At 43.3% G+C, this 144,179-nt stretch overlaps 2 protein-coding genes across 6 annotated transcripts; one reads left to right on the top strand and one right to left on the bottom strand.

Moving 5' to 3' along the window:
• Positions 1-22,958: 22,958 nt before the first annotated feature.
• LOC104015758 (amine oxidase [flavin-containing] A) lies at positions 22,959-64,465 on the top strand. 2 transcript variants are annotated; one of them, XM_087758099.1, is made up of 15 exons: positions 22,959-23,093; positions 36,520-36,614; positions 39,115-39,252; positions 46,886-46,990; positions 48,241-48,332; positions 51,372-51,513; positions 53,351-53,500; positions 54,820-54,979; positions 56,279-56,375; positions 57,913-57,966; positions 58,886-58,943; positions 59,372-59,469; positions 60,938-61,049; positions 62,530-62,592; positions 63,096-64,465. In XM_087758099.1, the coding sequence occupies exons 1-15, from the start codon at positions 23,015-23,017 to the stop codon at positions 63,249-63,251; spliced, it is 1,599 nt and encodes a 532-aa protein (XP_087614225.1). In that variant the 5' UTR covers positions 22,959-23,014; the 3' UTR covers positions 63,252-64,465. The 2 variants fall into 2 exon arrangements, with proteins under 2 accessions (XP_087614225.1, XP_087614224.1); XM_087758098.1 differs by having other exon boundaries at positions 63,052-64,465.
• A 2,046-nt stretch (positions 64,466-66,511) lies between these two features.
• Positions 66,512-132,822, bottom strand: LOC104015759 (amine oxidase [flavin-containing] B). 4 transcript variants are annotated; one of them, XM_087757266.1, is made up of 16 exons: positions 132,637-132,822; positions 110,405-110,499; positions 109,291-109,428; positions 94,557-94,661; positions 93,710-93,801; positions 90,691-90,832; positions 89,250-89,399; positions 88,442-88,601; positions 86,920-87,016; positions 86,074-86,127; positions 81,805-81,862; positions 80,713-80,810; positions 79,533-79,644; positions 77,819-77,881; positions 77,243-77,403; positions 66,512-67,613 (listed from the first exon to the last, which is right to left on the bottom strand). In XM_087757266.1, the coding sequence occupies exons 1-15, from the start codon at positions 132,680-132,682 to the stop codon at positions 77,248-77,250; spliced, it is 1,566 nt and encodes a 521-aa protein (XP_087613392.1). In that variant the 5' UTR covers positions 132,683-132,822; the 3' UTR covers positions 66,512-67,613; positions 77,243-77,247. The 4 variants fall into 4 exon arrangements, with proteins under 4 accessions (XP_087613392.1, XP_087613391.1, XP_087613393.1 ...); XM_087757265.1 differs by lacking the exon at positions 66,512-67,613 and adding an exon at positions 72,769-74,296; XM_087757267.1 differs by lacking the exon at positions 66,512-67,613 and adding an exon at positions 132,133-132,190 and having other exon boundaries at positions 72,769-77,403; positions 132,637-132,757.
• Positions 132,823-144,179: the final 11,357 nt, after the last annotated feature.

The raw sequence follows: 144,179 nt of genomic DNA, 5'->3' as shown, positions 1-144,179 counted from the left end.
CTTGGACAGCACAACATAGAAGGATGATAGCAAACAAATGAGTGTTATTACAAAAGGTCTGGAGGATATAGCCATGGCACTAGAGGGACCTGTAAGCATTTTACACTGAGTTATTTTTCCCCAGGAGTAAATGCAGCCCAAATGTAAAGGCTAAGAAGGCACCACAGAAACAACTCCCATACAAAAAAACACTCACTGGCCAGTGCTGAAAACCCTCCACAAGTGTGGAGGCTCCTCTGAGGGACTTTATTGCTTATCATAGGCAATAACGATTTATTTCAGTGTCTTCACTGTTAGGTATAATAGCTAAACAGAGGTATGAAAGACCCAAGCTGACACTCTGGTTGAAATTATTGCTCTGCCTAATCATTGTATAACCAGTCACGGCTAAACAACAAATCACCAGTGTGGCTATAAATTGTGTATTTGCATAAATAAATAAACAGGCAGTCTTGTGCATTCAGTTTTCCCATTGCATCATGTGGTTTCTCTAAGACACTTTTGGGGGCTTCCGAGTATTGCTTCTGAAGCTCTCAAATCTTCAGCAACATCAGTCAGGATTGTCAGTTTTTCACCAGGTTGAAAAGCATGAACATTTGATTTTGTTGAGTCCAGACAATATTTGGATGCATTTGAGCTGCATCCATTTTAGAGAAAGGGATCCAAACCATACAGAAGAGGAAAGATTTTGAACGAAAAATAGAACAGAGGTCCTGGACATTCTGTGGTCATGAAATAATCAGTTACCCTCGTTTACAAAGGTAGGGGGACTCACCACACTCTTCTGGGTGCTGCCCAATCCTGCCTCCAAACTGAAATCTCCCCTGCAGCATTACTGTTGTGCATGGTCAAAAAGCTCCTGCTTTTCAGCCCACTGTGGACGTAACTATTGCTATGTATTCTCATTTGTAGCACACTTTGGTGTCTTTGGTAAACAAAAGACAGCAAATGCATACATTTTTGATGATTATCCATAAATATCATATTTTCTGTATGAATGGAGGGAGCAGCAGCCTACTAATCACATCTATATGAATCTTTACATTACGTTTGCTCCATCTCAGTCTCTTTCATGTTCATTATTGCTTTCCCTTTCGGCTGCTTGATACAGTGAAATAGACTTGGACACTGCAGTTCCTTTAATAGGCTCAGTGCAGCAAAGTGCTTTCAGCTCATGCTTGCTTCTGTTGATTTCAGGGAATGAAAAGCAAAGTCAAGGGCATTTGCACTAGTGACTGTTTGCTGACTCAGTTCTTCCAGTTTTGCTCCAAACCCTTGCATGAGTTCATTTGCTAGCATTTCATAGAATCATAGAATGCTTTGGGATGGAAGGGACCTTTAAAGGTCATCTAGTCCAACCCCCCTGCAATTGGCAGGGACATCTTCAACTCGATCAGGTTGCTCAGAGCCCCACCCAGTCTGTTCTTGAATATTTCCAAGGATGGGGCATTTACCACCTCTCTGGGCAGAGGTGGTAGATCTGGTCCAGTGGCACTTCTCAGATTGGTGCTTAATTTTTTTCCACTAATTCCCTATTCCTCTAAAAGCCCATACAGCTTTCTTCTTATCAGTATTTGAGAAGGGACGGTGTGGGTTCCGCATCTCAGCTATTCTTCAGACTTTTTTTGGTATCCATTGGATATTTCTTCCAGACAGTACTGTCAGGTAGACTTAAATAAGACGCACCAAAGCAAAAGCTGTTATCAGAAGTGGAACATTTTATTGATCCTTGCATTCATTTATCACATAGACATTTGGGCTTTGGGCAAAGTCAGTCAGAGGTTTTGGTTTTTTCTACATTACTCCTTTTCTTGGTAATCCAAGTCACACAGGAAAAAATAGGGGTTAGCAGTGTAATTTTGTGCCTAATGAAGCTTGAAATATTCGGTAGTGTCCACTGATGGATTAATAGCGGACATTGATCCAAATCATGGAGTTTAAGCCTTTTTAGTTCAGCAATTCATTAGCAACAATTAGCATACAGTATGTGGGACATCGGGCGTTCTTCACTACAACAATCAGTTAACTTTCTGTACAGCCTGCCAAACAAGTCATCTCAGGGTGTAGCTCTGACAGCACAGGTGGGGACTGGACCATGTGTGAGCACAAACCAGAAGAGCTGAGGAGGAGAGGGCATACACCAGAACCCGATCCTGCATTAATGAGGGATTGCTACACAATCATCATGTTACTCATTGATGAGGACTACATCTAACCCAGGTCAGCCTGGCCATGTCTTTCCCTGTCCTGTTCTTCTTTACCTTGGGCTCTCATGAGCCAGTAAATAACCCCAGAGACATCCTGAGGCTTACTGTGTGGTGACTCAATGCGGATGCTCGGCTGCACCTTGACCTTCGTCAGGGGAGTCCCCCCAGACTCACAGGTTGGCACAGGCAAATTTTCATGCCCGATGTTGAAGCTGGGTAGATGAGAGGACTCAGCTTTTCTTCAGTTCAACAGATATGAGAGCAGCTATTTGCAGAACTTGCTATTGCAGTTCAATAGCACTGAAGCATTTGAGATGTGCACACCAGCTAACGTGCCAGTGATCTTTCTAAACTCTTCTGCAGCAGGCTCCTTCTCTTTAACAAAGCTCTATGCGTCTTGCTGTCCTCTTGCATCAACAGCTTGCTCTGTTGGAAACGCAGAACTGAATTTTGTTTCATAGCATACTTATTCTGTTAGCTAGTAGCTTGACTCAACATAGCCTAGCATACTTGGCTGGCCATTCTGCAGCAGTATGCAGGTCAGATTATGAAGTATACATTAGAAAAATGCCCGTTTTTAATATTTACACCTGATAACCCCAAATAGAGCTCTTCACACAAAGAAAATATTACCAAGAACCTTAAAACATGAGATCAGACCGCTTAAGATAATACTATGCATGAAATACAGAAATCTGGGGGAAAAAAGTAGTTCTTTGTTCCCTCCCCAGGGGAGCCACTAATCTCCCTCAGTGCTGAAAGCTAAAGCTAAACAGGCAGAAATGGCGAAGCAGCTTCCAGTGCCTGCCCACAACTCTTTCTCTAGACCCCTCTCCTTCCCCTTGCCTCCCTCCACTCGCTTCTCACACCCTTCCCCCAGCTACACAGCACTGCAGCAGCCAGAGCTTGGCCATGCCTGGTCCCCCTGCCCAGACCCACACATTTCCCCCAGCAAGCAGGAGTGCTGCAGATCAGGACCAGAGCCCAGCTCCAGCCAATCCAGTTAATTGCTTCTTGTCTGCAGCATTCAGGGTCCTGGAGTATCAATTAGTGGTAATGTACAAATCTCATGGCATCGGCCTAAAATATCCCCAGACAATCTCTATCAATATTAAACATGCTGCATGGGGTTTTTCTTAGAGCACATCAAAGTGGTAAAATAATGTCCAATGCAGAAACAACGTTATTTTATCTACAGGAATTAAATATTCAATTAAGATAGAGCGGGGCTGAGTCAATTATATTGGAGGCTGGCCAGGGTCAACCCTTGAGAGAATATTCTGCTTCAGGGTGGTGCAGGCCACAGTCTAGGTGGGATGCAGGACTAAGAAATGCCACCAGAGTGGCTTCTGCTGTCTCTAAAGAGAGTTGTCCAGTAGGAGCCTCAAAAACACAGGTTCCCAGAGACTGTTCAAGAGAGAAAAGATCATCAGATCTTTCAAAAGATATAAAAATTTCCAAAGTTCATGTGGCATCAGAACTTATGATATCTTTTGAAAGACATGATGACATTTTGTGTTTCATTATTGCTTATCTGATTTGGTTCTATCTATGCAAGAGCTCCCTTGGGAAGGCAATTTGAATATGTTGACCGTGTAATTGGGGAAAAAAAAAAGAAGCAAAGAAAAAACATCATGTCCATTAACGTATGTTTAATTTGAGTTTAAAGATGAGGAATGTTGTTAAAGATCCAATACATCTCTGGAGTTTTCCTTTCCGGCAGGCAGCCAAGTGTGAAGGAAGATGCTGATGCCTTTACCCAACTATTTCTGATGCTTTCAGAGAATCACACTTTAGCTCCTCAAAACCTGAAATACAAGACATCAGGTAGCAAAGTGTATTGCTGCAGCAGAGAGTTGCAGGCTTTTTAAAAGCCTCATTATAAAGCCCTGTTCCTTATCCATCAGCCAAGGGGCCATGTGCTCCTACGCTGGAGCACATCTTTGACAGCTAAGTGACTCATTGAGAAAGCAAATGCCTCGGCTTTTCCAGCCAGCCTGTCAGAGGTGGCACTCAGCAGCTGGGTACCACAGGAGGTTGCTCCCCCAAACCTGACTCGGCTGCTTTCCTTGGAGAGTCTTTCCGAGATGGTTTGGAGGCAGAGCACCCAGGGCAGCTCATGGGCTGCCTTCCCATTTGGGACAGTGCCCTCCTTGCTCAAAGCTTACTCACCCTCAACAAATTGCATCCCTAAGGCCATTCAAGGAGTCTACTCAGCAGGAGTGAAGGTGGTCTAATCCATCCTTGATCCAGTTTGTGAAGACACACACTACAAAAAGCCCCAATCAGAAAAAGCCCCCCAAATCAGTCTGAAAAAAGGTGTGTGAGAAGGGGAGGGGAAGTGGGAAGGGGAGATATCCAAAGGTGCTGGTACCAGAGGAGTCACTGTGAGCATGTTGCAGGTGTCTCTGGGAAGAGCAAGTGGTGGGATGGGAAGGGGATGCTGCTGAGGTGCAGGTACAGTGCTTACCCCTGCTGAAGGGGTGTAAGCCCATTACAACTGGCAGACAGGCTACGTAAGCTAGAAGGAAGCTCTGGTAAATGGGAAGGCAGGGTCAGAGAAGCTCCAAGGCTGGGAAAATCATCTAAAATGTTGCCTTTCCATTTTATACCTCAGAGCCCTCTCCCAGAGAATTAAATACTCAACCAAAACTAAGTTGCAACCAAAAAACTTGATCCTTTGCTTTCCCAGAGTGCATATTTCCTTTTCACTTTACTACTTTTAAAAAGAACTCACCTGACTCTGAAAAATAGGGGGTATCTTTTACTTCTCCAGAGGTATCCAGCATTAACAGAGCTGGCATCTACCTTGCATGTCTACCACTGGGCAAGCGGGGCACCCCAGGATGTGACTGATTACCCATCAGACTGGAAAGTTGCACAGTCCAGGCTGATCATAGCATCATAGAATAGTTTGGGTTGGAAGGGACATTTAAAGGTCATCTAGTCCAACTCCCCTACAATTCGGAGGGGCATCTTCAACTAGATCAGGTTGCTCAGAACCCCGTCCAACCTGACCTTGAATGTTTCCAGGGATGGGACAGCTACCTCCTCTCTGGGCAACTTGTTTCAGCATTTGACAACCCTCATCGTAAAAAATTTCTTCCTTATATCTAGTCTAAATCTACCCTCTTTTAGTTTAAAACCATTACCCCTTGTCCTATCACTACAGGCCCTACTAAAAAGTCTGTCCTAAAATGTCAGGGTCAAATTCCAGGTGCTGGAAAGAAAGAGGCAATGGAGTGACAGCCTATGACTGCGCAACCCTTTATTGTCACTGTTTTAGCTTAAATATCTTCCTTACTGTTAATTAGTGGCTAGGTTTTACCACCGAGATTTTTATTCACATTCTGGAAGCAGGAGAATGGATTCAAGCCAGCTATGTTGGACCACAGGAATGTTATTTTTCTTAGCCTGTGAGATATCTGTAATCCACTATTCAAGGTCTGTTACAAGGAGCACTTATAGTGCCTGATGTTAATTCTTTAGGTTAAGCTGAGCCAGCTTATGGTTTTATCTCTGAATATCTACATATAAGACACTGGTGTCTCAGCTGCGATGATGGCTGTCACACAAGCACATACTCTGCTGTCTTTCTTTCTCCAGATACAACTGAGGTTGTACATCGTGTTGGGAAACATCATGATGCGGGCTAAATCTTTGTAAAGACAACCCTTTCCAGTACAGAATCATAGAATCATAGAATCGTTTAGGTTGGAAAAGACTTTTAAGATCATCAAGTCCAATCGTTAACCTAGCACTGCCAAGTCCACCGCTAAACCATGTCCCTAAGCACCATATCTACACGTCTTCTAAATACCTCCAGGGATGGGGACTCAACCACTTCCCTGGACAGCCTGTTCCAGCGCTTGACAACCCTTTTGGTTAAGAAATTTTTCCTAATATCCAATCTAAACCTCCCCTCGTGCAATTTGAGGCTGTTTCCTCTTGTCCTATCGCTTGTTACTTGGGAGAAGAGACTGAGCCCCACCTCACTACAACCTCCTTTCAGGTAGTTGTAGAGAGTGATAAGGTCTCCCATCAGCCTCCTTTTCTCCAAGCTAAACAACCCCACTTCCCTCAGCCGCTCCTCTTAAGACTTGTGCTCCAGACCCTTCACCAGTTTAGGCATGGCAAGAACTCCCGGGTTGCTCTGGAGAGCATGTGTGTTTAAGAATATGAAGTCTGTCACATTCCTGCTCATTGCCATGTTTTCAAAATGTCTCAGCTAAATGCCACTGAAGCGAAGGAGGTGAACATCATTATTTCAATTAACATGTTGTGCGAAAGACCAGCAATGTGCTCTGCTGCTGGTGAGATTAGCAGCCTCAGAAAGCTTGTTCCACTTCTGTGGCTCTTAGCGTTCCATGAATTTAAACAGAAACAGATGTGAAACTCCGCCTCTGGCTCATTTTCCTTAGCAGCACTTCTCCTATGCCTGGGCCACCGCCCCTGTCCTGAACACTGGAGCACCATGAGAAAGGGACCCTGGTGGCTGTGGGACTTCCCTCCTTGGGTCTATGCAGAGCTCATGAGGCTTGGGAACGGGAGTCCTGCAGCAGAGTGGGGTCCAATCCATAGAAACAGCACTTCAGGGGGTAATATCAGTGTAGATGAGCATGTCCTCTGTACCCACCCCATGGCCTCTGAACAGGAACGTGTCATGTCTTGGCCTCCATCATGGTGCCTTGGAGAGGAGTGTGGAACCTGGCAAGGGTTGCACAGGCAGGCTACTGTCCACCAGCGCTGTGCGAGGATCAGATAAGGGACAAGGAGGTAAGTGAACACAGTGACATATTCAGTGTCCAGGTGGCCTGGGAGCCTGCTCTTGCTGTGGTCCCTGGGAGATAACTTGCCGTTTGTGGTGCCAGCTGTGTCTGTCCCTGCCTGGAAAGCAAAACCTGGTTTATACTACCTGTCTTATAGTGCCAACACCGTGCATTAAGTGGATTTTGCATAATGTATTTGCAAATACTGTATAAATATTTCATATGTCGTCCAGCCTGTGTTTTGGTCTAGAAAGAAGGAAAGCATTTATTACAGCTGATTATTAGTACAAGCACTGTAGATAAGTGTGGAAGGAGATCCGTTTTTCTAATTGTCATAAAACATCTTGTCTCCAGAAGCTTGCTCCTGAGGGTGCCATATGTTTTTATATAAATCATTATGCTTGGACAGAGATCATAATTGCACTACTGGAAATACTACATTTTTGTACCAGTTGCCTCAGGCCTGACTGTAGAGAAACAGCAAAAAAGAAAACAACCCTTGAAAGCTCAGGATTTCTCTTCTAAGAGCCATGCCAAAGATTTGGGGTGTTTTCTCAAAGTTACTACAACTCTTGGATTCTCCATACAACTGAGATGCAAAGCAAATACTGCCAATTCATCTGACTCCACAAAAAAATCTCATGGTTATGAGACTTTGTCTTTAAAGCTTTGAATTCAACAGTTTTAAGCCCATTTTTTGATTTAGCAGGGCCTGTCTGATGGTGCTGGGACATATGCCACCAACAATCCTGGAAACTTTGTGAGAATAAGACTGTGTACCCCATGATTTGGGGGCAACCACTGCTCCTGTGGTTCCCTTCTGTCATCTGCCTACATCTCTGGTCATCAGGCTTTATACATCAACAGATGGCTTCAGCCTTGCCTTCATGGGTAGCTGGAGAGCAACTGCTTAGCCACAAAGAGGTCATTTCTCACAGCTTACAAATTGTCAGACAGGCTGGAGTAGTTGGGCAAGGAGAATGTCACATCCACGGGCTGTTGGGCTTCAAAAATGCTCCCAAGAACACTTCCAGAGCACGACAAGAAAGTGGTACAAGAGGATGCAGAGCATATCTGAGGCATGAGGTCTCTCTGATGGTCACCCTCCTCCTCCTCCCCAGCACACAGTGGGACCAAACCCATTGCTTGGAGCTCCTAAGCCTCTGGAAGGAAAAGTGGATGCTGGGTCCTGTGAGAAGAGCCATCTTTGTAGTATCTCAGCTTTTATATCCCATCTTAAGCAGATGGAGCATGGCCAGAGATGCATGACAATGCAAAATAACCATGGAGAACTATGGCCTTTATCAGCCTCAAAGGTTGAAATTACCATAAAGTCTGGCTTTGTGGAAGTTTGAACGGATTCATCAGCAGTGTTTCACCCACACACATCAGAGCTGCACATTTGCTTCTGCAACAGACGCGGTGAGTGTGGCAGCGTGCAGTCACAGCAGCAGCCCCAGGCTGCCTCCGAGCCAGGCTTGTTCTTCTGACGGTAAATAAAAGCCTATGCCATGAACTGTGTATGCCAAATTGCACAAGAAAAAGTGCTGCCTTATGGCACTGCATCATCTGAATTTCAGCTTTGCGTCACCAATCTGATGATGAGATTTTAGTCCTGCCTATGCAATCTCCAAGACTTTGTGCTTGCTTCAGAAATCAGGAAGGGTTAGGAAAAATATGTTTTTCTTGCTTGCCTACTTTTACAGTAAGCGTTGCAGGCACCTACCTGCTATTCATGGAAATGAGAGAAAAGTTCAACTAACTACTACATTATCTGTACTAAAAAAAGTTCAGCAGCCACTAACAAAAATTCAGAAATCAATTACTTTTAGGAAATTAAATTATCAGTTAATAAAATGTTTAACAGGTACTCCAGGATTTTGATGTTTTCTACATTCATGCCACCACAGCTGCAATCCTAGACAAGAGAAAAGCATCCTCACTCCTTCTTTTTCTTTTCTTTTACAGGTGCTTAAAAATGCCTGCTGCCTTCTCGAATGGATTTCTGCTAGATAGACAGAAAACACATTTGTTAACTACCTAAATATTCTGGTTGTTAATGTGTTGGTTTATAGGCTTTTCCTACACTGAATTAACATTTTCATTTTTAAAGGCTTTGTCAGCTTCTGGTGTAATGGATTGTGGAAGTAAACAGCACGTGGACTTTGTTTATTCTAAATTCCTTCAGACTAGTGCCAAGCAGAGGCTAATGTGTGCTTGAACCTCCAGGATTTTGTGTGCTTATGTGTGTATACATGTATGTATGAATAAAAAGTATTATGCGCACACAGTTCCTCTGTTACAAGGATCTGGGAACAAGAATGAGGTTTTGGCTACAGTCATCACTGCCAAGCGTTTGCTAGACATACTCTTATCTGACAGATTTTGTGCTGCAATATTAGCGAGTTGATGGCTGGCAACTGTCAAAATGCAGGTAAAACTAGAAGCATGAAAGCTGGATAGTTACCTGAGCTGTCCAAATATCTCAAACTAAAAAACAACCTGTCTTTATTTATTTAGACAAACTTGGTGATGGGCTCAATAAGAAATTTCCCAGAGGGAGCAGAATAAAGTCAGCACATCTGCCTTGGGGATGATAAAATGGGAAATTTTTCTCTTGGGATCTCAGCATTTCCCTTTCCAGTCTCAACCACGCCAAAGAAGCACTGAAGTGTGTAAAAATATAAGTAGGAGCCCTGATCCTGTCTCTTGAACTCATGCATCTCAGCACTCTACATGCCCAGAGTGACAATGAACCTGGAGGTGGCATGTGCGGGGACTTGTCTGGTCCATGTCATTTCCTTTCCAGTTCTAGCTGATGCTGGAAGGCAAGTTTTATTTTTCTAAAGGATCTTTATTTTCTTTGCAAGAATGTATTTATATTGCCTACCACTGTCACACATTTACCTGTAAATACAATTTAGGCAGGATAAATTGTGCCTGTGCAGTACACACCTCTCTCTGTGAACCGTACAGACAACCTAGATGTCTTCTTGTTAGATGAAATCAGGAGAGATGAATTGTACTCAGAGTCACTCTCTCCTTATTTGGCCTGACAATAAGGGATGTTTTTGGTTATGGCTGTCGTAGAAATAAATTAGTAATGTCTTTTCACATATAGGAGGCTTAAAACTGTTCAGTCCACCTGGGTGCTTAAGCAGAAGCCATGCAAGCAGGAGATCCAACTTCTCCAGGCTTGGGCAGCCAGCATGCCCTTCAGGTCAGCAGCTGGTCTGTTGGTTGGCAACGGCTCCATCACACTTGCCTGTAACCTATTTTGCTTGCCCTTGGCTATCACATTGTGGTTTTTTCACTCAGCCACTGAGGCAAGCGGCTCTGGGGCTGGCCAAAAGACAAACCGGCAGGGAAGAAGACTGGCCTGGCTGAACAGAGAGTTTTGGCTGGAACTCAGGAAAAAAAGGAGAGTTTCTGACCTTTGGAAGAAGGGGCAGGCCACTCAGGAGGACTACAAGGATATCATGAGGTTATGCAGGGAGAAAATTAGAAGGGCCAAAAAGCCCAACTGGAACTTAATCTGGCTACTGCTGTAAAAGACAATAAAAAAATGTTTCTATAAACACATTAGCAACAAAAGTAGGGCTAAGGAGAATCTCCATCCTTTATTGGGTGCAGGGGGAAACATAGTGACAAAGGAGGAGTACTTAATGCCTTCTTTGCCTCAGTCTTTAATAGTCAGACCAGTTGTTCTTGGGGTACCCAGCCCCCTGAGCTGGAAGACAGGGATGGGGAGCAGAATGAAGCCCCCATAATCCGAGGGGAAATGGTCAGCAACCTGCTACACCATGTAGACCCACACAGGTCTATGGGGCTGGATGGGATCCACCCAAGGGTACTGAGGGAGCTGGCAGAGGTGCTCGCCAAGCCACTTTCCACCATCTCTCAGCAGTCCTGGCTAACCGGGGAGGTCCCAGTCGACTGGAGGTTAGCAAATGTGAGACGCATCTACAAGAAGGGCCAGAAGGAGGATCCAGGGAACTACAGGCCTGTCAGTCTGACTTCGGTGCCAGGGAATGTTATGGAGAAGATCATCGTGAGTGCCATCACATGGCACGTGCAGGACAACCAGGGGATCAGGCCCAGTCAGCATGGGCTTATGAAAGGCAGGTCCTGCTTGACTAACCTGATCTCCGTCTATGAGAAGGTGACCTGCTTAGTGGATGAGGGAAGGGCTGTGGATGTTGTCTACCTGGACTTTAGTAAAGCCTTTGACACCATTTCCCACACCATTCTCCTGGAGAAACTGCCTGCTTATGGCTTGGACGGGCATAGTCTTTGCCGGGTAAAACACTGTCTGGATGGCCTGGCCCAAAATGTTGTGGTGCATGGAGTTAAATCCAGTCGGTGGCTGGTCACAAATGGTGTTCCCCAGGGCTCAGTGTTGGGGCCAGTTCTGTTTAATACCTTTATCAACGATCTGGATGAGGGGCTGGAGTGCACCCTCAGTAAGTTTGCAGCCGACACCAAGTTGGGCGGGAGTGTTGATCAACTGGAGGGTAGGAAGGCTCTACAGAGGGATCTGGTCAGGTTGTGGTTCAGTTAGTCACAGGAAAATATATAACAACATGTTCTGGGAGTGGCTCGCACTAATACCCATGTCCTAGCCCACAAATCCACAGGAATTTTAGACCTAATACTTTATTGTAATTTTGTTTATTCCTTCTTTTTCCAGGAATCTCCTGTCAATAGTCATTCCCTCATCACATGAATGTTTTCTCTGGGAAAAATTTATAAGTGGGTATTGTCTCCTTAGAAATACGTTTGAAAACCAGGAAAATTGCAGAGGAGGTAAAATTCTCCTTTCAAAAGACTCAGTGATTCATCATTGTGTAACCTTCAACACCTGCAAACACAAAACACCCTGCAGGTAAAAAGTTCAGGCAGATACAAAACCTCACATACAGGAGGTTCGCAGAGTTCAGAGAGCGTACTTTTACACTAAAGAGGAAACACTGAATTTTTTATTGCTGTAGGTTCCTTTTAATAGCTCTATGACATTCAAGATATAGTAAAACTAAGAACAGCCAGAAGTCAAAATCCAAAGGGCACCAAATAAGATATATGCTTACTTAAGCATTGTGCAGTCAACACACAGAAACAGTCTTTATGCTGAGGCATTGCATTTAGTAAGGCAAGCAGCTCCAGTGTGTGTACCCCAAATTACTAGAGGCTGGCAAGGCTGCAGGAACTGGTCTCAGGTGGCTCTGTCATGTAGGCAAGAGAAAAAGTCCAGAAAGGGAAATTAGGGTACAGAAAAATATGAAGTGAGATCCACAGTCAGAATGCTTGCTAATGGTGCTTGCATCTTCTGGGTTGGCAGGGCACTTCAGCCTGTGCTGTCACCCTCAGACAGACTTTGCAACCCATGGAGAAGTGACAAGCTTCCTCAGACAGGGCAGAAATCAGTGTTCGGAGGCACCGTCTTTCTTCCAGTGCCTTTTTAATGCTTTGCAAATGCACAGGCAAAGGTGCTGTGGATCACTCCTCCCTGCCAGATGTCTCCGCTTCCAAACCCTGGTGTAGGCACCATGTCACCCCAGACTAGTGGTGCAGTCCCCTGTCCCTGCTGCCTTTCCTGGCACTGGCTACTCAGGCTGGTGGGCAGAGGGTTTCACTGTAAGACGTAGCCCGGTGGACACTGCTGATGGAGCCATGCCCATGCCTCTCCAGATTAGTATCGGATGATTTTTTTCTCTCCTGCTGTGAGTAAAAAGTAAACATACACTCCCATGTGTGGTTTTCCCTCAGTCCTCTTTTCACAGGTGTAAGATGAAGACTGAACTCATAATGATGCCAGTATCTCATAACACTGCTCACAAGAATGAAAACCACTTTTACAGTTCCTTAAGAAATACACCAAAATATTTAGAAAATTGCACCAATTGCCCTATCTCTTAAGCAACTCATTAAGAAAAGAGATAACAAGCAATGCATATTTCTAATGATTCAGAAGGACAAGGTACCTGCAAGGCTACCTGCTGCTGCACTCCTCATTTCCAACTCTACGGACAGATGCGCAGCTTCACGGTCTGGTCATAGGGTGACAGCAAGGACTTTGCCACCCTGACCAGACACCTGTGTTGGCACTAGAAGTACTGCACTGTACTTGCAGCATGTGCCAAAGGCGTAACCAGAATACAAATACAGCTACCTCCTGCTGCTGTAAATTATACTTACATCTGTGCTCGGCATTTTGGCTCTAGGTAAATCAGCACCAGTGAGGCAAGCAGCAAGCAGCTCACATTTGAGAACAGTTTTCCTGTCCTTCCTCTCTGCTGCCCTGGCACTACAAATTGAACTTTGATTGCTTTGCTCTGCTTGTATCATATATAACCCTGTGAGGCCCTGCAGACTCATGTTGCTTGCTGTGTACAGCTGAATGCAGCAGGGCTGCATATCTATTTGTTAATCCAGAAGGTACGCGCAGCCAGGCACTTCTATTTGCCTACTGGGACTATCTTTTTCAAGTTGGCAGTGGCTACTGCTAAACAGAGCTCTGAGAAACTACACAAGGTGGTGCTGATGGGTATAATCACAGGGTACAGTCAGGTTTTTTCTTTTACTGGAAGCACATTGCCAGACTTACCTTGATTAGAGATTAATTTCAGGTTGTTTTTTTTTTTTTAATCTAGAGCCAGATTAAGACATTTTTTCTCTGAAGCAGTCAAAAAGTTTAAGATGTTACTAAGTTGCATGAAGCAGAAATAATCAATAGTATTCTAGAGCATATTTTGATATCACCAGATAAGTGATAGTGACTATCACAAATATTGATGAGATCATATATTTACACCAGAGGTCAATAAAAATTACTAACAATTCTCATTATTTTAACTTTAATCAATTTATTCACGGTTCTTAACTACAAAATCTGCTAATTTATTGCTTTGGCCAATTTCCAATAATTTATTATCTGAATTTGAGTAATTGTGCAAAAGAAAAGGATGTACTTCTCTCTAAGTCAGTCTTAGGAACAAGCATGATGTTATTTCCAGAGTTTGTTTTAATACCCAAAATCATTGCTTAGAAACTTAAAACTGTTTTAGCATCTGAGATTCTCTATTTGGGTTTGCAAAAAGGAAAACACGCAATTAACATTATTTACTCAATACAAAAATGTGACTCCTTGGGTCGCACTAGAAAAGTGCTGAATCTGCAGAATAACTTGCAGTCAAGGACTTTCAAGAAAAGAAGAAATAGCATCTTGGAAATGAGCCTTTCTGTCTTTCTCAGTTCAGCTACCTGATGGAGATGGGGAAATGTGTTTGTATGATTTCTACCTTGTGGTACTTGGGGCTGGGTCCAATTGCAAAGTGCCTGGGGTCACTGCACAGGGAGAGGCGTGCTGGCAGAAAGGGTTGTTAAGCTCCCAAATCCCTGCAGTAAATTTGCTTCTTGGGATGGGTGCTGAGAGTTTTAGGTATTCAGTGAAGCAGTCATTAATCTAGAAGAGAGATGAAGCTGTCCACATGGCTTCAGCTGAGTACATCCCATACAGGATTTGCAGAGGACAACAGCCTTCATTTCTTTTTGGATGCTTTCTACAGGTTTCCAATGATGTTTTACCTGATAGACAGTGAGAGGCATGGCAATTTTCTCTGACCTACTTTTAGCAAAGGTTTTTGATGTTTTTTGTTCTTGTATCAAAGGCTGGAGTTCAATGGCTCTAACTGGATTATTTATTCCGGCTGGTGTTTCCACCAGGCTCTTTCTTACTCTCAGATCAAATCTTATTTTACTCCTTTGGTACTTAACTGCATCCACTAATGATCTCCACAGATCTCCCCATATTCCTATAATGGCTGCTCTACTTCTAAAATCCTCTTCAAACTGCAGCCAGGGTTTGTGACCTATAACCAATTCTTGTTCTTCAAATGTACTATCATGTTCACATTGTTGTTATCCCTTACACAAGCTTTGATATAATCTCAAAATGATACCAGCAATCCATGAACTATATACAAACCACTTTTCTATGGAGCTGGTAATTAAAGGAACGTTTTGTTCGTATCACTGAAAGTGCATTGTAAAACCCAATGCATAAAAATTATCTGATAGTGTGATGGTGGTGAAGAACACACAGAAAACTTGATAGCAGCAATGGCGCTGCATGGTATAAATCTGTTTCATGTCCTTTAAAGAATGTGAGCAAAGTTCAGTTCTTCACGTAAAGTTCTATCCACCAGCTGAAGTATACATTGTGCAATACAGTGTAATACACTCTCAGAAATATAGTAGTGTAGGTCTGGTACACAGTGGTGGACTCAGAGACCTGAAATGTACAGGTTGAATGTTAAGCCCATGCCTGCTGAGGAGCTGAGTCCAGGAGGGAAGACTTAGAAATTTCTCCCCATTTCCAGAGGCAAAGGCAGCTCCACCACAGCTGCTCCTTGCTGTCTCCTACATGCCTGCTTGGGGTCTTTGGGTGCCTCTTGGCCAAAACTCTTGCAGACATCTCCCACTGGCAGCTATTCGGGCAGCTCCTTTCGAATGTGACCCCATGCTCTGAACTGCTTGCATGGCCACTTTGCCTCCAGCTTGCTCCTTCTGTTCTGCAATGAAAGCACCACGTGTGCTGCCTAGCAAGGTCTTCCCTCATGAAGATGGTAGGAAGGAGCTCCAGAGGTTTGAGCAGTACCTGGAGCCCTTCTTTTAGATCTTCCTTGCAGTCTCTCCCACCTACCGACTTCATATTGGAGCTTATATTGAAGCTAAAAGTGTTAGTAGAACTAAGCATCCAGAAGGATTTATTTAATTTAAGCTTGCTGAAATCATTTCAGGACTTCTTTTATTTGAAAGCAAACAAAGACATATACATATTGTTGAAATCCTTATTACTACAGTCAGTGAATAAATTTTATCTCATAGGTACTAAAATAAACTCCCTTTATAGGGAGATAAATTGAGACAAAGGGGAAGACTTCTTGTGTGTCTCAACACTGGCAGTTGAAGTAACGCACATAATTAAAGACAAAGGCTAGTGAGCTAAAGAGGTTAAAAATGAGTTACCAGCATAATCTTTTTAGTCACACATACTAACTTTAACTTGAATTGCCTCTATTTGTTTTGTTAGCAGGAGTCATATATCTGAAACTATGTTGCTTTCACTTCTTATGTAAAAAAAACCACAAACCACACATAGGAATTGTAAATTTTTAAAGGTGACAATAATATTTTGTGATCTCCTAGTACAGCCCCCAGAAGATGTTTATCAAGAGGTTGTTTGGAATCTGCTGATGCCACTGTAGTGGAACTTAACTAGTTATGAAATTATAAAGATATCTAAAAACAGTTGCTTTCTTTCAGAAAAGCTGTATATGGAGGAAGGCTGAGTCCTGAGAAAAAAAATGGGCTTATCACACTTCACCTGCTTCTTCCTGAAGCAGTGTATATGTGTCTTCTAATACCAGGAAGGAAACTCTCCTCACTCTGCCATGGCCTTACAGAACAACCGCTTCTTTGTGTGAGAGCTGCCTGGCCATATCTGACTTCTTCTGGTACACGGAGATTTGGGCTTTATTTCACCCACTGATGAAGCCTGCCCAATGCTCATTAATATGATTCTCAAATTTTCAAGATCTACTTCATATAAAAATATCTGACAATTTTGAGACTTATACAAAGAGGAGAGATTGATGCTGTTAAAAGATCAATAACAATTTTAGTCAGCCTGCACAATCGCACAGGGAAGTTACTCTAAAAAATTTGAATGGGGTTTCCTTCCCAATGAGGTTTAATGAGTTTCCTTCCCAAACAGATCTTCCCAGAAGATCTGAATTTTTGTACCCCACATGCCTAGGTATGTTGTATTATAAAATGAAATAAAGAGTTAGAAATATTTTACAAAATGAAATTATTGATGGTATCCTAGCACCGAAAGAAAATATTCACCTAACTCTTTGGTGGCTAAAAATGCTTAAAATTTTATTCCACATTTCTGCAAACTCAAAATATCTTTTGGTGCCCTGAGGTAGTGAGAATTTATCTAGTGAGTATGTAACAGGTTTCTCCGAGGGAACAGAAAACTTCACTGTGCGTAGCTGAGGGCGTTCTCCTTTAGGGCATAAGTCTCAGCTTGTATTTTGTTTTTCTGTTCCCAGGTGTAGAGGAGCACTTTGAAATTTGGAAGAACATTTTAAATATATTCTAGTACATTTACGTAGGGACATTAAAGTCATTGTAGTTGACCTTTTCCTCATGGCTTTAAGAAAACTCCTTACAGGCAGTTGCCTATTTTCCCCCATCCCCACCAAAAGTTTCCAGGCGCCCAAATGCAGCACAGTCATGTGAATGATGCCTTCTGCATCTGGAACTGCAGAGGCGACCAAGGTCTCTGGAGTGGTGCAGGAGATGGAAAGTGAGTAAGTAGATCTAGGGCTGATCGGTCGCTGAAGAGCAGAAACTCTGCCGGTGATGGGGGCTGGCTTGGAACACCCCACTCCCCATGTGCCTCTCCGTGTGCCACTGCCACCATCTTGCACTCAGGACGGACACCGTACCAGGAGGTCTGTTGGATGCTCAGTAATTGAGGGAGTGGGAAACACGGGTCAAGGAGAGGGTGAGCACTGCATTTTTATTGCTTGTGTTCATATTTCAGAAGATTCCCGGTTGAGATTACAAGGTAAAATGAACGAATCAAATGTTAATAGCCATGAGCAATTATAATTTGCTTCAAGGTGCTTATTCATTGATTAGAGTTTAGTGCGGCGCCTGAAATAGCACTATCCAAGAAGCATGAAGTCGTTATAGTTGTTGAAAACATGCCAGTAAAAACGAACAGTGACAAATAAGCATGCCACAGCTATCTTTGTGTACAAAAGCATTTTTTCATACCAGTGAAGACTGTTTTACAATATCAGACTGGTGATTGTTTTCTGATAGTTTGGAATACACACCTAAGGAAAAAAGTGGACTTGAAAAGCTAAGAATATACATCCTAGTCAATAAAAATGTCCATCAATACTCTACAATACCTCACAGCTTACCAGTTTGACTCTTACCAATTTTTACCAACCTGTCGCACAACCCCTTTATGAATTCGCTACTCGGGCCGTTCCAGTTGGTCTAAGTTAACTACCTATTCGATGGACCAGAGAGAGGCAGAGAGATTGTATGAACATCCCCTAGGATGGATCTGCTGGATCTGCTTTGGGCAGGAGGCTGGACTGCCCCTTCCTTGCTATTTGGGAATAAGTGTTTTCTCTCTTTCCACTTTCATAAAACCCTTGGAGAGACTCTGATCTGGGGTTGTTTGTTTGGATTTTGTTTGTTTCAGAGGAAAGCGCTCTAAAGCTTGAAACATTTTATAGAACAATATTTTCTTTTTTTTTACTCATGGTGTACAACATTGTGCATTTACATGGGCTAACATTGCCTTTTATCATTTCCCTTACTGATAAAGTCCCTGGAAAAAAAAAGCAACAATTCTGTAAACATCATTAGCACTGTAAATTAATTGATGACCCCAACTTTAGCATAAGGTAGTTTAAGAGGTACTGTTCCAAAATAGAAAACTGTCCTTAGAAAATCCAGTATCACCTACAGCTGAGGCTTGAAATTACTCCATACCATGCACGCTGTTGCCCAAGAGAACTACCAAGTCTGATGTTTGGAAGAGTTTGGGGTTTTTTTTCACAGTTTTTCATGTTTCAGCTTGATGTAACCCGGAGTACTAACCATGTAATGACCAGAATTAAAATGTCTGTGAATGTAAATTTATGTGAATCAAACTTTGCAAAAGGCTCTGATACTTTCTGGAAAGCTCACCTTTGTGCCTGCAGAGTAGAGTGCTAATCAACAGAGATGAGTTAACGGCAAAAATTTCAGCTGGCGGTAACACTTAAGATGGCATGTTCTAGGATATTTCAGATAAGCTCTGTTGGTATCATTAAGATATAGAAAAATTATGTGACTTTAGAGGTAGCTAAGTGGTGGTAATTATGATCTTAATAATGACAACCACTCTGATAATGCATTGTTGCCTTACAGCACTTAGGTTCTCTCTATTTACCTGTCAAAAGACATTCATAAAACAAATAAAGAACTAAAAAATTATACTGTATACACGAATGTCCAATAGATAATGTTTTTTATTTTGAGAAAAATTAGCTCAAATAAGGATCCAAAGACCTCCTGAAGCCTTAGACTGCAAGCCATGAACTTTCACCTAGATACGCTGACCGTATGCTGAACTCCTACCTAGCTACATGAAGGAAGGCCCTGAAACCGGTGCAACCCAGGAAGGTAAGGTAGCTAAAACCATCGGCAGAAGCTGCACCTAATCAAGATAGGAAAAAGAATGACCTGCCTGCAGACTGGGAAAGGATCCAGTAAGGAACCAGGAGACCCCAGACCCGAATATTACTATGGGACCAAACCGTCCCATGAGGGGAGGGGAACGTAGACTGTAAGGGTATAATTGCCCAGGGATTTCTTTGTTTGGGGTCCCTCTCCGGAGGCAGCCAACTTGAGCTGCTCTTCACCGCTGTACCACTCCATAAATTCAGCTGGCGTACGTCATGGCGGAGACTCTGCTTCAGGGAAACCTAGGGTTGAACCTGAGAGGAAAGAAAGCACTCGAGGGTGAGTGTGTGTGTGTGTGTGTGTGTGTGTGTGAGCTAGGAGTCGAAAAGGGGCGCCCGTCAGCTCAGTGGAGCTGCCCGCTGCGAAGGGACCCCAGCCCTAGCAGTTAAAGTCTCGGGTGGTGTGCGTGCGACTCCCTGGATGGTGTGTGAATGCTTGGGCGGCTGCTGCTCCCTTAACACTCACATCAGTAGCTGGTAAAACTGGAAGCAAAACACTTGTAGTACAATAAAGAACTTGATGATGACACTTATCTTTGGATATTTTTCATGTTCTTTGATCAAGAAATTGATGTATTTTTGCCCATTCTTGGGGCCACATGACAATTTTTGTTGTTGCTGACACAGCTGTGATCTCAAGTGAAAGCCTTGCTCTGGATGTTCTACTGTATTTTAGTGTTTTTTTTCCTGGTAAGTGCAAAAGTCTATGTCAGTCCTGCGACTTTCTATACCTTCACATTAACGATCATGCTCATTCTGCAAGCTCAGCAAATTATTAGTACAACTCGTTCACTGAAGCAGACGTAAATCAACCAGACAGATTGCTAGGAAATGGTTTCAGCAACAGTAGCTTCCTATGCTCACCTTTCAGAATTGTCCTAGTTTTTTATAGTGCATAAGGAATAGGGCCCATTGGTGAGCATTTCTTTATTATTCAACTCTCTGTTCTGAGCAACAATTAACTTCTTTCCAAATAAAATTTAACTGCTTGGAATAAAATTTCCTTTACTGTAAAGTTTGCCATCCCTTTATTTTGTTGGTTTCTGAACACATTTCAAATTTCTCTTTGAAAACGTGGTCACAACATTTAGGAAAGGAGGATCACTCTCAATATGACACATCACCTGCTTCCTTCCCTGCTTCTTGCATTTTCAGCAAGTCCTCAGCATACCCTGATGGACCCACCTGAGAGGCCGACAAGATCTCGATCATCTCCCACTGGGTTCACCCTGTTGTTCTCAAGCAAAGCTTAAGTATCTGCTTGCTTTTTTTCCCAAATTCTAGATGTCTGCAGATCTGTATGAGTTGAGGTAGAATTATTCTGAGGTATCTTATTTATATCACACAGATGCTAAGGGCTTAGCAGTTATGTGGTTCTGACAGCCATCGCTACCCCCGGAGGCTGCTAGTGTCCGAGACAACCCTTGGTAGCCCCTTAGATATTTTTTTGGTCTTTACTCCAAGGGTTGAGGCAAACACAATGTGTGCAATTCACACTTTGATGTCATCTCTCATCCTTAGAGCTGCTCTAGGTAAAACCACTTGAATCTCTATGGCTCTTTAACAAGCCCGTTACAGCTCCTTTTAACGCTAGAGAAGTTTTGGCAAGCTTATCTATCAGCAAGTTATCTGGATACACACAAGTTTCCTGTTCTTATCACAGAGGATGTTCTTGTTGTTCTCCTCCAAATGTGGCTTCTGGATTATGAGGGAGGTGCTGCTTGGTGAAGCTTTTTATTTGTCAGATTCCCTGTGACCTGCTCAATGGGGCCAGCAGAGCTGTGAGGGTGGGTATCCTCACCACCTTCAAGAAGTAGATTTTTTTCCCCAATAAGTGCAGAAGGCTGTTGGTACATTACATTTTCTGTTTCAGAATACTTATCACTCTCACAGTCTTGGACTGTCCCCTTTTTGCACACTTTACTCTGGCATGCAAGCAGCAGCAATCTCAGTGATAATGAGCTTCTGCGTCAGTAGACGATCTCTCAGAGCAGTAGGGATCTTGTTGTTCTTTTTGTTTGCTATAGCACCTGGCACTTGCGTGTCTGCAGCTAGTACAACACCCTTAATTAGCACTGCACATCTACTTTACTTTTTAAAGTACCTGGTTTTATTTTGGAAGAAGATCCATTATTCCGTCTCCTGTGTTGTTGATCCACGTGGAGCTTGATGATTTCATACATGTTTCTGCCTTCAGTCACTGTTGTCATAGAATCATAGAATGCTTTGGGTTGGAAGGGACCTTTAAAGGCCATCTAGTCCAACCCCCCAGCAATGAGCAGGGACATCTTCAACTCGATCAGGTTGCTCGGAGCCCCATCCAACCTGACCTTGAATGTTTCCAGGGATGAGGCATCTACCACCTCTCTGGGCAACCTGATCCAGTGTTTCACCACCCGCATCGTAAAAAATTTCATCCCTATATCTAGTCTGAATCTTTCCTCTTTTAGTTTAAAACCATTACCCCTTGTCCTATCACTACAGCCCTATTAAAAAGTCTGTCCCCATCTTTCTTATAGGCCCCCTTTAAGTACTGAAAGGCCGCAAAAAGGTCTCCCCGCAGCCTTCTCTTCTGCAGGCTGAACAACCCCAACTCTCTCAGCCTGTCCTCATAGCAGAGGTGCTCCATCCGCCTGATCATTTTTGTGGCCTCCTCTGGACTCGCTCCAACAGGTCCATGTCTTGCTTATTTGGCACAACTAGCACAACCCAAAAGTCCTAATTTTTCCCACTGTAAGAAAGCCGAGGCATTTCTGAGGACACTGACTGTGTAGTATTGCCGTCTCATTCAATTTTTTGGTCATAGCCAGGTATGGAATATGATTGCAGAATTGGGCAACTCTCAGAACTTATATCAATATTTAACAAAAAGTGACATTAGGATTTTCTGTAATTATGTGAATTGTAAAGGTCTTCTGTGCTTACTTGGAAGGGGATGGACAGGCTTTCTATTTTTCCTACTTAGCTTCACAGAGATGACATTTACACTTCGGCAATAAAAATCGTACGAGCTGTAAAATGCATGAAAAAATCACAATCATCATGTATTTCAGAGCCGTAATAGCAGAAGTACAAACAACATTGGTATTTTGGCAACCAGTTATCATTTCAGGCATTGTCTTTGGGAAGCTGCTGAACCAGTCAGTCCCTGGCTCATGGACCGAGTGCTATTTGATTCTAGTACAAGGTGAGGCTTGTATGCTGCTGTAACCTGTGACACTCTAGCTCCATGGATGTCCTCCTCTCCCACCCTGACTGCTAGCACACTTTCTACATTTTAGGACATAAAAAGGGGTTAGCGAGCGCAGGCTGCTACAGCTGCCGCATCCTGCAACAGGCACGCTGTCGCCCGCCTGCCTCCAGCCCTGCTGGTGCTCCCGGCACGGGCTGGTGCGAAACCGAGCCGCTACGGAGCCGGGCCCAGGCAGAAGGTTTAACCGGAGGCAGCGTGTGGCACCGCCGTCCCCCCCCCCCCCGCTCTCCGCCGCCCTCCCGCCCCGCCGGGGCCTCGCATCGCCCCGTCGGGCCGGGCCGGAGGGGCGAGCACCGGAGGGGCGTGGCTGTCCTGTACCCCGCCCCCGAGCGGCGCCCATTGGTGGCTGCGGCGCGGGGCCCGCCCAGGGGCGGGTCCGGGGCGGGTGGGACGGCGCGGCGCTGTCAGCTCGCCAGAGGCGGGTGGGAGCCGCCGCCGCCGCCGCCGCCGCCGCGGGAGGGTGGGATGGCGACAGCGGTCGGGACGGGGGGCAGCGACATGGCCGAGAAATACGACGTGATCGTGGTCGGGGGCGGCATCTCAGGTGGGTCCGGGGGGCGGACTGAGCCCGTCCTGCGCCGCGGGCGGCGGGGGGCACCGGTGTTCGGGGCCGCGGTGCTCCCGGCTGGGCAGCTGGGGCTCGTCCCCACCGCTGGCCTCAAGGCTTGGGCGATGGTTAACGAGAGTGGCGGGTCTCCAGGGGCTTCAGATACCCTTGGGGGCGGGGGGGAGGGAAAAATGATCCAGGTCGCTATTCTAGGACGTATTTGCTGCTTCTTGCGTTGGTTTATACTTCGTGCTCGTCAGAAGAGAGTCTGTAGGAAAAGTGACTTTATAATGCCCACAGGTGCAGGAGAATGCAGGGATACAGGCCGGGATTTTTGCATCCCGACAAAGACGGTATTTCGAAGTTGTGCGTTTTTGGGTGGCAATTGCTTTCTTTCGAAAAATACTGCAGAAAGACATCTGGGAATATCTGTAAAAACAGGTTAGGTTTTGTTACTGTGCGAAGAGCTGTACTACAGACAGCCGTATTCCCCCAGTGCGATGGACTCTTCACACTTCACTAGGAAATACTTCCCAAAATACCCTTCAGATCTACTTTAACACTGGAAAGTGCATTGTGGCTCCTGATCCTCATACTTAAAAGAAGTAACCATTCTTATGGCACCTGATGGTACCTAAGATGATAATGTTGCTATGTTGGAGAAAATCTGTATTTGGCTTGTCCATCAGATAAATACTGTGTTAGCAGCTTTGGCCAGGTTTAAGTTTTCAGGGAGTCTTTACTTCACTAATGACTCAGAAAAGGTGAGTTATGTGACTTCAGTGATATTACAACCACTGTTGCTATAGGTAAAATTAGTTTTTGTTAGAATTGAGAAAGAGTCAGAGGCTTTCCTTCCTTTAAACTGCAGTGAATTAATGCATGAAACAGCAAATCGTTTACTTAATTACATTATTTCATTTGCTAAAACAACAGTAATTGTTTAAATAATTATTTGTGACAATGTAATTATGTAAATAATCTGTAGTATTGCCAAACAGAAGGAAAGAGTTTGGACTTAGTTTTGCTTGCTTTTTAGTTTTATCAGATGCCTGGGTATTTTCCTGCTAGCACGAGTTGTTTGGTCTTCATCCTTAAGATTCCTGTCATGCACAGAGTACCACCCGTACTGTGTGCAGCTCATGGCGATGTGATCTTAGTATGGTGTTTAGGGCTCTGAGAAGCTCTTCTTCCCTTGAGGGTGCCTTGCTCCTCAGGCTTTCCAACCTGTAGCAGTGTTTTGGAAAATGCATCAAGTGTGTCTAAGCGGTATCTTGCCTCACTAGTACAAGAATCAGTAAGTTACTTCAGAACACTTAATGCCTTGGACTAAAGCCTGGTGTGGAGTCTGAAATGGAGCCAAGCAGGAAATTTCAAGGCGTTGCAGTCCCTGAAAATTTGTCAGTGGCATTAGGAAGACAAATAAACATGTCACAGCACTCTTGGGGCACAGGAACATTTTTCTTGCTGATCGAAACCATTATGTCATGCCAGTGGCATAGAAATTGGTGTTTGCCTGTTACGAATTAGAACAGGCACCATTTTAAGAAAGCAGCTTTAGAAAAATGAACAATAAATGCTTTATTTCGTAATTAATCCATCTCTGTAATTCATGTCAGCTCTTGGTTTGTTTTGCTTTTCACACAGCTTCTCTGTTGCTACTGTTCCTGTACCAATATACCTACACCTCAGTTCTGTAAGAGGTTAGGCAGTGCTGCTTTCTGGTCTTAAAAAACATAATCTGTATCTAGAATTTTGGTTCTGGTGAGACAAATGGTAAAACATGCTCCAGTATGGACGGAGTTTCACCCTTTACACTTCTGACTCCAGTCTTGACTTGCTGCTACTTATTTCTTTGAAGATGTATTTGCAATTGCCTCGTCTGATAAGGTTACTGTCTTCTCTCTGTTTACTATATTTTAAATACTCATTACCTGATGCTTGCAAGAAACAATGGGAAACTTTGGGATAAACTAGTTCTTTACTAGAAATACATGAAATGTATATCAGGTATAAGCAACCTGCTTGCTGTATTAAGTGTGAGCTTCCCAGCATTGAGATTGTGGCTTTTTAAAATATTTGTGCAATATTTGCAAAATGAAGCTCAAATCCTAACTGGCATCCCTGGAGATATCTGTTCCTCAAAGTGAAGCATGGTCTTGAGAGCCAGTTTCTGCACAACCTAAGGCACACTTCTTCATCCACGCTGCTGGCCTCTGTATGCGCACGTCTGTACGTGGTCATTCACAGGGACACAGAATCCGCTCTGCCTGGAGGAAGCTTCAATCTAGGGGTGGAGGGAGCTTCTGCAAAGAGTGCTTCACAGTGGGGAAGCTCTTGGAAAATGAACTTGGCTCTGGTGGCCTCTGCCGCTGAGATTTGTCTGCTGTACCCCCTGGAATCATGTTCAAACTGTCCAGGCTGCATCAGCAAGTACGTCTGGACCCCTACAGAGAGGGAGCTTAAGAGCTTGGGCTACATTCCTCTTTTTACTTGGGTGTGCATGTTAAAAATGTGGATGGTGGCCAGGAAAAGCCCCAGGCACATGTTTGTATCATTCTTAATGGATAGTGTCCTACATAATACAGTTAATATTATTATAACATTTTATACTCAAGCATATTAAATAAACTGATGCCTGAAGTTAAAGACTTTCCCCATACCCATGGGGAGTTCTTATTTATATGCCTTGAATATTGCTCCCGTTTTCTATTTATAGGGGTTTTCTACTGAACTGAAGAGGGTGTTCTGGTTTGGATTGATTTTGACCTTTTTCTTGTGCATTTTGGTTTCGGCTATGAAATTCCCTCATTTGTTAAACACAGCAAGCTGACAGCACATGACGTGCCATGGATGTGTGTCTGATTAATTGGTGGGATCATAACCCTGAGATCCCATCAGACAGTCCTCTGACTCTTGGGTTAAGGGGCTACACTAGTTGAGAACTAGGAGATTGTCATCCTCTGTGTGGACTACCTACTGCATTGAGAGCTCCCAGAAGCTGTTCCTTTTATGCAGCAAGTCACTACCATACTTCTCCTGACACATCGTCCCCATCGCAGCTCCATTACCCGCTCCCCAAGCTAAGGCCGTAATTACAGGGAAATTCAAATTTTGGCTCCATAGCCCTGGGATGGAGCATACCCGCTTGCTCTGAGATACAAGATGGGTTGTAAGGAGGTCCAGGATGCTCAGTCACTCCTTGGGAACTGCTTATTAACAACTGGACAGCATTAAGGGCTTGGAGAGTTTTGACAGAAACCTCAGATATTACAGCTTTTGAGATCTAGAAAATGGCTGCTGCCTACATGTGACCTGTAATTCCTCAAAACTTTCTAACTGACCTTATTGGGGTATATGGATGATAAAACGTGCTATGTTTACTCAAAGGCTACCTCGTTGCCAAATTTCAAGTTGCTGCTAGAACTTCCAAAATAGGAAAGGGAAAAAAAAAAAGGCCATCAGTTTTCAAAATCAAAGAATAATGTTTGTTTCCTGGAGGTTTAGAAATAGCCAGCCAATTTTGACCAAGATTTTCCAGCAAAAAAGAATCAGCCTGAAAAACACACCCTGAAAATTCAAGCTTAAATTGTTCAAATTTGGCAAAAAAAGAATGCAAGCAAAACACCCCAACTTTTTCAGCGGGAAGCTTGGGGTACATTCATCTGCCAGCCTCACCTTACATGTGAATTTTGCACGCTGGAAGCCCAGTTTATCAAAGGAAGGCATGGAGAATTTAGAATGTTTGTCTACATAATGCAAACCAGAGATGCGTCAGATATGGAGAAGTATGTCCAGCAGCAGGCAAGTCCAAGAGAACTTGTATGCAAATATCTTTTGGAACAAATTTCAGCACATCGTGTTACAAGCACAAAGCACAAGGGAAAAACAGCCATAATTGAAACTTGCACTGAAGATTATAATTCTTTGACATGGGTACTTATTTCCAAATAAAACCACATTTGTTCTTAGCTTGAAACAAGGAGATCTCATGGCTCAACGAAACGGACGCTTGGATTTGCCAGCCACATGCAGGAAGCAGCACTGTTTTCTGTTGCACTTATGGAGGGGTCCAAGGGCCACAAATTGTAGGAGAAGCTGGGTTGTAAAAATAGTAGCAATTAGTCTTTATATTGAAATAAAACATATGATATACTATTAAGGCTTTTTTTTCCTCTCTCCATGGAAGAGCGCTATGCATTGGCATCCCCTGCTCCATGGTGTGTGATCGACAACCTTACCACTTGAGCTACCTACGCATTGGCTGCGGTCTCTGAGTGAAACACTGAATAATGAGGAAATGCAGATTTTCCTTGCTTGCTATAATGGCAGCACAACTTATGTTGTATACTGCTTTGTTTGTTTTGACAGCATGCCAAGCTGCTAGTGGGTGGTAGTGTCAAATAAACTGTCAAATACACAGTTGCTGGTAGAAGATATAATCAGTCCCACCTATGTAAAACTGGAGTAGTTGTCAGTAGATTTTTTTTCTACAGTTACTTCTAAATTCACCCAGAATTTGACCTGTAGGAATGCAATAGCTGGTTCCTAAAATGTATCCTGTGTTCCTCACTTTACATCTGCCCTGTGCTGGGCTCCAGCTACCTGGTTCCTTCCCGCTTTCTTTCTGGCTCCAACAGGAAAGCTGATAATTGGTGATAATATTGTCACTTGGTACTAGAAATTCCTGTAAGCCATTTTTTGGGATGCAGAAATAAATAGCAATGTTTCACAGAGCTCTCAGTTCCCCATGTACTGCTAGCAAGCTGACTGCCATTATGAGAATAATTTACAGCAGGAACAAAACAATCAGACCTCCGGATAAAGTATAATGGATGTTAGGTACAATACTCACAAAAAAGCAGAAGTACCACTTTCCATGTGCTGCCTTCTTCATAATGTGTTCTAATGTTTTGCTACTAAAGATGCCAAACCTTATAACGTGGGGCATGGGTTTTGGTTAAGACACTCCTTTGTGTTATGCTCAGTGCTAGATCATAGAATCATGGAATCGTTTAGGTTGGAAAAGACCTTTAAGATCATCAAGTCCAACCGTTAACCTTGCACTGCCAACTCCACCACTAAACCATGTCCCTAAGCACCATATCTACACGTCTTTTAAATACCTCCAGGGATGGGGACTCAACCACTTCCCTGGGCAACCTGTTCCAGTGCCTAATTACCGTTTCGGTGAAGAAATTTTTCCTAACATCCAACCTAAACCTCCCCTGGCACAACTTGAGGCCATGTCCTCTTGTCCTATTGCTTGTTACTAGGGAGAAGAGACCGACCCCCACCTTGCTACAGCCTCCTTTCAGGTAGTTGTACAGAGCGATAAGGTCTCCCCTCAGTCTCCTTTTCTTCAGGCTAAACAACCCCAGCTCCTTCAGCCGATCTCGTATGACTTGTTCTCTAGACCCTTCACCAGCCTCCTTGCTGGTGAAGATGCTTAGTTTTGGCCAAAATATGGTTGTGATATGTTCATTATATAACTAGATTTAGAAATATTTTTTTTTTTCTTCATCTTTCATCATATTCTTCATCTGGTTTTCTACGGTAAATGCATCACTTATAAACATTCTCTAACCCAGCAGGTAACCTGAATAGTCACAGCTGATTCTGCTCCTGAATGAAGAATGTGTCAGATTTTCTTCCGGCAAAACCAAAACGTACACCAGCGTGATTCATAGGTTAGCAAATTCAGAGCTCCTAAGAGCCTATGGTTTGTCCTTGAGGTATAGATTTTGCACCATGCCTTAGGCTTAGGTGAAAGGTGTTGAAAGGTAGGAAAGAGTATTCCTGTTAGCTAGGTAGGTCTGAAGTCTTAAGAGTGTTATTTACTCCAGCGAGCAAAAGAAATAGCCAAGTAGTTAGGACAAATTTTAAACATCCTAGCATAACAAAAACGGGCATGGGACAGGCATTGTGTCTTTCCCAGGAATACCAATGCTGATGTTCTTGATATTTGTGGTAATGATGTTGATCATAGTTTTGCAGCAACATTTTTTCACATACATATTTAGCTGAAGATCATCGATTAACTGAGAGGAATTCATTCTGCATACTGATCAAAACAATTATCAGCATTAGAAAATGTACATAATTACCTTAGATGTTTCCATAAACTAGACAGAATCAAACCATCATCACTTTAGCTAGTGCTACTCATTTTAATATGTAAGGGGAAGGAGGATGCTCCATTTCTAACCCCATGCTTATACCAGTTAGCATTTTTCTGCCTTTGTTTTGGAGGGAGGGGGAGAGAGTTATTCTGGGAAAAAGTTGTTTACTGCAATGGGCTTTGGGTTTGAAAATCACAGTGGGTGTGTATGGAGGAGTGGATTCATCCTCAGGATACAATTCCTTCTTCCTGCCCACTGTGTTTCTGATAACATTGTCCATGAGAAACTTGTCTTTGTACCCTTCAGAACAAGGCTTGCATCTGTTGAAAGTGTTTAGACAGTAGCGCCATTGAAACCAGTTAGAGTGGCGTGGTCTCGGTTGGACAATGTACTCTGTAATAGAAAATATCTATTCTCCTTTGGTTGAAATCTTTGCTGAATCAACTGGATTACTTTTGCTAGAGGGGAAAAAAAGAATTGATGAAGAAGAAATTAAAAACATTTACCTGAAAATGAAAAATAAATAAACACAACATCATCCCCAGTACCAAGTATTCTACAACAAGGATGGTGAAAGAACATATGGAAAGATAAAATACAGTTCCTGAAAAACAGAAAGTTAGTGATGTTATGGTATTAGGCAACAATGAAGAAGAAATGAATGTAGACTTGTGATCTGCACTGTGTATTCTTGCTGTTTTGTGTAAATTCAAAGAGCTGTAATTTAATTAATAATTTTTTTTTTTTTTTCATTCTCAGTGGCAATTTTAAAACTTCGAATCTGTGAAGGAAAACAGTTCTTTCATTCTGAGCCTTCTATATGTTGTTCCCCACTAGTGATTTCTCTGGTCAATCTGATGTAACTGAATACTCTAAGCTCTGCACACACCATGGCTGACACAGCTTCCCTGTTGTTTGCGAACAGAGAAGGACTGGTGGGTGATGTGACGGTTGGAGGCTGTCTTGGGCACAGCAATTGTGAAATGTTAGAGTTTTCAATCCTTGGAGAAGTAAGGAGGGGGGTGAGCAGAACTGCTACCCTGGACTTCTGGAGGGCAGACTTTGACCTGTTCAGGAGCCTGGTTGACAGAGTCCCTTGGGAGGCAGTCCTGAAGGGCAAAGGAGTCCAGGAAGGCTGGACATCCTTCAAGAAGGAAATCTTAAAGGCGCAGGAGCAGGCCGTCCCCATGTGCCAACAGACGAGCCGGTGGGGGAAAAGACCGGCCTGGCTGAACAGAGAGCTTTGGCTGGAGCTCAGGAAAAAAAGGAGAGTTTCTGACCTTTGGAAGAAGGGGCAGGCCACTCAGGAGGACTACAAGGATGTCGTGAGGTTATGCAGGGAGAAAATTAGAAGGGCCAAAAAGCCCAACTGGAACTTAATCTGGCTACTGCTGTAAAAGACAATAGAAAATGTTTCTATAAACACATTAGCAACAAAAGGAGGGCTAAGGAGAATCTGTGCGGGGGGAACATAGTGACAAAGGAGGAGGAAAAGGCTGAGGTACTTAATGCCTTCTTTGCCTCAGTCTTTAATAGTCAGACACCAGTTGTTCTTGGGGTACCCAGCCCCCTGAGCTGGAAGACAGGGATGGGGAGCAGAATGAAGCCCCCATAATCCAAGGGGAAATGGTCAGCGACCTGCTACACCACATAGACCCACACAGGTCTATGGGGCCAGATGGCATCCCCTGAAGGGTATTAAGGGAGCTGGTGGAGGTGCTCACCAAGCCACTTCCCATCACCTGTCAGCAGTCCTGGCTGGAAAGCTGCCCGGCAGAAAAGGACCTGGGGGTGTTGGTCTACAGCCGGCTGAATATGAGCCAGCAGTGTGCCCAGGTGGCCAAGAAGGCCAATGGCATCCTGGCTTACATGAGAAATAGTGTGGCCAGCAGGACCAGGGAGGTGATCGTCCCCGTGTACTTGGCACTGGTGAGGCCACACCTGTAATACTGTGTTCAGTTTTGGGCCCCTCACTGCAAGAAGCACATCGAGGTGCTGGAGCGTGTCCAAAGAAGGACAACGAAGCTGGTGAAGGGTCTGGAGCACAAGTCTTAAGAGGAGTGGCTGAGGGAACTGGGATTGTTTAACCTGGAGAAGAGGAGGCTGAGGGGAGACCTTATCGCTCTCTACAACTACCTGAAAGGAGGCTGTAGAGAGGTGGGGGTCGGTCTCTTCTGCCAAGTAGCAAGCGAAAGGACAAGAGGAAACGGCCTCAAGCTGCACCAGGGCACGTTTAGATTGGATATTAGGAAAAGCTTCTTCACCGAAAGGGTAATCAGGAACTGGAACAGGCTGCCCAGGGAAGTGGTTGAGTCCCCATCCCTGGAGGTATTTAAAAGACGGGCAGATGTGGTGCTTAGGGACATAGTTTTGTGGTGGAGTTGGCAGTGCTAGGTTAATGGTTGGACTTGATGATCTTAAAGGTCTTTTCCAACCTAAATGATTCTATTGCATTCTACATTTTAACTATATTTTAAAACTTATTTAAATACCATGCTGTGCATAAAAATTACAATGAAAAGAAAATCAGGGAGGGGGGAGAAGGAGAAGAAAGAGGTGAGCAAGGGAGATTTTATCCTACAGTCATGGTAGAAATGTTTTGCATCTCTTATTGACAGGTTCGTGTTTGTTTGCCAAAGAGCCTTCTAGTTGAATAATGAGAGCTGATTCTAAGATGACCATTGCCAGATTTAATTACTCAATTCTGTTTGGAAAAAGTTAGGTTTTCCATAGGGAAACAGTAAAAATAATCACAGCATTAACATGCTGTTACAGTGGAACTTTAATGAGGATGTGTTGACAATTGTCTCACTTTACTGATGTATTATGAGAAAAAAAGTTTAAAAATTGTTCCCCTGCTAACATCAGAAAAATGTAGATATTTTCCAGAAAAACATTTTTTTCCTTATGTTATTCAGTTAAAGCCTGCTGGAACACTATAATAATGGGTTAGTAGTCTTTCACACAACGTAATTATCCCACCCCATGTACAGTAGTGTGGATTAACAAGGATTTTGCGAAGGAATGTTGTATTAGGTTGGGTTTTGGCAAACTTTCAGCCCAATAGTAGATGCATAAAAGGCAAATGCACTTTGTCCAAAAGCTAGCAAGTAGGCAAACAACACATCTAGAAAACCAGCAGACAGTTACCTTTTCAATAGTAACAGATAATTTTCTCTGCCTTTGTTTTGGTGTGCTCAATATGGCACATACATAGTGGCCTCAGTTTGAAGGGTTAAAAGGTTAATGGTATCAGACTGTCATCACTCCCTTCGTTACCCTGTAAGGGTACTGCCCTTGCATGTTTTAGACATGCTCAGCATGCATCACATAAGAAGTGCTGTCTCTGGGAAAGATGCTGGTGATTTTTGCTTCTGATATGGTGTATCAGTGAACCGGTTCGATATACTGGATTTACAGAGCCTAGATTTTGAAAAGTAGAATCGCTATACTATTACTATAGAATTACTATCACATTTCCAATAAAGTAACTTTTTTTCAAACTTTTTTGTGCTACAGAGCTCGTATCTGCTCATATGTTCTGTATCAGTCCCAGTATTGAGGCAACTTGGAATTAATCTCATAAACACCAGTCTTATAAATGCTTCTTTACAAAATAGGGAAACATTTCCAACATTATCGGGCTTGGCTGGGAATCAAGCTCAGGTGTCTTAGGTCCCGGTCTTGTGCACTACCTGTAGAGCTGAACCTTTTTCTCCTATGAGGTAGAGACACACTTTGTTGTATTTTCCATTAGGCTACATACAAAATTCAGTATTTTTCAGCATGTCTATGTTTCAGCCATGGTGTATGTCTGGTAGTCTGCAGATTGGCATAAATTCATCTTAGTTTCCTTTTTTTTTTTTTTTTTTTTGATGCACTTGAAACTACTTCACTTGATAGGATTATGGCAGTTTTCTGAAATGAAAGCAGCAGCAGCTAGGATCTGTAGCAGCAGCAATTCTGAGTCCTTAATAGTGCTGCAAAATCAATAGGAATAGAGCTTTCCTGCATGGCATCTTCAGACGGGAGGAGCTTGGTGTGAGATTGCCGTAGAAACCTTTGTGGAGGATGTATAAGTCATCTCGCCTTGTTTATTCTCATCCAGTAACATGTGAATTTCTACAGCCAGATACTTCAAATGAGGCATAGTTTGGCAGGCTCCTTTCATCTTTCTGAGGCAAGTAGTATATTTCTAATTTGTAGAATTAGAGTGATATCTGGAAGGAGCACGGCCAGTGACTTGGGGAGGTTTGCAGCTTTATCTCTAGGCTACATTTGGAGGAGGAGGTAATGGGCCACAACAGCAGCCTCGGCTGTGACTGGCATGTCTGTGCTGCAGTCATACAGGCATATGGAGGTGTGTTTTAAAGTACCTCGTGTGAGTCTTGGCTGCAGCCTCAGAGGTCACAGCCCAGTGCTTGGTTTGGCCTGGTATGGCATGCTCGCAGGACACTGTGGATATCCACAAAATCACAGGACACTGTGGCTGGTGTCAGAGCCCAGGCGTGGTGGAGGGCCATGGCTCTAGAGCAGTGCTTGCATTGCGGGAGGCCCTTATGGTGTGAAGGTCCTGCCCTCCCCCTTGGCAACTCCTGGAAGGTACGCAGTGTCCTCTGGGAAAGTAGCGGAGATGTTGGAGAGGAGGTAAGAGGCTAGCTCCATGCAGCCTGAGGGGTGCTGAGCAGGCAGAGACGAGGCAAGGAAGTGGAAACGAGAAGGTCTTGTTCCTTCCTCTCTCTCATTCTCACCCATCGATCAAACAGAAATAAATGGTCACTCTCTGCTGTCCAGTCCTGTAGAGGGTACTGGAACAGCGACAAAAGTCTTGAAAATTCAAGTTATGGAGAAGATAAAGGGAAAATACTCAATCTATTTAGAGGTTAATTGTGTATCAAAAGCACGTAGGCTTCATGACCTGTGGGATGCTTAAGATATACCTGTGATAGCACCTGTATCTGGTGCACTTCAGTCACACCAGAATGGAGCTAAAGAGTTCGGTTCAATAGACAGCTACACAGAGATACCTCATGCGTGGGTGTTTTTGCCAGTCATCCATTTTAAAAGAAAATTGTTTCCATGCTTTAAACAAATAAATGTGTAGTAATAATCTTTAATCAACATATTTTGCATTGGTTTTATTTCTGAGTCAGGCCCTCTCCCAGTTGCCAGTAAGCCATTGCTGTCCCAATGTATCTCTTGCCCTTTCCCAGTCTGTGTAGCTCTGAAGCCTTTTTTTCTTTTGAATCAGTGTCTACGGTGACACTTGGGTTAACAGTAATGAAACTAAAAGCCTGTAAGGCTGGAGTGCAAGAAGTACAGTTTAACAAGCAAACAGGTTAGAGAACCTCAGTCACACTACCACGTTCTTCATCGTTTAGCAGTCCTTCTTTATTTAGATATATCATATAATTAAGCTATAATTAATTTAGATATATCATATAATTATCATATAATAAACCAGTGGTAAGCTTAACTTCCAACCCAGTCCAGTGCAACCATTATTTCTCCTAAACAGCTGTGGTGTGAATATAGCTATCGTATACACCATGAAATGATGGTCTTAGACACTGAGGACTTGCATACAATTTTTTTTTCATACCTAAGCCGGATTTTTTGCTGCTTCATGTTCCCTAGGGTAACACATGAATGCGCTGTGCATTTTTCAAGACTTGTATATCTACAGTAAACCTTCTTACAAAAGAATTACTCACTCATGCTTGAGTGTCCAGTGGTATTTATGCAGAATAGAGAAATTCAACCTTTTATTTTATATATGTAGGAAATCCACTTTTTTGTGACAAAAACCACTGTATATTTTGAAAAATCATTTTGCCTCATATAAAAATATAAATATTTGTAAGAAGATACTACAGTTTGCATTTCCAACATTATAGACTTGTGTCTTCTATGTTTATGTTGAGGAAGAAGAGAACATCATCACCAAAAGGATTAAAGAATTAACTATTAAAAAAAATGTAAAATGTTCTCTGTAGACTTTCATGCACAAAAAAAATAATCAAAAACTACTGAAAGAAATTAGATCAATTTATAAGGTGTTCACTGACAAGTAGCTTGCATTTTTAAAAACTAGAATATTAAATAGATGGAAGAATTAAGTATACTTTTGCTCCATCAACAATCTAAAGAATATGGTGCAAGGATGTAAAGTTATTTTTAGATGAGTATGGAAATCGTATATATAATTTTTGTCAATGTAAGACATTTGAACTTCCTCAGTTCTGGTTTCCAATGAATGCTGTTCCACTTCCCCGTTAAAAGATTATGTGAAGTTTATGGGCTATTCTGTATTGTCCTCAGAATAAATGAGTACACTTAACGCTGCCCAGAATGATTCCTCTCCTCTGATCTTTTCAGACGTGCATTCTTTGTAGGCTCACGAACAGTTGCTTTTAATCACATTTTGAGGTAGTGTAATAAACATGAAAATAATATTATTATTCCTTACTGCAGGGTATCTTAGGAGTTCTGATCAATAAGGCTGGCTTTCGTATACTTAAGCAGGGGAAACAACTCCAAAGAAACAATGCTTCAGTGCCAAATTGGCCTACAGGGCAATGGGATAATCTGATTTCACAAACCCATGATTGCTTTTTACAATTTCAGCTCGCATTTGTCAAAAGCAAAGAGGACTCTTGTCCTATTGAATTTTCAGTTGTCTCTAGTGCCTCTATCACAGAGTCCCATAATTAGATGATTTTTGCTGAGACCATAATTCCTTTTATAAAGTATCTACATACAGCCTGTTTGATTGCCATGGTCAAACTCCATTGCTTAAAATGAATCTTGGCAGTGAAGCAGACTTTCTTTCTGCATGTGAATGAGGACAACGGATAGCAATAGAGTGGGGAGTTGATGAGTGAGAGAAGTTGGAAGCCTACCTTGCTGGAACATGCCTATTTAGTGTATTATTATTTCTATCACTTTAGCACTGCAAGCCCCACAGGCTGGGTTCTCCCTTTCTATTCACTACACAAGTGAAGAGTAAGATGTGTGTCCCTTAATAACTGAGATTTTACTGTTTTTAAAATGCCAAAGTGCTAACCTGAAGGAGGAAGCTTCAGTCTGTGAATGCTACTTACGGAGATGGTTATAACATGCAACTAAGCAGCAGCCACATGATTTCTGTGGTCAGACACCACGAAAAGTTTCTGACTTTTCTTCGGAATTTTTCAAAACAGTATTGAAATCTCTGACCTTGAAGCTTTCCTTCAGTTTTTGACCATTAATGTGGCTGATTGCTGCCACTTGCTTAAAAGCACTTTCTCTTTTTCTGGTAGGTTTGTCAGCTGCCAAATTGCTGTCTGAATCTGGGGTCAGCGTGGTGGTTCTTGAGGCCCGGAACAGAGTTGGAGGAAGGACATTCACTATCAGGGTAAGTAAGTGCATCATGAGATGCTGGACTCTCAGTTGTGCTGGTCTACGACGTGGCAAATGTCACTCCTACAGGCCAGTCAGCCTCAACTCAATCCCTGGTAACGTGATAGAGCAACTAATCCTGGACACCATTTCCAGGCACATGAAGGACAAGAAAGTCAGCATGAATTAACCAAGAGGAAGTCATGCTTGACCAACCTGATAACCTTCTATGATGAAATGACTGGCTTGGCAGATGAGGGAAGAACGGTGGATATTGTCTACCTAGACTTCAGTAATTCAACACTGTCTCCCATAAGATCCTCATAGACAAGCTGGTGAAGTATGAGCTGGTTGAGTAGACAGTAAGATGGACTGAAAACTGGCTGAACAGCCTGGCCCAGAGGATGGTGGTCAGTGGTACAAAGTCTAGCTGGAGGCCAGTAACTTGTGATGTATCTCAGGGGTCAATACTGGGTCCAATCCTGTTCAACATCTTCTCTAATGAAATGGATGATGAAGGGACCGGAGCATCTCTCCTACAGGGGAAGGCTGAGAGAGCTGGGACTGTTTAGTCTGGAGAAGAGAAGGCTGAAGGGGGATCTCATCAGTCTATAGAAGGGAGGGAAGGAAGGGTGCAAAGAGGATGGAGGCAGGCTCTTTTCAGTGGTGCCCAGTGGCAGGACAAAAGGCAACGGGCAAAAACTGAAACACAGGAGGTTCAAACCATCTGAACATTAAGGAACACTTTTTTACTGTGAGGGTGACCAAGCACTGGCACAAGTCGCCCAGGGAGGTTGTGGCATCTCCTTCCCTGGAGATATTCAAAAGCTGTCTGGACACAGTCCTGGGCAACCTCCTGCTCTAGCAGGAGGGGTTCAACCAGATGACCTCCAGAGGTCCCTTCTGACCTCAACCATTCCATGATTCTGTTGGGTTTGACATCATTAGCAAGGGGGAAGAGGGGGAGTAGAGTTCCCAAAGAAGACAGGTGTCTCAAGTCGCCATCACTTTTGTCAAATACCAGAGCTCTGTTTGAACGGGTTGCATTGCAATATATGCCAGTGGGCTTCTCTTGACAGGAGGTGCTTTAAAATTGGTCTGGAAGCAACTCTGAGAGCCATCAAATGGGATTTGGTTGCCTATCCAGAAGTATGTAGTGCCAAAGCTGCCCTAGGATACCTTGCCTGGCCTCCAGCTGCAGGTCTTCCTTGGGTTGTGAGTCAAATTTGTCAGCCTTGTACAGAAGTCTTGGATACCTTGGGCTGTCTAAAATGGAGTTAAACATCTGTATTAAGGTAATTGAATTCCACCCATGTAGTCCCCACGCTTTGTCCATGGCAGGATCTGCTCTGCCTTTAACATTACAGAGGGAAACTATCATCTGAGACCGTAAGTGTCAAAGCATTTGTCCTCTCATTCCAATCTCACTTTGCATACTGTAACAAGCATGATAACTAAGAGCCCTATAAGAAGCAGCCTGAGCAGGACCAGCCATCATTACAGCTCAGACATACATTTTAACACTGCTTAAAATTACCTGAAATAACACTCCTGCTTCTAAAAATGGACTGCGTCTTGATTGCCATTAAAAAGAAAATGAAAGAAGTGACAAGTCACCTGTGACACAGGGTAATGTAATAGAGACATTACCTCTGCTTCCCACCCTGGAAGTAAGGGAGATTTAAATTATGTCAGATGCCATTGCTGGGGAACCAGAGATAAACAGTGGTGTTTCAGCAGAAGTCATTGTACATGAAACATGAAGCATAAACACCATCCTTCTGTGACACTAAGAAGGCCTAGCTTAAAATGCTCGCTATAAACAGTGTTATAAGAGTTACTATCTTGGGAAATCAGCCTTCTTGTAGTAGTATGCATCCCTGAAACTTTTTGCTTTCTTCCTGCTTCCCAAGTGAGCACGATGCTGGTCTGAGGTGTGTGGAGCACCTTCGGTGGCAGGCATGACTGGGGGCTGCTAGCCAGAGTGCACCGGGCTAGAGCCAAGATGTGCCGTGCTAGAAAGGAGATTACTCTCCTTGAATACTGCAGTGCAGTGCTCAGCATCTACAGCATTAAGTCTAAGCAGATATCTACAGAAAGAAAACAAGCCTTGGTGCTGGTTTCAACTTGAGAAATGTTTTGCAATGACAAGAAAAGTAATGTGGATTCTGAGAAACTGGGGTTAGACTTAACCAAAGTATTGATTTGGTTGGATATTTCTTCATATTCCCATGTCTTTTGTGAGACTAAAAAGCCAGTACTAAAACTATAGTGAAATTTAAACAAGAGTTAAACCCAATTGCACACATGTGTGTGACGGAATGAAGACACTGTGATCTGTGTGTCTGTTGTTGCAGAGCTCAATACTGCCTGCTTTTAAGTCAGTCAGTACACATTTTCTCCTGTGCATATAGTTGCAGTGCTAGTCAGTATGGGATAATTCTTTCTACTTCTAGGTGTTTGCATTGAGGAGCTTCCCACCCAGCTTCTGATTCGTGTATTCTTTCTTTTGGCAGAACAATCAAGTTAATTACGTAGATGTTGGTGGATCATATGTGGGACCTACCCAAAACCGGATTCTCCGACTGGCAAAAGAGCTGGGTGTTGAGACCTATAAAGTGAATGTCGAGGGCCATATGATCTATTATAAGGACGTAAGTATTGCATCTTTCATGTTGAGATACCTAAAGGTATAATTCAGCTTTGGAAATTACTGACAGTCATTAAGGAGGTTTCATTTAAAGCTTGCTTTTAGTAATCCAGTAAGCACCTGTTTGAAGTGCTGTTATTCTAATTTAACTTACTGGGAGTGGGATCAATGGTTCTTGTTTTCTTTTGAAAAGTGTTCAGAAGATGGGACTGACGGCAGTTAAAGACTTTGGGATACATTCAGCACCTGATTATCTTTGAACATATCCTCTGAAGAATTTTTGCCTGAAATTCAGAAAATACTTGTTTTGAAATAAAAGCCAGATTTAAATAAGAAAATAAATATAATACTGTTGGATACTATTGAATGACGATACTAGACAACAATATTATGGGACTAGCCTGGGAGTAGTATGTAACTAGATTCACATGAGGTCCCTCAGTCCCATAGTGTGGGATTCATCTTACAAACGGATGTCTGGAAGTTGGGCATGTAATCTGAGACTCATTGAAATTCCCTCTCTAGCTAATGGTGAGAAACAGGCACCTCCCAAGGCTTACTGTAAGCTTCGTGTCTGAGATGTGGGGCAGCGGGAGTTCAGATGGCCACTCTTGAGTAGGTACTGCTGTGGCTAAAGTGATCTGGAATGAAACCTGTCTTCAGAGGAGCCCTTGTCTTAGTTCTTTAGCTCACTGAGTTTTTGCTCAGGTCCTAGTCAGGAGCTACTGCCCAAGGCAGCGCAGAAGGAGAGCCACAGGGAGAGGGACGAAGAGAGGACTAAGATCCATAGGTAGGAAGTACAAGCGTTTATCTTCATAACTCACAAACTACTTTACTTTCCAAAGACCATCACTTTTTAATTTTTTTAATATCCTTTAGTTTTGGTGCTTCCCAGACTCTGGCAGAGCAAGGCTTGAAGCCTATATGAATCAGAGTTGACATATTTGATAGAGGCAACAGTATGTGGTGGATCCTTAACCGGTTTCATTTTTATCTTTTTATCTTCTCACTTTTTCTTCCTAAGATTAGAGTAATGCGTTCATACTGCAAAGTTTTATCATCTGGTTCTGTAACCTCTCCTTATTGGGCAGATTCATGCCATGCTCATAAAATAGTCACATCTTAAATAATTGCATAGCCAATCCATAATACTCAAAAAAATTATTTTACACCCCCTGGTGTAAAATTGGTGTAATTCTACAGCAAGTGGGCTGGGCTGATTTGTACCAGCGGAATGTTTGGCCCACTCTATCTCATTTAAGGTCAGACATGGATCTCTTAGCATCTTAAAAGGTGCTATCTTCTGTATGTTAAATAAAATGCTGTAATGGGTTTCCTGAATTTGAGCCCTTAATCCATTTTGACACTGAAGCTGCAGGTTTTTTTTGTCCCATGTTACATTAGGCATGCCCTTGCTAATGACCATGTAATTTTGCAAGTTTTCTTTGAAATGGAAGCATGTTCCTAAGCAAGAGACAGCATTACAAGCTATTCAGCTGGATCACAGGCTGTGACTTAGTTCTAGATTTGGCATCGTGATCCTGCCGAGCTAACCAGGGTCCCCAAGGAGGTGTAGTTGTTGGAACAGAGTGACAGCAAAGGGGCTTTAAGGTCTCCAAGTGTGGACAGACTTGGGCACTGAATAAATAATAATGATGCTTTTCCTCCAGTAGGTCTCATTCCTCCCACATCCTCTTCCCATGAGCTGCAGGCCTTTTCTTTCCTTTCCCTACGGTTTTCCATTGCTTTTTCTCCTTACTCTTTCCTTGAGACCTCATGTAGTCACCATGCCCTTTTTTTCAGGGATCTGTTGTTGAACCTTCTCTTACATCCCAATTCTGAAAGAAGCCTATTGGAAACTGTGCAGTCCTGGCTATTGGCTGGGTTGGTGAGTGCTCAGAGACCTTAGGGCTTGTACGTTTTACCTACCTGCTACACACTGTTATCGTGCTGTGACAGTGAGTTGGCCAGGTAGGGATTTGTGCTCTCCTGGCTATAGATGTGCCCCTCATATTCATTAAAGATGCTCCAGGAACCCAAGCACCTGTGGTATTTCCTAGATGACAGAAAATGTGTTAGCAAAGAGATGTTTTGATATTAAGGATCACTGCCCCAGAAATTAAATATTAATCTGAAAGATGGACGTGTTCTGCTTCTTGGGCTAATACGCTGTCAGATGTGGGCCAGCTGCGGGCCAGCTGCTGCCTTTCAGGTTTGAAAAGTATGACTAGAACTGTTCTCCTTGTGTCTCATCTGCTATTTCTGTCAGTTGATGGCTGTCAGGGAGCGTGTAGACGGGGCCAGACAGGAATGTCTCTTCCCAAGGGCATTTCTCCAAAGTCTGCAGTGCTGTGCAGTTTTGTTAGAGGCGAGAGGGAGAGCGTTTTGAGGAATGCCTAAATGTGTCTTTAGATTTTGTTGTGACAGCCATTCAACTGTATATAACCCCCAGCATCTTCAGACTAAGGGATTTTTGGTCTTTTGTTTGCCATACTAATCAGTTAAGTTTGGCGCTTTCTGAAGGTTTCCAGGGTACTGCTTGGACTGAATTAGGGGAAAGTGGGGAAATGGTTCATCCTAGCAGCAGAAGCAGCCAAGGGAAAGTGAAAATCCCTGGAGGGATTTTATGAGCTTCTTTACTCTGAAAGGAATTTTTCCCATATGTGTGTGGAAAAATTCCATGTAGCTTAAAAAACCACGTTGCTTCTTGTGGGCAGGTTTCCTTTGTAGTTACAGTTTATTTGAAAAATCCAAATATGTAACTATTGTTTATCTTTTTTTTGTTTGTTCATTCTTTCCCGTCAGTTAACATGGTAACGTGGGCTGCTTTGATATCACTCAGGAATTTGTTTGTATCCCGTCATCATAAATCTGTAACTTCAAACTGTAGATTTTGTTACGAGCCCCAGACATTCTTTCCAGTGAAATTGCTCTGTGGCTACTGTCCCATAATTCATCAAGAATGCTTTAGGACTGAGAAAAGGTAGTTCTGCTGGAGTTCTCCCTTCCCAGAAGGGGCAGATGATAGCTTTTTATTCTTACAGAGGTCCTTGAAGGTCACGCTGTGCTTCACCTTTCACCTCCTCTTTAGTAGAAGGCCCTAGAAAGTACAGGAGTTAGGGCCTTGGTGTGTTATTAACCTTCTCTTGTAACTGTAGTCCTCTAATATCTGGCTGCAGTACCCAGCTCCGGTATACGTAGCATTAGTAAATAAGGACTGGTTTTGCTTATTTGTTTGCTTATGATTTTCAGAGCAAGGTAACACTTGACAAAAGATAAGCATTTGTATGCAATGCTTCACGTTGGCCATCTAGTCTTTCCTTTCCTTCACCTAGCCTTAAGATTAAGAGACTAGGGTGCAGCAGGTAAGTCTGTGACTAAGTCTGTGCAGATCACCGTAAATCTGCAGTTCAGAGACAGGAATCACAGACAGTTCAAGGCACTGCAATGTTTGCAAGGCTAGACCTGCCGGAGGTATTGAGCAGGGAAGGATACCCACCTGAGGGCTCACACCATACGGAGCCGCTGCTCCACCTGTGTGTGCTATGCAGGGCCCAAGGGCAAGAGCAACCCCTGCCCCGAGGTGCAAGGGATGCTCCTCCTGTGCTTCCTGATGTGTAGCTCATCCTCAGCACGGAGGGCAGGAGCCAGACTTGCCTTTCTCAAGACTGGCAAAATTGTCTGCTCCTCTTGTTGAAACTTGGAGTGGTGTCACAGCTGGGGCGGCTTAGGCTTAATTCCTGTAGTTTTGGGTACAAGCCACAGCATAGCCCTGGGCAGGGAAAAGACAGACCTTGCAGAGCACATCTCTCTCTGCTGCCTTCTTTCTAACCACTGAACTATGGTGCTTGGGGATATTGTTTCCTTTGGATTGGTGTGGGGTAACTAATCCAGGCAGGCAGCAGGACTCAAATCTGAAGTCTACAAGAAAGCATTTGACACACCAGGAAATGAAAAAAAAAAAGTTAGATAAACTCTGTGGGTCAGTCAAGCAGCCTTGTGTTAGCATGGGAACAAAGCCAGGAGGTTATTTGCCTTTCAGTTAAGAAAACAGTAGTTCTCAAAATAATACACCCAGAACACTATAAACTTGTTTAAAAATGGAATATTGGAAGACCTTACCTTCTTGCAGTGAGCTCCTCTGTGAAACATGCAGCCAGAGCTCTTCTGCCTAGTAGGGAGACAATATTAAAAACAAATGAATAACTTACCAGCCCCAGGTCACTTGGGCTAGATTTATTCCCTGCTGTGGAGATACTTGTGCAAGAGAGAGAGTTGAAAAACTGATGTGGCTAAGGCTGTTTGGCTCGCACTCTCTGATGGGCAATGGGAATTTCTCTCCTGGAATTTGTTAGAATTGGGTTTTCCTCCGATCAGCTCCCACCCCTTATAGGTCCAGCCCCCCTGCACAAGGAATTATTGTATCTGTGAACTATTTCAAGCTCTCTGAATTCAGTCTCAGCCTCTTCCAGGTCTGCTAGCACTGTTGTATTTTTCCAGCTTTTCCTGCCCTTGGTCTCTGGTCTTACTGGAATTATGTTTTTTTGCATGCAGAAGAGAGCAACAAATAATGTAACTTTAGACTATTAATTATCATTTGGCATTTCATAGTTCTCAGGGGATAAAATATGTTTTTCCATTGATCTTCCTGGGCTATGCCATTGACCAAAGATACGGGGATAACGTTTTCAGATCAGTAATGAAAGGATAGTTCTTTGTTCAAATGGCAGATAAATGAATACTAATGTGATATGTGTCATACCCAGTGGCTGAGGTTGTAAGTCCTCAGCAGTGTGTGGTTATGGTGGTCTAAAGCTAGTACAGAGGTGGAAAATTTGGAGGAAGATGTTAGGTGGCCAGGCAGTGGGCAAGTTCTCTCACCAATTGCCCCACCTGCAGCAAACAGGATAGCCTGGGAGTTCCTGAACCTGTAGCTGTTGAACACGGTAGGGTTAGTACTGGGAGGTGAAAAGCTGTTTTGCACAAACCTCATCATACAGTTACAGAGAGAGACTTTTCTTGGGCTGTTGTTTCCAGCAATATAAGGAATAGATTCGGCTGAAAACAAGAGGAGAGGAGCCTTAGAAGTTGTTACTTTTTTGACCTTCTTTTTAAATAAGTGCCTCTTTTTTTGAGTTAAGTAAGCCAAGGATAGGGATTTGCAAGTTACAGCACTCAGTACAAGAAGAGTCACTTAAAGCTGTGTGAAAAGAGCTCTTACTGAATGGTGGAAAACTTTGGGAAGTTTTCCCTGCTACTCCTGAATGGCGGGCTTATCTTTTCCCTTTGTCCCCTTGCTATATTGATGTGACAGAACTTCAGTAATAACTTAATCTTCACCTGTTGTTGGGTGCCCTGACAGCATTGCACCTCACCTCTGCTTAAGGGCAAGATTATTGGTGTTAAAGGACATCAAGGAAGACACATTTGTGGCACCTGCATTCCTGACCAGAATAAGAAGTCTGGCAATAAATGAACTTTGAAGGAGCAGTATTTGATGATCTTTTTGAAAAACAAAATGTTGTGCAATAAGAAGAAAATTATTAGCAATTTGTTACTGCTTTGTATCAGGATTTCCTTGTTTGATACAGCATTGGTTTCTGACAGTAAAAGCTGTAGCATGCAGTATATCACTTTGCATGCGGTTTTTGGTCCTCTTTCCTGTGGCTGAAGACACAGTGCTCCAAACCAGCAGTGAGAAATCATGCTCAAGGAAAAGGAAGAGGCAATGTTGGTCAGAGGATTCCCTTGCTGGTCATTCGTAGGAGCATTTTCTCTTGCTATGGCAGAAGTGTGTTTTGCATACACACGTGCACCTGGAGAAGACTGGAGCAGCATCCCCTACCCACCTTCCTCCAACGTAACTCTCTAAACCAGAAAGAAACAGGGATAAAAGAGAGGAAAAAAGTACACAAGATTAAGATTACATACCCAGAAATCCAGAAGTAACCAACCACCACCAGAGGCATCCTGGTGACTTGAAAAGAAAACTCAGTATTTGTTGGAAATTAAAAAAAAAAAACACCACCTTTAAGCACTGGGATCTCAAGCTGAACTAAGTGCTGAGATCATAACCTTGTGCTTTGCTTGGCCCAGAGCAGAGATTACTCTGTCTAGACTAAACAGGAGAGCGTTTTTGCTGCTGCCCTCACTGAAGATGGGGAGGAGGTACAGCACAGTGGGCTGCAGGCCCAGCCGACTGCTGGAGCTGGGGCACCACTGCAGCCATCCTCTGGCAAGAGAGGTACCAAGCAGTGTTGTCCGTAGCAAGACTTCTGTCCCCTACCCATGTGTTCTTCTCTCCTCCGTTGTACCTGCCCCGGGGGATGACAAAAGTTGACCAAAATGTGGGAGTTTGGCTTTTTTACTGTTTCTACCAAGTTTGAAAGCTCACTATGGTCCCCAAGTTTCATCTTGCACCTTTTATCTTTGTAATGATCTTTGCAGAAAAATGTTCTGAAGAATATCAGAAATCCATGTGTATTTACGCACATGTACACAATTATCAGTGGGGAAGACTGATAAATTCTCTCACGCCAAGTGTGGGGAAGGGGCATTTGGCTCCTGCTTCATGTGCCCCTGTCCCTGGGTCACTATCTCATGCATTTGCGGCACTGCAGCCTCTCCCTTGGCCTGTGACTCCCACTTGCCAGCTGCGATGGGCTGGCACGGTATACATTGCCCTGAAAAGCAGATTGCACACAGCTTAGCACCACAGCTCCTGCCTGTCATGGTCCAGCGTGTTCGCCGCACGCTGCCATCTGACCTCGTGCAAACTTTTGACACACCTGGCAGAGCAAACATTAAAGAGGTCAGATGAGAAATTTACCGTTGACTTACATAGGGGAAGGTTCAAAGCAATTTAACAAGAGAAAATATTGCCTGCTCCTCCAGTCCTCTTTCAGATTAAAGTTATCACAAAGAACCAGCTGCTGTTAGATTGTTGCGCTTATCATTATATCACAGGATTATCTGAAACAGTCCATATTCCTGTTGCAGCTATGTGTTGTACATGTTATAAGTACTGATACCATTTTTGCAAGTGTAGGGAATTTTTCTTCCTGCAACCAAAAGCTTTCTTTTTGACAATTTTTTTTTTTTTTTTTTTTAGGCTAGGTTTCTCCCAAGGTACTTGGCATAATAAAGAAGTACGTTTGCTTTTTATAGGTGAGGTGTACCATAAAGGTGCTTAGATATTTTAAAAGTTTAAAATGCACGCAATTTTAGGCCCATGCAAATTTGAGGATGCTCATTTGAGCAGGCAGGCAAACATTAGATTCATTCATATGGAATAATGAAGAATGCTTAGAAACAAGGAATATTACATCCTTGGCCATTGCTTGAGTCTCCTTAGCCCAGAATTTGACAACCTGCTCAGAACAAATGTGCCCCTCTCCATCCCCTCTGAATGAAAAAAAAAAGTGTTATTGTCCTTTTTAATGTCAGCCCAACTGTTTTTTCCCCTCATACTTATCTTCATGCATTCCATTGCTTATGTGCATATGCAGGGAAAAAAAAAGCTAGGTCTTTTGAGGCAAAAGGTCAACCATGTGATGACTTTGAGAATTTTCTGTTCTTGAGTAATGAAGATATGCTCTGTTGTGTTTCAGTTGCTTATGGTTTTATGTGTATTTTAGGGAAAGACATACTATTTCACGGGTATTTCCCCTTCAACATGGAATCCTTTAGTTTATCTGGATTACAATAACTTCTGGAGGACTGTGGACAAGCTGGGAAAAGAGGTAGGCCATATAAATGGCATCTGTTTCCTACAATGCTCATGTCACCATAAGTATATCTGGTTTGGTTTTGTTTCTGGGAGACTTTTTTTTATTGCTTTTTCAATGTAAAAAAAACCGAAGAAACATCCATCAGGAAAGATATCGACATTGCCCAGGAGCTATCAGGAATAACAGGGCTTCCTCACTGAAAGGGAGTTGGACTGATGACTTTTAAAGGTCCCTTCCAACCCAAACCATTCTATGATTCTATGAGAGGATACAAAAAGATCTGGAGGTGTCTAAGATATCTGAAAAAAATGAGGTCAAACCTCAGTGTATGTACTTTCTCATGCCAGGGAAAATGGTTCTATGAGCTGGGAGATGAGAAGGGTTTTTCCCCTTCCCCTGTGACAGTCTTTTTGAGTAAGGATGGTTCTTTTTTGCAGCTGCCTAAGCTGGGCTCCAGTTTGGCTTCATAGTAATTTTATTTCTAAAATCCTGAAACAGTAAATGCCTTCAAAATTCAAGCAGTACAACTGCAGATCTTCCTCTGTGCAAAAAGTAGCCCCAGGGGCATCATGCTCTCTTTCAAATATTTATCAGTTGCCTTATAATCTGGCTACAAACCAGGGGCCCTACCTTACAATAACCTTCAAGCATAACTAACTGTATTCCTGCAAAGTTCATGGGGTTTATGTGGTTTTGCAGAATCAAATTTGTGCATGATACTACACATTTTTTTTGTCAAATAATATATCTTTTTTAAAGTTTCAAATATACGATAGTGTCCTCACATGTCATGGTGCTTAGATACAATGGATTATTATTGAGAATTTAACTGTCTAAAAATAATTTAATAGTATCTGTAGTTAACAGAGAAACATAGAGGCCTTTGGATACCTGTCTTGCAACTGACTGAATCTCTGACTAGAGAAAGAATTTTTTCCTCAGGTGTTAGAGGACACCAAGACAACTAAATTAGAACAGACACCTCACTTCTGGGTGACTAAAGGACAGATGAGTCCCAACATATGGCTGTAGTTCATTCGTCAGACAAAGCCAGATTTGGTGGTCATGGTACAATTCATGCCCAAAGGTATGCAGGGAAGCTATTCCATTTAGTGGATTTATTCCAAATTTACAGCCATGTGCAGGGGACAAAAGCAACTCCTGGCCAACATATCAATATCAACTCTGTGCTACTAACTAGCTATGACCAGGCAATGTTACAGTACTGAATAATTTCTTGAATATTTTGCCTCTGTCTCCAGATTCCTCTTGAAGCACCATGGGACAGTCCGCATGCTGAAGAATGGGACAAAATGACCATGAAAGAGCTGATAGAAAAGATTTGTTGGACCAAGTACATAACTCTTTATTCACTTTGAAATCCAGATGCAGAATGATAGGGGCTCCCTGGCTAATTCTGGGGTACAGCTGGGTACAGCTGGGTACAGCTGAGTACAGCTGGGGTACAGGTGGCGAGACAGCAGGAGGTGTTTGAGAGGAGGCTGGTCTTTGTGATGGGCTGTTGTCAGGCAGTGGATGAGGGCCTGTGGAGAATAAAAAGTGGTACCCAGAGCTTGGATTGGCTGGCAGATGGGATTAAAGGTGCTGGGGAAACCTGGGGTTTGCCTCTGCAGGCCCTTGCACATGAGAGTGACAGCGTGGGCTCTTCTCACCGTGCTTTCACTTCACTCAGTTGGAGAAAATGTGCCTTTGTATTTAGGAAAAGCAACACGTAAATACAACTCTGCTTTGTAGGTGTGAATAAAGGTCACTTGCAGGCACAGAAATAGAGGCAGAAGGAGGTGAGGGGGCTTCCCCAGCCCCATGGTAGGCTAGGAGCTGAGGAGTGATGTCCTTTGACTCAGCTATGTCCTCTCCTGTGCAGTTATCATATGTGTCTGCTTTTACTGCCTGAGCTGTGTCACGCGTACCGCAGAGCAGGCAGGTGCCGCTGGCATATCAGAGAGCAGCACGCCGTGCGGGAGGACAGCTGCTTTCCAGTGGTCGCTCAATGGATGGGGCAGCACAAGACCCGAGGAGACGGGGGTGAGCAGCTGTTGGCTCCAGAAACTCTGGAGGAGTTCAAATGCTGGTCCTTGTTTCATCAGTAGTGCCTGCTGGGCCTCTGAAACCCTTGGAGGGAAACAAGGCAGCCGAGGCAACCTTTCTTGTTGCCTTTCACCTCCCTGGCTGGCTTGTGCCTGAGCCCGGTTGGGAGCTCCATGTTCATCCCAGCAAGCCTTGCTGCGCTTGCTCAGCTCTGCCCATTGCAGTGCCCCCTCCCTCTGCTCCTGGAAAGCTGTCCTTGAACGCCAGCCAACTCTTCTGGGCCTCTCTGCCCTACAGGGTAGTTTCCCATGAGATGCTGCCAAGCAGGTCATTGAGGAGGATAAAACCCGCTCTTCCAAAATCCAGGATTGCAATTCTGTTTGTCTTAGTCCTCTTGGGATCTTAAATGCCACAGTCTCACGGCCACTGCAGCCAAGACTGCCCTTCACCTTTGCATCGTCTGACAGGTCTTCCATGTCTTTGAGTAGCAGGTCCAACAGAGCATCAACCCTAGTCGGCAGGAAGAGGGCCAAAGGCGTTGTATCACCTAGAAAATGGCCTGTGTGTTTTATATGTCTATGAGGGACCACACTGTACGAATAAAAAAAGGAATGATGTTCAATATGGGGTGACGACAACTGGAAATACTCTTTTCTTCCTTTTCTTTTTCAATTAATTCTCTTTGTAAGGCAAAGAGAAGTGTGCTCATTGAGCACTTGTGTCCCTGCTTGCTGTGCCAGCCCCTATGCTGTTCTGTAACTCTCTCTTCCCTTGTATTCAGTGTCTTTCATTTGTGTGGCTGTGCTGTTTGCCCTTTCATTCTGACCATGGTTTAGCACTGTGCCTGCAGCTTCCTGACCAAAACTTTCCATTTGAAATTTATTTTGCTGGCTTAAATCTTGCTCCAGCTCCATGTGATACAAGGTACAGCCTTTTGGACTTTCTTTTGCTCTCTGTGGCACTGCAGTTTTCTTTACAATTAGTTTTATGAGCCATTTGCCTGCAAACTCAGTCACTTTGAACTACCCTTTCTGTTGCAAGTGTACTGGCTCTTCCTCTTCTAGTTTTTACTGCTCTGCTTAGTCAGGGAGCCAGTGGAGTATAAGCAGAACTGGGTTTATAGTGATCTCTCCTGTAACACACTTCTCTGCAAGACTCCTTCTACTGCCGGTGGGTTTGTGGCACTCCAGTTTTAATGGATGTGCTCAGCTGAAACATGTTCAAAAACTCAGTTAAAAGCCATTTTACATCTTCAAGCCTAGCCAGATTTTTCTACACATAGTTAAAAACCATAGTGCCCTAAACAGAAAAGCTCTTCTGCAGCATTTTCTGTGTGACTTGGGTCAAGATTATAAAAGAAGATTTGTTTGTCATGTGTCACAGATCAGCATCTACTGATCCTGGAGAGACTCTTCACATTTCTCGGGCCAGAACCTGCTACAGCTGTTTAGTGTCTTGCTGCTTTCAGGATTGTTGTAGAGGGTTCTTGCGTGCAGGATGGTTTCTTATCCTGGCTAATGAAATAGAGGTGTCTGGACTTCATACCCAGGGAAAAGAGGTTATAAAAGTTTATAAGTTACATTACAAAGTTCCTTCCTTTAGCAGATGATTATAAATTCATGTTGTTTTATGAAACTTCATCCAAGTCAAAGACCTTTCACCTTCTTTGCAAAGTTATCTCAATTTTCTTAGCAATCTGTAGCCACAAATGCAAGAAATGTGAATAACCATGTCCTCATTTCCTGCTGCTGTAACTCTGTTTACATTCGGAGGACTTAGTATGGTAGGCAGCTGACCCTCTCCTTATATTTGTGGCAATGATTGCCAGTTTGGTTTCTCTGGGTTATTTACCATGTCTGATCCTTGGTTTCACAAAAGGTCTATGCAGCAGTTACATGGTTGATGGGGAATGTCTTGGCCATGTGGCTAGTTGAGTCCCTTGGGACCCATCAGACCTTGGAAATGATGTGCCTGATGAACTCCCCATGGAGGAGAAATGCAGAAGAGTTTCACCAAATGCGTTCTCCTGTCAAGAAAAATATTTGTGCTGATGAAAGGAATAAGAGCAGGGAAACTATTTAAAGAAATAACTAAGGTGAAATCAGTGGGATTTCAAACTGAATGGGTAAATGCTTTGGGAGGGAGGGAGGTGCTGATACAAACCCATTGAAACAGTCTCACTACAGGCTAAAAAGATATAGAAAAGAAAATATAAAAGATATAAATCATCTTGACTTTTCTGACTTTGGGAAAGCAGCCCTTATTGAGAATAACAGAAAATCCTGAGAGCTGTCAGGAAGTCACATTTACTCACTGACTGTTTCTGCCTCTGTGTCTCATGCAGGGCTGCTAGAAAATTTGCCACCTTCTTTGTGAATGTCAACGTCACGTCTGAGCCTCATGAAGTCTCCGCTCTCTGGTTCCTGTGGTATGTGAGGCAGTGTGGGGGCACAGCCAGGATTTTCTCTATCACCAATGGAGGCCAGGTACAAAATGTCTCATGTTCTTCCTCCTCTCTTGAAACCATAAAAAGCAAGTGGAGTGTTGTATCCGTCAGAGCCCTGCAGGTAATGAAAAGAGGATGAAACACCAAGTTCATGTGGCACCAGAGACAATTATGTTCTCATGGGGTGGAACAGCCCTCTCGGCTAACTCTGTACAATGAGAAATTTTATTAGCTAGGCTTTGGGATAAATTGGGACAATTTAATCAAATGGTTTTTTTCCTGCATTCACTTCAGCACAGTCCTTTTGTTGCTGTTTTGCTGCTTTTGTGCCAATTTGTTTTCTATGGGTTACTTAGCACATTTGAATGTTTTCAGGAGTTCAAAGCAAGTGTACTTCAGAGTGAAATACCTTTTTTTGGTGTTGAAGCCTCTAATGACAAGAGTTGGAAGCAGACAGCAAAAGGCCTTTCCTTCTTGGGACAGCTCACATGGCAGCATGTTTTTTGAGCTACTTCAGACTGTTTCTTGCCTTGGTCATGGCAGGCCCCTGGCTGCCTGCAGAACATCGTGGTTTTCACATGATTGTTCTGGATGAAGTTTCAGAAAAGGGGAAGGGGACTGACAAGGTAATTTGGATGTGGTATGTCGGCACCCTTTACTAGCCTCCTACCTCAGAAAGCACGCGCAGCATTTCAGACTTAAGCTACCAACAGCAAAAGTGGAGACAGTACCACACCCTTCCAAGTGTGCTGAGATAGGGAGACATTAAGAGAAGTTGCCTGGAGAGGTGTGAAGTCTCCATCAACATCTGTCCATTGGGGTAAGAGTAGACAACCACGTGTCAGGAAGGATATAAGTAGAGCTAATGCTGCCCAGAGGTAGGAGCAAGACCCAAGAGCTTTCCTCCTCAGCAGCCCCTCAGCCACGTTTCCTGCCCCATGTCAGCAGCTGCTACACGTTGCAGCAAGAATTAAAAATAAAATTAATCCCAAGATACTCATAGCTAAACAAGACATGTGGAGAGGGGAAAGCTAGCCTTGGAAGAGCACGTCCTTTTCTTTGTGCCTGGATGGGGCAATCTGTCTTGGTTTCTACCATCCTTCCCTCTCCCCTCACCCCAATCAAAATCAGCTGAGCAAAAACGCTAAGGGTTTCTGACTTAGCGGCCATGACTAGTCTTGTAAAACTTCTTCAGGCAGCCATTTCAGTCTTTCAGCACAAGACTTTGTGGATCCTTTCCTCCCCGCCAGTACCAGCATGTTATATGTAAAAGTGAGCTGCTTGATGTAACGCTGGTGGCTGGTGGGTAAAAGAGAGTTAGTGCTTCCCCTGAGCCTCTGCACAGACATCGCAAGGAAATACGTGTCACAGATTTTGCTTTTTTCCAGACAGCAATGTCTTTGTGTCTTCCCAGGGACAGATAAAGCTCATTGCCTGCCGCACTTGAGGCCAGACCCAGTTAAACATCTGCCTTGCTTCTTGGCTGGTGCAGGCTTTTGCTGTACAGATGCCTTTGTCACACATGAGGGTTTTGGTAGCACAGTGATGGGTAAAATACTCATAACCTCTTTTTAATGAAGTGATATGTTTATACTAGCTAGAATAACTGCATTATATTTGTTTGTTCTCTAGGCTTCAAGAGTCTTTAAGCCAGCAAATTGAGGAAGCCATTGCAAAAGTGGTTTAGGCAGCAATCCCCATTGAGGCTCAGGTTTATGCCTCCACTCTTCTGAAAGTCTGGGCATCTTTATGCACCCTTAGGACTTGCAGATTTGGCCTGGAGTTTCTCGGTTATGAGCAGAAGTCATATTCAATGTCACTGTGATTAATGGTGGTGATTTTTTGTTTGTCTTTCTTTTCTGTTTGTTTTTTTTTAGGAGAGGAAGTTTAATGGGGGTTCTGGTCAGATATCGGAGAAGATAATGGAACGCCTCAAAGGCAGAGTTAAACTGGAGAGACCTGTGGTCCGTATTGATCAGACAGGTGATAATGTCACTGTGGAGACTCTAAACCATGAGATATATGAGGTAATTTGATCAGAATAAAAGTAGAGTATGCATTTAGTGGAGGAATACGTCTGCTGTAGCTCTTAGCCAGATGTAATCAGGAAGTACCCATTTGTGTGTGTCTATTTCTCGGACTATGCTGACACTCTGTGAAACCTGCTTTATGGATTTATTTATGACTAGGTCTCTTCTTGGTGTTCTGCTAGTTAGTTTCTGTCATTACTCTGTCTTTTCTACCTTAACTTCTTCTGTGAATATATATTTTTACGTTTTAGTTCTGCATTGAGACCATTGCAAAGAAAGGAGAAATGTCATTCCTGTTCGTATCCAAGTTTGTGGTGTGCAGAACAAAAAAACAGACATTTCAAACACCTTCAGTAAGATTTTGTCTCTGTGCAGTGGCGCTGTGAAACACTCCGTCCGTACATGATTACCTGCAGTGGCACCCATGAGGTGGCAGCTCCCTTCTGCACACAGAGCCCAGCCTGCCACAGGGACCTTGTGCAGGACCGTCATGGTCTGCAAGAGCCCCATCTCACCGGTGGCAGTGTTTGGAGGATACTGAGAGAAAGCCAAAAGAAAGGGAAGGGGCTGTTTGGCAGAGAAGCTGGTCTAAGGATGTCCTGGAGGAGGGACTATCTCCTTCCCCCAGGGATTTTTAAGCCCCGGAGTTAAACCACTGCCTTCTCCCTCCATGCTGGCTGAGGGGCAGCCAAGTCAGAGGAGATGGCTTTCCTGCACTCAGTGGCCCCACCAGCATGAGAGCGCCTGAGAGCAGCAGCGTCTGTTGTGCTATAGTGTCACCCTGAGCCCCGAAGCAGAGCATCCTTTATTGCTCCAGTCAGACACAGGATCTGTGAGAGGGATGGAGCATGTTCAGGAAAGCTGAAATCACCATCAGTGTTGCTTGTCCTGAAGTAGTATCCTGTGAACATGCACTAAAGTGATTATTCTTTTTTTTAACAGCTTATAATTTGGACAAATATGGCTCATATTTTCTTGGGGATGGTAAAAGGCAGTTTTACCTATGCCGTAAGATCTGTCTTGTCCCATTTCCCCACCTGTCTCCAGCCAAGTTTCAACTCTGGTCCTGTAGTGTCCAGAAAGCTGTCAAGAATCATCTAACCACAAAACAATATGTTTTTCCCAGCTCCTTTTCCTGAAATGGCAGAATTATTTTGGTCACCTTGAAATATCTGTGTGGGAAAGCCAAGTAGCAAAGTAAGTCAGGTGTGAGAAAGCTGTTAACAACTAACAAGAGCGTCTTTCAAATGTGTCCTGTGGGGTGACCTCAGTGAGAGGCAGCACCTTGTCTGTACTGACTGTGTTTTATGTTTCAGGGCAAGTATGTGATCAGTGCTATCCCTCCAATCCTGACAATGAAGATTCATTTCAAACCAGAACTGCCACCAAAGAGAAACCAGTTAATTCAACGTTTGCCTATGGGGTGTGTCATAAAATGCATGATGTACTACAGGGAAGCCTTCTGGGAGAGGAAGGGTATGTGGGGAAAGTGAAGGACTTGGGAGTGCCATGCTACATGAATTTTGAAGCTCTGCTGTCTATCACGGAATAAATCCAAGAGGGGGTTAAATGTGCAAAACCCCCAAACCAAACACACAGAAAAGTGAAAGGTAAAGCTCCTTAGAAAGGAGAGCTCTTCCTCCAAGCTTGAGAGCATGCCTTGTCCCAAAGATGAGTCCACACCCAAATAGGATCCCAGATCTCATTGCTGCTAGCTGAGGAGGGACGACTGAGAAAACAAGCAAGGTTTCCCTGGGAAGCACTGCTGAAACCTGCAATGCACAGAAGCAGTGACCCCGCAGCAGCAAGTCCCTGTTTCTCCCTGCCCGGGACAGAGTTAGGGCAGCCAAAGAGAATTTATAGCAGGTGACAAGGAGAGCTTAAGGTGTAAGCAAGACCTTTCCCAGTTTTTAATCCTCTGCTCTACAGACTTGATATCTCAGAGGACTGGAAAAAGTAGGTTAGCTTTTTGTTTAACTCAAGATATTTTTTCCATGTGCTGCAATATCATGTGTTTCTCAGCTTTAACTGATAACATTTCCAGAACTATTTGTATGAACAGATTAGTTTCCAATTCCTATGTAACAATATTGAGAGTTGCACTGGGCAAGAATATTTCTTAATCAAAAGAATATAATTTTGCATGTTTCAGGGAATAAACCAGCCACTGGGATTAGAAAGAAATGTAGGCAGGTTTATACATTGTTATCATACGGGATTTTTTGCGTGTTCATCTGAAACATGTACTGATGTGATACTAGATTGAACGGCCCACATTTCTGCTGTATTACTGTTGCGGGACACCATTCCTGACAGTCTTATTGTCAACAAAATCAATACAGGGTGTAAATTTGAGCCCGCAGTGAGTGCCCAGATGTAATTACACTGGGTTTTGTTGCGGCTGTCGTTGTTTTGGCCAAAGTTACTCATGGAATGAACTATCATAGTTCTTGCTAGATCTGTTTACTTTTAATGTTTATTGCTCCCAATATAGAACACCAATGGGACTTGTAACAATCCATAGAAATTCCTTGCTAAGTAATAACAGAATTTAAATATGACTTTTATAAGTCTGTGTAGAAAATTTCGCAGAGTCAGAGGTAAGAGAGGAGAGGCACTGTTACAAAAACACTTCAGACATGTAGGTGTTATTGGTGACGAAGGAATTATTGTACAATTCCTTTTATGGATAATTTTCCTTGCTCATTACTATCAGAAACAATGATCTTCAACAAGTTTCTCTGACAATCATTTTGTTTTCTTTCCCCACCTCAGGTTATTCCGGTTCCTTTGTCATTGAGGATGAAGAGTCTCCAATTGGAATAACCATAGATGACACGAAACCTGATGGATCTTTCCCTGCCATTATGGGGTTAGAGGCTTCTAGCCCATACTTACAGATGTGTATTTCTTTTTGTATGAAGGAGTGGGAGGAGGAGGAAGAGGGGAAATGGCCAGGTTACATCAGTGTTGCCCAGTCCCACAGTCTTCACTTCTGACAAGCCCCTTGTGCCTCTCTAGTCCATATAAGCTTTTAGGTGAAGCTTCTGCTACAAAGGAGGTGGTTGGGAAGGAGTTGCTGAATTCAGCTGTAGTTCATTTTAAGCATTCAGTTAATGGGGTTTTTTTGCTGTGGAGTAGATTTAGAAATAAATCCCTTTCTTACGTAGCTTTGTGAGCCTGTATTCGGCATATGTTGGGCCTTGCATTTAGCACCTGGGCCAAAATGAAAATGCAGTTGTCCAAGAAATCCTCATTTGCCTCCTCACCCCGTTGAGCTGAGGCAGGACAACGAACATCAGCTGGTGGTTGAGTGGGGCAGCAGCTGTGCAGTGAAGAAATTGGGATTCTGAAGAAATTGCCAAGTAAAAAAGTTGTAGTTTGGACAAACGGATGGGAAAATACGTAGCAGCATTGACTGACTTTTAAAATAGGTTAAGCCAATACGAACAAACAACCTTTACAAATGTTTCCACTGTAATCTGAGGTGAGACTGCCAAAAAAAGGCCAATATAAATGTCAGGCAACTACTCCTTAAGTATCTGGCAAGGAAAGCTTGCCACTTCTACTGAACTGTACATGTTTATGGGCATGTTCAAGGCTTAAAAACTTCCATGACCTGAGAGCCATAAGCCTCCTCCAAACCCCATATAGCAAACAGTTTCCTGCTTTCTCCTTGTGGATTTATGCAACTTTCTAAAAGAGTGCAGGAACATACTTCATCCTCCAGGTATCACCACTAAGGTCAGATGAACTAATCACCAAATCTGTTTCCTTCAGGCTGAATAAATATTAATCCCAGTTCTTACAGGACTGGTCCATAACACTGTGCAGTGCTTGTCAAAGCAGCAAGCTCCCATCACTTATTAACACCAAATGACACAGGCAGCGTATGGCCAGCTGTCTGCGAGACTTCAGAAGCTCAAGAAAACTCAGGGTCTCAGTCCTTTTGGATAAGACCTAGGTATAAGAGGGTAGGCAGCGCAAGCTAGTTTGCTGTACACTGTTCTCTCTCTGCCCACTTTGGGTATAACTTTGCTCTCCTGACTCAGTGGGGATGGAGAGTTCATTCCCACAGAGCAAAATGAGGCCAGCGCTGGCAGCTTTGAAAACACCCTTGCAATCCACAACTTTCTCATCTGGTAGCTGCCAGGCAGTCCTCTGTGCCTGCCCCCTGGGAATGCCTGCTCTCCTTTTCAATTAATTCCCCAGGGTACCCTGCACAGGCCTTTTCACTTGTGTGACCTGTAATTATTAAGTGACGAGGTATGATAAAAAAGTGTCAAGCCTGTTATGTACCAGTAAAGTTCTTTGCCCATCTTTTTTTAGAGTCATTTCAAGCAAGAGCTTGCAAATCAGCTGGGGTGCTGACACTGCGTGATATTTATATGCCATATTTTTCTTTTCAGTTTCATCCTTACCAGAAAGGCTGTTAAACTGGCCCATCTCAGTAAGGAGGAGAGGTAAGAGTTCAGAAACTGTAAATGTTTCAGAAATAAGTCAGTTCTCTGAGATGCTTCCCCACAGGAACATGTGTGTGGATATCTGTGTGCATATGCACATATACACATGCTCAGTGCAACTACCGATACTGGAAATGGGGGCAAAAATTCAGCTTTTAGCATAAACAGGCCAAGACACTAATGCTAATATTCATCCAGTTATGGATATTTCTGAGTTTCCAAGTCCTGCCTACTCTTCCATGTTATGACTTATCAGCTCTGTGTCTCTATGTGAACTGAGATTTTTCCAAAGACATTCCCAGACTGCATCCCCACTGAATGATGCTTGACCCCAGGGATATAGGGAGCGCTGATATGCGTAGTTTTGGCTGTACTTCACATTCAGACTGAGTGATAAAATTTTTAAACTTCCATGTTTACAACAGTATGGTTTCTCCATTAGTCTGTGAAATGAGCAAACAATACTTTCTAAATATGATTTTTGGTACACATGCAAGTGAAAGAGGAGTTCTGCTTAGGAATGTGAGTAGTATTCTCCAGCTCATATTTGGTTCTCAGCTATAGTAAATCTGTAGGGATTTCATTGATTTATATTGCTTCTCTTCTGGTCTTACACCAGTGACCATGAGAATGAATTGGCTCTGCATCCCAAAATAACTGTACAAAGATTTATTTTTTCAGAGCTCATTGCCAAAATCAACCTTCATTTCCCATTCCCTGGATCCATTTTGGATGTCACTTTTAGGCATCAGCATTTGAAATATGTATGCTAAGAACTTGAAATCAGACTTAAAAACAAAGCCAAACCCAACTTTCTTTCCGATGTATTGCAATAAATGTGTTTTTTTTTATAAGAAGAGCAATAGCTGAGAGGCTTTTTCCACCCTTTTTTTCTGACTCTGATTTTATTTTCATATAGGAAGACGAAGATCTGTGAGGCATATGCCAAGGCAATGGGGATGGAAGAGGCTTTACATGTAAGAAATGAATGCCTGTTTTCACCTCTGTTGTACAGTAATGTTGCTCCTTTGTTCTGGAGGATGAAGCCAAAATTCCTGATTGCTGAAATGTGTACCTAAAATTGCATGTTGTGCCATACAATCTGTACTCCCAAGGGGAGGGCAGCAGCATCTAGTGCAGGAAGAAAAGAGCTGCCAGTCTCACTCTTCACAAGAAAAGAGAAGGCAGTGCATGGTTTAATTTGTCCTGTCATTTCCCCATGGGAGACTAGCGCTTCTATAAAAGTGCAAAGATTTGTTTTGTGTGGATGGATAGCATTAGCCAGATGACATGGCACTCCTTTGACAGGTATCCTTAGCCTGTTTTTTCCCTCTTCAAAGGAAATTTGTTTATTTTCAATTTCTCTGCCACTGTTTCACTCTCTAATGTTTGCTAATACTTACAGCCTGTGCATTATGAAGAAAAGAACTGGAGCATGGAGCAATATTCAGGGGGTTGTTACACAGCCTGCTTCCCACCGGGCATAATGTATTCTTATGGAAGGTAAACCAGAGAATGCTTTGCTTTCTAATTCACATTTCTTAGCTCATGTACAATGATATACCTTATGCAACAAACTTATGGCGTATGTAGCATATTGGGGGAACTCCAACCCTCTTTCCACTCCCCTACTCCCCAGCTAACAAGGATCTTGCTATTGACTTTAGTAAGAGTGGAGTTTCTCTTGTGACTTTCAAGGAAACAAAGCGCAGTCACAAAGGGACCTGCTAGAGCCAGGAAACCTTTCCCCACTATGTTACTTACCGTATTTGCTGCTACGCAATATTTGCAATAGATCCCTTTAATGCTTTGTAAGACCTTGAGGGCACACATCTTGGGCGGATGAAGAGTCTCCACTGACGGTGTAGGTGGAGCATCAGGTTCTGGTGAAGCCCATTGAGACACATCACAAGGGGAAGACAAAACCCTTACATGAAAACTCATTTGCTCCTCCCACCCAGCAAAGCCTCCCATGCCCTCCCCACACAGAATTGCTGTATCCCTAAAGGAACATGTTAGATAATACTGATTAATACTAGGTATATCACTGAAAAGTGTGTGGAAGGCACGGTTCAGCCTGTAATAGGAACAACCAGACAAATCTTGTATCCATAGCCAAAGACCAGACAAACCACGTCATAGCACATCGCAGCGTGAGCTCCTTAGCATGTCTATCATGGAGTTACACCCTGCCTCTGTGACAAGATGTGTGCGGGAAGGAGCCATCCTGTGAACAGACTCTTCTGCTGTAATTTATCTGAACACTTGGGTAGTGATGGGTGAGGCCTCTGACCTGGGAAAGCTGGTGTCAGGCAGACAGGGAAAACCTAATCGGAGGTTAGATGGGAGCCCTTAGAGCAAGCACATCTCTCTATGGGAAAGGGGGGCTCACTGCCTATGGCTGGGTTGACTGAGATGCTTGTGCAGCTTTGCACAGCTGAGGGGCTGGCTCATATGACCCTGTGGGGTAGATGCAACTCCCTGAATGCAGAGGCCTTCAGCTGCCATCCCTTTTTGGCAGGACTTGCAGCCAGGCAAGTCCAACCTCCAAATAGAAGCTGGTGTTAGTGACCCGTCATTGCGAAAACATCGTTCACATCCCATTGTAATAGCAGGATAACAACAAAGCTGCCATGCAGAAGACGTAAATCTATCAGCTGCACTGCATTTCTGGAGGCTGTTAGGATTATCCCTTATCCCAGCACTAAAATAAGGCTTGTATTATTTTGCACCAAAGCTGGGCACACTGATTTGTGCCTTAGATTTTCTCTCTCTCAGATCATGAGTTTTGTGCACAGAAGCAGGTAGGTGGTCCTGTGGGGACAGCTTATTGCACCGTGCTCCCCAGCCCAGGTCTGCAGGAACTCTGGAGAACTGAAGTTCAGCACTCCATCAAGGGCCATAAATTGCTTTTAGAAGGATCATCGCCTGCCTGCTACTTGTCATCTGACATTCTCTATTTGTTTTGAAGGATCATTCGCCAGCCTGTCGACAGGATCTACTTTGCTGGCACAGAGACAGCTACCCAATGGAGTGGATACATGGATGGGGCCGTACAGGCAGGAGAGAGAGCAGCCAGAGAGGTACAGACCATTGGTTTGCTTTCAACATCTCTATTAAAAGGTTAAGAAGGATTAAGTACAGCTCGGAGGGTCTGATTCTGTACATCACACCCTGTAATTGTGCAGAGGCTCCTGGAATTGATGGGGAAGAATCCCAGAAAAGGATGAGAACCAAAGCCCTTTTTTTTTTTTTTTTAAACTTTACTTAGTTTGCTCTTGAATAAAGTGAAGCCAAGAATCTCACCCAAATCAGAACATTATGCAGTGTGTTGGTGCACTGGAGACTTAAAACAAAACTCATGCCGTATACCTCATGGCTAGAGGGAAAAACCCTCCAACCTGATGCTGCCCTTAGATATACTACCACAATTTCTAGCAAATTAATCACTGTATGTTTTAAAAGTAATTTAAGTCATTACAAATGCTAGCAGCTGTTTCCTGTGCAGCAATCTGGAAATCTGAGCATTGTTCTCATTTTTGATCCATCCCTTCTGCTTCTCCTATTACGAGAGAGTACCGTTAGGTTGGCTTTATGAATTCGTAATGGGCGACTCTGATAATGTCTAAATCTCCTCAGAATGACATGCATTGGGCTGGGTTCCCAGTCACAGTGAAACCCCTTTACAACAGTCTGAAGGGAGGAAAAAAAACCACCCAACATTAAAGGGTGTACATTACAGTTACAACTGCTGTATGGCAGAGCCATGGAGCTGTTATTTAAGGGAAAATGAGCCCTTTGCTTCCATTTGACAGAACGTCGTATTCGCCTTATAGTCCTCATTACTTGCTCTATTTCAAGTCACCTATTTTCTCTTTTCTTCATGCCTGTGAGCAGTAGTTATAAAGACGGTTAGCTGTCTCTTCTGGAGACATTCATTTGCCCCCGAGAACCTCCATGATTGGTACAATCAGTTTATTCTCAAGAAAAATCCTCGATGAGCCTTGTACTGCCTGAATAGCCAAGAGATAACTTTGTAACTGCATGCTTTGAAAGCCCCAGAGTTGTATCACTCCTCTTTCTAGTTCGTGATCCAAGCAGCATCGCGCCTAACAGGCTTTGCGTCCCAAGTGCGTGGCGGTAACCCCACCCTGCTGTTTCTCAAACTGTCACGTGAAAAAGCATTTTTACTTGTACTCAGAAAAAAATGTAAAATAAACATCTGGAGAAGCTGTAGTTTGTGTGGATTTCTGAGTGAGGTCCTACTTTTACTAATGACTGTGAAACTGACCTTTTATCCTTAAAACACTGGTTAGGCACATGACCGTTTGATGACAAGCTGTCATATATTTACACAAACTACCAAAACTGCCTCCTTCTTCTCTCTTTGCTGATATAAATAGAGAAATCACTATACATTTTCTGGTTCAAGGCACTTTCAGCTAGTCATAGTTATGCCTTTTATCAATGTCACCTTGCTCTGACTTGCTCTGCTTTTCCAAAACTGAAAGTAGCATGGGTTTTAATCTTTTCTCATGTGGTACAAATAATTTTTTCTTCTAGATATTGCACAGTATGGGGAGGATCTCAGAGCATGAAATTTGGATGCCAGAGCCAGAGTCGAAGGTAAGCTGGACTTTCTTTTTGTCACCCGGTCAGGTGCACACCTCTCGGTCAGGCTACAGTCCCTCTTTTGGCAATTCCTGTGGGGCCTACCCCCCGGCAAGGTTTTGTTTACCTCACATGCTGATGGTATTAATTTTTTTGACTCATCCAAGGAATATTGTTATCCCTGTCTGAGGGGTGGATGGCCAAGAGCCAGGGACAAAGAATCTCGGAGCCTGGGGGACTGCAAAATGCAGGAACTCAGCCTAGTTCTGCCCAGCCCCAGACCATGGTTTTAAGCCAAATATAACCTCCTTCCAGTCACAAGTAACTTCACCTTCGCTGTGCTGTGGCTGTCTGGGATGACAGAAAATAGGCGTTTCACAGCCCTGACCCTCCTTCCCACCCCCCATCTGGTCCTCGGGAAAACCTGTGATCTCCCCAGCCTAGCGGGGATGTTTGCCGCCTCCACACTCACAGGGTGAGGGAGACCCTGCGGTGGTACCGTCTCCTCTCTCCCTCAGGATGTCCCAGCCCAACCATTCACCACCAGCTGCTGGGAGAGGAACCTGCCATCCGTGCCGGGACTGCTGTGCCTGCTTAGCTCCGTCGTGTGTTTCACCTCTGTGGCTGCTGCGGGGCTGTTTGCCTATAAAAAGGGACTACTAATTCGAAACTAGTGGGGACCACACGTCCAGTGGAAGCTGCGTACACCCTCTTCTTCCCTTTTACCAGATGGGTGTTACTTTTGGAGGGAAGTGGCACGGACAGCTGAAAAGGGCAAAAGTTGTTCTCCTTGTGATTTTTCTTTTTAGTACCATAATTAATATATCAAATCTACTGCAGTTGCTAGCAGCAAAACAGAAATAAATCAGCTGGGGGGGCGTTTTTCAAATTTGCCTTTTCCTTGTCCATTTGTTTTGATTGGGCATGATAATATCGATGGTATATTCCTAAGACAGGGAAGGCAAAATGCAGATCACACCTTTCCCGCAAGGCAAAGAGGCCTTGGAGAATGCATTCGTTTCCACTCGCTGCTTTATTTTTTACCACACGAGATAATAAATACCCTTATGTATTCACTTCAGTTAGCGGCTCAGAATATCTGAGGTTGTTCCTATAACATCCCCGCTGCACGGAAGAGATTATTAGCATGCCAATCAGACGTAGAATTGCCAAATTAATTTTCAAATGCATTTGATTAATTATTAATCATCACAACGTGAAACTTAACCACGAGCTGGTTGAAAAGAGGTAATTAGCACGGAGCAGCTCGCTAAATGGTGAGAGAGGAAGCGCGAGTGGACCTTATTCTGCCCGGTACCGAGCAAACATCGGCACTTATCTGTTCTGCAGGGCGCCCGCGTCGGTGCGGCACGGCCATGGTGCAGCTCTCAGTTGCTTCCTGGCTCGAGAGCATCTGATCCAGCCTGGCCGTTCGCTGTAGAAGCGGAGTGAAATGAGTTAGCAAAGTTAAAGCCCCTCCAACTTGCAGCAGATGCTAGCTGTTATTTTCCAAATGGCAGCAGCTTTCTGGCTCCCTGTCAATTTGCTGCCCCTCGTTTTGCTCGTAATCTGTACCACCTTCCTCCAATAAGGAGAAATATATTTGGGGCTTGAATTACTGCCTTGTAAATTACAGTAATTGGATGCATCTGCCTGTTCCGCTCTTATTATGTACATGACACACTTAAAATAATCACTTTAGTGTTTAACTGAAGTCTGGAATATATGTTTCACAACATACCATCATTATGCCGTCTTTTTTGCCATGAAATGTGAGCATTGTATGTGTCCGTGAACTCAGCTGTCATTCAACATGGGTGAAATGTGCCTTTCAATAGTCCTGAAACCTTGGTAAGAGGAGCTCTTCTATAAACTTTTCTGCAGATTCTTTCTCGTGTCGTTTTTTTATGACTTTGTAGAAGGTGGTGTTTCTCTGCACCTGTGTTAAATCACTAGGCACATCACGTGCAGCAGCCACCAAACCCTTACTCTGCTCAATATCATCCATATGCGTACGCCAACAGAAATACCTACCTACCCAAGATGACTTCGCTCCTGGCCTTTGCTTCAACCACGTTCATATGCCCTCTCACTTTTTTGTACAAAAGCCTTGTAGACACCGTAAGTGCAGACCAATCTCAACCTAGGGGCTGGTGGGCTCCAAACCAGAAGCCCTTTCCAGAGGGAAGGGATGCTTCAGGCGTCCCCTTGTCATCAGATGTGAGCAAGTGCTCACCGTGCCAGTGTTAAGCACCGCACAGAAAAGGCTGACAGACCGTACGTGTCTCCTGAGGTACTTTGTTCATTGTTTGCAGCCATTCTGTGAGAGGATCAGCCAGCCACTACCAATTTCTTGGGGGGGGGGGGGAAGCCACAGATTATTTATAAGACGACTACCTACATTTTCAGCTTCAGCTTTCCCACCTACCTTGAACTGACACATACACTTCAAATTATCCACACTGGAAAAGAGAGAATAGTCTCAGTAGGAAGCAGCAATGTTGGATTTTGAACACACTAACCTGTAGTACAAAATGCTCATTTAATGGATTTTTGACAGGTCGTTTGACAGGTGAGTTTACTATCCACCTTAGGAACATTATACGGATCGGGGGAAAGCGACTAACATGAATTGCTGTTTGATTCGAGGGCTCCATGCAGATTTTCTCCCCAGCTCCAGCCATTGCCAAGCAGGGATTCCCTGTGCGCTGGGACTACCCGGTGCATGCAGCCTGGCACAGCCACAGTGCCTGCCCGAGGGCTCGGGGAGGCAGTACAGGCTCGATCCTGACAAGCCTTTTGTGGCGTGAAACAGTTCTGCACCGTTACACACTTCCCCCGGGGGTCTATTTCCACTGCCTGAAAAACACTGTTCATATCTGTTCAAAAATATTCATCCATACGTGTATTTGTGGCAGTCAGACCCATTCATTTTTGTGCTGACTTTAAACTGGACATCTGAATTTCACAGCTTTTGTGTACACACGCAAAAGGGACCCCAAATCACCCGGAATACACCCAAGGGCTGAGGCTGTCCAGCTTTGCTTTTTACTTTATCCACACACATTCCTATTGCAATTTGTTTGGCTTTTGAAATGCGAGTTCAGTTCAGCTGAACTAGTCTGAAACCGTTGAACAGGGCCAGGTACAGTGTTCCCCACTTTGCAGGGAAAAAGCACGTCTCACTGCTGTTGGAGTGGTAAGCAGCAAATGAAATGAAAGAGGTTGATTAAAATTGGCATTTCTGAAACTCGTGCAGCTCCCAGGCACCACAGTGCTGCAGAGAAAGGGCAGCGTTTGTCAGAGATCAGAGACCAGTTTCCATCCTGCTTTAATGCCCTTTCTGACAATCGGAACAATTTCCCTGTTTAAACATTAAACATTTAGCTTAAATATTAAACAGCCAGGCATCTTTCTTAAACCAATTTTGAAACAGAATGGGACTGAGTTTATCACCGCTGACAACTCTCCAAGCGAGCCGCTGCCTTTATTAAAACAGTGAGGCTGAAGCCACCGTGGGAACTCCCCTTTCTGCTGGGGACCGAGCAGAGCCCTCACCCAGGCCATGGAGTGGGAAAGCCTTTGGTGACCTTCCCTCACCGGGGGTGCTCAGTGCCCCAGTTTTTGGAGGAAGAGCCCTGCACTCCCTTGGCAGAGGTGGGAGATGCTCTGTCCTCTCAAAGTAAGGGATGAGACGGGAGAGGCCAAAGTCCACACCAAGTCCATCAGCACCAGGGTGGGAACTAAATTGCATTGACAAGGCTGCTGTTTGATGCTTGGAAATAAAGCAAAGACCAGAGCAAGCACTGGCAGAAGGAGCAGCAACACGGAAAGAGAGAAAAAAAATAGACTAATCATACTAGCAGTGAAATAAGAAGCACCACGGAGCAGATAGATCAGGCGGTCTGAAATAAGCAAGCGGAGATGATGCATGTGAGAGAACATGCCTCTTTTTTAATTAAATTGCTGGTTTTGCTTACAGATACCACAGTAGCTGTGCCCAAGCCCCTCCCAGCATGTCACATAATTAGCCTTTCAATACCTTTGAGAGCCACAGAAATTGGCACCGGGGCTAGAAAAACACTCCTGTGAGACTCGGGCTTCCCACCTCCTTTCTGCCCCGCTCCCCTCGGCTGCAGCTCCCACTTGTGCAGGGCGGGCGGCACGGCTGCCCCCTCCCTGGCTGCCATCAAACAGCCCCATGGGGACGCGGACCTCGAAACAGGACCGGCTGCTGGGCCCTCAGGAGCTGGACGGGCAGGAGGTGCAGGAGGAGAGCCGCCGGCTGGCTTTTTTGCACCACCAGCCCAGCAAGGTTTTCCTTCCCTCATCACCTGCCCGTCACGCAACCTCCAAAATGCCCAGCGTGGGAACTGACAACCCAAACCCCTCTGGTTGGAAACCCACCATGTGAGAGGTCTGGGAAGGGGCCACCATCACGAGGATGAAGCGCTGGGTTGCAGGGGCTGCATGCTTTGGTGCAGTGGACGTGAACCTCCCCCGGGTCAGGCAGCGTCCCTCCAGCTGTGCTCCTCGCGTGGGGCAAGGGGAAGGTCTGACCACACTCACCCGGGGTGCTAAAGGTACATCCAGCCTCAAAAGCCACTCTGGGCAAGGAAGCGGTTGCAGCCTGCAGCCTGCACCTGCTGTCTTCGATAGTCATTCACCAGCAATGCCTTCCAGTCCACGTTTGATCCAGCCTCTGGTTTCATGTTGTTTGATCTCTCTTCCCAGGATGAAACATAGCCCCAACCACAGGCACAAATTGGCATTATATATCAGAATAAAAATACCACCTAGGGGGATATGCCAACGTTGCGCAGTCTGACGGGTTGTAACGCGCAGGTTTCCCACTGGTCGGTTCCCACATCCTATTGATGAGTTTCTGCTGCCTGACAGCAAGGGCTTTCCCTGGCCAGAAACCATGCTGCGAACAAGCTGGAGGCTGGTCTTATGTTCTCTGCACAGAGCTCAGCTCCCAGGTCCTGACAGCAGCATCATGAAATAGAAAAATGGACAAATCCAGAGATCCTCTTCTGTGGAAACATGATTTTAGTCATTTCTCTTCTTTTCCTTTTGGGCTGTTCCTCTTCCACGGAGCAGTTGGAAACAAACAATTTTGCTTTGTAAATGTTCCCTGCAAGAGCTGCTTTCCACACACACACAGAGAAAGCACATTTCATCTTGGTGAAAATCCAGAAGGGAAAATTAAATGTGCTCTTTGCTAGTGAACTGTAATTTTTTCTTTTCCCACTCAGCTCCTGCACTTGGCAATCAATGCTTTGGGCTCCAGTTGCAATTCCTGCTCTGCTCTTTATTTGTAGTGCTTGGCTTCCCAGTTTCTGTTCTCTGTTTCTTGCTCTCTTTGGATTTTTTTTTTAGACTCATCTTACATAGCAGAGCCAGAATAACCCAGGACACAGAGGAGGAGCAGGGAGAAAAAGTTTCCCGAGTGAGAGGGAAAGGAAGCTTTAGCAGAAGAGTGGTGCTGGCCGCTTGCCCAGAGGAGGTCAGCGGTGTCTCTGAGCTGCCTCCGAGCTGCCCGACTCCTCTTCCAGGGGTCCTAGGAAATGTGGTGTGCCCCAGCATATAACCATGAACAGATCAGGCAGAGGTGTGAGTTTGCACTGCCGGTGACCTTATCAAGCACAAGACAATGTAAGACGGACGTCCTTTGTGGTCTCTATCTTCACGCTATCATTCTTTCTCTACGAAATGTAACTGTGAGCTCCACTGCCACTCACGGTGCAAAAAGACAGGGGGTTGAAAATGAAGCAAAGAACATAGTTACCACTTGTGCTGGGATTTGGACTTCCACGGCCAGACCATTGACTTGAAAACTCCTTGGATTAAAGCCTGAGCACCATCATTTTAATCAAAATGTTGGTTAAATCCAGGATGTCCAGCCAAATTACAAAAGGCAGAGCCTAGCATTTGGTGGGGATACTACCGTCAGCAGAGACCAGCTGCAGACAGCTGTGCTGAAGCATGGCTGGCCGCCCATCTGCTGCACAGCAGCACGGCACAGCAGGGCTCAAGGCGGAAATAAAGGCTGCCATCTTCTGGCTGTATAATAGCAGTATTTTATCACCTCACAAAAAAAATGTGGCAAAAGCTTAATGCTTTGATTTGCAGAAAGGTCTCGGTGGGTATTTCTGCGCTGGTCCTGTTGGGTATCCAAAATATCAAAATCAGGAATGGAAGCACACGAAAGGAAAGGGATGCAAGTCCCCAGCTTCAAGCCCCGGTTCTCACCCATCTCCCAGCTCCGATACGCCACACTGGAGGAAGCGGAGAAAGGCAGGCTCCAGCCCTGCAGCCTCTGCTTCCCAGCGCTAACCAGCCCCTGGCAAAAATCAGGGCAATGAAACAGCTGCTGCACCACCCCTCTGCTGGCACTACAAGACTTCCTCTGGCATAAGTCTTTTCTTAAGTCTTAAGTCTTAAACTTAAGTCTTTTCTGCGGCTTGGCAGCATGAAGGAGCCAGGAGAAAAGTGTGAGCGCAGATCCTAAACGCACCTGGACACTCCCCTCCGAGAAGACGGTTTCTTTGGGGGCAGTTTGCTTAATGGATATAGATGGAGGTGTTGGCTCAAATATGTAACCTCTGAAAAAACACTCTGGCCAAACTCCAGCTCATAAAGAAATGATAGAGAAATAACATAGTTTCTAATTCAGTTTAATATTCTCATTCCACTTTGGGCTGAATTGGCAAGTGGAGGCTGGAGTACCATCTCCCCTTGATTTTGATTAACTGCAAGCATGCATTTCAATTGTTTAAGATAATGACTGCACAGCCCAATGGGACGTCTCACTGCCTCAGACCTGGAATAGAAGTTTCCACATCTGAAATTATAATGTAATTTCTGCTAAATGCAACACTGCTGTGCAAAGTGTTTTCTTACAACTTGGAGCATATGCAAATTGGGAGCGAACAGCTTGAGAGCTGACAAGGATGCCTCAGTGCATTATTAATACGCTTCCTTTTCTCCCCTCCTTCCCACCCAAGCACCAGAGCATATTTGAGCGCAGTGTTGAATCCCATTAGATGGCGGTGCAGGAGCGAACCGCGCCATTTGACAAACTCAATCAGCCAAGGGCTGGTGTTTCTGCTGGGTACCGCTTCCTCGAGCGCTTCTTCAACAAGTCTCTGCTGCAGCTGGGAAATGGCACTTGATGAGATCCCCCCAAATTTACTACTGGCATTCAATGACTTTATACCCTTGAGTAGGTGAGGCTGGTCTGTATTTGCTCAGGCCCATTCTGCTGTAGGTTGGATGAACAGATCGCTTGGATTTGGATGAGGCTTTTCCCCCCCTTGAAGCTGCAGAGGGAGGGAGTCTGCAGAACCTGTAGATGCCAGTGTAAACGGAGCTGGATGGATATTGATTATTTCATTAGGGCTGTTTTGCTAAGGCGTAATTGTAAAAATTGCGAACAGAAAATTCCCTATGCACATATCAAAAAACAGCCTTGGGTGAAAGCTAATAACCCTTTACTTCTAAATTAGAAAAGGTATCTCTCACATTCTGTCAAAGCACAGAGTGAGGCTGTCTTTGACCCACAATGGACGTTAAAAACGCAAACCAACTTTGTTTGCCTCTTTCAGCAAGGCCAGGAAGAACGGCAAACTGAGATGAGCTAGCATGGCACTGAGTAAAGACCCAGTGGACAAAACCCTTAATGTGTGTTTCACAGCTTATCACAGCTATTTAAAATTCATTTTTGAGCTTTTTCTAGCCTAGCTTCAGAATAGCTTATTGCTACAGACTATACAAATCATGCAAACTAAAATCAATTTACAAACACTCTTAGTCAGATGGATTTTTTTTTTGCAGCTTAACTTGGCACTCAGCTGCCAACTGAAAGCTTTTCTAGCAAACACCACCAATATTCTAACTTCCTAGAATATCATGCCTTTGTTTTTCTTTCCAGTGACCAACAAAACCATTGTATAGCCTGCCTGCATAAAGGACAGCTACATACTACATGTGCAGCTACCTATTAACCTGCAATTTATTAACTTGCCATTTATTACCTTGCATCACGCTAGATTCACAGGGCCTACATTATCCCTGTTTGCATTTCTCCAAAGCTAAATATCCCAAGGAAGCATTTAAGCCCCTAATTGCTATCAGCAGTTGGCGGGAGGTAGAAGCTGCCTAGTTTGGTATCCACAGCGCGCCTGTGCCACCTGTGCAGGGCTGGTTTAGGACACAGGGCCTCTGGAAGAGCTGCCGCCTTTTGCAGCAGCAGCTGGAGGCTGGACAAGGTGCCCTCAGGTGTCTGAAAGGCACACGGCAACTGTGTTTCAGCTCCTGGATTGCTCTCTGGGTGGGTAAATATCATGTGCTCTTTGAACACATCTAACCTTGTAATTCATGTCTTTGCACAACAAGTGAAACAGGTGCATTGGATACGAGTTAATCCCATGTATTTGAAACACATAACCAAGATACTGAAGTTAGAAATTCCATCGATTTAGGTACCCTCCTACACGGAGAGCGAGAGAGAAGGACATGTCCGTAGGACTCCTCCAGTCCCGCGTGAGCTGAACCAGCGGGCGAGGAGCCCCTCTCTCCCCGCTCACGGCACAGAGCAGGACCAGCCAGACAAGAACTCTGGCTCAGCAGCCCCGTTGACCGAAGCAGCTCAAGGTGGCAAAATCCTGGGCCTTAATGCATTGCTCTAAATTAAACAGAAAGCCTCCCCTTGTTTCCAGTAGATACCAAACTCTATCTTGGTTCTGTACAATCTGAGGCCAGTTTTGCCTTTCATTCTTGGATGCTTTTTTTCTGAGGCAACTCTACAGGCCCCAGGGAAATTTATCCTGCCTTGAGCCAGAAGGCAAAACTCATCAGTCCCTCAAACATTTCCCGATTTGCTTCAGATGAGTAGATTGGTATAATTATACAAGGTGAGAGGAAAAAACGATCCTCAGTTCTCACACCAGAAGTGAGTTTTGTATGATTTAGTGAAATAATTTGCAAACACATCCTATCCTCTCCTAAACAATGAGTGGGATTTCTAATTGGTTTCTCAGGAAATCATATTAGTATCTTCTATAATGTTATACAAAATGCATTTCTCCTGTATTAATCTGTCCAAATTAATTTTCTGTACACTGGACTGGTGGAAATAATGAAGTGCCCCCTGGCTGACATAGTCTCTTTGACATGCACACTGAAAGCTTTGCAAATAAATAAATAAACAAACCAACCCGTTTCAGTACCTCCTCTGGGATGCCACAGGATATGTCTGAACAAAGGCTTAAAGAGGTAGTTCATAGCTGACCCACGGCAGCAATGTTTAAGAGCCATAACCATTTCTGAGCTGCTTTGAGGGCCTGTGAAATGCATTGCTGGTTCCGATACATTTCTTAGGGGACAGATGCTCTATAGAGCATGCAGAGGATTAGTTGAGGATATTTGCTTTCATTTTATTTGTGCTCCTTTATAACTTGAAAGTAATACTGAGAGTTAAGCCTAAACAAAGAGCACTGCATGCTTTTGACGCGGCTTTCACATGGATGGTTACACTTTTTCCAGTATTCATAGACTACACGTTTTTGTGAAACACAGGTCCCTTCCCAAGGCCGAAGTTGTTCTTCAGTTACGTTATCTCTCTGGTATTCACACTGAGCTGCTGGATGAAATTAAGCCAGTGATTTTTGTCTCTCTTTTCTTCCAGGTTTCAGGGTTTTTATGTTTACACAACACAGTATTTGGTACAAGGTCTGTTTCTTCCCATGTTCGGTCACAGCCACATACCACCTGCCCTTGACTCACGAGCAGCTATAAAACGTGCCCCTGCCCATACGTGTTCTGGTAAACGAGGTGCTGTGAGAGAGGTGTGTTCATGATGGGGACACTCCAAATCTACCTATGGCAATAAAAACTAACTCTTTAGTGTAGGACAGTTGGGCATCTATATGTTAGGAAGAATTTTTGCCAGATGTGGTTCGATTTTTTTGGTGTTTGTTTTTGGGGAGGTTTGGGGGTTTTTTGGCTTTTTTGGGGTTGGTTTGGGTTTTTTTATCCTTCTTCTTTACAGAGCTTTCTTTACTGAGAAAAGCTGAAGATACCTCACTGGCTTCAGTATGAAATGCAAAATGTTTTGTTACTGAGTAACGCTCACCATCACAACCAAGTGAAAAGGGGCTTCCACAAAGAAAAGCCTCAAACAGTAAATGTGACATGACAATATTTATTGATTCTAATTATGGTTAAAAAAAGTTCACAGCTGTCAGATAAAAATATCTGCAGAGCCTATTGAAAAGGGAACTTAAGAAGGAAACCAAGGGAGACAGTCACCACGGAGGCACTTGAGAAAATGCTACAGTTATAAAAGGCACAAATTCATCACACACACAGCATATATATTCCTGCAAAGTGAAGTCACTCTTTTTTTCCAAAACACAGAGGCAGGCATCACTGAACACTGACCTGTACATGACCACAGGAGACACGCTATAAGCGGCAGTCTATGACAACGCCTAAACGATTTGACTGTAGATACTTTGAAAGCAAGACTGCTTTGGCCATCTCGTTTTTATCTCTGTTGAAGAACAGATTGTAAGATCAAGGTGATCTTAAGGTGGTGGAGATGGCAGAGAGAATGTTAGTCCATTTAAACACAGGTCAGGTTTATTTGTGAGCATTTGTAATCTGCGATTTAAGTGGGTTCGCTTCTTGCCTGAGAGCAGTGGCAGATCTGTTGTCATTTAATCCTGGCTCCCTTTTGCATCCAAGTACTTTTGGAGGTCATACAATTCCTTCTTCCTCAAAAATATTTTTCTTTCATAGAATCATAGAACTCATGTCTCAAAAAAAAAAAACCAACCCCAAAACTTAAAATTTCTGCACTTCTGTAAAGTCTACCTCAGCAAAACAATAGCCCCAGTGAGGACACAGGAAGATTATTTTAATAGAAGTCTCTAGCTTCTCCTCCAGGCCCTGGGTTCCAGTGATGGACAATGCTCAGACATATACTTAATTGTGATTAATGTCTTTGTTGTATGGACAGCAGATGTGCTATTTGGAATCAAGATCTGCATTGAGAAAAAAAACGCACTAGTTAAAGGAAAGACAAGGGGCTGCCTCAGATTGCTCACTTCCTTGTTATTGTCGAGTAGTTTATACAATAAGCTTTCAAGTACTTTGGTTACCACAGATTTTCATGCCATGACCCAACATCCTTTGCAATATAGTTGCTATCAGAGCAGTGTACAAGCAAGTAAACCTCTTTTTTTTTTTTTTTTTTTTTGCAAACTCTTAAGAGCCTTACAAAATATGCGTGATAACACAAATCAGTTCGTAAGAGACAAATACAATTAGTTCCATGGTTGTTCCTATAATACATTTTATGAAGCTGGTAAACTGCTGGAACTTTCATGATAGCAGATTTCTCATCAAGCATGTTAATAAATTAAGAATATAGCATGACTGGTTACGCGTTAAACCAGACTTCATTCCTCTCTTTGAAGGGTTACCATGAAGGAATTTTAAAAATGTAAGCCAGTGCTAACAGTTCCCTCTGCCCATGGGGAAGCAACTTTATTCTCTACCTACATTTGCCAATTTTCTCATCACACTGGCATCCACATACACAAAGTGCCATATATTCCTTTTATGTGGAAGATGTCGAGAAAACAGCAGCAAATCCTTTTTAATCCCATAGTGGTGCTAAGCTCCACAGTGTAATCATAGCAAGACACAGCTGTAAAGACAAAGAGAGCATTCCTAATGCTTTGGCAGTCCGGAAAGAAGAAGACAAGAGACTTTTGAGTGCTAATACAGATGTTGCAATTCAGACCTCCCAGCTCCATCAGATTTGGCTAGAAATCTCAGGGGATCCAAATTTAATTTGAGATTTCAAGTCACACCTACTTTTAGTTGTGGCAGAATAACATGAGAAATGCTTTGTGGGTTTTTTTTCCATTTTAGTTTCACTTTGAAACTAAGAATAAGTAAGGCTTATATACACTTTTTTTTTTTTTTTTAATTGACCAATCTCATGAAAAGCTTTGGTTATGATTCAGTTCAGTTCTAACTATACCTAACTATTGTTTTTCCTTGGATTTTCTGCCCCTGTGGCACACAACATTTTCTTGTTAGACTGGGAAAAACCTCTGCCAGATTGAGGAGCAAAGAAGAGAGATACAAATTTTGGATGTGAATAAAACCAATTTATCCTCATTAGTCTCATGGATCTGCTCCCCTTCAGAGACCTGCAGAGTATTTCTAGGGCAGAAGCAGGACTTGAATTCCAAACAGTTTTGGCAGAGAAATCATCTACAAAAGCAGCAGTTCTTTATATGTTAAGTATAAAGAACGTCGTCTAGCACTTACAAATATTGGGCCAAGACTTTAAAAATGTCTTCGCAAATTTAGGTTCCTATATTTATTTCTGCCCTGAGAATTGTCTGAGTTGCAAAAGCTCTGAACTTACACAGTTCCGATTCAGCTTTCACTTCCTAATTCATTTAGTCAATAAATCACACAGAGAAGCCACGTAGAAGCACTCTGTGCTAGGCAAATGTCCCAGCCAATTAGTGCTCTATGTGATACAATGAGAAAGGCCATATGTACACTGCTGCACTGTTCTTCTGACTTAAAGATCTTTATGTCTGAAAAGTTCCCCTATGCATTTTAAAAGGCTGTTATGAGGATATTCATTTGTGATAAAATCCAAGCTGCTGCTACAAGAAGATCTTCAACTGGCACATCAAGTTAAAAAGAATGAAACCTAAGGGCCAGAAACCAATGTGCTGCTCACAAATATTACAGCTTTACAAGTAGTTCAGTGGATTTCCATGGGACTATTTGGAGAATGAAGTACTACTCTGCGCAAGCAAGATCAGATGCCAGCCCAAAAAGTCTGCCTGAGACTGGTGATACAGCTCCTCTATTGTCTGCTCACACCAGTTGATGAATATATTATTGTACTTCCCTCCATGGCTTTTTACTGCAAGGTAACTTTTTACATATAAATCGGCACTGGTTGAAGGGAGAAGTGCAGCAAACAGGCTCAGAAAAATTAAAGACATCGCAAACTTCATGTGCACCAAATCCTGTTCTCAGTTATATGTGCATCTTCCTGTTTTGTGTTGTGCAGATGTAAAACAGCAGAAACACCTAGAACAACGTACCGTCGTGTTGACAGGCAGACCGCTAAGGATTTGGTGGTTGGGGTTTTTGGGTTCTTTTTCTTTTCTTCTTCTTTTTTTTTCTTTTTTTATTTTACATTGTTTCAAAGGTACCAAGCTAGGGAGGGCAGAAGCACTTGCATGTGACTATCCTATCCATGGTTCTCTTTGATCTCTCTATCATTTAGATCCTTGATTAGTTACCAGAAGTGCACAGTCAGTACAACACAGCACAGCAGGCAGAAGTGGAAGTGCTAATCCCATCAATATGGTTGTTAGGAGAGACTGAAGCTCTGAATCAGCTAAGCTGTGGTCAGCATGAAGCAAGTGTTGAGGGGCAGTTAAGTTGGGGTTTTTTGTTGGTTTGTTTTACTTTTTTAATGCTAATGCTACATTTTCAAGCCTATTGTGCCCTACCAGGCAAGTGACAGCCTCAAGGTGTTCAAAGTATAAATTTAAGTAGATGAAAGAAAGGAAGGAGATAAGAAAAAATACGTAAAAGAGTTTTTTATGGACGGCTTTACAACTTCCTGGGGTAGGCAGAGGTTAATTTGTTCTCTTGCTATCTTGCAGCAATTTAGGGAGCTAAAAGAGGACCTTGGAGGCAAAGAGATGTCAGATGGGGTGAAAAAGGTTCAAAAGGCTGTGTCTGTACATTAGCACAAGGTTCCCCGCTCACACACAGGTCCAACAGCCTGATCTGCCATACTGCTGTACACAACAGCTATAGTCTGGAGCCTGCCAGTTTTCTAGGCAGAAAAGATCTGATCCCGCACAGGGACAGACTTGACTGGGACACATGAGTTCTGCCATTCCAGGCAGTGTGAACACAGCTGGGGAGCCTGAAATTCAACCACACTGCCAAAGGCAGTAAAAACATTGTCCTTTAACTCACTGTAGGAAACGGCAACAACCTACGGCCACACTTGCATAGTTCGGATGGATACATTTAGCCTGACTTGTCCCTTAGGTGCTGCCTGGGCTCTGGACATCTGAGTGAAAAATAAGAACACTAAAAAGATCCTTACCAGCAATTTGCATGAACTAGTTAATTATTCTTTAAGCTATGGATTTCTTTTCTCAGTCTACCGCACAAGACGGCAGAAATCCTTTGTTTACAACTAGAGATGGAAGTGCCTGTGCAGACTTGCAAGTTCAGGGTCTGGTTCAGACGTAAGTGTAAAAACAACTGGAAATCTCACCAGAACAGGCTTTATAGAGGTATTTTGTCACTTCTGTTCTGAGATCTGGATAAAAACCTCAAGGTGATAACGCTTGGCAGGGTATCCTAGAAATTCAACAACCAAAGAGTTACAGCTAGAAGTAGGCCTGGATTCAAGGAGTTCTGTTTCAATATGGATCCCCTTCGATTATCCCTCCCCTCCAGCCTCTTCTCTCTACTGTTTTCTCCTCTTCCCCAGTCCTGATCTGATTTTGGTGACAAGGAAGTACATGCCAAAAAAAATCTCAAAAAAAAGAAAAGAAAACCGTTCAAGTGTGAGACTTTGCATTGGCACCTTTTTCAGTTTTGAACTAGAAGTCCTTTTTTGTAGGCAAATAACCCAGCCGCAGCCACAGAGGTGAAGAAAGTGGAAAATCCAATCAGCTTTAGCAGTCCTGGCACAGATGGCAAGTTCCTCTCCCAGAAGGTTGTAGTGATGGGCAAAGCTGGAACATCCTGCGGGAAAAACATCCATTATCAACACAACATCTCCACTGTGAGTGGCAGGATGTAAATCAAGAGATTCTTGCGGCAGAAACAGAACTGGGTTGAAGCAGTTCATGTTATCAGGAAGTACAGCGTATCAAAATTTTCTGCTCAGTTAAAGGGATGAAGAAGAGACACATAGAAAGGATTCACAGCCCAGTTAAAAAGTGCAGCTCTTTCTGATCCCGCATTACAGAGCTGTCAGATGGGTGCCCTCTCTGAGTTTCTATCATGTTCCTGTTTAGGGAAGGGCAGTTTTAGTGAGTAAGGGAAAGTTTATTGTGGCTTTGATTTAGTGAACTTAAATAAAAACAGCCAACAAAATTTTATCGCATCAGCAAGACTGGGGAAAAAAATAATCCATTTAACCTACAGAAAGACTTACAATTGATTCAGGTTCTGGCTTCCAAATTTCACTGTCCGGGATTTTCCTCATAGCAAACAGTATCTGAAAATAAATAACATTCTCTAGTAAGTACCATTCATTCTTTGGAAGGGAAAAAGAGCTGCCTTCAATTTTTGTTTTAAAATGGCATGATGAAGGTAATTGAGCACATAAATTGCTGTGTATTCAAATTTTAAAAGAAAACTCAACCTTTGTACAACTTATTTCTGGGGAGGCCTGATATTAAAGAAGACACTCCTCCTAGAGGAAAATAGAAACAGTAACAGAAAAACCTCTCTATGCTTAGTCCATGTGAGATATTGGGACTTGACTAGTCCAATGGGAACAGGGTAATATGAATATAACTAAGAGTTAAGTATACACTCATGGCAAAGTGAGGCATGCATAAACCAGCTACTGCATGGGCGAGCTCTATAGCCAGGAGTAGCTTGCTTTGCAAATTTTACCATGATGTAGGAAGAAGAACAGAATCCTGTGAGTGATGACGGACCACCACTTTCAGACACAGAAAAGCAAGACTAAAAAGAAAACCTTCACAGTGGAAAAGTAACCATTCAAAGTATCAAAGATACCAGACATCAGCAGGATACCAAAGATTATCTGAAATGATAGTCATGAAAGACAGCAAGATTAACAACTTCTACAGTACAATAAAACAGAGGTGGTGATATTAATGTTTTTCCTATTCCAGGCACTTGTACATTTAAGAATTGCCATCTTTTGCAATAGGCTTTTGTTCTAGACAAGATTCATGGACCCCACCAACTTTTCAATACAAGAGAGTGAGAAACACCCTTGCACTAGATTTTTAACATATTTTCCTTTCACAAGTAAATGAGGAAAGGAAAACAAAAATTTTTACCAGGCAACTAACTTGCCAACTTCTCTGCTGAGGCCTACGGAGGTTCTGCTGTAATGTTTTTACATTAGAGAAGTCATGAAGCACTACCTCTGGAGGTTTTCAGGAACAGGTTAGGTATAACCTTCACAAATGGGACAGTTTAGGGACAGTTGATTCCTGTCTTCTGGGGCAGGGGTATGGGCTAGACGAACTCTCCAGATCCCTTCCAGGCGAACTTCTGTTCCATGACTGTAGTTTTGAGCCACAAGGCTCCCTTCACCTCATAAAACAAAGACAAAATTTCTTTTGCTGCTCCATAAACTGTAATATTCCTGAAAATACTTGAGGAATTGGCATTTTCTCAGAAGCAAAATATTTAAGTTCTTGTTTAATGACTTTATGTAAGGCTGTATCGATAGTCTATCACTGTGTCAATGGTATTGTTGGAAACAGTTGAGGAAGGGACTGGCTTGGTGTGCAGAGCTGCAGAACTGAGCTGTTCCTAGTCAGGCTAGTGGCCATGACCTCTCAGTACGATGACTAACAAAGTGCCCATTTGGGAGAAAAAATGACTAGGTGAGAATTTGGGATTTCTGTTAAAGAAGAAAAGATTTAATTCCTGGAAACAGAGAAGAGTTTGATGAAATAGCCAGAGCCCTTCCTAAGCATTCCAAATCTAAGTGCAAAACCTTCATCCCTTTTGAAGTCTATCCCCTTTGCAGGGATTTGCACCAAGATTTCAGAACACTTGAAGCGGTCAACACTCAGTTCCCGTTTCACCTCCAAACAGAAAATCTTTCATTTTCCATAGGATATTTGACAGTGCCCCCTGTTTTGGGCTTGCATCTGTACCTCTCTGGCTGCTCTTTCTCCAGCCTGTACAGCCCCCTCCATGTATCCACTCCACTCTGTGGCTGTCTCTGTGCCAGCAAAATAGATCCTGCCAATGGGCTGCCGAATAATCCTGGAAGGGGACAAACAGTAAGTCACATCAGCCCTATCAGGAAAGATAACTGACATTCTTGGGTTAATATTAGAATAAAAGTGTTTTAAATAACAGCGAGCACTTAAAGATAGTAACTTTGGGTGAGTTGCGCTGGAGGGGGAGTCTGCATTGTATTTAATTTCTTACAGTAAACGCACCAGTGTTCATATTTTCTAAATGTTTACACTGCTCGTAGGCGTAGAGGACAATTAGTTTGAGATGAGGCTTATTCTATCTCATTATTTTAGCCAGTGTCATAAATACCTAGGCATTACTAGCGCAGTGCAGCATTCTGAAGTACATCCCCATGATATGTAAAGTAACAAGCAAATAAAAAAATAAAAAAGGATTTGCAATAATTATCATTAAAATTACTTTAAATACTAAGGCCTCCATAGGCTCTTCATTACAACTGCTTTATTGCTCTAAGGTCTGTTTAAATTGTGAAAACTTAAACTTCAAAAGTAGGGCTATGCCACCACATTAAAAACTATGTATCTGAATCCAATCACTGGTCTGACCAGCAAGCCTTTTTCTTCTCGGTAAATCTTATTTTCGTGCACAAACTTATATCTGAAAGGACTGTATACAATGGCACACTGATTACTATAGTAAGCCTTGACTGCTAAAAGGAAAGGAGCAGTCCAAAGAAATCACTCATTACTGTCAGTGTTGGCAGGAATCAACTCTCTGCCAGTATTTACAAAAAAACAGCTAAAGATGTGCCACAAATGGTAACACCGATTCCAAATATCCAATGCCAGTTTTGTAAACAGATTGTGAAAACTTCCCAACTCCCTTCCAAGAATCTAGTCAGCTGTATTCACCTAATAACAGACGTGAATAAAACCCCCTAATGATACTGTACTCATCCATCACAAAGCCCAGCTGAGACAAGTGGAAGGTTATAATATGTTTAAAATATTCCCCAGTGATCTTAAAGGTGTAAAGTGAACAGTGACAGAGGATTTATGACCCTTTCTGAGGATATTTATTAACTTGCTCTTATCTTACTACTCCGAAGACCACTATAAATAGACACTGTACCTTCCATACTGAGTCATTATGCCTGGTGGGAAGTAAGCTGTGTAGCAGCCCCCAGAATACTGCTCTTCACACCAGTTCTTCTCTTCATAATGCACTGGCTGTAAAACAGAGATTAATTCACTCAAGGAAAGGACAAAGTCCCGAGGAAGCTGATAAAAGAACTGAGGAGACAGCAGAGAAGAATAGCTTATGATTTGTTGCATGTCAACATCTGACAAGACAAGCACATTTAACAAGTCTCTTAATGCAGCATGGATCCAACACAATAAGCCTTAATTTTAGACACTGCTAGCTATTTTTAGAAAAAAAAACCTAGCTAATCCGGCCACTGTAGAACCTAATCCTCTTAACCTGTCAATGTAAATTTATGCTTTGAGCACAAATTTATGCTTTGAGCCACGTACAGCAAAATTAACCTCTGGTGTACACAGGTCTACTATTGTAATATGTACATTGCATACAAATATATACTGTTAAAAATGCAAAGTATGGCACTTGCATGGTTCTGCGTACAATATTGTTGAGTTTAAAATGATGTAATCTCGAGACTGGTGTCTACAACTTTTTAACTCATGTAAAATTGCCCTTAAAGAATAAAGGGTGTTGATCACTTAAACTAAGTGTGAGATCACACAAATCCTATCAGTTATTTACCATTACAGGGAAGAGATGGCAAGGGAAAGGCAAAAAGAAAAACATGTGCAGCAATGGATCTTAGCAACTAGTAAGAGAGCAGAAATATTACGCTCAACATAGACTGAGAGGAAAAGGCAAGCCTGTCACATCTGAAAAACAGTTGAGATGTATAGTGGTAAGCACTGTGAATGCCACCCATAAAGCTGGACAAGAACATATGTGCCTTTTAACTGTTTCATAAGCTCATTCTTATCCTCACTATCAAACACAACCCAAGACTTGCCATAATCTTCTCTCCACTCCTCTACAGAGGGCAGCAAGCGCTTCGGTGGCAGGTACCTTTTCCAAAACGCTACACAGCGCTGTGCTGGAGCACTGCTGCATTCCGGTTTCATTCTGCCCTTCCCCAGCTCAACAAGTTGACATGAGATGCCGTGGTTTAGATTTTGTGCTTACATGTAAAGCTTCCTCTGATCCCAGAACTTTTGCGTAGAGCTCACACAGCCTCGTCTTCCTGCAAGAGAAAAGCAACAGAAGACTTCTGTGTAAGGAAAAAGAAAACAAACTACCTCTCATATGTCCTAATTTCAAGAGAACCAGTATTAGTATCTGCTTGAACTTGAGGTTACAGCCTTTTGGGATCTATCCTAATTGCTCAGACTCTGGATCACTAGAAATAACTCACTCAAACTCCTCTGCTGCATAAGTGCCGGTTTTACCAGCAGATATGCAAGCTGTTCCCTTAAGATACCTCTAGCAGCCCAAATTCATCTATTATCCAAAGGTTCTCTAGGCTGTCAGGAAAAGAAAGTAGTAAGGCGTTGCACTTTTAAATTGTCTTGGCACATAGTATAACTTCTGGTTTGTTCCTACGAAGATGCAGGTATTGATAGCCTGAGGCTCTCAGGGAATCAGTACTTTATTTCCGTATCTATAAAATTTCCTTCTGTTTTGGTTTATGAGTCTATAAATCCCTGAATATACTTCATTCTGTAGCAAACCCCAAGTGCAATTAAGTTTGTTCCTATAAGCTTTTGGGTCTTACTGTTTACTGTTAGCCGCACTGCACCAATTCCCAAACACAAGATCAAGATGAAATAATAGTTAACGATTATGAAAAATTGTTACAAACACAACACTGGAAAGATGTTTACTTCTGGAAGCAAATCTTGTGCTCCACAGAAAGCCATGCTGGGCACAGAAATACAACAGTTCCAGCTCTGTAACTGTATGGGCTACACTTGCAGCTATATAAGCATATGAGGAAACCGTATCTATACTGCTGTATGAAGCAACCCAGCGATACAGGAGCCCAGCTATACCCATGAGCAGCTGAACTCAAAGAACGCTACAGAAAGGCGATGAGGAGAAAAAAAAACAGGAAGACCTGAACGGCCTTGAAGAAGGTGTCCTCCTGTGCTGGTTGGGGCTTGAGCAGGAAAGTGAAGGCTGCTACAGTTCAGGAAGAGCCGTGGCCCTAGAGTGATTTTGCTGCTGGCAGATGTCAAGCCCAGCAGCAGCAGAGGGGAAGGAAGTGGCCCCTTCCTTGTGCCCCAGGGCGGAGGACAAGGGTCAGCCTGCTCCAGAAGCAGAAACGCATGGTGACGCAGTGACCGGCCAGGAGGGCTCAGAGAGCTGTGGGACCTATATATGAACATCCCTCTGCAGTCAGGGGGTGACATGAATCCAGCAACAGCCGTAACAAAAGGGACCATTTCCTCCATTTCTCCATCTCTCCCTAAGTGAAGTGACCACTGTGCCCTGCAGATCACCAGCACCCACCCAGTGTCTGAGCAGAGTAAAGCCATTTTAACAGCACAATCCAGCAAAGCCTCTGCTGAGGTCTGCCCACCACCTCTCACAAATGTCCACTGGCTCCTGCTTTCAGGGCAGGTCAGTAACACCACAGGGCTCCACAGGAAAGTGAGTTATCACCTTGGGACACATCTGCTTCTGCTCCTCCCAGCAATAAGACAGGGATGAGAAGGACCCCTCTAGATCTGCCTGTGCCCTGCCCCTTTTCCACACATGACTTGCACTTGACACTTCAGGGAGCCTGGAAATGGCATACCAGAGGATGGTAGGGATTCTCATGAATGGCCAACTGCAGGACTCCAAGAAGGTGCAAGTTCACTGCTGTTTGCTATCTACATTGCAAATACAGATAAAAGTTAGTTTAAGATAGCTGTGCAAAAGAAAATATTAAGCTTCAGATCAAGGGCATCTTCAGACTCAAGAAATTTCGATCTTGGAATGAATTATTCATCAATAATAAGGTATTATTTGACAGAAGAAAAAACCCACAGAAATGCAGTTTCTAAAGGATTGAATTGTACCAACAGTAACCTATCACTGAGGACATTTCCCCTAATAAGAGCAATCCTTCCAGATGCACTGGTGTCTCTGCAACATCTGCACTTTTTCTCCTATAACAGTTTAAATAAATACTTTTTATGGATTTATGGCTAATGCTAGCATGGAACGTATGGAATATGCAGTGAGTAAAATCCTTATTTTTTGGCTTTGAACTCAGCTGTGAAATTGCCACCAGCACTAAATAACAGGAATGTTATGCCTGGAGCTACATAGGTAGGGTCCTGTTGAGAGTTACACTGCACCCAGTGTGGAAGAAGAGCACATGCAGACACTCAGCTCTTCTCCCTGGTCTGCTATTCCACAGCTGTGTGTGATGCCATCACCTTTGTTGCACAGCTGTGAAAGGTAGGGCACAATCTAACCACTGTAATTACTCATTGGCACCTGGCCTGGGAAGACGAGCTGGGAGGCAGAAGTGAGTTTTACTCCCTTCAGTCTGGCTTTGGCTGTAAAATGGTTTCCATCCCCTCCCACAACTGCTGTTCCCAGTCATGATTTAGGACAGCTGCCACGGACTCTACATCCTACTGTTCATATCCAAGGATTACCAAAAACCTTACCCTGTCATCAACACGATAAAGGGAGAGCCCAGCTTGTGTTGACAGGCGAGCACAGCATCTCAGCAAGATGCATCCTTTGTAGGGTGCCACAAGAAGTCTGTCCTGAGAAGAGATCCCTCCCTCAAAACACCATAGCCCCCATCTAAAGGACACAAACTGGTTGCACCCTGAGCATACACTGGGACAAGGCCCAGGTTTGTGCTTTGCCTTCTCCTGGAGCCCAGTTTCCACTGGAAGGAGACTTGTGCTCATGTGCAGGAGAGGAGCTGCAATGCAGCCCAGCGGGTTCCTGCCTTGGCTGACTGTGACCAAGACTTTAGAAGCCATAGGCACCCCTGCCCAAGGGTATCTCTATCAGATACCACCCAAGCATATTTCATAACCTTTCTTTAACAAAGCAAAGTCCTTCCTAGTCTAAGGTTTATTCCTCACAATAAAAAAAGTTCAAAATCCCTTATTTAAATCTTGGCCATAGGCAGCGGCAGAGTCAGATAATTGTGCTAATGTTTTTAACACCCAGGGAAAAGCAACCTTTCCTTCATGGTGCTATGCAAACAGCCAGGACAGCCCTTCATTTCACAGAAAGAGAAGCTGTTCTCAAATACTACAAATGGTCAGTTGTATCTAGTGTATTGACACACAGCATAAGACACCATTTGGTGTTTATGATGGCTTAAAATGCTAGGCACACTGGATTTCAGAATACCTACACTACTTTTATTGTCAATCACCTGCTGGGGGTCTATCTCAAAGCCTGAGTGCTGAGGAAAAGGCTGCCTTGTCCATTCCCACCAAAACTAAAAGTGCCCTGTGGTACCAGGCTGTCATTTGAAAAGACTGGGACATTAACAGCCCCATTTAGACCCATTATCCACAGACTACTAGACTACCCGCAAAGCTAATCTGGGATGACTACATCTTCTTTAGTTAGACTCGCTATTGCTGTAAAAATGTTTACTTGGACACAGTGCTCCTTTAAAAACAAACGTATTTTCTCCATGCCAAAATAAGGCTCTCCTCACATCCACACTCGCTACTTGTAGCTTTAATTTGATCAGATACTGTGAATCAGTGTGATGGAAAAAACTCATTACTTTGTTATTTCTATTTTAGTAATAAACAAAAGAGCACTACTGTATGAAGACATTTGTTTCAACAAGACAGTAAAAAAGACCTTCATCTGTGCCTGAAGGGCATTTTTTCCCATAACTGAGGGTAGAGAGCTGGAGGCAGCTTTTTGACCCCTTCACAATGTGGAGGTCTCGTTCATGGCAGCTACAGCAGCCCCAAGGTTGCCCTAAGTTACAGACACTGAAAGGACCCTCCAGGATGATTAGAAAAAAAATCAAGCACAGGAGCCAAGCCTGTGCTTTCAGAGAGCTCAGCGCACTTGCAAGAAGCCAGAGGGGTAGCAGTGCAGAGGGATGAGGCTGGCCCTGGATGCTTTCCGTGAGGGCAGCAGAATATCCACAGTACTGTCATGGTCAGCACCTTAGAGCAGTTCTTTTGCCAGAGTCACATAAGCAGAGCAGCCCTGCTGGAAAATGAGAAGCAGGACTTGAGAGTGTCCAAAGGGCAGGGGCTAGCTACCACATCTGCTGCTTGTTTGTGGGAATTCTGTGGGGTCTTCATTCAAAAACAAATAAGCGATCTTCTTTCTCAAAGTGACATGTCCTCCTACTGTTGCAAAGTTACAGACAACTTCCTTCAAATCAGGGCATTTTTTTCCTGCTCTGGTCATTAATAACAAAAGTTTGATTCAGATTCCATGCAGATCTCCAATACTTACCTTTCTTCTTTTGTGAGACCTGTCAGTCTTCTACACTTCCGAGCAAGAATGAAGCTGTAAAAAAAGGAAGACCACAAACAATTTACTTCCATCATGTTACTACATTTCCTGCATTATTTAAAATGCCAATACCTTATGATGAAATGCTTGTGATTCATAGTATTAGCTTTTGGGTCTCTATCCAAAATATCCATTTCACCTCTCTGCATAACGTTATATGCTATGCCTGCTGCTTGCAGGACTCGCTGTGGAAGGAACCACTCTGAGATTCAGGTTAGAATATTTGTATAAGCTGTTTCCCAATGACCTTAATTTTATACACCAGTGCATGCAGGCATATAACAACAAGACGTGAAGCCTGGGATTGAGCTGGAAATTATTGTTAAATAAACCTTCTAAGACTGATCATACTCTCTGGCTGTTTAAAAAAAAAAACAGAATAAAACAAAATATAATTCTAGAAAACAAATTTTCATTTAAAGAACTGGAAGATTTGGGAGAGGCAAAATATTTGGAGAAAACTTTACATTTCTGCAATCACTCCCTTTTTTCTTCTCCTTCCTTTCCTCATCTCAAATTTTGTATTTTGCCACACAAAAAGGCAAAAGATGACAGTGAGAAAAAGAGAAGAAAAATAGAATTTGATTTTTTAAAATTAGCAATTAAATCGTAGGGAGAATTTTTCTGAAAGTAAAGTTCATGGAACATATTCACCACACACTGAGAAACTCAACTCTTTGACTATTTTAAAGTATTTCCCTTCAAAAGTATCAGGTTTTCTGTTTCAATTGTTGCCTCTAAGGCAAAATAAAAAGGCATTAACTAGACACCTTCTTTGTCTCTTACCCTATTATGGCAGGAAAGCTGCCATCAGGCTTAGTATCGTCAAGTGTTAAACCAATTGGAGCATCTTCATCTTCAATGATCATGGTACCACAATACCCTGGTAAGCACAAAGTGGAAAAGAAGCTAGGATCCATGTATCCAAATGCAGGAACAAGCTTCCAAGAAGTTGTGAAATACTCATAACTTGACTGGAAAAAGCCCTGAACAACCTGATCTAAATTCATCCTGCTTTGAGCAAGGCACTGGACTAGATGACATCCAGAGGTCCCTCCCAATCTCTGTCATTCTCCGATTCTATGATTCTAATGTAGGGAGATATGAAAACGAAGGACAGAAGAACAAAAAAATCAAGTAAAGTGACCCCCATCAATTGACAAAGATTAGCGCACAGCTCCCTAGCAGTGTAGTGTTTCTTTGGCTCAGAGAAGTGCTAGAACATCTCTAGAAGAGAAAATTCAGATCTGAGATGTGCTGACAATTAACAATACTTTTCAAGCATCTTTAAAACAGGAAGTCAATAAAGGAATCTCCTATCATTGAATTCATGACAGAAAAATAAATTATTCCGCAACCTGGTTAGCAAGGAAATTATTAATTGCACAGAAACAGGTTACTCTCAGATACTGAAGATGTTCAAGTGCCTCCAGCACAATTGTTTCCGTATATGACATTTATGTCACACACAGAAGGAGATATTTGTACACTGTTTTGAAAACACAATTGTTCTTGAAAGAAGAGTTTGAAGAAAATAAATTTTCCTTAAAAAAAAAACCAACAGTGTTAGCAAAGCACAGTATGCAAACTATGGGTTCTACCAGGAAATGGGAGTCACTTCTTGCCAATCCATCCCAAACCCAATAGCCAGAATAAGCCAGGATCCAGAACTCTTAAAATCATTCACAGAGATGAAGGGTGGATGACATTTGTAGACACACACAGATATGGACTCTTTATAACCAGTGAAGAGAAATTACATTGCAGATTGTCTTAGATTCAGTAAGTTCTAAAAGAGATCTGAGGAATCATGATGGAAGTATTCAGCGTGTAAAGGGAGTGCAGGATGGCTAGCCCAGCTGGGGACGTCTCTGTGAAGACACCTTAAATTAATCCTGCCCAGTGCATCCATAAGGCAGAGTTTTCGCAGGCTGATAACTAACGGGATGAAACCTCTCTCCATCACATACCAGTTGTACCTTTAGATTACCGTACAAGTGGGAGAGACTCATCTCATACCCAGGTGCCACTGAAGGAAAAGGAGAGGACAACAAAGAACAACCAAGGCAATAAGCAACAGACGTGAGTTCTCCCTTCATGCCTACTTCCTCCTTTTTGTTCTCCCATCCACCCTCTCTTCCCAACTGATCTCTCAAGTTTCTCAAACAGGGAAAGGCAAAAATGGCATAGAAGTATACAAAGTCTCCTTCTAAGGTCCAGCATCCTCTAAACACAAAGTCTACTCAATTACCATGTACTTTCTTCCCTCTCTCTGTAACTACTATTCCCTTCAATTAAAATGTAATACCCTTCTTTCTCCAGAAAGTTTCCTTATAGTACACAATGCACTTGATGACTGAGCCCATGGGGATTCGGTTGATGAGCTGGTTTCTCATTGGTGGCAAAGGTGGGTTGAAATGAATCTTCAAACCAAGAGCTGGGGGAATGGCACTGATCACATATTTGCCCTGGAAAAGAAATTATACATAAGCCAAATACATTCTTCACTACTTCATCCTAAGTATATTGCTCTAATGATCTTGGCAGACATCTGGGGAGGCTGCAGGGTGTATCTTCTGAAGGAATTTTGGCATTTAGCATAAGAATTGCAAAACCCTCAAAAAATCCTAGTGGTTAAACAACAAACAAGCATTATATAAACAGCCATCTGTTCCAATGATGGGCAGCTGCTCTTTCCCCAGTGCTTGAAAAAAAGCCAGTGGAAAGATTTTCAGTGTTACAAGAGTCCATCGGTCTCTCTTCCATCTGGATTCCTCTGTTACAACTTGGAAGCAAGGCCTGAAATGTTTTTTACAGAAAGTTACTAAGCTACATTTTTGTATTCACCTCACAACTATCGTTTCACTCAGAAAGTAACTGAATACTAAGAAGAGATGCTAGTGAAGGAAGAGGTTGAATATACACTTTGCTTTCCAGGCATCACTTGAAAACTCTATCATTGCTATTACTCAGGGACAATGAGAAAGTGTGACTTTCTGTCATAGTCACTTTAACCTCTGCTACAGTTTTGTACAGGAGTTTTGAGAAGTCAGAAGGGAAAAGCTAAAGGTTTTCAAGCCATCCCAGTACAAACAGTTGCTTAAATGTTTCATTACCTCATATAATTCATGATCTAAGGTTTCCACTATGACGCTTTCACCCGACTGGTCGATGCGGATAACTGGCTTCCTCAGCTTCACCCGGCCTCCCAGGCGCTCCATTATTTTCTCACTGATCTGGCCAGAGCCCCCAACAAACTTCCTCTCCTGAAACACAGAAAACAAGAACTTGGCAAAGCAGAATCAGCAGATCAATGCATGCAAAGCATGTATCACGACAAACGTTTTGTTTGGCATTCAAAACAAAGCCCATTCTTCCGTTGTTATCAAACCTTTTTGGGGAATTTCAGCAGCCTCACTTGGAAAACGTATTTATGTTCGGTTCTCTTTCAGTGAACCTCTCAAACACTCCCAGTACTTCACCATCAGCCAAAATTAGAAGTATCAGTAACCTCATGAGAAAATGCCTTCTCATGTGGTCTCCAAATGGATTCCACAGACCTGTGTGAATCAGCAAGACTTCTAAAAAGTGCTTAAACTTTTAAACCTTTCTGAGTTCACTATTATCCCTGCAGAGGTCTGTGCATCAGAAGCAGGAATCCTGATCCTCATAATAAATAACAAGGTATAAAGAAGTGACGTAGCTCACACCAAAAACGTATCCTGCAGCATAACCTAACTTAAACGCAAAACACCTCTAACATAACACAGAATTCAAATAATATGTTATGCAATGTATATACAGTTAAATTAACTATAATTATCAGTTATCTATGCATATTTATGCATTTTAACAAGTTTTCATGTATTCTTTGTATTATTAGTTATTTATGATTAAATAATTTGCATTGCTAAAATAGAATTATTTCTAATATAATTAGTAAAATTTGCATTTCTCAAGTGTAAGACCATTAACAGTCTTTACTTTCTTGAAATGTAGAAGCAGCACTAATACACCAGATTTCAAACATTTCAGAGCAATGCCATATTGAGGCAGGGTGTTTGTTTTCTTCAGACTGATTTTAAAATCTTAAGTTTTAATCCTGGGAGCTAGTGTCTTTAGGAACCCAGTTCTGGGCTACATTTTCAGTATTAATTTGGAGCACACTACACACTCGTGTATTGCCATCCCAATTAAGTGCTTCTGAAGTGGTAAGGCTTGCTTCAGCCTTGTGACAGAAATAAGCAGAATACTTTCTTTTTTTAAAGTGTAAAAGCAAAGTACGTGTTCTAACCAGAGCCCAAAATTAAGCCAGAACCAGGAACTGATACAAATCTACCGATCTCTGGGCCAATGCCTTCAGCACAGGAATAGCCTTCAACATTTGTTTTGCAAGATCCAGATTAATGTGTACGCGAATAGAACTAGTTATCAATGTGCTACTGGCTCAAAATCATGGATGTCTCAGTTGGCCCTCTGAACTAAAATAAACAAGCAAAAAAGGTGAAGTTAAAACAGGGCCTAACACAAGCTGCAGAAGGTGATGGCTGACAGTACCTGCCCTCCGTTGGTTGTTGAGAATATCCTTGCTGTCCCCCCACACTGCTTCACGTACCACAAAAACCAAAGGGCAGAGACCTCGTGGGGTTCAGAAGTGACATCCACATTCACAAACAGAGTTGCAAAACTCTTGGCAGCACTGCAACAAAGTGAGTTAATTTAAAAACTGAAGAAGGGTGACAATCTTGTTCTTTAGTAGGAGACAGACTATCTTTGACAACATCTTCTTTCACAGAGAGCAATGGATTCCTTAATTTCATTTGAAGTAGGAAAAAATATAAATTCCTTTTATGCAACATTTTTCAAAAAAATGTTAATCATGCACTGCTGTATTCCTGCTGAATGCCTGTCCCTCAAGCACACAGCATAAGGGTTATTCAATATTTGTCATAAAAAAGTTAGGGATCTTGTCTAAGCTAATTATCTAAGCTCTCCGGATTAGTCAGCATCCCCTCACTGTCTGCTCCTCTGCTGTGCTCAGGAAGGGTGCTGCAGCTGGAACACAACAAGGAAAGAAATGTAAGTAGGAAGCCATAAGTGAAGAGACAGCACATTAATGCAAAAATCTGGCAAGAAAAGGTAAAGGATACTTTTGGTTGCTCAACTCAGTATTTTAAACAGTGGTCTGGTGGCCAGTGGTGGTGAACACAGAAGTGGAAAAGTGGCCTGTGTCTGAAAAAGGATCACTGCTTTATGTCCTCCAGTTGGTGCTTTCATAACAGCTCTACTGAAAATCCACTGAAAATTACTGTATAAACCTGTACAAGATTTTGGGGTGCACTAAGACAGAGTTAATTAAGGCTCAGGGAAACATTCCTGCTGTTAGAAGTAAACACCTCCTCTGCCCTCACTCTGACAAGGAGTTTAAAGGGACATGGACAGAACCAGGAGATGCTCAGCTTAACTGCATTGTGATTAACAGGGACTGAGATTCTATAGGCATTTCATATGCCAGGCATCAGGCAATCAATAACTTCCAAAACCAGTACAGAATCCACTTGTAGTTGCTTCTTTCTTTTTTCAGTCTTCGAACTTTATAAAAAGGGGAAAAAAAAGAAAAAAGAAGTGAAAAGCGTAACTCAAACATACTATTTCAAACAGCTGTAGAACTACACAGAAAAAACCCACATCTTCCATCCTTTCTAAAGATGCAAAGTCCCACTGAAGTAAAAAGTTGATCCATTTTCTGAAATACAGGTGCATTCTGGCTTCATTCTTGACAGCCAAAAATAATACAGAAAATATTTATCAATATTTGTCTGTATAAACACATACTATAAAATAGGATCAACTGAAAGATATTTTGTCTAATGGGAGAATTATAATATGTATTTATTAATATTTCATAAGCAGAAGGTATTAAATGGTGGTTAAATTCTCCTAGCTCCTGCCTCCTTCTCCCATTGTTTTTCAGCACTTCAGTTCCCCAGTTTCTCCTGGTGTTTTACCTAAAAATGGCAGTATGATTTCCACCAAGAGCACTCAGGGTATTTCCAGCATGCAATTCTAGCCAAAAGCAAATCTGTACAGTCTGTCAGATGAGAGGAAACAGTGGAAGACTACCCTTCTGGGTCATTACCTTCCAGGCTGGGAAGTTTCTACAACATGCTACCTAAATCTTGAACAAACTGGGCAAATCAAGCTGAGATGCACACATAAAATCTGAAAAGCATCTTGGCATTAAGGGAGGCTGACAGGTGTGTCAATATTCAGGTAAAATGTCACGTCTTATTCCATCAGAGTTTGAAAAAAAATGACTGTAGTCACGTGAGCTACTGGATATTGAACGACTACCGGTGCATGGCATTTTGGTAACTTGTTTTGGTAACTTTACCAAATCAGAGATTCAGATGGCCAGCAGAACCACCAGCATACATTTCTATTTGGTTTTACTGAGCATGGACGGTGACAAGAAAGGCCTTCTATATCCTTTCATGCAATTGTAACTCTTGTTAAAGCAAAACAACCAGAAGATTAAAAGTTTTTGGACAAGAGCCTACTGTCCATTAACAATGATCATGTTGCTCTCTCGAGGCTGGCTGAAGCTGTAAAAATGCCCCCATCGACAACAGTGTCAGCTTAACTGGGTCCTCGCAGGGTTCTGCACCAAGCTCTGTGCAGGCTTGCTGCAGCCATAGAATAGAATCATAGAATTGTTAAGGTTGGAAAAGACCCTTAAGATCATTGAGTCCAACCCTTAACCTACCACTGCCAAGTCCACCACTAAACCATGTCCTCGAGCACCACATCTACACATCTTTTAAATACCTCCAGGGATGGAGACTCAACCACTTCCCTGGGCAGCCTGTTCCAGTGCCTGACTACACGTCAGCTGCTTAGCAATTCTGAAGAGGTTGCTGTAGAAATCAATCTGCTTTACAGCAAGGCAGAATTAATGGGTTTTTTTTGCTTCAGTGCAAAGAAAACCAATCAAACTGTTGTTGAATAGCAAGTAAAGAAAAATTGCTTTGATGTATACATAAAAACAGGAACCATTTTCAGTTTCCCTGGGTGGTATATAGTACAGCAGTTAAACAATAGAATGATGGGTGTTAAAGTGATTTAGTGCTATTTCAAGACAAATGTTATTTTTATAGCACTTTGGTAAAATCGGCTGGCCCAGCACAGAATAAACGTGTGTTTTGAATCAAACTTTTGATGGAACAAACATGCTGTAGCCAGAGCATTTTTCTCGTAAAAGTTAAACACACAGTAAAGAGAGGAAAAGTGCACATAACAGATGAAGGTACTACCTATGTCTTCAGAAGTAACCCTCCCCAAATACATTTTCCTTTTATCTTTATTTTAGTCTAAAAAGTTACAGAAATATAACAGAATCTACTGTGTGTGCTGCTGACAGGTGTCATGGTCCATTATTACAAGATTTTCTCACTCCATTTCTTTAAAAAGACTGGATTCTAGTGGTAGTTATATCTGTTTGCAAAGCAGTAACACCTGTTTGGAGCTCTAAGGTATATAAATTAAGGTATTATATTTTGTATTAAGAGTTTCTTACTTTGTCCAGCAAATTTTATCTATAAAATCTTGCATAGTCATTTTGTCCCATTCTTCTGCGTGTGGAGCCTTCCATGGGGCTTCATTGGGAATCTAAGGATACATAAAAGAGCGTTAATCAGCAAATGAATGAATGCGTGGCATACGAAAGAGACAACAAACACAAACAATCTCATCTTTACACAGTAATTCAGCCTGCAAATTCCTGGCAGGTAATACAGTGAACTTAACAGAGGATGCTTTTCGTTTTTTGTTGTTTGTTTGTTTTAAGATTTTTTTTTTTTTTTTAGATTTAAGAATAGAGAATAACTTTAGAGTTAAAAACTTTGCCTAGAAAGGCAAAGTACAGTGCTGGGGAATGTATTCCATATCTCTCCCATTCATCTACGCAAGTAATAGCAACCTCTTCTCAAAGTCTTGTAGCTCAGTCAATGGAAAACATACACAACTGGTAAAAAACTAAAATTGTTGAGCTGAATTTGAGGGTGGAAAAGGGCATACATTTGAAGTCTACAAGCCTCTTAAAATACTATTTACCCAATCATCAGGCAAAGTGCTAAAAATCACATGCATAAATCCTAATGTTCATATATCCAGAAAACGAAGGCATGACTGCAGACAGCCTCAGCAGCATGACCTTCAGAAAAGCTTGCCAGGATGCCACTTGTAACATGTGCTGTGACCATCAGTGTGTACCAAAATGCATGGCACGATGCTGCTCTTGCCAGCACCAGGTTTGTTCAAGCTAGAGCAGCTTGGCCTGTCTGCATCCTAGTCCCACCTTCACTCCACCCCTCATGGAGACGAAGCTGAACTAAGATGGTCAGCTGCAATTCCTGATGCCGTACCTCCTTTCCCATTTCATCCATGGTCCTCCATAAGTTGTTGTAGTCCAGGTAGGCCAACGGATTCCACATAGGAGGGAATGGACCTTTAAAGGGGTAAGACTTACCCTATACAATGACAAACAAACAAAAACATCATAAAAACTAAATACAACCATAATCATGATTTCTATGTGCAGGAAGCTGCACCAAATGGTTAAGCGTTCACTGGAAGGAAGCACAAATTTAATCAATACATGTAACAGCTTCCGACAGATCACGTCTGCGTGTGCATGTAGAACAACAGGCAATGGACGTAAAATGAAACATGGGAGCTTCTGTCTGAATGTAAGGAAACACTTTTTCACTGTGAGGGTGACTGAGCACTGGCACAGGTTGCCCCGAGAGGCTGTAGAGTCTCCATCCTTGGAGACACTCAAAAGCTGCCTGGACATGGTTCTGGGCAGCCAGCTCTAGGTGGCCCTGCTTGAGCAGGGGGATTGGACCAGATAACCTCTAGAGGTCCCATCCAACCTCAACTGTTCTGCAATCCTGTTGTTCTACATGTGCAACTTAAGTGTGATACACAGTTGAATTAAGTCAGTTGTATGCAGAAATGATACTGTCTTGTATCTTCAAAACTTTATGTTGGGCACTTCTGGGCAACAAAACTAACACCCTGCAGTAGAGTCACTAAGATCAGACCAAAAAAATGAGATGGAGTAGCATTGCTCAACTAAGATGAAAAACTGGCTATTTGTAACTGAAAAAGAGAAATATATCTTACATTTTTTTCTCCTAAATATTCATGAAAGGACTGAACGGTTAATTATATTTAGTGTTTGGTTTTTTTTTTTCTTTCAAAATCAGACAAAAGCAGCTGTGATGAGCTTCATTATATGCTAAAAACATAGCTCAGAGACCTTCCTGGAAAAAAATGGTTTCAGCTAACCTAAAAATCCCCAGCCCTACAGAAAATGTAGCATTTACTAATAATGGCTCATTCTTCCAATCCAACACCTCCAGCCATAAATTCCAGTGAGTGATAGTGTGGCCAGTATGAATGTCCTAATTACATCATTATATATTTAATAGTTAGATTTTGTATATCTCCACTACTAGATATTCAGAAAGTTTAGCTGAATTAAGAGTGGAAGAAGACAGGTAATTTGTAGAGCTATTATTTACATGGGATTTCCCTGCCTGACTATATGGATGGCAGCATAACAGCTTTAAAAATTCACAAAGAAATGCTCATTAGCATTATGTGGTTACTCATTTTTTCACAATGCATTCTGGACTCCATAAAATAGATAAACAATAAAGGCCATATTGTGTGCCACAGTTGATTTTTCAAAGCTTATATTAAATTATGTATTTAAGTGGGCACTGCATCAGCATGAATGTCAATTGGTAGAAGTACTAACTTTTAATAAATATTTGATGCAGCGCCACACCAACCCATCACTAAAAAAAAATATTTACACTGACTTCAAAAGAAATACTGCATGAAGTTTTAATATTTAGAACCAGGTAACACCACCATCACCACAACAACACTGTGTCTTGCTGACGAGAAGCAGCGGAAAACCACTTACTCGAAGAAGTGTCAGGCTTGATTTGATTTAGCCTCCTCATTGATAATGTGAAAGAAGGGATAGAGAGCACATTATTCAAATCTGCAGGTGTTTGCAAACACCAGAAGAGACAGTAAAAGGGCACAAAGGGATCCTGAAAGACTCAAAACTTGGTCCAGAAATAACGAAATGAGATATAACCTTGAAAAGTGCTGGCTAATAACTTTGAGGACTTCTAATTCAAAGTGAGGGATACTTAGAAAGCAGTAAGGCCAAAAATCAAACCTAAAGATAAGAGAAAAATAGTTTACAAAAAAACCCCAACAGGTTAGAGAATGTGAAGCAGAAATTGTTTTTTAACCTAGTCTTTGTATGGATGCAGGACTCTAATGGAATCCTTGTCAGAAACACCAAGGTAATGAAAGTTAGGAAGAAAGCAAAGTGTAGGAGGAAAGGAATTAATTCTTTGGTACATGGACATATGAAGAAGTAGCTGCAAAACAACAATTTTATTTTGCAGTGCTTTTGAGGAGACATTACGGTTTGTAAAATGCCAAAACATCAAATTTTTATAAGTTTTCAATCAGAAGTTCTGTCATAGCCAAAGTAGATCTCCAGTCACTTAACGAGCCAAAGGTACCAAGGTTGAAACCTCAGCATTTCCAATTTAAGAATGGACATAACAGCACATGTTCACAAATACTCCAGAACATGGAGGTGGGCTTTTTTTTTTTTTTTCATTCAGCATGGAACAAAAGCACATTTCTACAGCTCTTGTGCTCAACCATATGAAAATACATTAAATTGGAATCAGGAAAACATGTCCCTGTAGATGGAGATTAACTCAGTGAGTTTGTTTCATCAGAAGCATTTGGTCCTGACATGGACATTTGGGTACTACTATGGAATCCCCTAACATGAAATTAATTTGAACTGGGGCACACCTTCATACTCTGCTGCCAAAGGACTATGAAAGAGCAGCAAAAGCTCTCAGACTGAGCACCTTCCTGTCCCAGCTAGTAACATCTGAATCATGTTGGTAATTACCTTTTAACCTTTTGGGGCACATTAAAATTCCATAACTAACTCCTACGGCAACAAGAAGTCAGTTTTACCGTGCCTTCTTCTGAACACTGGAGTCACCCTTCACTTCTGTAAACACTGTGTAGGTATTCCAAAGACAGAGCATATCAGTTTGGTTTTAAGTACCTAGCATTTCCCAGATTTAGATTAATGAAACACGTATACTGCTGTGCTCAAGAAAACCAGGACAGCATCAGAATGGGTTATTCCAATTATTGATTTTGTTCTGAGCTTCCTGCTCTGCCAGAGGCAATCCTAACTGAGTTATCCCCTCTGAGTTAACTCAAGTCTTATGAATTCCCTGCGGTGCTTCCTCATGACCGCCCGGTGAAGAGACACACAAAACATATCTTTGTTTTAGCGTTCTTCTATTTCACTGCATTTGAACTGCTGAAAGAGAAATCTTGGGTATGTGTCTTGTGCAGAAATCTGGGGTAACAAGTCTCATAAAGCACAAGAACAAACTTCAACCTGAAAAAAAAATTAAAAAAAAATCATAAAAGTGAGGAAGTCTCCTGTGAAAGTTACTTTCAAGAGCTCCTAAGACATTACCTAAGGCCTGATCCTTATTTCCTACACAGACAAAACTCCAGTAGCTGTCAATCAGAATTTTGTTTGAGAAGAAACTGCAAGACTAGGCTCTACACAGAAACAAAAACAGCAGCACCAAAGAAAGACTACACATAGCTCTGAGTAGGTTCTAACAAACTGAAACATTTCAGCTCTATTTCTGATGAATTTGTACTTTTTCAAAAACAACCACCTTATTGATATTTAGGCAAAATTTGCCTATTTCTATCATATTGCTAGGAACAGCATTCTCCATACCTCCTGGTGCTGTATAATCTCTAAAGAAAAACAAGCCACAGATGAAAAATATGCCCCAAGATGCACAAAACATTTCCTTTTCAAATATTTTTTATACCTAAATCAGAGCAGTATAAAAATAGCAGTAATAACCACCCCTTCTGATCATTTGACATATTTCAACACCAGTGCTATAATGCTCAGAAGTATTTCTTACCTTTTTATTTTTTTTTCAGGGCTTAGTGGTATTTAGTACAGGCATATATATTTTTTAGAAACTGTTTCATGATGCCACTTGCAATGCTTCCAAAAGCAGAACACCAGCATCAGCAGCTGGAAGTCTACTTGCTACTGTATGTGTCACTTGCTGCTTACAAAGGCTGTTGCTGCAGTATGGGCTAAAGCATACTGAAGAAGATGAAACTATAGGGAGGAAATTCATGCAACCCAGCTGTCTCAGGAATAAACAAACAGGGAAATGAGAAATCCAGTGTTTGTCATAAATATTACAATTCCCAATAGATTTTCTCATCCATCTGTTTCACGTCAATGAACATTTATTTGGCTTAGTTACACTGGACCCATGTAATATAAGTAGTATAGAAATAAACTTTCTGCGTACAACCACTCTGTTTCAGGTCAAATAGCTGACATAAGAAGTGGGTTATTACAGGGGAAAAAAACACAGCATGGCAACTGAATATCAGCAGCCCCTTGAATATCAGCCCCAGCAGTTGGGAGGGCATAGGGACCAGAACCCACACACTTTCTCCTGAGAGGGTGAGAATGAGTGAATGGTTGGCTGAGAAAAGACATGCTCTGCCAGGAAATATCATCAGTATCTCAATGCAGAGTGGGACCTCAGGAGGAAGACTGCTTTTGCAGGCACAAGACAACTACATGCTCCCCTAAACATTATGTGCCCAGGTACCGCCTGAGTGGGATGCCAATATTGTGAATTGAAGCCCCTGGTGCCAATGATCCATTCATTTTTTTTAGTAGAATAGTATAAACATCTTATAAATATAGTCAGCTTTCATTGGAAGAAATGAGATGATGTGGTGCATTCTCTGCATTACTGAATAAGCACAGATATTCCCTCAGCTAAATCATCAAAACCTTGGAGTAACTCATGCTAACTTCACCAAGATGTCACTCTGCATTTTAATTCACAGTTACATAGGTTTACAGGCACGTAGTGCCCTCTGCTGATTCGCAGCACTGGTACATCACACATACCTTGTTCTCTCAACTCGAAATCCTAGTAACATCATTCATATAAAGCACAGAAATGGTAAGATGCAAAGTTGTGAGAAGAAAACCAAGAAAGAGCAAAGCATCACTTCAGGCTGTAACTCTGTACCGGTCTCAGAGATTCAGTTTCTCATCTGCTGCCCTGTGGAAAACTACCCTTTTGGTTTGGTTTGTGGGGGGTGTTCTTTGGTTTTGTTTTTTTTTTAATTCATAGCACCTAACACTATGTGTCTTTGGGACTAAGCCTCTTGTGTAATCATAATTCTCAATAAAATACAGCAACTAGCTGGACCAAGCTGAGAGAGGTATACAGGCCTACTTAGAAAATTGTAACAGTGTCGAGCTTCATTGAAGTTCTCTTCTTTGAGAAACTGTTCAGGAGCTCATATACTAAGCTGGTTACTGTAGAATTACAAAATTGTTTAGGTCAGAAAAGACCTTTAAGATCATCGAGTCCAACCCTTAACCTACCACTGCCAACTCCACCACTAAACCATGTCCCTAAGCACCACATCTAAACGTCTTTTCAATACCTCCAGGGATGGGGACCCAACCAGTTCCCTGGGCAGCCTGTTCCAGTGCCTGACAACACTTTCAGTGAAGAAATTTTTCCTAATATCCAATCTAAACCTGCCCTGGCACAAGTTGAGGCCATGTCCTCTTGTCCTATCGCTTGTTACTTAGCAGAAGAGACCGACCCCCACCTCACTACAACCTCCTTTCGGGTAGTTGTAGAGAGCGATAAGGTCTCCCCTCAGCCTCCTCTTCTCCAGGCTAAACAACCCCAGCTCCCTCAGCCGCTCCTCTTAAGACTTGTGCTCTAGACCCTTCACCAGGTTCATTGCCCTCCTCTGGACATGCTCCAGCACCTCGATGTCCTTCTTGTAGTGAGGGGCCCAAAACTGAACACAGTATTACAGGTGCAGCCTCACCAGTGCCGAGTACAGGCATACGATCACTTCCCTAGTCCTGCTGGCCACACTGTTTCTGATACAACCTGGGGAGCCTCGGGGAGTCGAGAGAGACACCAGGAGCCAGCAGCTCACGAGACCCAGGCGGGACCAGGAGCAACGGCGGACAAGCCCCCCACACCTTGGGGAGTGCTGGCGACCAGGAGCAACGCCAACAGGGTGGGCAAACAGGGCGTGGTGCGTCAGCAGCGGCGCGGCGCAGCAGTTCACACGGCAGCTTGCACGGAAGGGTGTGCAGGAAGGGCGCTGAAGCTTTCTCAGCTCAATCGGGGAGCAATGGTATCCACCGGGCAGAAAGCCATGGCCTTTCTAAGCTCTGCACCCACCACGACTGACGCAGCTTCCCAGAAGGAGCTCCGGTGGGAACAGGTGTCAGGCTGCAGGGTGTGCCCTGCTCTCGAGCCAGACCCAACAGCAGTAGTGAGCACTCCTGTGGGAGGTGTGCCCAGGTGGAGGAACTCCTCCACTTAGTGACAGAGCTCCAGGAGGCGGTGAGTAGGCTGAGGAGTATCAATCAGGGAGTGCGAGGGAGACGCTACTGGAATAGCACCCTACTATACTGACAGATATCCTAAAGGTAAAAAGATATATAGGTTAGAAAACATAAATGCAGAGCAAGGAAATCTGGATAACTAATGGTGCAAAGCTACAATATTAAGACATGCCAAAATATCCTCCAAATATCTTTCAATATCTAATATGAAATCATCAGCTGTGGATGCCAGAGTGTTTAGTGAAATTTGGTCAGCAAAAGTTTAAGTGTAGCATAGCCAGTCACATTGGCTTGAAACATGCATCCTGAAAATGAAATGAGCTAATTGGGAACAATTTGGTTTTGCCACATTATAGAAATAAAGTCCCTCTTCACTCTGCCACAACATCAGTCATACAATTGCTGGAATACTTGCCTTATCTGCAAAAAGGCAGAATGAAAAAAACCAACACTGATGTGATTTAGAAAGGTAAACTGAGGTTCTGCTCTGAATTTAAAAGCGAATATAACTATTTGTTCCAATCAGCTGAGAGAAGAGCTAACTAAGTCTCCCTCCTACTAGAATGGGATTTTTTTTGTTTTCGGACTCTAAAAAACACCTTCACAAAAAGCACTCACGGTGTCTTACGAAGCACAGATTTATAGGGACTGTGGTTCTAAATACTCTTTGAAGTCAAGCCTGCGTGCGGCTTTCAACACTTGAATTAAACCTGCCAACAAACTGGATAAAAATAAATAGAAAACTTTTCAGTATTTCTAGAATTAGTCTTAAAAAAAAAACAAAACAAAAAAACCCCACCTTCTTCCCCTCCCAAAAGTGGATAAATGGGCAAAAATAAATGAAAACAGGAGAAAAGTGGAGTTCCATTTGGGAGGAAGCCATCAAATGAGCTCTGCCCACAGATAACATAATCAAGCACACAAGGCACACATGCTCTCTCACAACTAAACCACTATCTTTAAAGTAGAAGTTAACACTGGGCTCGCTAGTTTTGGTTCTGAGATACTCCAGGTTATTAAATTTCTTACCTAAAAAAAAAAAAAAGAAACCTTGCATAAAATTTTACAGACGTGTGAAACCCAGTATGCTCAGCCAGCTGTTCCTGTATGAAATACACATTTCTCTAATTCTGTTTTTCTGTAGACCTCAATCAACTTCTCAAGGGAAACAAAAATCAGTTCTTACAATCAGATGCAATTGAAGCTTTTCTCCCAGCAGCCTGAATTAAATAAGCTAGGTGGGAGCACAGCTCTTTTTCCTTATCTCCTAGGGAACAGACCCTGGGGTCTGGGAGGGCTAATATTGAGGAATTTTCTTTCCATTCGGATTTAATTAAGAAATGCATACTTTATTTCCAGTTCATTTTTCTTACTACTTTCATCTTCATGCTACCATTAGGTCACAGCTGCCAGTCTTCCAGTCAATCTTCTTGATCAATAAACATCCCTTGCAAGACCTTGCTTTATAGTTCCCTTTGACAGAGATCACTTTGCAGATTTGCTGTACATAATCTTGCTTCTTTTAGGCTCCTATAATACAAATATTACCCATCTTTTAATTAAAAAGGCCTAATTATGAACTTCCTTCTGGCAAGTACTGCCAGGTGGCTGGCACAAAAACAGGAAGATGGCCCTTTATTTACAGGGCAGGTCCAATAAGACCGAAACAAGACCAGTCTTTCCTATACTCTTGCCAATGACTGCTCTTCATTCACAGCATGGAGGATATCCCTTGTGGGAATCTGGAAGATGCTTTCATCAACCTCAGCCTGTTCAATCCTCAGACTCACTTTTGAGGCTACCAGCAAGTGTGATTAATGACACGGTGTCTTGTGACAGGAATGCCTGCATCCCTGTATCTAATAAAGAGTTTAAATAGCATAGATGTGCATTCCAGTAATGATGTGTGAAACTACCAAGGCCCTGTAGTAATTTAAACATCTTTGAATTTACTTGGCTTCCTTTTCAAGACACCAGATGCCCAGCTTCTTAAAGATTCTGATGTATTCTTCTCAGTTCACCACGTTGTAACAAATTGTCAGCAAAAAGGGGAAAAAACAAAAGATGTGGTGCCATTTCGCCTCACTTAAATTGATGGCAACTGAGAGTCTCACAGACTTTTCATTCTCTGACTGCACTCTAAGATATACAAAGAAAAATGAAAGCATTTTTATCTAGTCGTTCAAAAATCCATTTAAGCTGTTATGCTATATGCTACAGACTATGCCAGGAGATACTGCCCTTAGATTTGCAGAGAAGCAGGTCAAAAGCTTAAATGAATCATATTGCTTAGCGTCAATGCATATATCACTGATATCACAGAAGAAACACCAATAAATTCTATAACTTCAGATACAGCAGTCGCTTATCCAGCTGCTAATTAAATCCCAATACAACAGGACCATCACATTTTTTATTCATGAACAAGACCACAGCAAACTGCATTTTAATAAGGACAATAGTGCTGAAAATGAATGACACCCAAGAGGGCTGTAAAATTTTTTTCTGCAGATCTATTGTAGATCAGTGTGTAACCCGCTAACATTAGTGCGGATTTGTGGCCTTAGTTAAAAGTATTGCATGTATAAGACTAAATATTCACCTTCAGTGATGTGCAGCAGACTGGGTTCACATTAGCATTCTCCCCAGAGATGTCGATTGTATATGAAAATTGTGCTAAATTTAAAGACGGCATGACATATATTTGGACACCTCTAGCCAGTGCTGCTGGCAGATGAATGGGTATGAGAAAACTCCATTCTTAAGGAGAACTAAGGGAACTTAATGGAGGTAACGAAGTAATCAGCAACCCACTGTCAAGAACCTGTCCAGTGAGTAGGGAGGAGATGCTTCATGCCCAGCAGGCGCGTCTCCTCCCTGTCTGCCCCACCTTCCCAGGTGCCCTTGCCTAATAGGTGTGAGGGTCTGCAAGTGGAACCGAACAGTGATGAGGATGATGGTTCATCTAGCTCGGAGGTGTTGCCAAGGTTAAGTTGGCCTATGCCCCGTGTCAAAACCACTTACATAAAAAAAAACAAAAAAAAACGGTTCATTGTCACAGGAGGCTCTCTTCTCAGAGGAACAGAAGGCCCAATATGCAGACCGGACCCACTTCTTAGGGAAGTCTGCTGCCTCCCTGGGGCCCAGGTTAAAGACGTGAAGAGAAAGCTCCCTACCCTGGTACGGCCCTCAGATTACTGTCCCGTATTGATTTTTCAGGCAGGCAGCGATGAAGTTGCAACTGGAACTCCACGGGCAATCAAGAGAGACTTCAGGGCCTTGGGATGACTGGTTAAGGGATCAGGAGCACAAGTAGCGTTCTCCTCTGTCCTTCCAGTTGCAGGGAATGACGAGGGAAGACGCAGGAAGAGCCAGCAGATCAATACCTGGCTCTGAGCCTGGTGTCACCCACAGGATTTGGGGTTTTTTCATCGTGAGTCGGTTTACACAACACCAGGCCTGCTGGTGACAGACGGGGTACCCCTGTCTCAAAGCGGGAAAAGGATCTTTGCCCAGGAGTTAGCAGGGCTCATTGAAAGAGCTTTAAACTAGATTGGAAGGGGGAAAGGGATAAACCCCGGCTTGCTAGAGAGAAGCCTGGGGGCGGCACGCCAATGTTTGAGGGACGGTGTGCTAGTGAGGTCCTTCAGTCTGCCCTCCCAGTGGAGGTAAGGGATGGAGATCCACGCGGCAGCAAAGACGCAAGCGCTATGGATGTGTTAGAAACCATGGAAGCGTCCAAGAGCGGTCAGGTAGGAATTAGGGCTTCTCTGCGCCAAAAGGTGGCGGGATCAGTAGCCCAACTGAAGTGCATCTACACCAATGCACGCAGCATGGGCAACAAACAGCAGGAGCTGGAGCCTTTGTGCAGCAGGAAAACTATGACATAGTTGCCATCACGGAAACGTGGTGGGATGACTCGCACAACTGGAGTGCTGCAATGGATGGCTAGAAAGTCTTCAGAAGGGATAGGCAAGGAAGGAGAGGCCGTGGGGTAGCCCTGTATCTTAGGGAATGTTGTGACTGTCTAGAGCTTAACGATGGTGACGATAGGGTTGAGTGTTTATGGGTAAGAATCAGGGGGAAGGCCAACAAGGCCGATATCACGGTGGGAGTCTGTTACAGACCACCCAACCAGGATGAAGAGGCAGACAAAGTATTCTATAAGCAGCAGTGTCACAATCGCTAGCCCTTGTTCTTGTGGGGGACTTCAACTTACCAGATATCTGCTGGAAATACAATACAGTGGAGAGGAGAGAGGCTAGGAGGTTACTGGAGTGTGCTGGGCTGAGGCTGACTGTATGAGGTTCAGCAAGGCCTAGTGCCAGGTCCTGCACTTGGGTCACAACAACCCCATGCAACGCTACTGACTTGGGGAGGAGTGGCTGGAGAGCTGCCCGGTGGAAAAGGACCTGGGGGTGCTGGTCGACAGCCAGCTCAATATGAGCCAGCAGTGTGCCCAGGTGGCCAAGGCAGCCAATAGCATCCTGGCTTATATGAGAAATAGTGTACCCAGCAGGACTAGGAAAGTGATCGTCGCCCTGTACTCGGCACTGGTGAGGCCGTACCTCGAGTACTGTGTTCAGTTTTGGGTCCCTCACTACAAGAAGGACATCAAGGTGCTGGAGCGTGTCTAAAGAAGGGCAATGAACCTTGTGAAGGGTCTAGAGAACAAGTCTTACGAGAAGCAGCAGAGGGCACTGGGGTGGTTTAGCTTGGAGAAAAGTGAAGTTCAATTTGAATTATCAAAGCAATTGATAATTGCAGTTGATAATTAAACCCTCATGATAACTGACATTTTTTCATATTTCAACACTTCTTTCCAGGGACTGTTACATGGCAAAGATAAAAATTACCTGGACTATACACACTTTGGTTTGTTTTTCTAAGACAAAAGTTGTCATTGTGGTGAGGAAAATAAACACCACCGGTGAAAAGCTGCAAATCTACCTATCTAAGGTAGGGCCCTGAATCCTCTCCTGGGCAGCTAAGGAGAAGTTATCTTATTTTAAGAAGTGTTTTACATCTGCTTACCAGTCCAATGGGAGCACTGTTAGGAGATGATGACTTCTCAGATAGTTCTGCTTTTGCTTCTTACATCTGGATTTATGAACGTAACTTCAGTTACGCTACTGAAAAGCAATGGTGTTCAGGCAGCAATTTGCCTACCAAATACTACTCGCAGAGCTACACTAATTTCCTCACTAAGGCTGATGAACCAGTATTTACACAAATGAAAAGAACATACTAATCTCCTTTCAATGACCATGAAAAAGGCTGCTGAACAAGTGGGGGAAAATTAAAAAAAAAATGTAGGGCAAGAAGCACAATTTTGAGTTTCTGTGAAGATATCACACACAATATAAGCGAGACCAAAAATAATCTCACAATAGAACCTGACATTAAAAAAAGATTAAATGGGAAAAAACCGCACAACCCAATCAAGTTGGTAAAGCCTAATTAGCAAAGATCCACCCATAGATCAACAAAATGCATTCTTTTCATTTTGTAGTACAAAGAAGCTGCATATATTACTTGTATTAAAAAGCCTCTAAAATGAATTTAATTAACTATGAAAGGCTGGATTTTGCCTTTGGGTATATGTAAAAACAGCAGCTGATTTTACAAGATGCACCATGATGCCTGATTGTGTAGTGAGAGAAGAATTAAAACCTTTAGGTTTCATCGCCTCTCTGGGTTCAGACACAATTCTGTGGTCCAAAATTTAATTAGATTTGGCTGCAGTCACAAAGCTCGGGTCAGCATGTGAATTCAAATTCATGCAGGGACAACAGACCATTGTATATTTTGGAATCCGATTTGCAAGCTATGACTTGAGAGTACTACTGAAATTTCAGGGAGCACACAAGAACACTGTCCATTTTCAGGGAACACATGGGTAAGCCACATGGCTGAAAGTAAGAGATCTGTAATTACATGTATTACATGTTGTATTACAGTTACATGAAATGCAAAAGGCTGAATATTATTACACTGATTTGTACACAAAACAATGCTTATGTTTACTATATACTGTTCATCTTCCAATTCTTTAACTGCAAGTAATTCTTCAGCTATGATAATACTTTTCCACAGTTGTATAAACACAGAAGCAAAAAGGAAATAAAAGATTTAAAATTAGTGAAATTAAGAGATTCAAAGGAGGAGCTACTGACTGTGGAATATCTCCTCTCTCTACCACCTCCTGGTTGGCTACCAGGGAGTCCTGGCACACACTTCTCTCGCTCCTCTCTTCAGGAGCTCTCCTACAGGCAGCCACATTGGGAGCCTGAGCCTACGAACTCTGAATCCAGCCTGCAGGCTCTCAGCATGCCTTGGGAGCACCTCAGCCAACAGATGGGATCTCTCTCCTTGTTGGAGACTTTCAACACTTGACTGGGAATGGCCCCAGGGACACTGGTCCAAGCCCAGGGTGGAGCAGGAACCTCCAAGCGTCCCCTCCAGGGCAGCTTTTTCCATGGCTCTGCGTAAGGCATAGTGCCAGTCTCACACATGCCTGCCAGCACTCAGACCGAGCCACTTGCCGGCATCTAATTGTCATGGATGCTCCATCCCCCTGGCACATGTAAGGGCATAACCTGTCATCTGTGAGCACCCCTCAGTAGGTCTTAGCACAGGCACATGAGTGATGGAGCAAGCCCAGGCCCTCAGCCTTCCTCACAGCTCCCCCAGGATCTGTTTGCACAGATGCAGGCATTAACCAAAGTAGCAAGCACCCCGTATCTCCAGGCTTGGATGGCCTGAATGCCTCTAGGAGCATAGTGGCTTCACCCACCTCTGCATTTCTGGATACAAGTCATACTACTGTATAGGTTCCCTGGACTTGTGTCCTAATGCCTTAGTGTCCCAGTTCAAGGCCCTTGCTACACCCAACATACAGACAAAGCCAAGGCGCAGCCCTCTCTGCCAGCCTGGGATACGTCCCTGAATGCCAGCAAGTCCTGTCAGTGCTGGGTAGGGAGGAAAGGTGAGAGCCTTACTTACACCAGCACTCACCACCCTGGGCTAAGAGGTATCCATAGATGATGGTAAAAAGGCTACGCGCAACCGCTGGCAACTCATGCAATAAAACACCTGTGGTCAAGGGAAAGAGATTGTCCTTGGCAAGAGCCCAAACTTCTGCTTTTGTGCCATTCTCTGTTTTCCTCACCCTAAAAGCCTGTTGGAAAATAAAAGGCTATTTCAACGAGCATAGTAATACCTATATGCCCCCCACAAGCTGGTCCCTAGAGATCCTAAAAGAAAATGGGGTCTGGCTTACCAAACAAGCAGCCACGCTTGACTGGCTGCTGACAATTAGTCAGGCCCACATGTCAGCTTCAGCTTTGGCTTCAGTGACTTCTGGCAGCATTTTGGAATGCCCCCATGGTAGGACAGCAAGGTTGTCCTGAGAGCTGGTCATCCTGACTAGCCACATCAATTGTCTTCTACCATTATGGTTTCCCCTCATGGCATGACCTCCTATTGCTATTGAGGAGACTCTGAAGGCTAAATAATGTAAACAAGCAGAAAATTGGGCTTTAAGGATGATGCCAGAGGCACACGAAACAGAACAGTGTGAACGTACCTATCAGTTCTACCACAGCAGAAGTAACCGTGGACAGTCACCATAGCAAATCACTTTGAGAACACACTTTTTTATAGCAGAGTGGGAAAAATAGTGGAAAACATATAGCAGAACATCTTTTCTCTATTGCTGTTTTTAAATCTGTCAATATTTTCTTTAACCTTTGATCAAACACCAACTACTATCTGACAAATATTTTGCCAGTCATAGCACAATGGCTTTCATAAGCATACAATGAAACTCCATGTTAATTTCCTCAGGACTAGCATAGAAAGTTTCCCTTCTGTGGGAGTGCAACATTGCTCTATATCAGAAAAAGAGAAATGATGCTCTTTTGGAGAAAGCATAGTACGAATACTGAGAATACATGGCCTTTTTAACAGCTTTGCCATAGCTGTCCTGTTTCAGATCATGAACAGATCGTTTAGATCTGCCTCCACAAGAACGTTTGACTCCCAGAGCCTTTTGCAATTACTATTCCAATGCCTTTTGCTACTCTGCATGTTAGTTTCCCCATTAGCAAAACCAGACTTAACCTCTCACGTTTCTTTCAGTCAGGATAATGATTGTCACTGGTTTAGGAAGCCCATCCTGAGAAACTTTCAGCCTGACTGAAGATACTTCTAGGACTTCCAAACGGGACTTGCAGACACCTGGGGTAGTGTATATGAGAGCTGACCTGTACAGAAGAGTCACAGTTGTACTGTCAATAAACAGTGAAGCTTTTTGAGAGCTTTTAACTAAAAGCTCACACCTGAACCAAGGCATCAGCTAACAGCATGCGTCTACAGGGCACACATGTAGATGTGCATGCATATAGTAATTTGTATGAGTTCTTCATTACCAACATACTTATTTTGCTCCAAGAAACTCAGATGATGCATACTTAAACAGGTATACTCCACTGCAGCATGGATGGAAAATAATGAGAAAGGAGATCACTACAACTTGCCTGTCTACAGCAGCATGCTTGAGAGCATCTTACCTTGACATGGTGTATCAGGTGCTCAACTTCGTTCACTTTATACGTCTCTATTCCTAACTCTTTAGATAACCGCAGGAGACGATTTTGTGTTGGCCCCACGTAAGCTCCTCCGAGGTCCACATATTTAACTTGCTTATTCTAGTTGATCACACACAACACACAAAAGGGGGAAAAAAAAAAAGAGATTAAAAAAGATAAGTCCTTTGTAAATAGCACACAAGTTAAAAGAGCAATCCAGAGGAATTCTTTAAGTGAAATACTCCCAGAGCATTTTGGCCAAGATTCCTCTCCCCATGGAAAACTTCAGTTCTTTGGTAGAGTTCTGGTGTGGTGATTACCCAGAATCTCAAATAAGGAGTTCATAACCAGCTTAGCTGGCTTGTTGTTACATTACAGCCTTAACAAACATGAGAGGAAAGAGCCTGACAGGCAGAGAGAGAAGGACAGAGTCAGAGACAACTGCACAGTTCTTGCTCAGTCAGGCACCTTGCCAACAACTAGTTCAAAACAGACTGTACAGGAAGTAGCACAGGTAAGATTTTCTAATGAGCAGAGTGGGAGAGGGCCTCCCAGGTCAAGGTAGTGCAGTAAGTAAAAGGAGTGAAGGGAGAGATGCTGGTTCTAGTTCCCAGCCACCCCTGCCATTCCTCTAGCCTACATCACTCCTTACGGGGCTTGTTACGGTTCAGCTCAAGGCTCTCCACTGCATGGTTAGCCTTATGGGTGTTTTTTCATAGAGATTTCTCCAGTGTCTCTTCCCGGGAAGTGATTTTGAAACTTAGCTAATCATGTTCTCCTTCCCAGAGGAAAGGACTGATGACTCCAGAGCCTGCAGATCACAGAAATATTCTGTCCCCACCATCATGCCAGTCTTTCCCTACTCTTGCTAGTACAATATCAGGAAATTTCCCACCTGCTAGTGCTCTAGAAATTTTCCCTCAAGTAGGTCCTCTAGCAGGAAAGATAAATAAATACATTTATGTACACTAGTCATATAGTATATGTATACTATACATATATATACACATACACCATACATGTGTATAATTATACATATGTATAGTATATACTATATGCATGTATATGTAGTATAAATGGGTTTGGAGATAATTACCCTTACGGTGAAAGTTCTTCCACCGACCCTGTCATTGGCTTCCAACACCACCACGTTCAAACCTGACTCAGTCAACAGTTTGGCGGCTGAGAGACCTAAAAGATAAAAAGAAAAACAATTAAAGAATACTTCTGTATATGCACCCCATGGCTTTTGTGACTTGATGTGTAAACACTCACATAGCTATCCATCCAAATCCTGAATTTTTCATTCAAACACTTTGCCAGGGGAGTGAGGTGGAATTAAAAAAAAAAAAAACCAACCAAACAATAGTCATGAAATGGAACTGAAGCCACATATTAAAACAGTTAGTGGTCAAATTTTACATGCGTTGACCACCTTTTGCACCACGTGCTCAGCTCTTCTGATGCATAAGCCAGCACTTGGATGATGATAGTCATCCAGCCAGGCAGAGAACTTGGGGAGGACAGCTTTCTGTTTTCTAACATCAGCATGTCATCTTTTATAACCCCAACAAAAAAAGGAAGAAGTGAAGTTTTATTAGGACTGTCCTAAATTTCAGAAGTTTTCCTGAAGCTTGGTTTAAGTGTCTGCTTTCCAGCTCTGAATATTTTAAAGTACATTAGCAAAGTTCCCACACAGTCAGGTCACAGGTTTCTGCTCCTGAAGAACACATGGTCTGACTCAGAAGAGACAGAATTTGCACTTGTGTGTGGCAACAAGAAGAAAACATATGTGTAAGTGTACCCCCAAAATTGTTTCATTCCTCATCCGTTTTCTTCATACACTTTTATTTCCATCTTGCAATTCTTGAAGCTGAGACACCAAGAGAGGAAACAACGGGAATACAGGAGGAAACATCTCATTTTACTTCTGATGCCATAAATCCTCATAATTGCAGAGGAAAATATTAGCATCGGGCCCTGCAGCAAGTGTGTCAAGCTGCTATGGGAATGAAGGGAACTAGAAAGGGTGCACAACATGGAGAGAATACAGCCCGCAACCTCTCAACTTCTTAAGATCATCTCTGCCTTTTACTTTAGCACACAAACCGAGATTGTATAAACTGAGGCTCTTGCTTTGGCCACATGTCTGTGAATTTCTAGGGGGACAAGAGGAGTTATATTCTAGAGCGTTGCGTCATCCCCTCAAACTGACAGGATGTGTTGAATAAAGTTCAGCACAGACCAGGCTAGAAGCCACACTCGTACATCATAATGCAGCTATCCTTTCTGGCTCTCTGCCGTGTCACCATCAGCAGGCAATCAGTTTCCTCTCTGTGTCCTAGTACATGTAGTTTTTGAAAAGGAATAGTCCAAGCAGATTGTTCCAAGCATATGGTAGCCATGGAAGAAATGTCAAAAGCGCTGGCAGGAAAAACAGATGGTCAAAGCCAGCATGGCAGGACTGAATGAAATGATAATGAAGAAAATATGGCAGCCCTGGATAGAGAAAGAATATTAATGAGAGCTACTAAAGGTGCTACAGAACATCCTGGTTGTCAACTTGTGGCTTGGGAGTAGGAGAACCAGGTCCTGTTCCCAGCACTGCAGTGAACCTGCTGCACTGTGCTGGTTAAATCACTTAAGCTCTTTGTTTTCCCATCTGTAAAAAAGAGACAATGGTGTAGACATATCTATCTAAAGGATTTGACATTTTCTGAAGAAAAGCAGCAGATGCTTCCATTAAAGATCATACTGTCCTGCTTTTATTTCTAGCTTCATAAGCTTATTTATCTTGGGTTTTCACATAAGTGTTAGTGAGAAAACCAGTAATGACACTGATAAAGGTCTTTCCGTACTTCCTTATTGAGGAAATTATATTGCAGAAACATCTGGCTGGATCAGTGGCCTTGACTACACTCACAAATATTTGAGGATACCAAGGAAGAACAAAATACAGAAAACAGTCATGGTGTGCAACAAGGATCACCCCTTCAAACAACTTCCAAAAAGAGATTGGCTCCTGAAGGAAAAATAGGCCACAAAACTCCTAAATAAATACAGTGTACCAGTTAAAGAAAAAAAAAAAAAAGTTGCTCTTCAAAAAAGACAAAATATTTCATCAGTTGGGAGAGGATCAATAGTAGTTATTAATAATTTACAGAATGAATACATAACCTGAAGGCTGTCATCACTGCAGGTTTCTGTTGGGTTATCATGCTAACAGGTACTGACTAATCAATTAATAATATTCAGTTACCAACACAGATTAAGGAATATGAGATTTGACTTTCTTTATTAAAATTTAATGAATAAAGATTTCACTACAGCTGGGAACAAAGGCAGTTTGTTCCCAAGAGCTGAAGACACAGGGAAGCTTGTGAAAGGATAGCTCTCTAGACTCAACTGAAACTCAGCCAATTTGTGGTGGTCAGATACCATCTCCGTGTTTCCTTATGCACCGTTCATCCACCCTGTTGCACCTACCTACTATTTACTCCCTACTATTTATTTTGGGGCAGGTGCCACCTTTTTTTTTTCTCCATACATTCACAGATGTACCTGTTAGAGATGGAATAGAAAAAAACAAACCGGTGTTGAAGGGAGGACTGGGCTCATTAAGATCTCGCTGCCCCACGCCCATCCTCCAGCAGATCAGATCTCTGTAGGGGCAGAGATGTATCCTTGGGGCTTGACTCCATAGTGAATGCTGCAGCCTACAGGGTTCCCAAACTAAGCACCACCTGACCACTTACTCTTTTTCAAGGGCTAGTGGTCCACTTCCTTCTCTCACCTTCATGACAGCTCTCTTCTGCTCCAAATTTTTGCTGGAGAAATTATGCAGATAACTGCTGACAAAGGCAGGGAACACAGCCTACCTCTAGTTCCTCTCCCTCATCACTGACGGAGATGCCAAACACGTCACTGGGGGAAGAAGGTGGAAGAAGTGAAGGCAGAGGCTCAGGAGGGTCAGATGGCACAGCAAAGGACTGGATCAGGCATGCACAGTACAGGATAAGGCAAGACTGCTGTCACAGATACCACAGTACAGTGCAATATTGACAGGCAGGAATTTTGCTGGTTTTGGTATCTCACACATGTGGAATCACAGTACTGCCACATCACCCCGTACCTGTTCCCTGGAGCTGGACCCAAGATCCCAAATGGGCTCTTGGACTGTTACTGTAATAACAGTGAGAGGACTGGATGCTGTGGAGGGAGAGCTCCGAGCCAAAGTGATACAAGGACAGATAAGGTACCAGGAACAGCAACAGAAACACATTAAAATGGAAATGAATACTAGTACATGAATATTGGGGCACGAGGTTGAGGTTTGCTTTTCAGAAACTAAGACCTGATGCAGGAAACTCGTACAAACCACAACCTCTTCTCTGGTCAAGAGTCAGAGTGGCCTCTCTGTGCTTAATACACCAGCTGCCATAAACACAGGATGCACAAAGCCTGTGAAGCAAAGCCCGGAAAAATCTGTCATACATGATGCAAGATCTCCCCTCGAGAAGTTTAACCCTTCACAAGTTTCACACATTGCAGCACTGCCTCTGGCTTACCTCTCACTCCCTCGCACATCACTAACAGAAGGCAGATCTTTAATACCGTCCCCATTGCTCACAAGTGAGGCAACCAACCACATTCAAATGTAAAGTTCATCCAAAAACATGACTGATGCTGTTGCTACTCCCATTTCATGCATAATGTTCTGTCACCCAGTGGCACCTTCCCCTCCTCCCCAGGAGCATTTCAACAGAATCAGATCTGAATTGCAATATAAAAGGGCTCAACGACTTTTGCCACCACTTTGCAGAGGACAGTAACTGGGTCCAGTTTCCATTGCAGGTCAGCTTTCTTCAAGGGGCAACAGAGCGCCATATATGTAGTGGAAAACATACAGTTAAGCAGCCTCACCTGCAGTTCTGCTCAGAGAATCAATAGGTAGATAATTAATGCAGATGACAAATAAGCCAAGATGATAGGTCTTATTTGAAGCCCCAGACTGAAAATACCATTGTGCTTAGATGATGTTTAACCAGGCAAGCCTTCATCCGTTACCATAGCAACCCGGTACCCAACCGCAGCCACTTGGAGATACTGGCGAGAGACTGCCTCCCCCAGAATTTTATCATTCAAGTTCAAGCCATGTAAATCGTTTCTCCATCATGCAGCACTCTGCATTCACAAGGATCGTACTCAAATGTAATAATCACAATAATTATTTCATCTTCAGTTCCAACTTATTTCTTCCCTGTTTGACATCTCTGTACCTACTAAACATCTTAAATTGCACCATTTGATTAAACAGCTTCATTATAACCTCACTTCTAGCATTAACAGCTTTCTTATATTAAAAGAACAACTAATTTGGATTTTTTATTTTTTTAAGAGAAAATCTTAAATTTCTGTGTTAGGGCAGAATCCAAACTCTCATTTGGATTGACAAATGTGACAAGAGTCACATTTTTCATCTGACCCCCATGAATTATGGGCTACAATGAAGCCCTAAAGTCAAACACGCTGACTATTTAAAAAAAAAAATTAAAGTAAATTTAAAAAAAAAAGAATTGAAATTTTGTAACACCAGTCTGATTCTGCCTGGAAGGAGCAAAATTACTGAAATACCCTTTTACCTTATCATTTCCATAAAAATTTCATTAGAAAGGACACAACTGGAAGTTGCATCTCTGATACTTCTCTAAATGATACTTGTGCCTTCTTCCATTTAGTTATTTTTTTCACAGGATACCTCTGTCATACACTGGGTGGCTAGACAACCAATACACAACAGCAAGCCCATCAGCAAGATTTTATTTCTGCCTTGGGCTACACCCAGTTCCCTCGCAGTATACAAGGGACAGGGCGGGTAACTTCAAGGGGGCTAGATTATAAAGCTGGAAATAAAAGTTTATTTCTGAAGGAATTCCCACAGTTCCTGATGTACCTTCTCTGTATTATTCACTACTTTATCATGTTCCTCCATGTTTATTATCTCCCTTCTAAGAACAAAAAAATCTCTTTTCTCTCATATATGCAACTATAAAAATCATCTACAAATTCTAAATTTAAATTCAGGTAGGGGACAAAGAAAGAGCCTCTAAGCCACTGGCATTCCTTTAATAGCTTCCAAGATGGCTGTCAAAATTTGTTTACTTTATAACCTTAAAAATTTCTCTCTCCAACTAAAACTGTAAGTTGTGCAGAAAGAAAGGCTGACTTGTACTGTACTTACTTCCACGTCTTACTGCAAAACTTACATGTCTCAGACCTGGATTTCCTCAGATTCATGAAATTCACTCATATTTCTCTCTCTTGTTTATTTATTTATCTTAACACCAAAGATATGTTTACAAAATACAGCCCAGGGGAGTTTTAACATTTGTAACAGATGCCAGACACTTGAGACTTGCATACAAACATTGGCTGTACATGTAGGTTAGAGACATCCTACACTTTTAAAAGAGGCAAGGAGCCGATTTTTACCTTTTTTGTGCCTCCACAACTTAGATATACGTGTGTGAACAAGCTCTACACCGTCTTGGTTAATTGCTGACAGCGTCCCCCTTGATAACATGTGTTTGAGCAGGGGCTAACACCTGGTTTTCCCAGGGTATTTGCAGGTGCAGCAGCTGCACGCCAAGCCATCCTCCAGGCAGCCAGCTGAGAGCTCAAGCTGAGCAGTGGTTGCCGCAACGTACCTTGGAAATAAAGGCAAAACTGACGAGCTTCTTGAGGACTTCCTCCTTACTCTTGACCTGTTCGGCCACATCTAAATCACTGTCTGCAGAAACATCAGGTAACGGATGCTCCTTTACCCAGAGCCAGCGGGCAAAACGGCCCGCAGCACCCGAGTCTGAGCCTGAGCACTCTTGATGAGGTCCGGGGCAGTAAACAAACATAGCAACGAGGCTCAACATGAGGATCTGTCACAACATGCGCGTTGGAAATGGCATAATGACTCAGCCTGCTGAACAAGCACAGTCCTCTGCCCTGGGGTGAATGGAGAAATAGTGGGATGTAAAAATGTTTCACAAGACTGATAGCAAGAAAAGGAAACATACCATAATTTATTATACATAAACAAGTAAGAGTTGAGTTCAGGGTCACTAAGGTAAGTGAACTCAAGTATTTCTTAGCACAAGTATTCAAAAACATTAGTCAGACCACCTTTGTCCCTGGCCATTTAACATCTTGAAGCTGTTATTTTAGAAATCTCAAGATTTGTATTTGTCTTCTTGATTTTGAGTCTGAGCCTTTTGCCCAGAGGGACCAGGAATTTAATTTCTTTTCTTAATGAAGTGACAAGTCTCACAAAAATCACGAAACCTGAAGTAGCTGAAATGTTAAGAAAAAACAGCAAATCTGTCAAAACCTACACAAAGTTATAGAAGCCGGCATTGCTGTGGGATCACATTGCGAACACAACTTCCCTAACTATTAGTTGTCTGCATACAGTAACCCTCACCTACCATGTCTGACTCTCCATTTCTCAGAAATATATACAAAATACACATGGTAAATAAATAATTTTGACCAAAACTGCTGCACTGTACCCAGTGAAACAAAATCCACCTGTCTTAACACCACAGAATTTTTGAGGAGAACCCCTTTGTTAGTGGTCAACACAATTGCAGCTTTTGACCTAGGGTAACAGGAAGAAATAAAAAGGAATATGCTCCAAGCAGTTCAGGTAAATTTGGGGGGATGCAGAAAAACACTCCTTCGACCCATAAGAGCCTTTGGGTAAGTTCCTAGCATCTAAAAATTAGCTCAGTTAATGGAAGAACTCTGTTTGCTGTTGCTTAGACCTAATTACTCTACAGTTCAAATAAAAAGCCTCCTTGTTTATACTCAGGGTTCTCTGACCTCCTTTTAAGAGATGACCCAAAAACATCCTGTAAGTTCAGTGCCGTTAGCGCAATACAGTTTGCATACCGCTGCGATACTGAAGGGATGGAGGGCAGAATCAGAGAAAAGGCACGTACGTACATGCAGCTAAGCAGCCATTTTGCACCAGTGGGTTTTCTCCTTCAAATCTTCCATAGTTTGTTTATTGCATTACTGTGTTAGAAACTGCAATTTAATAGCATTGTTTTCGTTTGTGTTGACTGCTCTAATGAACACAATCCGATTACTGAGCCATTGAACCTGGCGTTGGTCACCTTTACCTCTGTCACTCATCATTAGCCAGCTAAAATGTTTTAATTGAAATAATGGCTTGAGACAACAATGCCTGTAAGGCATTACAGGCAATAATGCCTGTAAGGCATTATAGATAAGGATTGTAAGCAAAATAAAAAAAAACAACAACAAAAAAGCAAAACCAACACTGGCCCAGGGTCTGGGTGAGTTAAGGTGACAGAGTCATTTTTTGTAACTTTCCTCACATTATGGAAAGGTCAAGGGATTTTTCTCTTGTGAAGAATACTATCCCTTTATAAATTCAAGGGACATGCTCAGAATGGTAACGGGAGCACTACAACAGAGATACAGAGCACACTGCCTGAAACTCAGTTCACATCGGGCTGGCACAGTGCTATCAAAAATGGTGAGCATGAACAACAGTCAGTTTTCCTGCTTCATTGCTTTCTTAGTCCGCTGCAAGACAAGGTACACAGCATCCAGATTGCTCCAAGAATTGTCTAGGTGACAATACTTCCGAAAAGCAAAGGGCTAAAAGGACAAAGAGATACCGCAACCTGACAATACCTTTTATTAACTTAGCCCCTCACCTACATCCACATGCTTTCAGGGTGAAGGTAACCTTTTAACTTCTCTAATTTAGGCCACCTTTACAAAGGTTCTTTAGATATCTGACTCAATCTCATGAAAGAAAGATACAAAAATTATAGTTCAGAACCTAAAAACGTGGTAGAGCTGGGTCTCTGTAAATTGTCACTCTTGGTTATTCTCAGTGCCTTACCTCCACATGCTGAACAGTACAGTGAAAGGTATCAAAGCAACTATTTTTTGATACAAGTATTTTGACCATGGGGGGAGATGCTCTCTCTTCCTAAACTCTATCACTGCGCAGCAATGAATGCCATTAAAATGAATATCACTCACCTAAAACATTAGAGAACTTAAAGAATAATAAAATAATAAAATTACAGTTTCAGAAACCCCAAGGAACAAAAAAAGACATTATCAATCTGCCCCTCTGCTTAAAATGTACATTTACTTAAAATATTTGTACAAAGCACATAACATTTCTGCCTAGGATATGGCACTCTATGAGCAAATATAATTTATTTCTGTTTGCATTTCATTGTCTAGCTGAGGCAATGAGTTTTTCTGTCTGAGCACTGGTTCTGTAACCTTGTCACCGAGGTCAGTATGAGCGTCCCCATCAGTTAATGTGACTTTATGTGAGCATAAACTCTAGTCCCAACTTTCTATGATCTCTTCTCCCTGGCAGTGCTCCTAGATGATTCATCCACAGTGCAGGGAGCAGTATTTATTAAGCAGAGTTCTTAAAACCAACATTCAAAACATTCAGTCTACATTTGTCCTGGGCATTGCACCTGGTTAAGTGATATAGAGCCTGGCCAGTTATGAGTGAGATGAGAAAAGTGGTGGTGCCTTAAGCTCAAGCCCTGCCAAGCATGGCATGAAGACAGCTTGCACTGAAGCCACAGCTGTTCTGCCCTTGCATAGGGCTTCCCTTTAGCATCCACTGTGAAGAAATTTTTCCTAATATCCAATCTAAACCTGCCCTGGCGCAACTTGAGGCCATTTCCTCTTGTCCTGTCGCTTGTTACTTGGGAGAAGAGGCTGACCCCCACCTTGCTACAGCCTCCTTTCAGGTAGTTGTAGAAAGCGATAAGGTCTCCCCTCAGCCTCCTCTTCTCCAGGCTAAACAACCCCAGCTCCCTCAGCCGCTCCTCTTAAGACTTGTGCTCTAGACCCTTCACCAGCTTCGTTGTCCTTCTTTGGACACGCTCCAGCATCTCGATGTCCTTCTTGTAGTGAGGGACCCAAAACTGAACACAATATTACAGGTGTGGCCTCACCAGTGCCAAGTAGAGGGGGACGATCACTTCCCTAGTCCTGCTGGCTATGCTATTTCTCATATAAGCCAGGATGCTATTGGCTGCCTTGGCCACCTGAGCACACTGCTGGTCATGTTCAGGCGGCTGTCAACCAACACCCCCAGGTCCTTTTTTACCAGGCAGCTCTCCAGCCACTCTCCTCCAAGCCTGTAGCGTTGCATGGGGTTGTTGTGACCCAAGGGCAGGACCCGGCACTTGGCCTTGTTGAACCTCATACAGCTGGCCTCAGCCCATCGATCCAGCCTGTCTGGGATCCCTCTGCAGGGCCTTCCTACCCTCCAGCAGATCAACACTCCCAGCCAACCTGGTGTCGTCTGCAAACTTACTGAGGGTGCACTCGATCCTCATCCAGATCACTGAAAAAGATATTAAACAGAACTGGCCCAGACAACATCCACAGCCTTTCCCTCATCCACTAAGCAGGTCACCTCGTCAGAGAAGGAGATCAGGTTAGTGAGCAGGACCTGCCTTTCATAAACCCATGCTGACTGGGCCTGATCCCCTGGTTGTCCCATACGTGCCACATGATGGCACTCAGGATGATCTGCTCCGTAACCTTCCCCAGCACCGAGGTCAGGCTGACAGGCCTGTAGTTCCCTGGATCCTCCTTCCGGCCTTCTTGTAGACGGGTGTCACATTTGCTAGCTTCCAGTCGACTGGGACCTCCCCGGTTAGCCAGGACTGCTGAGAGATGATGGAAAGTGGCTTGGTGAGCACCTCTGCCAGCTCCCTCAGTACCCTTGGGTGGATCCCATCCAGCCCCATAGACTTGTGTCTATGTGGTGTAGCAGGTTGCTGACCATTTTCCCTCGGATTATGGGGGCTTCATTCTGCTCCCCATCCCTGTCTTCCAGCTCAGGGGGCTGGGTACCCCAAGAACAACTGGTGTCTGACTATTAAAGACTGAGGCAAAGAAGGCATTAAGTACCTCAGCCTTTTCCTCCTCCTTTGTCACTATGTTCCCCCCGCACAGATTCTCCTTAGCCCTCCTTTTGTTGCTAATGTGTTTATAGAAACATTTTCTATTTTCTTTTACAGCAGTAGCCAGATTAAGTTCCAGCTGGGCTTTGGCCCTTCTAATTTTCTCCCTGCATAACCTCACGACATCCTTGTAGTCCTCCTGAGTGGCCTGCCCCTTCTTCCAAAGGTCAGAAACTCTCCTTTTTTTCCTGAGCTTCAGCCAAAGCTCTCTGTTCAGCCAGGCCAGTCTTCTTCCCTGATGGCTCGTCTTTTGGCACATGGGGACAGCCTGCTCCTGCGCCTTTAAGATTTCCTTCTTGAAGGATGTCCAGCCTTCCTGGACTCCTTTGCCCTTCAGGACTGCCTCCCAAGGGACTCTGTCAACCAGGCTCCTGAACAGGCCAAAGTCTGCCCTCCAGAAGTCCAGGGTAGCAGTTCTGCTCACCCCCCTCCTTACTTCTCCGAGGATTGAAAACTCTATCATCTCACAATTGCTGTGCCCAAGACAGCCTCCAACCATCACATCACCCAACAGTCCTTCTCTGTTTGCAAACAAGAGGTCCAGTGTGGCGCCTTCCCTAGTTGGCTCCCTCACCAGGTGTGTCACGAAGTTCTCTTCCGCACGCTCCAGGAACCTCCTAGCCTCTCTCCTCTCCACTGTATTGTATTTCCAGCAGATATCTGGTAAGTTGAAGTCCCCCACAAGAACAAGGGCTAGCGATTGTGACACTGCTGCTTATAGAATACTTTGTCTGCCTCTTCATCCTGGTTGGGTGGTCTGTAACAGACTCCCACCGTGATATCGGCCTTGTTGGCCTTCCCCCTGATTCTTACCCATAAACACTCAACCCTATCGTCACCATCGTTAAGCTCTAGACAGTCGCAACATTCCCTAAGATACAGGGCTACCCCACGGCCTCTCCTTCCTTGCCTATCCCTTCTGAAGACTTTCTAGCCATCCATTGCAGCACTCCAGTTGTGCGAGTCATCCCACCACGTTTCCGTGATGGCAACTATGTCATAGTTTTCCTGCTGCACAAAGGCTCCAGCTCCTGCTGTTTGTTGCCCATGCTGCGTGCATTGGTGTAGATGCACTTCAGTTGGGCTACTGATCCCGCCACCTTTTGGCGCAGAGAAGCCCTAATTCCTACCTGACCGCTCTTGGACGCTTCCATGGTTTCTAACACATCCATAGCGCTTGCGTCTTTGCTGCCGCGTGGATCTCCATCCCTTACCTCCACTGGGAGGGCAGACTGAAGGACCTCACTAGCACACCGTCCCTCAAACACTGGCGTGCCGCCCCCAGGCTTCTCTCTAGCGAGCCGGGGTTTATCCCTTTCCCCCTTCCAATCTAGTTTAAAGCTCTTTCAATGAGCCCTGCTAACTCCTGGGCAAAGATCCTTTTCCCGCTTTGAGACAGGGGTACCCCGTCTGTCACCAGCAGGCCTGGTGTTGTGTAAACCGACTCACGATGAAAAAACCCCAAATCCTGTGGGTGACACCAGGCTCAGAGCCAGGTATTGATCTGCTGGCTCTTCCTGCGTCTTCCCTCGTCATTCCCTGCAACTGGAAGGACAGAGGAGAACGCTACTTGTGCTCCTGATCCCTTAACCAGTCATCCCAAGGCCCTGAAGTCTCTCTTGATTGCCCGTGGAGTTCCAGTTGCAACTTCATCGCTGCCTGCCTGAAAAATCAATACGGGACAGTAATCTGAGGGCCGTACCAGGGTAGGGAGCTTTCTCTTCACGTCTTTAACCTGGGCCCCAGGGAGGCAGCAGACTTCCCTAAGAAGTGGGTCCGGTCTGCATATTGGGCCTTCTGTTCCTCTGAGAAGAGAGCCTCCTGTGACAATGAACCGTCTTTTTTTTTTTTTTTTTATGTAAGTGGTTTTGACACGGGGCATAGGCCAACTTAACCTTGGCAACACCTCCAAGCTAGATGAACCATCATCCTCATCACTGTTCGGTTCCACTTGCAGACCCTCACACCTATTAGGCAAGGGCACCTGGGAAGGTGGGGCAGTCACAGAAGAGACGCGCCTGCTGCGCCGGGCAGGAACTTGTCGCCATTGCCCCCTATCCCTTAAGTCACTGTGTTCAGCCAGGCGGAGAGAGGACAGGGAATCCTCCGTATCATGGGTCCTATCTGCCTGTTGGGCCTGTCCCAGGGAAGGTAGGGTGCGATTTCAGTAGTCTCTCTCACTCTCCCTGATAATCCTCAACCTAGTCACCGCCTCCTGGAGCTCTGTCACTAAGTGGAGGAGTTCCTCCACCTGGGCACACCTCCCACAGGAGTGCTCACTACTGCTGTTGGGTCTGGCTCGAGAGCAGGGCACACCCTGCAGCCTGACACCTGTTCCCACCGGAGCTCCTTCTGGGAAGCTGCGTCAGTCGTGGTGGGTGCAGAGCTTAGAGAGGCCATGGCTTTCTGCCCGGTGGATACCATTGCTCCCCGATTGAGCTGAGAAAGCTTCAGCGCCCTTCCTGCACGCCCTTCCGTGCAAGCTACCGTGTGAACTGCTGCGCCGCGCCCCTGCTGACGCACCACGCCCTGTTTGCCCACCCTGTTGGCGTCACTCCTGGTCCCAGCGCTCCCCAAGGGCTTCTTTTGTAGGTGTGGGGGGCTTGTCTGCCATTGCTCCTGGCCCAGCCCAGGTCTTGTCAGCTGCTGTCACGCAAGCTGCTGGCTCCTGGTGGCTCTCTCAGCTCCCCCTGAGGCTCCCCACGCCCAGGACACCCCCCTGTGCACCCTGCTAGAGCTGCCGATCGTGCTGGCCCCAGAGCTTCTCGCCTCGGTGACTGAGTAAGCATTGGAACAAACAGACCTTAGCACAATGAACTGGCTGAGGCACTATACGGGTTGTTTACTAAAAGCATCCTTTTAGACATTACTGTTATGAAGACATTATACAAGAAAGTAAAATGCCAGCCACATTTACTCTGAAGAGTTTTGCCTTTCATACACAGCAGTGTGGGGAAAAAAAAAAAAAAAAAAAAAAAAGACTAAGCTACGTCTGGAAGATTTTGCAAAATTATGCAGCCGTTGCCTCAGAAGATAAATGCTTATCTGTTTTGCTAAATCTTGCATGTTCTCAAGCAAAGAATTCTTTTTTTCAGTCCCCTGAGAAAAGTAAATGCTCAAAATACATGATCAAATAGAAGCTGTGAACTTAAAAAAATAAACAGACTATCACTCTCATATCTTGACATTAAAGAGTAACATGTAATTACCCAGATTTCTCAGTATCTAGTGACTCAGAGGCATCCATCTAGAGAAGGCCACTTGTCATGGCAGCTAGCAAAGCCCCCAGCAGAGCCACCATGCCCTCATTCCATGGCTATTCATTTTGTTTCATGTTTTCCTTGTTCTTCAGCTAACAATTTTCACCCAGTTGCACCTAATAATTATGGATTTATATCGAGCATATCTCAGTGTAACTTTCAAATATCCACGAAGCCGTGCCCCAGTGACTCTCTGGAAATTCCTATCATCATCACAGCACACATATACAAGTAGGTAAGTGTACACACACATGCACACGCAGGCTAGATACTACTAGCTTGCAATGCTTACAAGGATTTGTGAACATTTTGTCTATTTGAACAACTGAAAAACGAAGATGAACCTCACCACTTCCCAGCATCCTGTATAAATCACCTTACATGCCAGCCAGCTCTTTGCTGATATCCCAAAAAGACCACTTAATTTCTTGACTGCCAGCTCAGGACGAACCATTCCCCAGCTGAGACACCAAAGCCTGAGAATATAGATGTCATCCAGAGAAGCCCAAAAGGGAACTACTGAATAAGAAGATTTTCAAGTGACTGTCTTCCCTCCATCTCTAAGTGCAAGCAGGAGAGAGTTTGTAAGCCAAACAGCTCAAAAACATCCGTGTTATGAAAGAAAAAAATGCTATCATTACATTTGTACCATTCTGATACAATGGGGGGGGGGGAGGGAAGGTGAAGGAAGCATAGAGGAAAAGAGAAGTATCTAAGGTATAAAATAAAAGAATTTATACTCTTTCCTTTCCTCATTTGTGTTCACTATTCAGCATAACTCACTGATTCAGCCTCTGGCCAAGCTAGCCTCATAAAAAATTAACTCATATTGGAACAAAAGAGGTGTCTTGCTCCAATATTTAATGTATTCAAACACAGATCTATCACTCAAGCAAACAGGATGCAAGTTTATATGCAAGCTATCAAGGTAATCATGATGCATAGTATGAACTGGCTATTTGATCAGCTGTTGCCGTGTGCAGGCAACCGAACAGATTGCATTCAATGTTTTATATATGAATTATACCATCAAGATAAAGACCAGCTGGCTGGGAGGCAGGAGGCTATAAAGGCATCTTTCCTCCCCACCCACCTCACTCCCAGCTGAGTTATATGGTGGAAACTGAAAATCGTGAGGAAGTTGAATAGTACAAAGTAGTATTTGTAAGATGAGGAGGTTTCAGATTAATTAAAACTGCATGGAACTCTTTAACCACCTGAAACATGAAATGCCACACAGTGGTCACCACCATAACCTAATCCTTGTAACTGCACGATGCCAGAGACTCTAATGAACCACAGCCAGACTCTCCAGTGTTAAGCCAGTGTTAAAAATTAGCCCATCTATGATGCATTTTGCCATGTACACCAGTTACCAGAAGTCTCATGAGGTCTCAAACTTTCTAGACTGGACTACCCTTTCTTCCGGGGACAGTCTGCAATTTGTGTTTCCCCCATCCTGTCCCCTGCCCTCCCTTCTTCTACACAAACACACAGACCCCCTACAAAAATCCTGATGCCTATCATTTCCTTAAGCAGTTCCCTGCTCTCCACCCATAGCTGCTAATGCTCCTGATGCCATCAAGAGCTCTTCCCTCCTAACACTAAGTCCATGTAGCTGAGTCCCCTGGGGCTGAGGGTGGGGTGGGGACAGCAGCCCCACATATTTGCTAGGTACGTGGGAACATCTTTCTGGCACTGGGGGCAGCACAAAGAAGGACAGGGGAGAGAAGAGGCAATGCAGGAGAAGAAAAAGATGGGTTGAATTTCCATAGGCAGCTTTGCCCCTGAAAATATTTCACTCTCTTTCTCCTTGGAAGCCTGCTCTTCCCATAAATAATAATATCACTGTTTCTTAATTAAGTCAATGCAACTCCTCTGTGGCTTGACAGGCACTTTCCTGCATCTCCTTTTCTGCTAACTTATCCCGAACTTGGGATCTCCACAACTGAGATATTGATGCCTATTCTTCTTTCCATTCCCTTGCAGTACTCCATCCTCAAATACTGGTCGTAATAACTGTTTGTGGAGCAAATACAGTTTTTAAGGGACTTCACACTGACATTATTTTTAAGTAAGCTGTTTGAACAGAAAACTGACAGGACAGAAAAGGTGCAAAATACAAATGCATTGATGAGTTACTTAAAAGAATACAGACATTCATGGTTTAAATACCAAGGTACTGCAGTGCACTGTCATTGACCACTGAAATCAGCAAAAAATATCTTTAAACAAGGATCATACAACATTACAAAATTATAAACCTTAGACACAAATCAGTCCATAAGGCAATAAAGGTAGTCAATTAGATGAACAATCACATTTTCACAAACCATCTCACAAGGCAGCAAAAACCGTAATATCTGACATAAGTTTACAAGGATGAAATAGGTTATCAGCTCAGAAGGAAAATCATGTTAAGTTCAAAAATGGCTATAAAAAAAATTAAACAATTGAAACTGTAATGAGATGAATGCAATTTCCTCAAGAAATTGAAGCCCAGCTGAAAGACGACTGATCTCAGAAACGTAACTGAGAGCTTTGTAAGTGAATCAGGACGCATTCTCTGTAAAGGAAAACCAAAGGAAGGTGTTCAATCCACCATGGCATTGCTCAGCAAACTTTTATAACCGTAGTAAACTTTACCATTTTATCAGTGCACTCTCTGAAGTAGCTGCTACAGAACTGAGACAAAACATGAAGGCAAGCTACTCCCATTCTGGGAAGGGGCAGTGAGACAATATGGCTTTTTATCTTTAAGTAACAGACCTACGTAACTACAGCTGTCAGTTGTGCTACAGAGAAGGAAACTGTGCCAGTGGGAAGTGTGCCAAAATCACCCAGATTGTTTACATACAGAATAGTAACTTCTGAAGAAGAAAAACCTTCTCAATTGACTAAATGATGTATAAGACCTAATTCATTGTCATTAGCTGCTGTGTAAGCTATGTAAATATAGAGCAAATTCTCTGCTGATTTAAGATACTACAAGCAGCGCTAGAAGTTCACCTCTGGGACTATCAGGGCTGTGTAAGCCTGCATTGCTCAGGCTGCCTCCTTAGGCAGTACAAACATGCCTACTTAGCTTTTGCCACAGTTCTCCACCTTTTGATAAGACCACCTCCAACTCACTCACTAGCTGTCCTCCAGTCCTTGCTTACTCCTGAGATCACGTTAGACAGCCTGAACACACCCAGGATGGAGCCCTAGCAGTGGGCTGCTCCTCACAGCCTCTGGGACTGCGGGCAACAGCGTTTGACCCGGACTCATATCGCTGTGGTGATGAACATCTCGCTATTTGCTGGGCACTGACGCTATGGTCACTTGCTACAGGGGAAGAAGCGCGCTGAATTATGTGTCTTTAAAATTACTCCTGTCCTTGATGGTGCCAAGGAATAAAATGAGCAAATCAAAACTCACAAGTACACAGAATGTGATCTTTTGGCAATCTCTTGATGCTACAAGAAAATTAAAGAAAGAAAAAAAAGCAGGCAAGGAGAATACATAGAGGATGGAGACAGAGGATGCAGGTGCACATCTGCAGTCAAGATGACCAAGTAAATTATTTTTAACTGTGTCTTCATGGAAGAAGAGCACAGAATTGAAATGCTTACTCTCTCCATGTTACTACCTTTGATCTGCAAAACTAAAAGTATCCCAAGACAGCAAGTTTGCAGTGTCTGTGTCAGCAAATACTTCAGAACCGCAGATCTGCAGAGTAAAACAGTTGTATCCTGAATACCCAGTATCCATACTATATGCATGAAAGGGGCTTTATTTCAGACTAGCTCTTGTATGGTCTTATAGGCTGAACATCCCATTAGGGGTTGGAGCTCAAAAGGTGAGCTCCTAGACCGTGTCTTCCCATTTGGTCAGTGTGGTCTGTGGCGCACACTGTAGAGCAGTAAGTAGGGTCAATCAGGAGATTTGCTCAAGGTACACGCTTCATCTGAACCAAAACAGTAACGCAGATTAATACCTGCCACCACCTGTAGTGTGATTAGGTTCTAGTCAAGTGCTAGACTAGACTCTGACAAACCTAACGAACTAAAAGCACCACTGCAGGTGGTTGCCCAAGTAAACCATAGACTGAACTTTCTTACAAAGAAGAACTTTAAGCTTCTCCTTTGTCTAATCTTGTTTGTCAAAAAATATGCAGTTCAGCAGTACAGATAAGAAAATCCTGGGGACTTCGCAGTTTGTAACCCTATCAACTGCTACATAGAAACTTATGTTCTCCACCAGGTATTTCCATCACAGCTACCCAGGAATCCCTTGCACAAAGTTTTGCCATCCTAACTTACCTTTTTTGCCCCTGCCAGGGTGGTTATCACATTTTTTCTGAACAGACAGAATGAACTCTCCCTAATACCACCCTTTCATAATGGTTAAATAAGCTAATGGAAAAGCTTTCTTTAATGATGCATCACTCTGAGCCTTGGGAGATTAGATGACTCCTGCAGGTAGAATGGAAAGCTTCTTATCAAATCAACTTTCAGACCAATTAGGATGTATCAGTCAGTGACTTACAACACTGTCCCTGCTGCCTAGGCTACCAAACTATCTCACAACATAATGCAGCTGCTTTCTGTCCTGTTTACTGTGTATTGCCAAGGTTGCTGTGAAAAATCTAGAAACAGAATGGCAGGCTCCACCTCATTGCCTCATATTCCTTTGCAGTAGCTCTGAGAGTAGTTGAATACAGAAGGAAGAAGCCCGTGATGGCAGATGCAGAGACGGACGATTGAAAATGTGAATGAAGAGCTTCATCACGTCAACTGACAGGGAAATGTCCCGGATTCCCTTTGCCTGAGCGCACCCCGGAGAGGGCGGTATCCTTCAGAGAGGGTCACAATCCTCCACGGATGGGTCCAATCTGCCTCATCATGCACAGCTGTTTCATCCACGCCCACATTTTGTTTTGGTTTGGGGCTTTTTTCCTCTCCAAATGGGCATCTAGTATAGGTCTGCTAGATTGGTAATGTTCTCCAAAAAATAGCGTTTCATTTGGCAAACCATCTTTTCAAAGGAGTATTATGACACTGTAAATTACTACCAGGGAGCAAAACCAAAACATTGGTAAGTAAGTGGTGGAGGCTATGCATCTCTTGTATACTTTTCTTATAACATGTCCACGATTTGTTTTGAAAAACAATTTTGCCTTCTGCTGTTAAAATCTGTCTATTCTAAAACAGATTGAACATCTTCAGATAATAGCACCCAAAATACCTGACCTGTTTTCTGGTTTTGTTTTTGTTTGTTTGTTTGTTTTTTTAAGTAATTTAAAACTGACTCACAGATGCAGTGAGAGTTACTGTAATTATACAGCGTATTAGATCTTCATACAAATACAAAGCAAGGCTTAAGAAGAGTATAGAGCACAGTGGTATCTCAATAACACAAGAACAGGTATGTAAATATTTTAAAACCCTAACATTTCAATAGAAATATTTTATCTTACTGTAGGTTTTGGTTCTAAACTTACAGGAACATGACAAGTTGCTTGTGAACAGCACTAAGCATACTTCAAATAACATTCACCATAATTAAGAAAATGCTTCACCTTTCAGGGGAAGAAAAATAAAAATCAATTAACCTCACTTTAATTGTAAATCTGTGCACCAGTAATTTAAGGGAAGCATTTTCTTTAATAGGACTGGCATAACATTAGGTTAAAGTCCGATAACTTATTTTAAAACAAAAAAAGAAAGAGATCCCCATGGCAAAAGCAGGGACAGGAAGGCAGTTTTGAAAACATGTGGAGGAAGTTTTTAAATGAAACCTCTGAACAGATTCCAAGTTTTGATTTTAAGAAAATTCCTGTCATCGGTGTCTCAATTAATTAAGAAGATAAGCAAATTTGATGACACAACCTCATAGTTTTCTCATAGTTGTTTCCATCCTCGTGCTTAAGGAGTCCTTCCAGGAAAAAGAGATAGCTCTGAGTGAACAGAAGAACCTGTCACAATGCAAGTTCCAGCTCTACGAGGAACTTTTATGTTTCTGATTTAAATATTCTTTAGTACCACGCATACTACATACAGTGTGCGGCAAAGCGTTTTCATATATCCATTTTTAAGTTGGGAAATTTTCTTCTAAAATATTTCTTTTTAATCCTCACCATTCCCTAAAATTTCAAGGGCTTCAGCAGAAGTTTTACTTATAAAACAGAATCTACTCTGTAGTAAATTCTCCTGTTCCTCAAATGTCTTAGTTGTCATAACTGTATTGAGATGACCTGAAATCTTCAGAGAAGCCACAGACCATGTTTTTTTTACACTTGAAAGAAATAATAAAGACTAATTTTGAACAGATTTTCATTACATAACACTTAGATTAGCCAATTCTTTAGTTTTGTTCTTTGCTTTTCAACAAACCTTCAATAAAGGACACTGAAAATTATTCAGCAAAGGAAGTGGTACCTTCAGATAAAACATCAGCCCCTTCAGAGGAGAACAGTGACTATCAGGGTTGTGAAGGCCTCTGCCCTGCTATTCCATTATCAGGTTTTTTACTCTTTAAATTTTAAACCCTGCTAATTAAATCTGGATAAAAGATGGGCAGAACTGCTGCCAAAGAGGGTCAGAGCACTGCAAATGGACAGCTTTTATTAACCCAAATAAACAAATAGAAAAGAGAGAGCTGAATGGCACCGCTGCAACATGTTTGTTTGCATCCTCACATCAGCACAGCAACTCTTTGTTTCTTCTGTAACTACCTGCTTTGCCTATGGCTGTAGCGGCTAACTCAAGCACACCTACTCTGAAGGTTACGAGAGCTTTCCGCTGTTTTACAGCCATGCACCAACTGATGCCTTCCTCACCTAAAGGCAGTAACAGTAAAGTCTCAGACAGCTGTGCTTCGGGCAGCTCAAAAACAGTGACTTTCTGAAGGAATGCATATCAAATCTGGAGCAAAACCAAACCTGGTCTCCAAGGAGTGACCCATTTTAAAAATTATATATTTCATTCTCCACTGGACAGGAGAAGAGACCTCTTCAGCAGTTTGGCACATCAGCAGGATTTTTCAAGCAGAGCAAGGAGATATAGAAGCACAGTTCCATCACCTGGCTGCATGGTCAATGATTTACAGAGAAGCGTGTGGGCAGAAGACAAAGGTGAATCAGGAACGGTACACAGTAGCTAAAGGAAAGTGACTGAAGAGAGGTGCTTAGTCATTAGTAATTTTTGTACATGTATATTTTGCCAGCCTCTGTGTGAGGACAGGAGAAAAGTTGCTACTGCATTAAACCAGAGTGCTTTGGTGAAGATTTGGCGTAAAAAGAAGTAAACAGAAAACTGGTTCCTTACACTCCCCCTGCCACTTGCTGCTGTCTGCAGGTAGCTAAGAGCGAAGCACACAATTTAATAGGGCATAGCACTGCTTCTCTGCTCCAAGTGCTCTTTCAGAAAAACATCTGTGGGCTGTGCAGGCCTGCCATGAAAATATTTCCATGGCAACCATGAAAAACAAGGGTATATTGAAAGCTGTTACACTAACTCTTTCACTCCAACTCGTTGAACAGAGGGAACCTGTAGCGCTACTCCTGTACCAGAACACGCCACAGGAAATGTTTTCATTTAGAAGCTGTGAAGAGATAGTTACCACTGGTTAATTTTCTGCAATCGACTTCCGCTGTGCAACACAGTGTAAGTTAAAAATTAGCCATAACACTGTGTTCAGAATCAACTGTGCTTTACAGAAAAGCGCTGGTTAATTTCTGCTAATCGCATAAACATACTTGGAACATTCAATAAGTATTCAGCAATTCATTATCAGAGAATCATCCTTAGGAGATAAGGCCAACAATTTTGTTCACTGCATTTTGTGTATCATTCAAATTGCACGCTGCATACCTTAATTTAACGGTTAAATAGACATCTAGAAATACATATAAATAAATAGTGGAAGTTAAAAGCCATGTAAAAAAAGGATGAATACAACCATGCTTTGTAACACATCTTGAGTAATTTGTCTGCAGTTTGGCAAGAGATACTACTTGGATCTCTGGACGTATGCATACTCATTACGCACTGAGGAGATGAACATACAGCACAGGAGCTATCACACTGCATACCTCCCAACACTTACAGGCCAAAAAGCAACTGTTTAATATGTCAAAGGCACAGAAAAAAAAAATCTACTGCACATACACAATTTATTTGGGCACGTGCATCTCAGAACAAAACACACGAGAGAGAAAGATTCGTTCTGGGCAGGCACAGTGGTCTGTTAGCCAGGATTAGGTTAAAACTAGCAGATTGCTACCCAGAGGAACGAGGCTTCTAGGCCTGCTGCCCATTTCTGCCAGACTGCTCACGCTCTCAAATGCATACCCGTGCTGAATGAGGAACTAGAAACTTAACTACACGACCCATCTGATTTCAGGCATTTTTCCTTTATGCTTCTACCTGCTGTAAACAGAAGGTACCCCAAGATTTAAATTCGTCATGTGTGACCGAGAGCCTCTGCATAACACACCTGCACTCAGCGCAGAGGATGCAGAGCGCGTATAGCCTCACCTGCCCAAAACTTCCAGGGGCTCCAGGAAGAATTACATAGGTTCAGGGGATGCTGGGGCTGGACAGTGGAAGATCCAAAGAAATAAAATTAAGAAATACTAAAATAAACCAAAAAATAATAAAACAAAAAATAATAAAACACTGCCTGCACCATGAAGCATTCAGCCTGAATTACGGGGGCTGTACTCAGCCAGCTTTCCCGAGCTGGCCGGGATGCACTCGCACCTCGGGCTTCCCGGAGGAGACCCGCTCAGGCCGAGGAGGAGGCGACCACCCGCGCAGCTTCGCCGCCGCCGCCGCCGCGATGCTCCGCCACGCCGGTACCGCCGCCTCTCCCCGGCCGGGCGGGCCAGCGGCTGGGTGGGCGACGGCGCCCAAGCCGGCTGCGCCCCGGCTGCCGCCTCTACCCGGCCCGGCGACCGACCGACCGACCGACCGGCCGGCCGCCCAGGCTCGGCGCCCCAGGCGCTGACAGGACCCCCCGCCCCGGCCCGCCGCACCCACCTGAGATGCCGCCCCCGACCACGACCACGTCGCATCTCTCGGCCATGGCGCTGTCCCCGCACCAGCCGCTGGCTCCCTCCCTGCCGCGGCGGCTCCGGCCCGGCTCTGGCGTCCCCCGGGCGGACCCAGCTTCGCCTCGCCTCACCCCGCCCCGCCGATGGGCGCCACCTCCCACCGCGCCGTGCGAAGCCGAGGGCTGGCGGCACCGCGCCCCGCCGCTCTTCCGGGCTTGTGAGGGGGCCTGCCCGGCGGGGAGGCCCGCCCTGCCCGGCGGGAGGCCCGTCCGGGGAGCGGGGAGAGCGCGGCTGCTGCTGGGGGGCCGCTGACCCTCCAGGTGATGCCTGACCCCTTGCATCCGCCCCACTCACCCACGGCGACAGCCACGCCGTTAAGAAGAAATCACCTTGTTCTCTCCTACCTCTCAGAGGGTTCAGGGAGAGAGCGTGCCCCTGGTTGAGGAGCGCAGTCCCCAAGGTGTAGCAGCCACGGGCTCGCTGCCCCCCGCTCCCTGAGGGCCACTGAAGTGTTGGAGTCTGCTTCTGCACCGTCTGGCTGCCGGAGGGGAGCTGTGGCTGCCAAGGCTGGCAGCGTGGACTCTGGGAGACCAGTGAGGGCTTTCCTTGAGAGGGCCTCAAAATGAGCAGCACCTTATGCCCACCATAGTTTGTGCTGTGTGACAGAGAGCAGCATGCGTTGCTGCTCCCCCAGATCAGCCTCCACAGTGAGAGTGGTTTGCCGAGACCCCCAGGAGACTCTCCCACAGAGAAAAGGACTGGATTATCCAAAAACAAGTGTCATCAAATTCACCTGGAGCATCTAGGCTGGTCCCCTGCAGACCCAACAGGTTTCTCCATCACTCAGGTTTCTACTTTACCAGGAGAACCGGGTTTGGGGATGGTCCAAGCATGCAAACATGTTTCGTCAGGCATATCTGTACAGATTACATCCAGCAGTCGTGTCAGTCATACCTGACCTTCCACGCTCAGCGGGCTCATGGCAGAAGGTAGGATCTAGAGCACAAGTCCTATGAGGAGCGGCTGAGGGAACTGGGATTGTTTAGCCTGGAGAGAAGGGAGACCTTATCGCTCTCTACAACTGCCTGAAAGGAGGTTGTAGCGAGGTGGGGGTTGGTCTCTTCTCCCTAGTAACAAGCAATAGGACAAGAGGAAACAGCCTCAAGTTGTGCCAGGGGAGGTTTAGGTTGGATATTAGGAAAAATTTCTTCACCGAAAAGGTAATTAGGCACTGGAACAGGTTGCCCAGGGAAGTGGTTGAGTCTCCATCCCTGGAGGTATTTAGAAGACGTGTAGATGTGGTGCTTAGGGACATGGTTTAGTGGTGGAGTTGGCAGTGCTAGGTTAAGGGTTGGACTTGATGATCTTAAAGGTCTTTTCCAACCTAAACAATTCTATGATTCTATGATTCTGTGAAGAAAATGTAGGGGTCAGGAAGCAGAATAAAGATAGGTCTACATCAGCTGTCTGCAAAGCTAATAATCATTCATGGACTCATCTTCTCTTTCGCTGCTGAGAACAGTTCCTCCTCCATGCCTGTGTCCTGCCCAGGCATTGTGTGGCACTGTGCTAGTTGGCATGGGCTGTACAGCACCAGGAGGTGTGCTAACTTTTAGACAGTATGATGATCACAGGGCACTGACTGAGCATATGTCCTGGACATGCTTAGTTTGCTAGGAGACCCATATCCTATATCTCCTGCACTGTGGATGACACTGTTTATGGGCAGTTTAATGTCCAGTGTCAAGGCTCTAGCATCTTCATGACACCCCAGGATGAACTACCCTTCATCTTGCAAGTATACTATCTAACAAGCATTCTCTGCTCCCTTATATTTTTCCTAGAACTGCAGAATCACAGAATGGTTTGGGTTGGAAGTGACCTTTGAAGATCATCTGGTCCAACTTCTCCTGCTGTGAGCAGGGACATGTTTCTCTAGATCAGGTTGCTTAAAGCCCGACCTTGAACACTTCCAGTGATGGGGCATCCACAACTTCTCTGGGCAACCTGTTCCAGTGTCTCACCATTCTCATGGTAAAAAATTTTTTCCATATGCTTCCACCTCACTTTGCTCCTCATCTCTGCTTCATCTCTTATTCCCTAAAGATGTGCTCTCCAAACTTGTCCTGCCCTTTTTTAAATCCCTTTTCCAGCCCTCTTCACATGGATACCTCCTCTCCTTGTATCTTATCCACTCTTTCTCCAAGCTGTGTGCCAATTGGCAGATGAAGTCTAACCTTTAGGATGAAAGCTCCCCAAAACCTGAAGAACTAGTGAACTAAACCGTGTGATTTCAGCATAAGGGGAAGTTTGGGTTAAAGGAAAGACTAAATTTAAAATAAAACAAACACAAAACCTAGACAAAGAGCAATATCTAGCTGAAACTAGTTTATCACAGTTCTCAATATCTGAAGTATGAAATTTTCATTTGATTTACCCGATATGTTTATTATTTTGTGACTATTAGATAAATAATCGCAGTGGTGATACACAGAAAACACGTGCAGCGCTTATCTTTCATGGGAATGAGATTCCTCCATGATCATGAGTGGTTTCGGTTTGGGCTGGGAAGAAGGCATGTCTCATGGTTTAACCCCAGCCGGAAACTAAGCACCACACAACCGCTCGCTCACCCTTCCTCCCCCAGTGGCACGGGGGGGGAGAATCGGAAGGGCAAAAGTGAGAAAACTAGTGGGTTGAGATAAGAACAGTTTAATAATTGAAGTAAAATTAATAATAATAATAATAATAATAATAATAATAATAATAATAATAATAATAATAATAATAATAATAATAAATGTAGTGAGAAAGAAAACAACAAAAAAAAGAGGAACAAAACCCAGGAAAAACAAGTGATGCAACCGTTCACTACCCGCCAACCGACGCGCAGTCCATCCCTGCGAAGCCATCGCCACCCCCCCAGCCAGCTCCCCCAGTTTATATACTGAGCATGACGCCATACGGTATGGAATAGCCCTTTGGCCAGTCTGGGTCAGCTGTCCTGGCTGTGCCCCCTCCCAGCTTCTTGTGCACCCGGCAGAGCATGGGAGGCTGAAAAGTCCTTGACTGGTGTAAGCACTGCTCAGCAACAACTACAACAATGTGTTGTTCAATGTGTTGATCAATGTGTTATCACCATTATTCTCATCCTCAATCCAAACCACAGCACTATACCAGCTACTAGGAAGAAAATTAACTCTATCACAGCCAAAACCAGGACAGCATGCCAGAGGATCAAGGGATGTCAGAGTGCTAGGGACTGAGCCATCATCTGGAGGGCCAGGTCACCTCTTGGAATATACAAGGAAATTCATTTTAAGGCAAGGGACGTGGTACTGTTTCTTTTTATATGCTTAGCAGAATGCTACATTTATATTTCTGAATTTCAGGCTGGTTGCTGGTAAGAGGAGAAATCAGGGTAGATAAGGGGAGAAGAAAAAGGAGTAAAAGAGTAATAGGGGAGGGCAGTGGCCCTAATTTATTTGCCTCTTGTCTGTGCACATTTTTTTCATTCACTTTTAATTTTCTGAAGATGAGAAATCAACCAATATACTTCAGAACTTGAACTGGGCTTCTTTCTGAGGTTGCTAGTCCTAAGAAGCAGTTAGCTAGTACATATATTCCTTTTGATGGGGTCAGCAGTAAGCTGCATTGCCATACCTAATAAGTTTAATGTCTAGGATATTTTATTGTATATGAGATTTGGGTCTCATTTTATCACTGTAGTTATGAATATCATAACTGCAGTTAGGTGCTGTATCTGGAACTGCAGTTCCAGATAATTTTAGACATTCAATTCTATTTTGCACTGCTTTGGTCAAACTGATCTTTTGCTTTAAAAAAATTATGAAAATTTGTGAAGAAAATTTACAGCTCCTCACCCCATTATTTGTCTATTGCTCTCATTTCATATCCTAGGTCTGTTCTCTAGATCTTTGCCTAGCTGCTTGCTTACCCTTTCTGTGTACTTTTAGATGTGATCTCTTTCTTGTTAAGGCCATATATGTATCAACTTCTTACAAAAGAAAGTAGTCTAATGAGACATCTACAATTTTACTTTTATTATTGCATTTCTGCCTAGAAGGTATGTGAAGACAAGAACCTTTGCCTCATTAAAAGTATCATAAATATCTCCCTCTGCAAACAGTTTCTCTGAGTGATACTTGCCATGCCTGAAGTGGTGCTACATGATTAATCACTTACAGGGAGAAATTCCTTATTTTTGAGAGAAGTGGTTAATGGAGAAGAGAGAAAGAGGTCTCCGCAAACAGCCTGAATAAAAAGTTACTGGGAGACTGATGAGGCTGAATTAATAGAAGATGAATTAATAGAAGATTTTTAGTTTCTGCTCAGAAATGCATGTCCTTACTCTGATTAAAAGAATCTGTCTGATTTGAGGACGGTTAAATCAAACTGCAAGACCTCTTCATACTGAGACACACAATTATGAAATGGTGGTCAGAAATAATAGTTGTAGAGATTATTTTAAACCCCATATGAAACATTGAAAGGTAGGGAAGGCTATTCCAAAAGCAGAAGTGGGTTGTTTTATTTGGGCTATTGGTGATGGTGGCTATAGTTACATCTATGCACTTAATACCAAGTGCCACAGATTCACAATGTCCACGATATGTAACACTTAGTCCTGGGATTCCTCTGGACCTTATCTTCCTCCTGTGGCTCTAAGGAATAATATTTTTATCTTTTTTTAGTATGAGTGTTTGAAACAGAGAGGGCTGTATTGCCTGCAGTTGGGAGTATGTGGTGCACACCCTAAAGTCACCTGAATGTCCATGTGGGTGTTTGAGGGCACAAAGCCCTCAAAGGGCTGTTGAGATACAACAGAGCAAACATCTGCATCATTAAGTCTGGTTCTCTGTCATCATGGACACATTATATAATACTTCTAATTAATAAATCTAGCTCTGTCTACAGCAGGCCAAATCTCTCCCAAAGCCAGATTAGTAGTTTTTCCCTCCTCTCTCCCACAATAAGTCCATTTCAAAGATTCATTTTTTCATCTCAGTTGCTTCTGCTTCCAAAACGTTTACACCACGATGCATTTAAACAGATATCATATTCCCCTTTCTGCTTTTCTGTTTGCAAGGTTGATGCTTGTCAAGCACTTTAGTAGCCTTACATATTGGGATATACATTTGCTGATCCTAATAGCTCTCTTCTACCTCTGTCTTAGTCCATAAATATCTATCTTCAACAGGTATGACCAGAACAGTATGTGTAATCCTAATAAAGCCTCTTTGACAGCATAAAGATTTTTTTTTTTAATGTCTGCAAACATCTCTTCTAATCATATTAGGATTCTGTTTCTATTTTTTATGGCCCCATTACTTCTCTCATCCCATGTGGTTGTAACTAATTAAACAGATTTAGAGAGTCTTCTGCCTGGATTTTGGTGCTTTATCCTTTGAATGCATAATGTTGAGAGCAAAGCAAACTTTTTGAGAAAAAAGAGCAACTGAGAGCCTCCACATTTTCTCAGCTTGGAAGAGAACTCATCTGAGACAAAGTATATTGTTTTCATAAATTTTATTAGGCACTTCTACACTGTGGCAATGAGATGGCATAAATAGCTATACTGTCTGGTAGAAAATGTACTGACAGCCCTGGACTAAATTTTGAGAAATGAGTGGAAAGTTGATGGAATAGGGGTCAAAGCCAAATACCTCCAAATTCACAAAGACTAAGAGGTAGAATTTAGGCACATATTTCATGACTGTCTGGTCAGTGGCTGGTAAAAACACAGTGCAGCATTTTAAATTATACATCCTCTCAGCTTCTGCTCCTTAAATAGCAGTGCATTTAATAAGCCAGCTTTTCATTGTTTGTTTTGTGTTACAGTCTTTCTTCATCATATTCAGTGGGAAAGTCTCTGCTTCAGGACAAGCCAGTTTTCACTGCTGAAATTTCCCACTCGCAGGTAATACATGCTGACATTGCCTGTAATCAAGGTGGCAGAACAGACTCCTCCGTTACCTGCAAGCTGTATTAGCACCTGCATCGCTAGGGTGCTTCAGCGACAGCGTTATGGTCAGAGACAGGAATTCTTCTAAATTCCTGGGTCTGGATGCAAACTCCCACTGCACTAGGTGCATGTCAGCAAGCCCTGGGTGTTCATCTTGCCTTCCTCCCTTCCCCACCACTGCCACTGTCCCCTACTGCACAGGGAGGAAGCCCAGACACACAGGCTAGATGGACACCATGGCACACCACAGTGGGTCCTTCATAACTGGGGTCAGGGCACAAGGACACGACAGGTTTTAGGCTGTTTGATGGTCAGAGGCTCAGGCTCAGGAGCACAGGTAAGTCTCGATGCAGCCTTAGGGCATTGCAGTCACATGCAGAGAAACTGTGAAGAGAAAGACAACAAAGAGCTTGGTTGTGAAAAGCAATATTGCATCTTCCATCAGCCACAAGCATACACTGAGACTTGGTGCTTTCAGGCACCTAGTGGATTTGGTGCTTGTGCTTCATTACTGGTTTGCGGTAGAGGATCCCTTGAAGGTAGGGTGAACGTGGTTTGCTGCCTCTCTATTCTGCAACCAGGTCATGCCATTCTTCTGGTTAGCACCTTTGTGTCTGCTGAATTCTGATGTTACAGAAGACAGGCAGGTTTAAACTCATTTTTAAGCATACATTTTAAATAATTTCAAATTTCTCTCAAGCAATCAGTGCAGAAATTGTGAAAGCACATGTCAGTGCTTTTGAAATACCATGCAATTAAATGAATGTAAGCTCCATGCCAGGCTTTCCAATAAAGGAAAACTGCTGCAAGGAGTCTCAGGAGGTTGTCTAGTCTGTCCCTTTGCCCTACAGCAGCATCAGCCATGACCAAAATGTATCTTGATTAGCAGCAAATGTTAACCGGAGAAGCTAAATGTTAATAGCCAAGATTTTTAATCCAACATACAACAGTCTGACATTAATCTAGAGCTAATAAGCAAAAACTGAGTATTTTATCAGTCAGATTCCATTCAAGGTAAGACTGATCATTAAATATAAAACCTACAAGATTAAGCCCATTAGTAAAAGCGATGAGTGAATGTAAACACGTTATTTGTGAGTACACAGAGCCATAGCGCAAGAACAGAACAAGGGTCCCAGTGCCATGGCGCAGCCAGGCTGGCAACTCCCCGAGGCCAGGGGCCGGGACCGCGAGGGCTCCCCGTGGGAGGGCGGCAGGGCAGGCCCTGGCAGCCCGGGCCCATCCCACCCAGAGCCAGGGACAGCCAGGGGCACCGGGGCAGCCCCAGCCCCAGGCATCAGGCACATCCCTGAGGACGGGGGTGGGCTGAGGATGGGCTGGGCCGTGGGCCCATGGATGGGCCCGGCTCAGTGGGGCCCATGGCCAGGGAGGGCAGAGCTGTGGGGAGCTGGAGACCGGCCCTGCTGTGGTGTTGCTGGGGCAGGGGCTGATGGCCCCGGGGGGTCTGATGTGAGGTCTGGGGCCATGGGCAGGTGGGGGGAGCCCCAAGGGGCTGCCAAGGGGCATTCGGGGCTGGTGATGCCCTCAGAGCCCTGAAGCTGAGTGAAAACTGCTTTGCATATTTTCAAAGACCAGCAAAATTAGGTCCCTACTGATACCATCATCATTAAATACAAGTGCACAAGTTTCTAGACCACAACATTATAACATCAAATAATTTTGACTTTCTTATTATTAACTCATTGTCTATTTAGACTTAAGGATCCTCCTGGCCAAAGCATCTGTAACTGGGTATGGAGGCAACCTCCCATTCAGTGGCGGGAGGCCATGTAGGCTCTAACACAATGAGGAGTCAAACACACCCCCCCTCGTTAGATCTCATGGGGAACCCATTCATCACGACTGCTTGTGTAATGAAACCCCAAGAAGGAGTGGAGGAAGGTAGATGTGATGTCTCAAACCACTCCAGCTAGTCCTACTTCATAGTCTCTAGTTTCCTTTCCCATTCTTTGTCCTAATGAGCCTGCTTTTACAAACCTATGACTGATGTAACCACCGTTCTGATTCAAGGATTAATAACAATTACAGTAATTATAAAAGTATATGCATATTTACTAATATATGTCCAACAAAGAAAAAGCAGGGAAAAATCCTTAAACTAGAATAAATTATTTTCCCGACATCAAGCTCATCCCTGCACTATGCTAATCTCTTCCTGACCATTAGCTACAGTTCAGGCTGGTGCAATTTACTATTACGTTTCTCTTTTGCAAAATTTTCCCCAAAAGAAATCCACCGTCAGGTTTGCAGTGACATTCGCTATTGATATTAGCATGCGTATCTGGCAGAGATGCCTGGTACTGACATGGCATCTGTGACATGGACTTCTACCAATTTCAAAAGACACTTTCCATTCATTCACAGGCAATGCCAGTTCCCACCATGCAGAAGTCCTAACAGTCAGGTCCACAGGTGACCCATACAGACAAGGATAATGACAGAATGGAAAGCAGCATTTTAAGTAGATGTAAAGGAGTTAGAAAAATTAATGTCTCTTAGAAGGTAACAAAAATGGAAAAGAAAAGATAAATCTCAACAGCAGCAGCTAAACTGAACTCCACGTGTGCATCATGGGAAGGTGGAGCACTGGTTTCCCCGTTGTCCAGGTTGGAGAACTAGTCTGAATGAGGTGCTCCCAAGCCCTCCAGTTCACCTATAGCCTAAATGCCACAAACGAGACCACCAGGCGGGGCATGACCTGGAATGGCAGAGAGCAGTCCAAATGAGCATCTTCCTGCTTCAGACAGAGCCAGACTTAATTTTGCAATCGAAGGATATCGTTCCAAAATAATCAGTGTTTTGTAAGCAGTGACCAGAAGACATATGTTCTGAACTGAAAATCAACAATCTTTGCTATGTAATGCCTCTGTCTTTTTTTCTGACCCTTGTTAAGAGTCTGTTTGAGCTCAAATTTTTTTTCTTGAACTAGATGAGCAGAGGCTAAAGATGCAAAACAGATGATAGCAGTGAAATTCCTTCTCATACCTCTAAACAGACAGTGCCCTGTGTAATATGCATTGGCATAACTCAGAACACATGAGGAAATAAAACACTTTCTTCCTTTTAACAAAAATGACTCCCATGTCCTTCACCAATAACCTAATCTGAAAAGTTCCTAAAGAGACAGGTTATGTCTCTCACTCATATCAAATGTTTTTTTAGTGAATCATGACAGGTGACCTTTTATTTTTTCTTAATCAGGCTAGTCCTGCTGCTTCGCATCTATCGAAGTCACAGCACACCGTTTCCATCCGTCACTTGAAAGATGGCCACTGCCAGCTTTCATTATTTCACTGGTACTCTATTTCATGTGGACTGGTGTCAAAAGGAGTACCTAGGTTTGTATTCCTCTGGTTCCTCATTTTCTAATTATGTCTTTTCCCCTATGTTTCTTCTAATGCCTCATTTCCTGACTGTTAGCGATGGTGGAATAGTCCAGCATCAGTAGCAAAACTCATGTTCTTCTGCAGAAAAAAGCGCGCAGGAAGATACTCTGGAAGCTCCTACAGTGCAAACTTAGGAAAGGGTTGAAGTAATGAACAATAGGCCGTCATGTATCAATATGGAGGTTATTATTACTGAGGAGGCTATTATGTTTGTATTGTGTATCACTATGTGTGTGTATAGTAATGCTGCTGTGACTACTCAGGGAATGTTGTTTACACTTCTGTGCACACTTCCACAGTCCAAGATGGCCCTGTGTACATTGAAGTGGCTTCAGTGAAGAGCCTTGAAAACAATAAATGGATTGGGAAATATGCTTGCTAGTGAAAAAATCTAAATCTGAAGAGGAGAAGGTTAAGAGGTTATAGTTTTTACAGGTGGGATTAATTTCATCTTATGTTGACCATCTGCACTGGCCAACAAGCCCCCTTCTCTGGGCAACGGAAGAGATAGGTAGGTCTAGAGACTGATTTATGCTATACTAGGATAGTTAATCAAGAGAGATGGGACAAATTTCCTCCTGAGATGTCTGTCTCTCTCCAAGGACACCTAACTAATTGACTTAGACTAGATAAACTTTCAGATGATTAGAACTAGTGAAGTAAGTCCCACTCCAAGTATGTACTTACGGAGCAAAGAGCTACTCATAGAGCTCTTAAGCGAAGGTGATGGAAGTGCTAACTAATACTTCTAACCTAGAAGAAAATGAGAAATCAATACAAATCTTCCTTGGAAACTTACCACTTGTGTTATTGTGTACAGACCGTAGGATCCTGTCTTTGTTCCTGAGAAGCAGCAGGAGGTTGTGCAAGCAGCAAGCAAGATGAATTGGCTCCTTGCTCTTGCATGGAGGCTAAGACTACCTCTGCAAAGGCCTCTGCTGTCCTGCTCATTCCCCATGCCTTTCATTGGTGCCCCTCAGTGCCCTGAAGCAAAGCTGATACAGCTCCCTGAATGAGCATGGAGAACCCATTTACATAGGAAGACTGGGGCATTGCTAATTATTAACGTCATTTTAAGCACACATAGACACAAACCGCATTAGCTCTCTGCTGGACCAGAATCAAGTTTTTACCTTATAATTGCCCTTTGTACTCTGTGTTTTCCAAACATTCAAAATCCTGGCATTGCAAAGTGCTGAGTTTAATCCAAATCTTTCCATGCTAAATCCTCTCGGGTCAGGACTTGATCCTGTTTTTTGAGACTTTGGGTAGATTTTCCATACTCATGTTATTTTTCTTTCTATTGTATACACAGTTTTCATTCTCTTCAGGCCTAAACTTTCTCCAAAATCTTTAATTACCCTATAAATTCCCAAGTCCAGCTCCTCATCAACTTTTCCTTGTATGCTTCCTTTAACTCATTTCCATAAAAGACAAACCTCCTCCAGAGAATTAAGAAAATACATATGTATCCACTTACTAGATGTACAATAGTTTAAAATCCGTAGAATCTGGTGTCGTGGTTTAACCCCAGTCAGAAATTAAGCACCACGCAGCCGCTCACTCCCCCTCCCCCTCCCGGTGGGATGGGGGAGAGAAATGGAAAAAAAATGTAAAACCCATGGGTTGAGATAAAGACAGTTTAAAAGGACAGCAGAGGAAGAAAAAAAATTATAATGATAAAAGAATACACAAAATAAGTGATGCATAATGCAATTGCTCACCACCCACTGATTGATGCCCAGCCTGTCCCCAGGCAGCAATCGCTGCCCCCCGGCCAGCTCCCCCAGTTTATATACTGAGCATGACGCCATATGGTATGGAATAGCCCCTTGGCCAGTCTGGGTCAGCTGTCCTGGCTGTGCCCCCTCCCAGCTTCTTGTGCACCTAGCAAGGCATGGGAAGCTGGAAAGTCCTTGACTGGTGTAAGCACTGCTCAGCAACAACTACAACATCAGTGTGTTATCACCATTATTCTCATCCTCAATCCAAACCACAGCACTATACCAGCTACTAGGAAGAAAAGTAACTCTATCCCAGCTGAAACCAGGACATCTGGATCTAAAAAAGCAGGGCTTTTCATGTTGTCTTCATGTTATTTTTTGTCTTTCTAAGTATTTAGGTCTGTCTTTGCTT

Source organism: Nipponia nippon, unplaced genomic scaffold (assembly GCF_047370975.1).
Source record: "Nipponia nippon isolate SJK-2023a ecotype South Korea unplaced genomic scaffold, ASM4737097v1 scaffold_2, whole genome shotgun sequence".
NCBI classification, from domain to species: domain Eukaryota; kingdom Metazoa; phylum Chordata; class Aves; order Pelecaniformes; family Threskiornithidae; genus Nipponia; species Nipponia nippon.
Note: the sequence above shows the minus strand (reverse complement) of the source record. Positions and strands in the feature narration are given on the sequence as shown.

Bases quoted from the DNA above. Each gene is read 5' to 3' on its own strand.
- LOC104015758 (XM_087758098.1), top strand. From the start codon at position 23,015: ATGGCGACAGCGGTCGGGACGGGGGGCAGCGACATGGCCGAGAAATAC. The intron at 36,615-39,114 runs GTAAGTAAGTGC...TTCTTTTGGCAG, and splicing joins GAAGGACATTCACTATCAGG to AACAATCAAGTTAATTACGT. The intron at 57,967-58,885 runs GTAAGAGTTCAG...ATTTTCATATAG, and splicing joins CATCTCAGTAAGGAGGAGAG to GAAGACGAAGATCTGTGAGG.
- LOC104015759 (XM_087757266.1), bottom strand. From the start codon at position 132,682: ATGGCCGAGAGATGCGACGTGGTCGTGGTCGGGGGCGGCATCTCAG. The intron at 89,400-90,690 runs GTACTGTCAGCC...TCTGTGTTTCAG, and splicing joins CAACAACCAACGGAGGGCAG to GAGAGGAAGTTTGTTGGGGG. The intron at 77,882-79,532 runs GTACAGATGCAA...ATTTATTTTCAG, and splicing joins GAGAAAGAGCAGCCAGAGAG to ATACTGTTTGCTATGAGGAA.